Consider the following 104,894-nt stretch of genomic DNA (forward strand, 5'->3'; position numbering starts at 1 on the left):
AAACAATCGCGGCGAATTCGAATTTGCTGCGTTAGCTGAGCTCAGCACCAAAATGTTTCAGCGTTAGCGCGTACACAAACCGCATTTCACACCTAGATGGCGCTTTGTCATAGATAATGAACTGAGCTGCTAATTGAAGTAACCAAGGAAGATATACTCCTCTTTTGTTACTGTTACTAGTAAAAATATTTTCTTTTTAATATTTAAAGATTTATCAACTCAACATAGTACCATAACCTTTCAGGGTAATTGGAAATTCAGGTCAAACCTGAAGACATGAAATACAATACTAGTATTACACAGCGTAAATAAAAACAACGTCGTTTGTGTTTTATCCAACATAGATTGGCGTTTATTTAGTTTTTTGTGGTTGTTTTTCTTGTATTTAATGACACTGAAACTGACAAATTGCTTGTGTTTTGTGTGTGTTTTAAGGAATCTTTAGTTTAGGAATTGTACTCCACGATATAAATCTTGGGTACTCGGGAAATGGACTTACCAAGTGTAGGTAATAATCTTTGATTGTGTGTTTTCGGGTATGTTTGTGTGTGTGTGTGTGTGTGTGTTTGTGTGATGTAGCAAATGTAGTTTGTCAATTCAATACATTCAATATTAATATATATAGTTAATACATATATGTTTCTTGTAATTTGTAATTAGTAATACACATATTTGAAGTATTCATTTAGGTTTATAATGCCGCGCTTAAGGATTACGAATTTTACGAATCTTGTTTTGGATATTTGTATTTAATTTATCTTCTTGCCTCATATATATTTCGTATCGTATCGTGTCGTATGAGTAATATGAGTATGAGTAATATTTGTTTCGGCTAAGAAGGAGCGAGTGATTAGTATGCATTTTAAACTGTTTTTCTTATTTTCAATAATTTCATTCTTTTTTGGTATCTTTTTTTTTAATTTCTCATTCTTCATATGCTTAGTTATCGTTTCCAAAGAAGTGTTGGATCTGATGTGCGTTGAAGTTGAATGCTGTCATCGTATTTGGGCGACTTTCTATACCTTTTTAATTTGATAGTTTTCTTTGTTTTTTTTTTCTTTCTTATGTTTTTAATGCAATGGGAATTAAATTTTGATTTATGCGTTTTAAGTAAAGTTAAGTAGAAAATTATTAATATTATGTATGTATGTAGAGTATGTGTATGCATGTTGAATGCTAAATAATTACAAAATAGGTTAGTTTATGTTAGACTTAATGATTATTTGACTTCGTTTTCGTTTTCATAATATTTGTTTTCTCCCCTTTGCTTTACGTTCTTCTGAAGCAACACAAAAAGCAAGCGATCAAATATGCATGATAAGTATGAAAAATGCTTGATGTACTCGTATATTATATTTGAATATTAATACTTAGCTTAATTTAATTATTTCTCTTTTCTTTCTTTTTTTTTGCAAACCTCTTTGGATTTTGTTTGAAAATGTCAAAAGTTTCGTTTTTTTAAATCTTTATTTTCGATTAAATATTTGTTTTTTGTTTTTGATTTTGATTTTCCGAAAAATTGTTAATTTTTAATTTTGTTATACCGAAATGCAACATTTTTTGCGCTATTTTTATTACTTGAAAATTTGTGACTTTTTCTCAATTTTTTTAAGAGTTTTTTTTTCGTTTTTTTTTTTTTTGTTTTTTGTATATTGTATATTATTTAAATGCCATTTGACTAAACGCTATTAAATATTTGTATTCGTTTACCATTAAAATTTGTAGTACATTTATATAAGTTTCCCATAATATATATGTACGAGTATAAGCAATATTTTTGTCACAACACTACATTCATATATAAAATCGATATAACTAGGTAGGATTATAGTGTAGAATATGTAAAGTGTTAGGTGAAACAGAAACATAATCGGAACAATCTAGGCGTAATAACTAATAGTTTTAATAAATTAAATTATTATTTTGAGAATTAAATAAGATTTATCTATTGTTGACTTCTCTTTAAATTGCGGGCTACCTCAAATGCTTTTGCTATTTCTACTTGTTGAGCAAATGTTGTGTACTGTAAAACTCCTTTTTAATTACATATTTGTTGTTAAGCATTGTCATTCGTTTTTAAAATTTGCATAGTTCAGTCTTTGAGTTTTGAAAGTAGCCTCACAATTTATGCGATTGCTGTAAAAATCAATAAAAATACGAAAATAAAAGAGCAAACAAAAATTGTTTCAAGAAAATCGTAAATATATTTGCAGAACTAAAATAATAATAATAAAAACTTAAATAAATACGTATAATGTAGAAATTGAGGTGTGCACATTATCAATTTCAGAGTTTCTTAAAGCTTGAAATGCGTATAACTGAATACAAATGTAAATCTCTATGACAAATCATAAAGTGCGCGCTTTTCTTTTTTTATTGGGGAACATTTGTATAATACAATTTAGACAGTGTGAGTGTGAGACTAAACGTTTATTATTTGCTATTTGTGCATTGAACAAGTTCATTTTAGCGGTTTTCGTTTTTTTGGAAGCGCAGTATAAAATTAAAAAATAAGTATAAATTATAAATAATCGACACACACAATGCTAAAAATTATGATCACAAGTCAACGCAAGTCAACAAGAAGCGAAATAAGTTTCAAATACAACTTTCGCCTTCGTTCTGTCGATACAAATAAGTAGTATATAAGTTATAGGATTTGCAGACCATACAAAATAAAACAAAATACGTTTAACTATCAATTAAGATTATGACTTTGACTTAGGCTAGGCAAAGAGTTTCATGCTTTTGGCATAGATGGCAAAAAACAAATATGTGTCTGGGCAAATCGAAAGCGAATTCTTCGGATGTATTTTCTTACGAATACTAGACGAGAGATTACCTTATTTATTCGCTTGATATATTTTGGTTGTTCTGCTTGGCTTACGAACTAAAATGCAATATTAAAAATGACTTTCAATTATGCAATTATCAATTATCAAATATCAAATATTAATTAGCAATTATAATGTTCCACGTTCAAGTTTTGTTCTTTCAAATGCCACACACAAATGCGTGTGTGTGTTTGTTTGTGTGTGTAATTACTCTTGTAAATACTTGAAATAGTTTAATAATTGTGTGTATATATATTTGCGCTTAAATGCGTTGCTTACTTCTGTGATGTTTTCTTTTCGATATTTTATATACTTTCAAAATCTGATGACTGACTCTGCCCTTTTTGTGTCTGTCTGTCTGTCGGTATACGCGTGAGTGTGTGTGTGTGTTTAGTGTATGTGTGCTCATGTGTTCATTCAACTCCCACGCACTTCATTGACTCCAAAAAACACTAAGCTAAACTGCCACGCCCACTTTCGTAAGTTGCTGCTTACAAATTACACTGCCATAGTATCGTAGGCTGTGAATCCTGCGCCATTTGTTTGTTGGAGTTGGAGTTGTTTTGGGCCGGCTTCGTTTCTGTAGGGAATCAATCAATCAAACAATCAGTGGTCAATCAAAAAATATAGCAAACAATATATATGAAATGTTTAATAATATTAGATTTGGGCTCATTTCTGCAACCAAAGCATTGCCTCATGTGGTTCTTTGGTTCTGTTTGTTGTCTTGCCACATGTGGCACGAGTATTGTGTGTGGCAAGCCAAGGCCAAGCGGCAAGCTGCACAACAACTTATACGTGTGTTTTGAGGTAATCATAATACAGTGTTTGGAATCACTTAAAGCCTGTTGATTAATATACGATTACGGTTACGGTTACGATTATGCTTGGTAATTATTGTAATTCAATTGTTTATCAAATGATAAATGTTTTGGGAACTGTTTTGAAACACTCAACTGTGATTTGCTTTCTTTTGCAATGAACCAAATAAGACAAACCAAAAGTAATTATAAACACACAACAGAAATGGGGAAGGAGACAAGATAAAACATGCAATCTTAGTTTAATTATTTATGTACACAAAACATGCAAAAGCGTTTGTTAGTTTAATACGTAACTTAATTTAGGTTAGAACTTACAACTGCCTGCGACTAAGTAGTTGGTGTTTCAGTGAATTTTATTGTATTATAATAAATAAACAAATATACAATGGTAGAGGTTAGTTCAGGTACAAGAAGGTTTCGAAAATTGCACAGAATTCATATTGTTATTTTATTATTTTATTATTAAGTTAGTTCTTTATGAAATTAAGTGCCAAACTATGCTATAATTCTGCGCAATTTTGATTTGTTTTATATACTTTTTTGTTATACGCATATTGCATTTGCAATATTTTTCAATATTTCTACTCGTTTCTTACCTCTCAATCAATTTACGCATCTCTTCGGTGGTGCGTTGATCTTTCGGTTGGGGTGATCTTTTCACAGCTGTATATTATTTTATGTATTTGGTTTTGTTTTCGTTATCGACATATTTGCAATAGAAATGATTGTTTAAGAACCCCACAAAAAATGGACCAACCGAAAGTAGTAGTAGTTATTTTGATTTAAATTATCATAGAAAGTAAAAGAAAACAGAAAGAAAAAATAAAATATCAAATAAAACTTATTGCTTATAAAAAAGTTTTTTCTTTTCTTAAATCGTGCAGCATAAAAACCTAAATCTCTTACGTAGCTAACTTAATGTTTTTTCTAACAACCACAAAAATTTCGAACAACTTTCTAGAGGAACACATGCGAAATTCTAGAGACACATGAGTTTTGAATGTAATGAAAATTGAAATAAAATTAAACATAAATCCGATATTAGACACAAAACATAAACATTCAACATGTTATAAAAAATGAAACTTTTAATTGGGATTCTAAGTGCTTCGTGAAATGAAATGAAGTGTGTTTGAATGTGCAGTAAAAATTGAATTTAAAACAAATGTATAACCAAAACCAAAGATAATTTATTTTATTGACACATAAATGATTTAAAAATTAAGATTTCCAAATAATGTTTTGAAACTTGAGCAAAACACAGCATGAATATTCGTAATGTGAACAACACATTGACTGTCTTCAAAATGACTCATGAATGAACAGGAACAATGAGGGACGAATGAAGATGTGATCACATTCCAGATACATGGGTAAGGAACGTCATGAGATTTTTCATGATCACGATCAGTACGAAGAATGAGGTGAGTTGTGATAATGTTAAGCGAGTATATTTCGAAACGGGGGAACAATTCAAATTCACTATGAAGACTAGATGAACTTTGATTCGATTTCACATCACTCACCCTCATTGGAGTCTTCTGATTGTTTGAATTATAATTAAAATGTACAAAGGAAATTTCGAAAAAGGAAATTAAGAAGATTGCAAATGGAATCGAGTTAAAATTATTATCCATTAAGCACTTCCATCAGGGATAAACTAAGTTATGTTTCTTGCGCAACTGGTTGTCGAAAACTTACCGCCATAGTTGCCGCGTGGTCCGTGATCGCGATCGCATTCGGCCTCTGAGATCTCGTTGCTCTCCTTAGAGTCGTTGAATGAGGAGTTGCTCATGTCGTGGTTGCGTGGTGGTGGTGGTGGAGGCTCAGGTGAACCATTGCCTGGATTGCGTGCAGAGCCTAAATATGCATTCGTTATAAGATAGCTTCAAATTATTTTTAAAGCATTTCTCTTACCAATGCTACGACGTCCCATAGAGCCACGGGAGCCATAATGATCGTAGGGTTGTCCATAGGGTCCACCGTATTGAGAGCCATACTGATCTTCCTCAGGAGCACAGTTAGCGGGATCATCGTATTCGGGTCCAGGTCCAGAGTAAAGGCTGCCGCCCTGAGAGTTGACGCGGGTGTAGCGACGCTGCAAGAGATCAGAAGATCAGTAGAATATAGATCACTTAACAACTGTTTCTGTCTGTTTCCTACGTATTGATCCTCCTCGGCACAGTTAGCGGGATCATCGTACTCGGGTGCTGGGGTATAGATCGAAGACTGTCCGCCCTGGCTGTTCTTGCGCTGATAGCGATTGGCACGTGGCATCGACTGTGAGCCAGAGCGAGAGTGCACATGTCCAGGGTGTCCAGGGGGCAGCATGGTTCCAGCGTGTCCGGGTACGGGAGTGTGTCCGTTCTGATGGGGGAAGGTCTGGAAATTCATGGCCTTGGTGGGATCCATTTCCTCACGGAAGCCGAGCAGATGGAACGTAGCATAGGGGCAGATTTCATCTTCCATGCCTTGCGAGAGAAGATTTCGATTAGCTAGGTCTCTAAACGTTTGCGGTTGTGGAATGATTTGTTTGGTGTTTAGTGTTTTAGTATGAGTGCTGCGAGCTGTCAGACAGAATGACAGATGTCTACTTACACTTCGGGCATCTTGCGACCAGGTTAGACTACTATTTTGTTAGGGTTAGGTTATTAAAAACTAAATGTTAATCCAAATTATAAGTTGTATTGAGGAAAGGATTAGGTTTTAGTTTTGGGGAATGAAATGAAAAGTCTTAAGAAAACATAAAGATAACTGAGGGGAACCTCTCCTACCTGGATGTCTGTAGTGGCACTCGACATTGCCATGGGCATGACCACCATGACCGTAGATATTGGCATTGCCGTGCATGGGAACTGGAGGTGCCTTGAGTTCCTCGTACAGATTTGGATTGCGGCGCGGATCCCAGGTGGAGTGGTTTGAGCGCAAACCACCGCGGCCTGAACCGGTTCATGTTCGTTTATGGTTTCGAGTTTGTATGTGGGTGGGTGTGTGTGTGAGTGTGGGTGGTTTATTCAATTTCCAATATTCATACAACATCAACGAAGAGTGAACCCAAAAACAAGCAACCAAAACGTTGGAGGGATTGGAGTAGGAGTTGGAATCAGAGTTTGGGTAAGAATTAAAATCAATTAAATAATGAGTTTAAATAAATTGCAAATAAATATTGTAAATAATTATGTTAATCTAAATTCAGCGCAACATTTAATAATACTCGTAGTGATATCAGGACTTAATTGGGTTCCAAATCATAAAGAAGCCACTCGAAGAAGCAACATTAAGAATTTCGATTTGAGAAAGCATTGCTATGTATGTGTGTATTTGTTTTTTCTCGTGTCTGATTGTATGATATGATATAATGAATGATGAATGGGGGTGTGGCAACGCCTTAGACGCCTTTCCCCTGTGCCTTGTTTGTGTTATGCAAAAGCAACGCAAAATATGAAATACTCGTCTTTTTTTCATTCATGTCTTTTTACGACATTTTTTCTTTTTTTTTTTTTGTTTGCAAAGTAAATGGAAGAAGGAAAAAACTAAGCCGCAGCCAATGCGCAGTGATAGCCCAAGTTATCTCTTCTTTTCCATTAGAAAAAAAAGAAACACAAGAACTTCGCTGGCATAGTCCTGGCATTAATAAATGTTGCATTGGAAATTTAGATGCTTACTTATGACTGTACCTCGCTTAATCCGATCGCAGGTGTTGTAGTTAGATCCGGGCACGGGGGGCAGCTTCCTGTTGGGGGGTGCAATGTAGCCAAGCTCGTCACGGAGATCGGGGCGACGTTTGTCCAAGGTGGCACCAGGTCCCATTGTCTGATTGTAAACTACATCGTCTAGAATTAATATATGATATCGCGAACTCAATAGTGAAACACTGAAGATGCTTTTCCCTTTTTGTAATGCAGCTCAAAATTTCAACTCGCATACTTTACTTCTGTTTCTCTTGCTTTAGTTCGTATCAATCAGCTTTGTTCCGTCACTCACAATATTTTGGTTTCTTTACGATTTGATTTAGATTTGCTTTTGTTTTTGTTTTTTTTTTTTTTTATCAATTCTTTTGGTTTTTGTTTTTGGTGCGGCATCTCAAGACGCTATAAGTGCTAAATAATAGCTCAAAAATACAAGTTTACAATTGCGAACAAAGTTTCCAAAGGGAATTACGTGAAGAGAGTGTTTTCTGTTTTGATTTGTTTTTGGATTTGCAGCTTAAAATATACCAACTTGTTAGCGATATAACGATTCATGATTGAATGACATGAAAATGAGTGATGATATCAATTTTGAATTTATATTTCATTTTACATTACTTTACTTTACTTTACTGTACTTTACTTTAGATATCAATTTACTGTACTTTACTTAAGCATTTTCATTTGCGATTTAAAAAAGCATCTCAGTTTTGGTTTCATTTCATAAATTGGGGATTGGAAATGTGTGAACTGAACAACAATGAAATGTGTGTCGATAGATTGGTTTAAGATTGTAGTAGTCTGTTGTGAGTAGTACTGTGAATATTGCTTAGGATATAAGCAAAACGTATTTACAACATTGGAGATAGCATAGGGTACACTTTTTAAACTTTAGGATTAAACTCATAACAACAGATTAGGAAATCTCGATTACGAGTATGCCATAATAACAATGTAGATCAAATTAATAAATTTAATTCAATTTGTACAATTACTTGACATTATTATGGCAAATCTAGAGTCATCGCAAAATATTTTTTGTATAAGTTACACGAAAGACACTTGCAAATAATTTTCCAATGGTTTTCAATGGCGATGGAAAATTGATGATAGTTCTATGAGTACGATTATATTATTATAGGAGATATGATTGTACATATGAGTATATACACAAATATTGATATTTATATTTATATATTGATACACGATTAAGTTGAGTATATTATCTTTGGTATTTTGTTGGTATATTTTTGTAAAAGTGACTGGCAATTGGTATATTTTTGTTCGTGTAAGCTTGTGTTGATCGATTATTTATAATAACTACACATTTATCATGCAATCAATAAAGGCTAATAGAATAAAGCATTCCAAGAGTTTAAAAGAAGTTACCAGCATTTCGTTGTGGAGTGACGGCATTGCATTTGTCTAATATCTTAACACTTAATGGCAATTTGAGAAAACAAATTGCCGCTCAATGAAAACAGAAATAAAATTTGTAGTAAATCAAATAATTAAATAGAAAGAAGAACACTTTTGCTCCTGTGCTAAGGTCGCACAAGATAAACCTACAATAGACATCCTTCTGGCCGCCTCGCATATCGTCGGAACGTCTTCGGGAGAGAGCCACGCACACAACACAGATACCAACCGCGACCACGACAACGGTGGCAATCAATGGCACCATAAAGTTCAGATCCAGCCACTCGGGCATCCAGGCGGGCATGGGAATACGAGCATGGACATTGCCATGGCCCATGCCATCGTCGAGGGGTGCGATAGTGCCTTTTTATTTCGATCGATATACAAACCATAGTGGAGCATGCATTTTATCGTTTATCGGATGCAACAACAACAGTGCAGGCAAATTCATACACATTAAACGTGTGTGTGAGTGAGTGTTGTGTATGTGTTTCGATAGAGAATACCAAAAAAAAAATCGCGAGGCGGTTTTGTATGTTGACAAAGATAGATAGATTGGTTTATGGAGAGAGAGAGAGAGGAACCGAAAAAAAAGAAATACGTAATTAGTTGGATATACTTATAGATACCTTTGTGATGATTGCCTTTGCTACGCAGAATACAAATAACAATTATCGCTATGATTATGACGAGCAGAGCCGCCACGACGGGCACTACTAAATTTAGGTTCGATAGGATAATGCGGATCGTATCCTCGGCGCTTAATTCGGGTAAATCACGCGAGGGTGCGATTGTGCCTGCAACAACAATAACAACAACAACCAAAGTGTTTCACATGTAGACCGGAGACAGATAAAGAGAGAGAGAGAGAGATAAAGAGTAGTCACAGTTATAGATAAGTGTACATATGTATGTTTGTATGTATGCTTGTTCGTATGTTTGTAAAAAGACGACAGCGATAGCGAATGAAAAGGAAGCTTGAACAGTTGGCAAATTAGCAAAGAGAGCGAAATGTCTCTCTTTCTTCGCTCTCCTTGCGAACTTTTTGTCTTTTGCCGTCTCTTCCCGTACATTGACTTTTGTACCCAACACACACACATATACAAATACATTGAAAAATACAAAAATACATATGCATGTACATATGTACATATGTATAACATCGAGTTGAGTTCGAATTTAACTTTTTTTTGTAACATGTTCGAAAATGTGGGGAGAAGTGTCGCAAATAGTCGAGTTAAGAATTAACATTAGTTAAGAGTATTTAATTTGTATTTTACAATGCGTTAAGACCACGCATAATTATTTGCAAATATTTAGATGAAAACTATTTGTAACTATTGAATAAACTTTTTAAATTGTATAACAAAAATAACATTATTTTTAATACGTTCAAATGCAATTTGTTTTTTTTTTTTTAAATAGATATTTCTTGTTTAACTGTAAATACTTAGAACTAATTAAGTTAAGTTAAGTAAATGGTTAAAACTATTTGTAAGCAATTGGAAAAATTCATTTAACAGCATTCCAAGTGTAATTGCTCTCAAGAGAATGAGTAGGAGAACGAGAACGATAACAAAAGAGAATCTTGAATATCTCTCTTAGGAAGAAACACTTAAATAAAAGATCGAAAACACTAACTAAGGTGGAACTCAACTATAACTTGATGACATAACTGAATTGTAATCGTAAATCGTAATATTAAATCGAAATCGATAAATAAATGGTCGTGTGTAATGAGAATGTTCTTATAAGGAAGTTAATGTCAATCTCATGTATATATTATCTTGATCTCAGCTCTCTTTAGGACTCACTAAACATACTGAGTGAATATGGAACTTTGGTTGTTGTGCTTTTTGGAAGGTGTGTTCGCATTGGCTCTGCTCGTTTCTGAGTTGTTGAGATACATTTTGTCATAAAAGCAGTGTTAATGAGCATTTTTGCTAGTTGTCAAAATCAAAATAAAAGCTAAACTAAATTGAAAACTTGAAATGAAAATAACGTTTATGAATCATATGTGCGATCAGTTGTGGGAAAACACTTTTGTACAATTATCGTGAAAGTTCCTTGCTGGATCCAATGGAGAACTGAAAGTTCAACTACTCACAATTACTTCACTGTCGTCGCTGCAGAAAGAATCGATTAGTTAGGAATTTGTAAAATTCTAGGCAAATTTACAATTCGGAATTTTGTTCAAGCGACATTCACGTATCCTACGATACGTATTGCGGAAGGGAGCACCGGGGGAGTTACAACATTTATTCATTACATTATTACATCAGGCAGTACTTAGATCTGTGTACTTTTTAACGCCTCTTTCTTTCTCAAAATGTACAAAATACTTCATCTCCACAGACTGGACACATACATGTATGTAATGTATATAAATGCAGTTAACACAAGGTGATAAAACTCAAACAAATAAATCATATATTCGAAATAAATAACAACATATCTAAGGTGATCTTCTAGGGATCTACAATAGTCTAGAAATAATAATATTGGTGACTGGTGAGAATTGAGTTCAACTATTTCAAGATACTGCATTGCAGCTGCTCTTCTCGGGATTTTGTACATTGTTTGCTCAAGAAATGAAAACGTAAAAAACAAATTGCATTTACGCAATAAAAACAGTTTTTGTTTTATACACGACGTCAAACTTTTCACATTTGAAATAAAAACTAAAATAAAATAAAGTATATTTTTATATAGATTTGACTAGGTATGACAAGCTTGGTGTTTTTTGGTGACAAATAAATAAATACCAGCTAATGGAAATTAAATTAAATACTGTGCAATTTGCTCGAAATAAAATAAAAATATTTGCTCATTTTCATTTTGGGTGATTTTGATAAAAAGCATTTTCAACTCGGGCAAAAGTGTGTAGAACATTTTTACTTGATGCCTAGCATTGTTATTTGTATATGGATAATGCTGTTGGTTATTCTTTGCGGGGTTCCCCAACAGCATTATCAACGTAGTTCTCTATGTACAAAAGCAATGTGAAGGTTTGTGAATTGGAAAACAGATCATAAATACCTCCGGTCACGGTGAGTGTGGCAAAGTCATATTCAGCAACTGTGAATCCAGCGGAATTGTGGGCAGTGATGCGCAGATTGTACCAGGTGGCGGGTTCCAGATCGAGGACTACGTAGTTATTATCGGGCTTCACATTGTTCGAGATTTGATTCCATTCCAGTTGATCGCTACAAGTAAATGGAATTAGTATTTGCATTGAATTGAATTTAATTGTGCCTTTGAGTGCAGATACCGTTTCTTGCTCTCGACAACGAAGTGAGACATGGGGCAGCCGCCATCTTTCCAGGCCTTGAAGTGCAACGAGACCGAATTCGATGAGACCTCAATGAAACGTGGCTTCTCTGGCAGTTTGGGTTTCTGGCCCTTGGTGCGTGTGTTCAAAATGTCGGAGGCTTCACCAGCGCCAATGCTTGAGAGGGCAGAAGAGAAGGGTTAGTTATAAGTGACAGTGAATGGATGCTATACTCACTTGTTGAATCCTGTGGCATAAACCTGGTAACGGGAGCCGCATAGCAAATTCTCAATGTTGTGCTTCTGTGAGTCAACGGACACCTCAGCAGTTTCCCATTCTCCGAATTCTGCAAGTGTGTCATTAACCATTAATAATTTGATTATGTATGATAAGTTTTAGTCAAGTTTTGAAGGCGAGAGATCTTATTCTTTTACTGTACTTCTAAAATGTTTAATATAAAACTTAAAATTAATTTTCTAAATTTTAAAATATTAGAATACAAATTATAAATGACAAATATCATGAAAGTTTCAAACATTGAAATGCATAAAATTTAAATTTGACTTATGATATGTATTGTAATTTCAAACTTTTTTTTAGTTTAGTAGTTGATTATGCTAACGGACTCGACATTACTAAAAAGGAGACTCAAAATTATATATGCAGTCGACCTTTCATTGCGACACACCATATCGCAAATGTCTTGAGTATATGAATAATGAATTGTTCTACTTATATTTAACTAAAAATTTTAGATTAAAATGCTATCAGTATTAGAAGACTCGCTTAATACATTTTTGTAAAAAAGTAATAAAATAATATAATGGAAGTTGCTTAGGCTACACTATTCAGATTTAAATTGTATTCTATACAATTAAATTAAATAAATAATATAATATTGTTCTTCTCATACCTGGCTTGTAGTGCAGAGTATAACCGTGGAGTGGTGCAGTGTCTCCCTCATGGGGCTTCAAGCGGACAGTCAGAGCATCGGTGGTAGTGGCTGAGAGTGTGACATGAGGAGATTGAGGAGGAGCCAGCACAATGAGTTTGTGGGTAATCGAGTCCTTAGCAATAGAGTTCTCGGCATGGCAAGAATAGTCGCCAGCATCCTGACGATTGACAGACTTAATCAAAAGGGATCCATCGGGCAGCAGACGCATGCGATCATTGGCACTGAATTCGACGCCCTTGATCTTCCAGGTAATCTCTGGCTGAGGAGCTCCAACGGCTAAGCAAGGCATCTTGGCATCTTCCTTAAAGGTGGCAGTGAAAGTGTCGTCGAAGGAGGCAATCTTGGCGGGCACCTGGTCGCTAGGCATGGCTACAATGCTCTTCGATTGCTGACCCTCTCCGATGGTGGTGCTGGCAGTGACCCAGAATTCATAGGGTTTGTTCTTCTCAAGTTCGGTGGCTTCGAAGCTCATTTGATAGTGTGGCACTTTTTGGGTTTTCGTTTCAGTCTCAGCGCCTTCGGCCTTGGAGTAGACAGTGTACTGAGTGATGATGCCGTTGGGCTGTGCTGGTGGACGCCAAGAGACCAGAATGGCCGCATTACCCATAACCAGAGCCTTAACATCGGTGGGTGCTTCAGGAACTGCAAGGCGAGGAGAAGTTAAATGACATTTTTTTTGTTAGTTCAGTTGTCTTACCATCGGGTTCGGTCTGGCAGTGAATTGGCACGCTGCGAACGCCATCGCCGCCAGCAGTGGTGGCTAGAACTTGCATGGTGTAGTTAGTGTATTTCTTCAGGCCATGGAGCACAGTGTCGGAGGAGGCAGTCTTCTTGTAGTGGCGTTTGGTCTCATCTAGAAGTGTAATACAATTAGTTCGGACTCGATTCAGCAACAATTCCAATCAATACATACCATACCACTCATCGCTGGGAGCATAGACAACCTTGTAGGTCTTGATCACACCGTTGGCGGACTCAAGTGGTGGACTAACCCAGCTAACGCGAATAGTTTGTGAGGTCAGTGTGGTGCAGGCAGTGTCGCTAGGTGGCTGGCTGGGTGTGCCTTCGGCTGTGAACTGTTTCTCCTCATCGCTCAATGGACCGGCACCGATTTTGTTGAAGGCCTGAATGACCACCGAGTATTGTGTGTAGACGCGCAGATTGTTCAGTTCCAGATTGTGTTCTTTGCCCTCTTCGGTGATAAAGTTGATTGTTTCAAAGATGTACGACGAGTTGGTGTTCGATAGCTTGTAGCCCACATAGTAGCCCAGGATTTCTCCGTTCCAATCGGAGCGTGCTGGTGGCTTCCAGGTGACGCGCAGTGTGGTCTGATTCACGGGATCGACTTTGATGTTCTGTGGCTTACCAGAAGGCGCCTCTTCAGCAGTGATAATTGTGACAGCTTCTGATGATTGCGACGAACCAATTTCATTCTCGGCGACAATGCGAATGTTGTAGGTAGTAGCGGGGCTCAGTTTCTGTACTTGGGCTTCAGTGGTGTGTCCGGGTACCATAACGCGATCGATCTCATCCCAGGAGGCACGGGAGCGCTTGAACTCAATGATGTAGCGATTGAGGGGAGAGTTTCCATCGTAGGGTTGAGCCCAGCTCAGTTGCACCGAGCGTCCGGATTTGTCGAGCACCTTCAGGGCGTATGGCATCTCGGGTACTTCTTGGACAATCATGTTAATGCTGGCATCGTCGGAGCCAAAGGCATTGGTGGCCACACAGGTGAACAGAGCAGAGTCAGAGCGTTCGGTACGTTTAATAGAAAGACTGGACATGACTCCGGCTGAGAGAATTTCCTCGCGAATTGTGTAACGATTGTCGTTCTTGGGGTCCAGACGCATGTTGTTCATGTTCCACAAGATGCCAATGGGTTTCTCGCCCTTCGCCTCGCACTGCAGCACAGCGGGTTCACCACGACGAGCGGTCTGATTGCGCAGTTTCTCAGTGAATTCTGGAGGGGCTTGTACGCTGACCATGATCACAGCCGAGAGTCCAGAGCCAATGCCATTGATAGCCTCACACAGATAGTAGCCTTCGTTGGTCTTTTGAATGTTGTCAATGTGCAGAGTTCCCTCCTCGACGCGAATGTTGTCACTCTTCTTCAGATCCTTGTACTCTCCGGGAGTGTCACCTAGGAGATAATTTAATTAAATATTGATTGAAGAGATTTTTTCACATTTCCTTCACTTACCAACTGCTTTCTTCCAGGTCACTTGTGGCTTGGGGAATCCATCAGCTTTGCATTCAACCTTGGCATCGGAGCCTTGAGCGAAAGCCTTGTCGGTGGGTTCGAGGATCCATCTTGGTGGCACTGTTGTTCAGCGTCGATTGTTGATTGTTGGTAGAGAAAAAAATCTATTAGTAAATTTGTTTCGGTTTCCTTACTAAAGTTGAACATTTAGCATGCGGTTTGTAGTATTTTATGGCAGACGGATGGACGGACTTTTGAGTGAAAACTGAATTGATATTTGTCATTTAATTACGTTAAATCTTTAAATTTATTTATTTTAATTACTATTCATTTCAGTTTACACAACGTGTGGAAATGTGAAATATATTTGTGGTATTCATCATCATATTTCCACACTTAGCTTAAGTTTCTAAGTGAACCAATAAACCAAACTACAACTAAAGAGATTAGCACAATTAAATAACCAAAGTGTTAAAGGACAAATTAGAGTGGGAGTTTAACTAAATCATAATTAGTAACTAACTAAAATCATAAACTACATGCAATTTGTGCAAAACGAAGAGCTGATTTCCCAACTTTATCTTGTTGTTCTTTTCAATTGGATTTTTGTTTTTTGATCAGTCTTCGTTTTGTGCCTTAGTGAGCTAAGTAAATTATAGTTAATAATGAAAATGAAAGTAATTAAAGTTGAGGAATATTCGGGTTGTTGGGATGGGACTGATAGATGTTGTTTTGGGGACGTAGCAGAGGCTTGTGTTTTGTTTTCTGCTATTTCATAGAAGCGCTTGGTTATCCCGTAGGACTGAGATTAAATTTAGTAGACAATTAAAAGCGGTTAAAATGCGAGTTGTTGTTGTTATTGCTGTTGTTATTGTTGTTTTTGTTGTGGCTTGTGGTTTATTCGGTGTTGGAGAATGAGACTGAGTACAAAACTGAATTGAAATTAAACGGATTTAATGCACATTCAATATCTTGAACTGTTCACTCAAGCAGGTATCAAGCTGTGAGTCCTTTCTGTGCAGGATTGCGTGTGTGTGTGTGTGTATGGGTGCGTGTGTGTGCTGCTGGTTAAACATGTATGTGAATCAGAGCTATTTTTGGCTCACACAAAAGTTGCTGCGGATGCATGGATATTAGGTCAAAAAACTAACATTTGCTTCCGACAGAGACAAAGACAGAGGAGAATATATTTATATATATACAGTGGGAATCGAATAAAACTTGACCGCAGTCGAACATTCTTTGGGTCCAGAGAGAGAGTAAGAGAAAGAGAGCAAAAGTTCTCGATTAGCTGAAGAGAAAAAAGTAAATCTTTCGTTTTTTTTTGCTGCTTGCTTTAACCCAAAATTTCCCATTTACCGTTGACAATGAGCAGCGCCTGCCTTTGGGCCACGCCCACATGATTACTGGCCTTGCAGCTGTAGTTGCCGGCATGATGAGCCTGTGCCTTGTTGATCAGCAGCAGGCTCGTGTGCTCGCCGACCGTTGCCTGTGTGGCATCCGTGTTATCGTCGTCGTCATGCAATGGCCGCCCATTCAGTTGCCACTGGAAGCGAATGGGCGTGGCGCCGCGGCTGGCAATGCACGTCAGCTGCACGTAATCGTTGACATCGCAAACGGACGTCGACAGCGAGAGGGCGGCAAGCAACGGTGGCTCTGCAGTTGAGTTAAATATGAACTAAACTATTTGCTATGACTGTCAAGTTCGTTGCCTAAGTCTTTCGATTCAAGTCGCTTGTTTGAGGTACAAAAATTATAACTTTGTAGAAATGATAAAAATAGAAGAGTGGAAATATGTGAGACTATGTACCCTTCACTTTGAGTGTGGACCAGCGACTGGCCAAACCAGCCGCGTTGCTGGCCACACACGTATAGTTGCCGGAGTCACTGATGGTTGTTTGACGCAGCGACAGAATCAACGTGTACTCATCGATCTTGTGATAAATGGAACGCAACAGTGGCTGACCATTCTTCAGCCAGTAGATGTCGATGGGCAGATCGCCCGAGGTGACCATGCACATGACACGCACCGCCTGGCCGCCATTGACGCCATTGGCATTAAAATGGAATTGCTCAATCTGCGGCAACTCTAAACCGTAAAAGTACACAGAAAGCCGTGCAAGAAAGTGTGAGTGTTATAATACAATTGTTTTGTGCTAAATGCAAAGTACCAACACCAGTTCAACAAACACACACATAGAGAAAGAGATAGTTGACAGTGGAGTGTGTTCGAAATTTACAGCAGTTGTCTAGTCTAACAAGCCCAGGCTTTAAAGTGCAGCGAAAACAAACCCTTTACGCTCAGCTCCGACTCGACAGTCGAGAAGCCAGCCCCATTCGAGCCCATGCACGTGTAGGTGCCAGCGTGTCCGCCCTGCACGCTCTCAATGTTCAGCGAGCTGCTGCGTCGACTGTGCATCAGTATGTTGACGCCCTCCAGCTGCAAGGCTGGACGATCATTGTAGTACCAAGTGATGTTGAACGGCGCATCGCCATGCACCACGGCGCAGGTCAATTGATAATAGTCTCCCACATAAAGTGGCGAATTGTTGGGCAGCGGTGCCAGCTTGGGCGGTACTTAAAGTCACAAGCAAAATAATAGAAAAGAAAATAATAATAAATGTATAAAAATAATGAAGTTCAGAGCTAAACCTCAAGCTTTGAATGTGGGCAAACCGATCGAAAGTGGTTGAATAATTGGTAGTACAAAATAAACAAAAAGTGTATTTTATAAAAGATTGAAGAGACTTTCGATTTCCTAGATATCGGGCGTTTATTGCAGGCATGTTGAAAGAACAAGGTTTACAGATGAATGAATGCGACTTATCCTAACATATTAAGAAGAATTTATTTTTATGGATCAACTGTCAGACCTATAAGTATTGGCGTATGTCAAGTCTTTGTCTTTTAAAAATAAAATATTTAGACATATTTTTGTAGTATTTCCTGGATATGAATTTGCTATTAATAGTTTTTCCGTTGCAGTGCTTTGGTTAGGTATTCACATGCAAGCTTTGAAGTGCTACTAGCCTTGGCAGAGAGTGACGCAGAGAAAGAGATAGACACGAAGAAACATAGACAGAGAGACAGACATGCAGCCTGACAGATGGACGCATGGTTAGTAGCAACAAACTACAGCGGACAGGTTAGATTCGACGCGTATGTAATTACAGTAAGCACGAGTATGTGTGTGGGTGTGTGTAAGCTAACTACATATCTAACCGTAGACATTGAGGAGCGTCGTATATCGTTGTTGGCCAGCTAAATTGCTGGCATGGCACGTGAAATTGCCCGCATGTGGCGCCTCAACGGCCTCAATGGTGAGCACACTGCCGCGGCTACCGACACGTTCAGTGCTTATGCCCAGCTCGTCGCCGATCGCGATGCCATTCAGCGTCCATTCAATAAGCAGCGGCAGATCGCCACCGGGCACAGAACAGTGCAGTGTTAAGTATTGGCCCACTTGGGCGGGGCCCTCCTCAAAGGCGAAGGGAATGATGCGAGGCAAAACTGAACGCAACGTAATATGTGTGTGTGTGTGTGTGGATGGGGAGAACCGAAAGTAAATGAAGAAAAGAAACAAAACAAATAAGCATAAAAGAATTGTTGAAGCATGAACGCGGCACCTATCACTTTCAGCTGGGTGCTGTAGGTGGCTTTGCCAGCAGCGTTTTCGCCATGACAACTGTAATTTCCCGCATGCCTGGCCGCCACACTTTCGATGGTCAGGACACTGCTGCGTCTGCCCATTTTGGCAATGAGTATGTCCTGGTCTTCGTCATTGAACAGCGGTTGCTTGTTGAATGTCCAGCGTATGTTCAGGGGCAGATCGCCCTCGGTCAGGGTGCATTGGTAGGTTATGTATTGGCCCAGATGCGTGGGCTGCGCACTTGTGGCAAAGGGCGTTATTTGGGGCAATACTTTGGGAGGTGCATTACAACAGAAAAAACGAAAAGGGAAACAATGAAAAATACTCAAATGTGAACTACATCATAAACTATGTTAAATCTAGAATGTAAAGTGTTGTTTAGGAGCTGCCCAACCGTTGACTATCAGCGCCGCCGAGTACTCCACTGTTTGTGCATTGTTGCGAGCACGGCAAGTATAGTTGCCCGCATTGTTGCCGTTTACCGAGTCGATGGTTAGCACGTTCACCTTCTTGCCTATCTTTGAGGTGGTCACTCCATGGTACTCGTTGATGGCATAGTCATTGAACAGCCAGTAAATGTCCACAGGCAGATCACCCTTCGAGATGGTGCATTGCACGGTCACCGAGTCACCGAAATTCGCAGGTTCATCCCCAAACTCAAAAGGTGTAATGTGGGGCGGCACTTGAGTGGTTGAAGATGATAATTTTAAGTATGTGTTGATTGTATTCATATTAATATTCCCAAATTATAGGTTAGGTTCGTTGCCTAAGTCTTTTGATCGCAGCAAGTTTGTCGCTTAAGTCTTTTCATGTGAGCAAGTTTTCGTCCAAAGTCATTTTATGATAGCAAGTTTGTCGCCAAAGTCTTTTCATTTGAGTAAGTTTGTTTCCTAAGTCTTTCAATGTCAACATGTTTTACCAATTCATTAAGTTTATCGCTTAAGTCTTTTACTTAACCAAGTTTGTCGCCTAAGTCATTTGATTTTTTTTTTGTCTTTTTTGACTTTAAACGACTAAGTTTGTGGCCTAAATCATTCGAATTTCTTTCTTATAGTTAGAGTATGAGATTTGCAGCCGATAAGGGGAGAATGGAATCATGCGAGATTGTTTGCTACGTATACGTAATAAAAGCGAATACATAAAGCTTTCAATGTCAATTTAAGCAAAAAGCAAACATGCAATTGTTGCTGTTGTTTGTGTCTATGTTCGTGTGTCTTACAATTTGTAGTTGGTGTAAATTATAAAAATAAAATAATTTAACCGAAGAGTAATTGATATTCATGTCCTGTACAAACGAGTAAGAGTGTTTTTGCTATACCATTCACAAGCAGCTGTGCTGTGTATATCGACGCGGCCCACAGATTCTTGGCCTTGCACGTGTAGTTGCCAACGTGTCGGGCATTCACAGCATCGATCATCAGGACGCTCAAGCGCTTGCCCATTTTGGATGTGGAAATGCCCGAGTAATGATTGATGGGATAATCATTGAAAAGCCACTCGATGTCGAGCGGCAAATCGCCTGAACTAACCAGACAATTTACAGATACCGAATCCTCAAAATTGACTGGAGTTTCGCCGAAATCAAAATGCGCTATTTTTGGTGCAACTAATTGAATATTTTGAAATGGAAACGGAAATGGAAATGTGTTGTATGTGTTGTTCAAGAGATCAAAATAATACCGAAAGAACCAAACATGTAAAAGTTAAACTACAATTGAATCGTAATGCTAATGACCCAAATACCATTCACAATCAGTTCGGTGGTATAGTTAACAGCAGCTGCATGATTCCGGGCCCGACAACTATATTTTCCCGCATGCCGGGCCTGAACACTGTCGATACTCAGCATGCTATTCCGCTTGCCACCTTTGACAACATTGATGCCCGAGTACGAACTGATGCCGTAGTCATTGAACAACCATTCGATGTCGATTGGTAAATCACCCGTTGATATGAGACACATTATGGAAACAGAATCCTCAACATTTGCCGGCTCATCGCCAAAGTCAAAGGGCGTAATTTTGGGTGGAACTTGAGGGGAAAATAAGTTGGCATGCAAGATTAGAACGAAATCATAATAATCTCTAACTACATTCAAATAACAGAAAGGAGCAAAGTGTAGCAACCATTCACAATCAATTCGGCAGAGAATTCGCTGCTTGCTGCCTTGTTCTTTGCCGTGCAACTATAGTTGCCCGCGTGTCCGGCGTGTACAGAGTCTATGGTCAATACGCTGGTTCTTTTACCGCCGCGCACAACAGCGATTCCCGAGGCAAAGCTAATGGGTTGTCCGTTAAACAACCACTCGATATCGATGGGCAAATCGCCGGAGGAAACCAAGCAATTAACCGAAACGGAGTCCTCAAAGTTAGCAGGGGCATCACCAAAGTCAAAGGGGGCTAGCTTGGGAGGAGCTGTGGATACATTACAGGGGAAACTTAAAACAAATCGCAACTAAAAATAAAACTACAATACAGCCTTAAATAGTACAAAAAACTATCTCTATACCATTCACAATTAATTCGGTGGTATGATTGACAGCAGCCGCATGATTCTTGGCCAAGCAACTATATTTGCCAGCATGTCGAGCACTAACATTATCTATAGTCAACATGCTCGTTCTCTTGCCACCCTTCATAACCGTAATGCCCGAGTAAGAGCTGATGCCGTAGTCATTGAAGAGCCATTCAATATCAATGGGTAAATCGCCGCTAGAAATCAGGCAAGTGACCGACACAGAGTCCTCAACATTGGTGGGTTCGTCTCCGAACGTGAAGGGTATGATTTTGGGAGGTACTTTAAAGGAAATGCAATAACTTAATAGTTTAAATCTACAGCAAAATCAACAAAAGCTCAATTAATTAATTATAACTTCAGTTCATTCTGAAAATACCATTCACAATAAGCTCTGTTGTATAGTTGACGGCGGCAGCATGATTCTTGGCACGACAACTGTAAAGACCCGCATGACGAGCCTGCACATTATCAATGCCCAAGATGCTACTACGCTTGCCACCCTTAATAACAGAGATACCCGAATAGGAACTGATGCCGTAGTCGTTGAAGAGCCACTCTATATCGATGGGCAGATCTCCACTCGAGATGAGACAAGTTACGGATACAGAGTCCTCCACATTTGTAGGCTCCTCTCCGAAAACAAAGGGCGTAATCTTGGGAGGAACTTTAAGTAAAATATGTGTGAGTGTGAAGGAGAAAAATAACTCGGAAATTAAAAATAAATAATTTAAACAAATGCGAAGCTTATTCTGTGAATCTCTGACGAGTACCGTTGACAATTAATTCCGCAGTATAATTAACAGCTGCCGCATGATTCTTGACCCTGCAGCTATATTTTCCCGCATGTCTCGCCTGCACATTGTCGATGCCTAGAATGCTACTACGCTTGCCATTCTTGACAACTGAGATTCCCGAATAGGAACTGATGCCATAATCGTTGAAGAGCCACTCAATATCGATGGGCAGATCTCCACTGGAGATAAGACACGTGACGGACACTGAGTCCTCCACATTTGTGGGCTCCTCTCCGAAATCAAAGGGCGTTATCTTGGGTGGAACTTTAAGTGAAATGTGTATGAGTGTATGGGAGGAAGTAAATAACTCGCAAATGAAATCATAAGTAATCTAGAAAAATGTCAAGCATTTGAAACTTTGGCGAGTACCGTTGACAATTAATTCCGTCGTATAATTAACAGCCGCCGCATGATTTTTGACCTTGCAGCTGTATTTCCCCGCATGTCTCGCCTGGACATTGTCGATGCTCAACATGCTGTTCCTTTTTCCCCCCTTGACCACATTGATGCCCGAGTAGGAACTGATGCCGTAGTCATTGAACAACCATTCGATATCAATCGGTAAATCGCCAGTGGAGATGAGACAAGTCACCGAAACAGAGTCCTCGACATTAACAGGCTCCTCCCCAAAGGTAAAGGGTGTGATTTTGGGCGGGGCTTAAATCATATTCAAACAATTACTAAATTAAAATATACTACAGCAAATAAAACACGCTGAAATTGTAGAGTTTAAAGGTGCCCGAATACCGTTGACAATCAGCTCGGTTGTGTGATTGACAGCTGCTGCTTGATTCTTGGCGCGACAAGTGTAGTTGCCCACATGGCTGGCGTGGACATTGTCGATGCTCAGCACGCTGTTGCGCTTGCCGCCCTTCATGACCATGATGCCCGAGTAGGAGCTGATGCCGTAGTGATTGAACAACCATTCGATGTCGATGGGCAAATCACCAGTGGAAATCAGACAGGTCACTGAGACAGAATCCTCGACATTGGCGGGTTCATCGCCAAAGCTAAAGGGTGTTATCTTGGGTGGTACTGGGTGGGGTAAAGGGGCGAAGTCATAAGTTGAAAAATTAAACGAAAACTTAAAAGAGAACACTTAAAGATCTAAAAGTATTTAGTAAGTTGGCCAACCATTGACCACCAACGCAGCAGAGTACTCGCTGCTGGCCGCCTTGTTCCTCGCCTTGCAGCTGTAGTTGCCCGCATGTCCGGCGTGCACAGAGTCAATGGTCAAGAGACTGGTTCGCTTGCCACCCCGCAGCACCGCAATACCAGTGGCATAATTGACTGGAGCACCCTCAAACAACCATTCGATTTCAATGGGCAAATCACCCGAGGTCACCAGACAATTCACCGAAACTGAATCCTCAAAGTTTGCTGGCGCCTCGCCGAAATCAAAAGGCGCAATCTTAGGCGGTGCTGTGAAAGAATTGTTTGTGGGTGGAATTGGAGTTGGAAATCATAATCAATAAAAGAAAAGATCACAGATCACATGCAATGCCCCGTCATTAATTTGAGTACCATTCACAATCAACTCGGCTGTATACTCTGCGGAATCAGCATCGTTGCGGGCCTTGCACGTATAGTTGCCAGCGTGGCCGCCATGCACAGAGTCAATGGTCAGAATGCTGGCCTTCTTGCCGCCCTTGACAATGGAGACGCCGTTGTACGGCTGGATGTGAGCACCGTTAAATAGCCAAGTGATGTCCATGGGTAAGTCACCCAGATAGATAAGACAGTTCACCGAAACGGATTCCTCGAAATTAATGGCATGATCGCCAAAGTCAAAGTGCGCAATTTTGGGAGGAACTGGGATTTCATTGGGCGGGAATGGGAATCAAAACAATAAGCAGAAAGTAAAAGAAAATTTAGCAAAGTACTCAAATGATGCTCAGTACCATTCACAACCAATTCGGCTGTGTAGTTGACCGAGGTAGCTCGATTGACGGCCACACAAGTGTAGTTGCCAGCATGATGATCGCGCACGAAATCAATCGACAAGGCGCTAATCTTTTTGCCCAACTTTACCATGGACACGTCGTAGACATTCTCATTAATTTCACGTCCATTAAATAGCCAAGCGAAGCTCACGGGAAAATCACCCGATGTAACCAAACACTGAACACTCGCCGATTCACCAAAGTTCGAGGGATCCTCGCCAAAGTCAAATGGCGAAATTTTGGGAGCAACTTGGAAGAGGAATTACAGGGTATTGAAAAATTATAAACAAAAATATATATAAAATTCTAGTTGTTATACAAAAATGGAGAAGTGCATTAACCATTCACTTTCAGTTCGGCCGTGTGGTTAACACGACCAGCGCGATTCTCGGCAATGCAGGAATAGTTGCCAGCATGTTTGGCCGAGACAGCTTCAATGGTCAGTTCGTTGATACGTTTGCCACGCTTCGTGGTTAGTATTTCTAGATAATCCTCAAAGGGTTTGTCGTTCAGGGTCCACGTAATATTCACAGGCAAATCACCGCCCGATATTGTGCACTGAACATTCACAAATTCGCCATAGCTCATGGACTCATCGCCGAAAGAGAAGGCGCTAATGCGAGGCAAAGCTGAGGAAATTGGAAAATAAATCATGACTCTTTTGCTCGATTCAACATACATTTTAACAGCTACCAGCACACACAACACCTGAAAAGTTTTCTGTTAAGGGGACGGGAAAAACACAGCAAATAAGTAGTTGTAATCTTCGGCAAACCGAAGCCAAGTTAATGGGTATATTCAAGTCAGCAAATCTACACAAAACTACAAAATGTTAATAACAAGAATTGCTACTGCTGTCTATAGATAGGAATACTCATAAACTGCGCGGCCACGCACCATTCACAATGAGCTCAGCTGAATGCTCAGCACGACCCGCTGAATTGCTGGCAATGCACGTATAATTGCCGGCGTGCTTTGCCTCGATGGCATCGATCATTAGATTGTGTATGCGCTGGCCACGTTTCTCCGTGAATATTTCCAGTTCCGGCAACAGCGGATGGCGATTCAATGTCCAGATGACCGACACTGGCAAATCACCGCCCGATATGGTGCAATGCACCGAGACGGGTTCCCCGAAATTCATGGGCTCATCGCCGAAGGAAAAGGGTGTTATCTTGGGAGGTACTGAGGAGGCAAGGCATTAAATTAAATAAACTCAATGTAAGGTAAAAAAGCATAAAGAAAATTATATAGTATATAAGTTGTTTAACCATTGACAATCAAACGCGCCGAGTGCGCGGTTAAGCCCGCCTTGTTCTGGGCGTGGCAGGAGTAGAAGCCCGCATGATGGGCGGCCACCGACTCAATGGACAAGACATTAATGCGTTTGCCAATACGAGAGAACGAGATATCATGGTAACTATCGATTGTAGCATTATTCAGCAGCCAGGTGACATTAATAGGCAGATCTCCGCCCAGAATGGTGCACTGCACCGAGGCAGGTTCACCATAGTTAAGCGGCTCCTCGCCAAAGTCAAAGGGTGCAATTTTTGGAGAGACTTGAACAGAGATGGATAGTTAGTTGTTGTAGAATTAGAATGTTTAAGATTAGTATCCAAACTAGGTTATGCAATAGGCGCAAGTCAACTGCTTAAAGTTAGGCAACCACAACCACAATTCCTAAGCTAATCTTAATTCGACTCCAAGTACCATTCACAGTCAGGTTGACGCTGTAGCTGGTTGTGCCCGCCGCATTGCTGGCGATGCAGGTGTAGGTGCCCGTGTGAGCTGGACTGGCACTTTGGATGGACAACATGCTCGTCTTGCTGCTGATGCGATTCGTGCGCATCTGTGGCTGCAACTCATCGGAACTCGGATCCGTGTTGCTCGCCCGACGCTCAAAGCTCCAGTACACTTTAACGGGGCGATCGCCCTTTGGTATTTGACAGAACAAGTCAATGGAATCGCCGGTGTTGATGTTGTCCTCAAATGCAAATGGCACTATCTGAGGCAGTACTAGAATTGTGTGTGTTTTGGACATGGTGGATGGATTTGTGGTTTATTAAAATCATACATAGCGAACACAGAAAGTAATAAATTCAAATGTGTGGGTGTTTCGATAAAAATCTCGCAAACCATTCACTAGCAACTCGGCAGTGTAACTAAAGTTGCCAGCTTTATTGCTGGCCACACAGCTGTAGTTGCCAGAGTGCACCGCCTTCACAGTATCGACGGTCAGCAGACTGATCCGTTCGCCAATTTTGCTGGCCATGACGCCCAGGTGCGGGAAGAGCGGCAAATCGTTGTGCGTCCAGCGAATGCGCAGTGGCAAATCTCCCTTGGCCACATGGCAGGTCAACTGCACGCTGTCGCCTTCATTTGCCTCGCCCTCAAAGCTAAAGGGAAATATGCTAGGCAGCACTATCAAAATGGGGAAGTTTGGGAATGGGAAACGAGGATGAAAAATAATACTTCCAAATAAATCATAACTTAAGTAAACCCAACTATAAGCTGTCGAGCATCATCACCATTGACTTTCAGCTCGGCACTGTAGCTGCTTTCGCCCGCCGGATTGCGAGCCCTACACGTGTAGACACCCCGATGCTCGGCCGCAATGTAGTCAATATTCAGGGTGCTCGATTTGCTGGACATACGACCAATCACTACATCCCAGTCGCCGCTAACCAGTGTCTGATTGTTTAGCTCCCACGTAATATTGATGGGCAGATCACCCTTGATCACCGTACACTGTATGCCCATGGTTTCGCCGGAATTGGAAGCCTCGTCGCCAAAATCAAAAGGTCTTATTTGTGGGGGCACTTGAGTTGGGAGTTGGGAATTTCAAATCATAAGCATAACAAAATAAAAGAGTTTTAAGGTTGAATTAATAGGGTGTCTTAACCATTCACAACGAGCTCGGCAGTTTGTTCCGCGCTGCCCGCCGCATTGCTAGCAATGCACTTGAAGAGCCCCCGATGATGGCCATTGATGGAATCAATGCTCAGAGAGCTGAGCTTGGGTGACATTTTGATAATTCTGATGCCCACATTCTCGTTTGTTATGGGCTGGCCATTCAGCGTCCAGTGCAATTGCAGCGGTGTGTCGCCCTTGAACACCATGCATTGAACGGCAGTGCTGTCGCCGTAGTTTGAGGGTTCGTCGCCGAAAACAAAGGGCATGACTTGGGGCGGGACTGCGCAGCAAATTAGGATTAAAGCAAAGTTGATTAAACTTAATAAACTCATAAACAAGGAGAGAAACTTGTATATTCCACAATTGAGCGCTTTCAATATTAATTCAGCGCAGGTCAACGACAATTCAACGATATGTTTCCTTAACAATAAATAATTTGTGACAACTTATAGTAAACACAATTCAGCAAAGGTTATTGACAATTCAGCGCATGATTTCCTATCAGTAAGCAATGTGTGACAACTTAAACTGAATTTAGCATGGGTAATTGACCATTGGTGTTCTTGATTTTTTTTCCATTGCATTAGAATTTAGGAGCCTTTAATATTATTGAGGAACCAGAGCAGTGCTCTATATAATACAACAGCTTGTTACCGCCAAGAACGCATCATTGCATAGCCATTCAGCAGCTTTAAATGCTATTCAGCAGTCCAAAAACAGTGCAGTGTGCGCCAACAACAATTAAAATTAACAACAGCAATCACAACAATTCGTTTTAGTGCTACTTAAGCGAGATACACTAAAAGTATCGGTATTAGTTAGCTAACGTGCTGCACAAACCATTAACTTGCAATTCAGCAAGATGTTCGCTGCTCCCAGCTTCGTTTGTGGCTAAACACTTGTAAACACCGCGATGATATGCGCTCAGCGAATCGATATTCAGCAAGCTGGTTCTCTTATTCAAACGCACCAAACTGAAGCCATTTTCACCATTCACGATGGGCGCTGAATTGAGGGACCAGCGTATCTCCAGAGGTAAATCGCCCTTGGGCACCACACAATTGGCGCTGGCAATGTCGCCTACATCGGCCGCAGCCTCGCCAAAGCTGAAGGGCAACACTTGCGGTGGCACTTAAAGTGATTACAAGTAATGGATTTGTAAAATCATAAATCAAATGAATTCAACAACATAAAAATAATTGAAATGTATTGTGAAATAAATGTGTTTTAATGATCCTAGATGAATTCGCAGTCGGCACAAACCGTTCACATGTAATTCAGCACTATATTCAGCGCCGCCCGCTTTATTTGTGGCTATACACCTGTACAGCCCACGATGACGTGCCTCCAGAGCGTCGATGCTCAGCGAACTGGTGCGAGGATTCAATCGCGATAACGAGAAGCTATGCTCCCCTGTTATAATGGGCGCTGAGTTCAGAGTCCAACGTATCTCCATGGGCAAGTCACCTTTGGGCACCATGCAGAAGACACCCGCTATCTCCCCCGTATTTGCGGGCTCGGCACCAAAGTCGAAGGGTTGAATTTGTGGGGGCACTTAATGAAGGGGAATGGGAATTGGGTCAACAAAAAAAAAAAAAACAAAATATAATTAACCAAATAAGTGTACAACATCTACGCTAAGTAAAGATTTCTTCAGTTCACTGGACGAACCATTCACTTCCAGTGTGGCCACATATTCAGCATAACCCGCTGAATTATTCGCTATGCATTTATAGCTACCCCGATGGGCAGCCTCCAGAGAATCCACATTCAATGAGCTTGTGCGCTTGTTCAGCCGCACAATAGTAAAGCCAAGCTCACCGTTGACTATTAACGCAGAGTTGAGAGTCCAATATATGTCTAATGGTAGATCTCCTTTGGGTACCACACACGTAACACTGGCTACCTCGCCACGATTCAAAGGTTCGTCGCCAAAGGAGAAGGGACTTATCTGTGGTGCAACTGAATTTGAAAAGATAGGAGTCCATATTCAGCTAGTTCTCTTCTTATTTAGCGTTCATCTCCAAAAGCTATTTTATATATTCAGCTCTTCCTCTAAATTCAGTTATTCATCATGAACTTAATATTCAGCAATTCAGCTGAATTTAATCTGCTCAAAATCATATTCAAGAATCACACCTTTTCTCTATACTTTACTAATTACATTTATTTTCCTATTGAGCACAAGTTATACTTCTAGTAAACAATTTCATCAGCTATTCAGTTTATAGTATTCTTCTAATCAGCAGCACACACAATATGTAAAGTGGAATATTCTAACTCCAATTTTAAGATAAGTTAAGGACTCCAATCCTTATACAAAACACACTCCATATAAAAAAGAACCACCGAATAAACCAGCAGAGTGTTAATAGAAAGCTACCAACATAGAGAAGGAAAGTCGCAGTAGAAGTTAAAGCAGCTCAATAACCAACCATTCACTTGCAATTCGGCTGCAAATTTGGCTTCACCCGCCATGTTTTGGGCAATACAGCTATAAACCCCACGATGTTTGGCCTCCAAGGCATCCACACTAAGGTAGCTAGTGCGACTGTTCAGCTGTATGACAGTGAAACCATCCAATCCAGTTTCTATTTTGGCATCATTTAAAGTCCAATGTATTTCCAATGGCAAATCCCCTTTAAGCACCACACAATTGATGCTAAGCATTTCGCCCACGTTGAAGATCTCGCTGCCAAAGTTAAAAGGCAGGACATGAGGTGGCACTAGGTAAATTATGTGGATGATGAGTGTGTACAAATGAAAAAGCAATAAATAAAAATAATGAACAAAATCATAAATCAAAAGAGAGTGATGTTATAAGCGCGAACCGTTGACTTTCAACTCGGATGTGGTAAAGCTAGATCCGGCCTTGTTCTCGGCAATGCACTTGAAGGTGCCGCGATGATTCTGCTCAACGGCGGCAATATTCAACACACTCGTCTTGGGCGACAGTTTTAGTATGGTGATGCCCTCCTCGCCATTGATAATGGGACGCGAATTGAGCGTCCACTTGATGGTAATGGGCACATCGCCCTTCTGCACCATGCACTGCACTCCGGCATTTTCGCCCGTATTCACGGGATCATCGCCAAACGAAAACGGCGCAATCGAAGGTGGCACTAACAAGGTGGTATCAAGGTTAGGATGAGGATTGCAAAACAAATTACTAAACAAAAAGGTAAACTACAAAAAAGATACTGATTGTGGAGCTTAACCATTCACTGCCAACATGGCTGATTGTCGAGTCTCGCCAGCATTGTTGGTGGCAACGCAGGAATAATTTCCAGCATGACGAGCTCTCACGGACTCAATGCTGAGCACACTGATGCGCTGGCTGTTGCGGGTGACAACGACGCCATCGTTGGTGAAGACCCGACCACCATTCTTGGTCCAAGCAATGTCAAGTGGCAAATCGCCCTTGTTGACCGTACAGTAGGCGGAGACCATGTCCAGCTCATTGATGCTCTCCTCCCCGAAATCAAATGGCAACACTTGGGGCAGGACTGATAGGATGTTGGGATTTGTGATCAAGTAAAAGCAAAACAAAACACGAATTAGCTCAAAGTTTGGAGATTAACCATTCACGGCCAGCATTGCTGATTGCCTTGTGGCGCCGGCATTGTTGGTGGCCACACAGGAATAATTCCCAGCATGACGAGCTCTCACTGATTCAATGCTGAGCACACTTAATCGTTGACTATTGCGATTGACCAGCAGACCATCGTTGGTATAGAGACGTCCACCATTCTTCGTCCAATAGATATCCACGGGCAGATCGCCCTTGTTGACGGTGCACGAAACTGAGACCATGTCCAGCTCATTGATGCTTTCCTCCCCGAAATCAAAGGGTACTATCTGAGGCAAGACTGTGGGTAGTTGAAGGGAAAGTGGCGGGACAACAACAAAAGCAAAGCAAACGGTAAATAAAGAAGACTCAACAAATAGTAGAAAGAAAAACCCATTTAACCATTAACAGCCAAGATGGCCCAATGTCTGGTCTCGCCGGCATTGTTGGTGGCCACACAGGAATAGTTCCCAGCATGTCGAGCACGCACTGATTCAATGCTGAGCACGCTCATGCGTGTGCTGGTCTTGGTGACCACAATGCCATCGTTGGTATAGACACGACCGCCGTTCTTGGTCCAGGCCACATCGATGGGCAGATCACCCTTGTTGACCGTGCAGGAGGCCGAGACCATGTCCAGCTCATTGACGCTCTCCTCGCCAAAATCAAATGGCACTATCTGGGGCAGCACTGGGATATTAATGGGGATGTGGTTAAAATCAAAATGGAATAGACTGCAACTAAAACTGAGACACAAGCTGAGACTGAGGCTAAGATTTGGGAGTTGAACTCATCACCATTAACACGCAGCTCCGCTGTGTGGTAGACAATGCCCGCAGCATTGCGGGCCACGCAAGTGTAGTTGGCCATGTGGCGAGCGTGGACGGACTCAATGCTCAGCATGCTGATGCGCTGCGTGGTCTTGGTGATTAGTATGCCATCGTTGGACATGAGACGCGCCCCGCCCAATTTCGGCTCCGGCGCCGTGGTCCAGTAGACCTCGAGGGGCGTGTCGCCCTTGTTGATGGTGCAGGTGGCGGAGACCATTTCATTCATGTTGATAGTCTCCTCACCAAAGTCAAAGGGCACTATCTGTGGCGGCACTAAGCATATATCAAAAGCCACAATGAATCACAGAATTTAAACGAACGACCAACGTTGCAGGGATTTCGTTGCAGCTGAAAATTAACCCGCCCCAAGAGAATATAAAGAGGCGCCGCGTGGGCGACGCAATAAATGGAGCATTCAACTTACCCATGACTTGCACTTCCAGTGAACCGCGTGCCGAATAACCTTCCTGATTCTTGGCCACACAGGTGTAAGTAGCCTGATCCGAATTGCGTTCCACGTTCTCGATGATCAAAGTGCCATTGGGGAAGACCTTCTGTTTGCGATTGATGGGCAGAGCACGATTATCTAAACAGAAATAAAATATTATAATATAATAAATAAAACTTTGTACCAAGTTTTTAATTAATATTCATATATGTATTATGTATCAATTATAAAGTAAAGATCTCAGCTTGATCTTTTAAACTTACCACGCTCCCAGACAATAGAATCAATTGGATAACCAGCAACGGGGCAAGTGACCATCAACGTTTCTCCAGCAACAATTGCCTTCTTTTCCATCTGACGAATGTAGGGCAGACCGTAGACATTCAGTTTAGCAGAGTGCTCAGCCACGCCGACTTTGCTCTTGGCAATGCATTTGTAGAGACCACCATCATTGGCATGCACCGAAGTAATGTTCAAATACGACACAACATCACCGTTGACAGTCACATATTGTCCGACTTGGAAGCGATCATTGTTAGCGATTTTCTTGCCATCAAGTTCCCAGGAAATTTCAGGTGTAGGATTGCCGCCAGCAACGCACTTCAGGAACACACTTGGTCCAGGTTCCATGGTCTCCTCTTGGAATGCCTGACGAATGACAGGAGGATCGAAGCGTCCGCCCAGCTTCAGTTCAGCACTTGCTTCCGCCGATTCCTGATCGTTGCGTACAAAACATTGATACATGCCCTTGTCCTCCTTCTTTACCGATTCAATGCGTAGCACTGGCTCACTGTGTCCCATCGCCTTGCCGTCCTTCATCCAGCTGACGGTCTTGATGGGATTACCGGTATATTGGCAGGTGAATACAGCTGGGCGTCCAAAGTCAATGGTCTGTGTGGGGGGATCAATCTTGGCCGAGAGAGGAGCAGTCACAGTCAGCACAGTTTCCACACTTTCGCCACCTACTGAATTGTTGACCACGCACAAATATTTGCCAGAATCCTCGACGACAGCATCCTTGATGATGAGTGTGCCCGAAACCTGTTTAACGCGATCGTTCAATACCACAGCTTGTTTACGGGTGGTGCCCTCAATGAATTTGTACCATCTGCAACGAGAAGAAAGGGTTAATCGGTGTTCTATTGAGTCCAAGTTGATTGGGGAGTCGATGCGAAGATACAACAAGCAAATGGCACTCTGTAGGAGGACTTTACTCTATACTTACTCCAACCTCTTGGGGATTGACCGAGTACTCTACATACTTACCTCACTTCATTTGCTTATTGTGTACAACACTTCGATGGGCGAAGAGGAAATTTTCCTAACAGCAAGACAAACGCCCTATGCAAAAGCTACCTATAGACGGGCACAGGATAACCCTGACCGGGACAATGGGCCACAAAGGTGCCATTCAAGGGCACCTCGTTGATTTCAATACTCTTGACAGCAATTCGAGGTTTGACATGGCCAATGGGTTCTGCGAAATTGCAAAAACAGTGATTAAGAGTTTCTATTTCTAACCAACAAAAGGAAACTGCCTGAACTTTATATCTATATCAACAATCTGTCACTCTCAAGTACCTAAAAGCAGGCATGGGATATGCTTGACCCTGGCAGAGTATAGAGAAACTCTGGCTTAGCTTGCGAGTCAGCTCCTGCAAACGATCCCCAGCTATTGTGGGTGCCACGCTGCCAATGGGTTCTGCAATAAACTCATGCGTCAATTCAAGTTGTTAACGCTAATTTTATTGAAACTGCCTGAATATTGTTAGGAGCTTTACCTAAATGCTGGTGTAGGAAAGGATTGACCTTGACATAGCATGGCCAAATCGCTGCCAGCTATCTTGGTCAGTTCTTGCAAGCGACCGCCGGATATTTTGGGCGCCACGCTGCCCATAGGTTCTGTAAAACAACAATTATTCCCCATGAAGTCAAAGAATTACTCCCACTCAAAAGAAAACTGCCTGAATATCGTATTATAGATTAACTAACCGTGTGATGGGCACAGGATATGCCTGAGCCTGGCAAAGCAAAGCAAAACTGGTCGAGATTTCTTTGATAAAGGTAGAACTTTTCGACTCCCCCGAAAAAGTTGGAGACTTGGCACCAATTGGCTCTACGAAAAGTCAAAAAGAAATCGCAAATTAACAATATAAACTGCCTGAACTGCATGTAATAGATACTATTCACTTTAAGCTACCTTATCATGGGTACAGGATATGCTTGAGCCTGACAGAGCAGCGCAAAACTCTGCCCCGAATATCGCACAAATGTATAGCTTTTCATATCGGACGCAAATGTTGGCCCCTTGGCACTAACAGGTTCTATATAACAGAAAGTACAAATTAGGCAAATAATTTAAAGAATTTCAACCAGTTGGCAGTGTGTTGGCAAAGTTTACCTAATGATTGGCACAGGGAAAGCCTGAGCCTGGCAAAGCAGAACAATATCATTGGCACTATGACCAACTAGACTAGAGATTTTAGATACGCTGGCAAATGTTGGTGCTTTAGCACCAACGGGTTCTGTAAATGATTTTTAGAATAAGCGAATTTGCAGACAAAAGTTATGCTTGGAAAACTGCCTTCATGTTTTATGGAATTTAAAGGAACTACCTCATAACGGGCACTGGATATGCTTGAGCCTGGCAAAGGAGTGCAAAGCTTTGGCCTATTCCGCGTATATATGAAAATACAATAGAATCTGTGGAGAAGGTTGGCGCTCTTGCTCCAATAGGTTCTGAAAAATTACAGCATAGGTAAAAATTAAAATTTTGTTATTTTGTAATACGAAAACTGCCTGAACTTGAACTCAAGAAAAGAATCTACCTCATGACGGGCACAGGATACGCTTAAGTCTTGCAAAGTAGTGCAAAGAATTGGCCTACTCCATGTATATATGAGAAAGCAAAAGAATCTGCGGAGAAGGTTGGCGCTCTGACTGCAATACGTTCTGCACATTACGATATAGGTAAGAGTTTTAAACTTCTCTACAATAAGTGTTAAGATAACTGATAGAATTTGAGTGGAAAAAGAAAGTACCTCATGGCGGGTACTGGATATGCTTGAGCCTGGCAAAGCAGTGCAAAGCTTTGTCCAATAGCACGTGTATAGGAAAACACATTAGACTCTGTCGAGAAAGTTGGCGCTCTGGCTCCAATGGGTTCTGCAAATTACAAACGAATAAAAACCTCAATACTACAACTCTATAAAACAACAATGAAATATATAGAAAACTGCCTGAATTTGAGCTGGTTAAAAGAAACTACCTCATGGCGGGCACAGGATATGCTTGAGCCTGGCAAAGCAGTGCAAAACTTTGTCCTACTCCACGAGTGTAGGAAAATGAATTTGAATCTGTCGAAAACGTTGGGGCTCTAGCTCCAATGGGTTCTGTAAATTAGAAATGATCGAGTGCCTTAATACTTCAATACTACAAAACAGCAATTAAATTTAGAAAACTGCCTGAATTTCAGAAGGATTATAAAATCTACCTCATAGCGGGCACGGGAAATGCCTGCGCCTGACAAAGCAGTGCAAAGCTTTGACCAACAGCACGCGCATAGGAAAAGGAATTATAATCCGTGGAAAATGTTGGTGCTCTGGAGCCAATAGGTTCTAGGAAAATCATTAAGTAAGTACTCTATAAATAAAAGCAATTGAAAACTGCCAATTGGGGGAGCTACTCTTTAAACTTGCCTAATTATGGGCACAGGAAATGCTTGTGCTTGACACAAAAGCGCAAAACTCGCATTGATGGAACGCTCGAAAATGCTGCCTTTGGAATCACTGGAGAAAGTGGGAGCCTTGGCACCAACAGGCTCTAAAATTAAAGCAATTCAAGAAAATTTACATTTAATTTATTACAATATTTCTAAAAGAACCAGTTGACAAGATAAAGTCCAAGTTGCCACTCTAAAGATTAAAGTTTTCTTATTGAATACTCAATTTAATTTACCTAAAGACTGGCACAGGAAAAGCCTGAGCCTGGCAAAGCATGGCAAAGGTGCCGCCCAGGGGCACATTTTGTTGAAAAGTCTGCACTCCGGTGGGCACAGCAGGTGCCTTGGAGCCAATGGGCTCTTTGAAAAGAAAGTGAAAGTGATTTAATTTCAACTAAAAAGTTACTACCGAAAACTGTCTGAATGCATTAACCTACAACCTGCTTTTTATTCAATGAAAATCTAATAAAAAAACTTCCTCAACATAAGTGCAACTTTGTGTTGAACGTGACCTTTTGACACGAAGCCGCCAGACAAAAGACGTTGAACTTTTACGAGCACAGTCGAAAAAAAACGAGCGAAAGGGCAGGGGCGGGTAATAGACGACAATACTACTTGTCGTAACAGTGGCGCGCACAATACATATTTTATTAAGGTCAATGTTAAGCTTAAGGTTACGCTCAACAAGTGAAATTGAGACGAGACATGCGCACAAAGCCCAACTAACGGCAACAAGTTGAGGGCAAAAGCCAAGACGAAAACGACAACAAAGCGAAAGCTGACCCAAAAACGTGCGTTCATTCATAAACCGGTATGCGAGCGGAGAGCAATTCCATCCACATACCACACTCACAATCCACAGCAACAATGGCGCGCGCATGTAGGGGTAATTGTTTGGGAAATTTTCATGTGGAACACGAGCATGCGTAGTGCCCGAGAGAGCGAGAGCGTAAGCGAGAGAGCGCAATCAGCTGAGCGCCGCCGTCTTTTGTTTACAAATCGCTGGCACAGTGAATGGAGGTGGGGGAATTTGCCAGCTGCAATTGATTTCGTTTTGCTTTTGCCAGTCTGCGGCTGACAGTCTACGATATGAGTTGTATGTTGTCCGGTCCGTGTTTTACGGTTTACGGTTTGTTTACTTAGCTTACTTTTTATGAGTGTGCGCGCCTGTTTGCCTTTGTGTCTGTGCCTATGTGTGTTTATGTTTGTGTTTGCTCGCACGTTTTATGAATGAACACAGAGAAATGAAACGAAACGTATCGAAAAACATTCGCTTGGGGTTAAAGTTCGCACTTGTATCTCATGCATAATTAAAGGCACGCATTTGTTGGGAGCCTAACCTGCTAACAGGAACCGGAAATGCCTGAGCGGGACAAAGCAGCACAATGTCCATGCCGCAATGCCGTTCAATGCCCGACCACTTTGTGTCTGTGGAGAGTGTGGGCGCCTTGGCCGAAACGGGTTCTAAATGGGAGCAATTTATGGCAAAGAATTCATTAGAGGAACATCAAATATTATAGAGTATATATCGGTTATAAGAATTAAGCAAACAATTTTCATGTAATCAGAAATTGATTAGAAACATTTCATTTGCATATTCAATATAAAAACAAATAATTTCATTGATTCATTTTGATTTAATAAAATCAATATATATTCCCAATTAATTGGAAGGTGTGAAATAAGATTCTTTAAATTATTGACAGCAATTTCATGTGCACTCTTTATTGTATTTGGATTTTGTAACGGCATCAGAAATTTTGGCAAATCGAAAATTATTTGATTTCTTTTACATAAAAGCACCGTAACTTATAACCGATATTTACTACATTTATTTGCATTAGATGTTGGGATAGAGCAAGTAGAGTTTACCGAAAACTGGGTGCTGGATAGCCTTGAGCAGGACAAAGCAGCGAAATGTCGCTGCCTCTTCGCAACTCAAATGGTTTGCTCATTATCGAGGGTATGCGAGGTGCGGTGCTTGAAACGGGCTCTGAAAGTTTATGAAAAATAGACTAAAGAATAATACTGGACTATAAGAAAACTGTCAAAAAGTTAAAGACGTCAACTACGGCAGTGGTCTAACCTGAATGTTGGCACTGGATAAGCTTGAGCTGCACAAAATAGCGCCAGATTTGTGGATTGCCATCGCTCAATCCAGGAGCGTTTAATGTCGTTGGAAAGCAAAGTGGGCGCCTTGCCACCAACAGGTTCTAGAGAAGCACATTAAATTGTTTATGCAAGCTAAATCAGACTCTAAATAAGGACAATAAATTGAAGACACACAAAATTTATATTCTCTGAATGTTAGGATGAAGTACGCAATTTCGGCTTACCGAAAACTGGGTGCTGGATAACCCTGAGCTGGGCAGAGGAGCGAAATCGAATGAGCTTGCTGCAATTCAAGAGGTTTCTGAACGAGAGCAGGAGTTTTGGGAGCCGAGCTTGAAATGGGTTCTGTTAATGTGTTAGGAGATGAATTTATCAGTATTTATTAATCAATCTAAGCCTGATGTTGGTATAGTTTGTTTCTTTAAATCTCTACTATGAACAACACACCTAAAACTAGGAGCTGGATAGCCCTGAGCTGGACAGAGTATCGCAGTGTGGGATTGAAGCTCAATCACATTTGGCTTGTAGGTCAAAGCATTTATCTTAGGCGGACTGCTGCCAATGGGTTCTGAAAAGCACATAGAAAACGTTCACAAACAATAAAAGACATCTTCGCTATTTGCCTGAATGTTGGATGGAAGCTAAGGCTTACCGAAAACTAGGTGCAGGATAGCCCTGAGCTGGGCATAGAATGGAAATGCTTGAGTGTTGTGCCACAATCAAAGGACGCGACTGCAGTGGCGGCACCTTGGGAGCTGTGCTCGAAACGGGCTCTGAAAAGTGCTCACAAGACTTAACAAAGAACTACAATAAAACTAAACGTAAACCTGAATGTTGAGTGGTTGTACTTGATTTACCTAAAAACTGGCACGGGATAACCCTGAGCTGGGCACAATAAAGCTAAAGTGCTAGCGCCTGCATAAGTTTTCATATCGAATTTGGCCAGGGAAATGACTTTGGGCACAGTACTGCTAATGGGCTCTAAAGAGTGTAATAGAAGATTAGCTTATTCCCTCAACATTTATGCTAAAGAAAACTGCCAGAATGTGAGATTACCGAAAGGCGGGCACAGGATAACCTTGAGCTGGACACATAATAGCCACGGTGCCTTCAATTCGCGCATATTCTATATTTGTTTTCTGTATCAGAGCAACTCTCGGAGCTGCGCCACTAATGGGTTCTGCAAGCAAGTGAATTCCAATTAAAAATACCCACTAAATTGACTCAATAAACTGCCTGAATGGTGTTGGGAGTTCCTACCTAAAGAAAGGCACTGGATACGCTTGAGCGGGGCAGAGTAAAGTGAAGCTGCCGCCAAGTGCCACGTCCACATTGCGTGTCTTATCACCCGAAGTGAGACGAGGTGCCACACTTCCCACAGGTTCTAAAGGAATATCGAAAGAGTTATAGTAAACAAGCATAAACCTGCCTAAATCTGAGTTTAGGGTACTCGAGAAAATTACCTAAAGAATGGCACTGGATAAGCCTGGCCTGGACAGAAGAGCGTAAAGCTGCTACCCAAATTCGATTCTGCATTTTTGAGTCGATTCTCAACACTGATTTTGGGCGCCACGCTGCCCACTGGCTCTAAAAATTGAAAATCAGTTTGCCATTAGCAACTACAACTAGTTAATAAACATTGCCTGAATGTTGGGATTACCTAAATGCGGGCACAGGATACGACTGGGCGGGGCAGAAGAGCGTGAATGTAGAGTGCAGTTGAGCTGCCGCATCCTTAAGCCGCTCACCAACGCTTATCTTGGGCCCCACAGAGCCAACGGGTTCTATATCAAATAATAGATATATTAGACCAAGTTAAATAACCCACAAGCTAAATGAAAACTGCCTGAATGAGTCTCACCTATAAGCTGGCACTGGATAGGATTGAGCAGGACAAAAGATGCTCAAATCGCCAGCGAGAGGCACTTCGGCATCCTTACGACGCTCCCCAATGCTGATTTTGGGCGGTACACTGCCCACAGGTTCTTGAAACGTACAAGTTAGTTAAGCACACAATACAGGCAACAAATTGAAAACCGAAACTTTGAAAACTGCCAAAACTTTGGGAGGAGTGTGAGAGCTGTGCCTAGTTCAAGTCAATTGCGTGACAGCTTATTGTGAATGGGTTTAATTATGCAGCAGCCAGAGAATGGAAGACAAAGGCTAAGACCCAATTAATATTGGCAGTCAATGAGGCTTGAAGATTTTGCTATGCTCGATTTATGATTGCAAGCGATGCTAAAAGTCAACATATTACCTATAGAAGGGCACTGGATAGGCTTGAGCAGGACAAAAGATGGCCACAGTTTGCTCTGAGCGAATGCTGTCGCGTGTTAAGCCATCCTGCTTGTTGACACGCGGAGCCACACTGCCCACAGGCTCTAAAATATAGCATATTAACGAGATGGAATGAATAAAGGGAACTGAAACTGACTCTGCTTAAGGCATAGGATACTCGACTAGGGAAGAACTAACATTTACGTTACTTGAATATAAAGAAAACCACATTGACTTTGATAAAGAAAAATAACAATAAGTTTATGTACATTGATGACTTTTTGACTCTGAAGGTATCAAAACAAACTGAATTGCAAAAATGTTACTCAACTGAGCAGCAATTAACACTACGATAGAAACAAGTAACCTTCGGTGTTAAAGAGAAAAATTATCACATTGTAAGAAACATATTTGCCACTGGGGAATAATTAACTCTATGCGAGCAAAAGATAATCAGCGGACAATCACTATCAGAGTAAAAGATAATCGACAATCTCCAAAACAAGACTCAAAATATTGTGCACTATTATTTTACCTATAGGCTGGCACAGGATAGGATTGTGCAGGACATTGTATGGCAATTGACTTGCTGCTGCTAATGCGATCATGATTAAACTCATCCTTGCGATTCACACGCGGTGCAACGCTGCCAATTGGCTCTGCAAAAGTGTTCGCGAAATATATGTAAACTGCCTGCCTGGGAGCTTACCTAAATGCTGGCATAGGGTACGACTGAGCTGGACACAACAGAGCCATAGAACTGTTCGCTTTGGCCACAAATATACCCAGTTTATCCTTAATCTCTACCTTGGGCGCCACACTGCCCACAGGCTCTGCAAGCGAATTGAGTTCAATAAAAGCTCTAACAATTTTTACTGCCTGAATATTGTGCTAATAGGGAAACTTTGGACGATTACCTAAAGGCTGGCATGGGATACGATTGCGCAGGACAAAGCAGAGCGAAGGAATGTGACGACTTTGCCAAGAAAATACCCGCTTTATCCTTGATTTCAACTTTAGGTGGCACAGAGCCAACGGGCTCTGAAATAACAATAATCCATATTGAGTTAAATACTAAAAGCTCACCAAAAAGAAGAGAAAGAGTACTCGACTAAGTATTACCTAAAGGCTGGCATGGGATAACCCTGAGCTGGACACACCAAACTCAATGAGTGATTCGACTTGATGATAGATATTCTAATTTTGTCATTCAAGTCAACCTTTGGCGCCACAGAGCCAACGGGTTCTATAAAGAGGAACAAATATTAAAACTCACTGCTTTCTTTCTAAGTAAAAACTGCCTGAATATTGACCGTTGATCTCACCTAAAAGCCGGCATTGGGTAAGCCTGAGCGGGACACAGCAGGCTCAACGATACATTGAAATGCTTCGAAGAGAACTTCAGCTTGTCATTCATGTCCACTTTGGGAGCAACAGAGCCCACAGGTTCTATGAAGCAACCGAATAATAGTAAGCGAAAGTTGATTATTTAATTCTATAATCAATAACTGCATTCAGCTGGTATAGTGTTTGTTCTCACCTAAATGCTGGCATAGGATAACCCTGAGCTGGGCATATTAAACTCAATTCCCAACCCAATTTAGCCATAGATATGGCCACCTTGTCTTTTAAGTCAACTTTGGGCGCCACAGTGCCAATGGGTTCTACAAAACAATAAAGAAATGTCTTTAGCAAACACATTTTCAGCTAGCAAATTCAAACTGTCTGAACAAGTTGGTGGGACTCGCAATCATACCTAAATGCTGGCATCGGATAACCCTGAGCTTTACAGAATAAGTTCAGCGAAGTGTTTGATCGCCTAATGGAAAAATCCATTTTATCATGCATATCAACCTTTGGCGCCACACTGCCAACGGGTTCTGCAAGTATATATACTCTATATTACAGTGTCTAAAGACTAAACTAAAACTGCCTGAATGAAACTGGTTTTAATACCTGTAAGCTGGCATAGGATACGACTGAGCTGGACAAAGCAAATTCAAGGATTCCCCAGCGGGTTTGTCAAGCCACGTTATGCGATCTTTGACATCCACTTTAGGTGCCACGCTGCCAACGGGCTCTGTAAGGAGCAACAATAAATAAGATGCAACTAGCCTGAAGAAAACTGCCTTAGAATGCGGAGTAGGAAAACGCAGCTTACCGTTGCGCTGGTGTTGGATAAGATTGAGCGGGACAAAGTAAGCTTAATGAAACACCTTTGGGCTTGTCGACCCATTTAATGCGATCATTGGCATCCACTTTGGGTGCCACGCTGCCCACAGGCTCTGCAAAGTGAGAGAAGTAAATGAAGCTAATCCCAAAAGCAACTAAAATAAAACAACTGAATGTTGGGATAGAATTACCTAAAGGCGGGGACTGGATACGACTGAGCTGGACAGACTATAGCCAGACTATGATTTAATGCAGCGCGTGCGTAATTAATCTCATCTTTAATATCAACCTTAGGTGCCACGCTGCCCACGGGCTCTAAGAGAAAGAACAGAACAGTGCGTAAAGAATGTAATCTAACTAAGAACTGCCTGAATGTTGAGAGGCTTTACCTAAACGTTGGCATAGGATACGATTGAGCTGGACAAATGAGCGCCTTCGATGATCCCAGTTGTGTCCTCGCAAAGGTAAATTCATCGCGGGTATCAACTTTAGGAGCAACAGAGCCCACAGGTTCTGCGACGAAAAGTGGCAAGAATTAGAAAACATTTTTGGGAACTGCCTTGCTGAATGTTGCGAATAGGGAACTAACCTAACAACAGGTACTGGATAGGCCTGGCCAGGGCATTGCATGGAATAATCTTCATGGAGTTTCACTTGCAGCACTTGAAATTTGTCATGCAAACTTGTGATCTTTGGTGGCACAGAGCCAATGGGTTCTACAAAGAAAGTAATCTAATAATAATACTATTCTTTAAGGCTGCCATGAATGAGGGAGATGGATGTCAAACTAACCTAACAACGGGTACTGGATAAGCTTGGCCAGGACATTGCATGGCATAATCCTCATGCGATTTCACTTGCAACACTTGAAATTTGTCGCTCAAACTTGTGATCTTTGGCGGTACTGAGCCAATAGGTTCTAAAAAAAAGAGTGTTCTCTAATATTTGTAATATTCTACGTAATTATCATCTGTCATTAATGTGGGAGTTGGAATTTCTTGATGCCAAGCTAACCTAACAATGGGCACAGGATATGCTTGGCCAGGACATTGCATGGCGTAATCCTCCCTCAATTTTGCCTGCACAAACTGAAACTTATCGTGCAGATTCGTAATCTTGGGAGGCACAGACCCAATTGGTTCTAAATAAAAATATCAAAAAGTTACTTCGATTGGAATAAACTAAACCTTATAATGTTGGTTGGGCACTTGATAATGAAACTAACCGCACAACGGGCACAGGATACGCCTGACCTGGACACTGCATGGCAAAGTTCTGAGATAATTTCACTTGCATCAATTGAAACTTGTCATTGATATTGTTAATCTTGGGTGGCACAGAGCCAATGGGTTCTGTAAATGAAATTACATTTTGAAAAGGAATGAAATAAGAAATAAGCTGCCTGAAGCTGAGAGTTGGGAGCTGGCGACTTTTACCTGTTGATGGGCACCGGAAAAGCTTGGCCAGGACACTGCATTGCATACTCTGAACCCAACTGCACTTCCATGGTGCGTACTCTTTCGAGCAGATTTAGTTTGGGTGGCACAGCAGCAACGGGTTCTAGGGAAGTTAATAGAAAACCACTCGTAAATGTGAGTTCTAACCTAAGACTACCTGAATGTTGAGTTATGTAATGGAACCCACCTATATGCTGGTATAGGATACGATTGTGCTGGACACTTGAGACTCAAGCTCTTGCCCACATAAGCACGTGCATTGGCCACCTCGTCATCTATGCTAACCTTGGGCGGCACACTGCCAATAGGCTCTACGAAGAAGGCATAAATTCTATATAAGGTTCTTTAGATATTTTCTTGAAAACTGCCATACCTATAGGCTGGTATAGGATACGATTGAGCTGGACACTTGAGACTGAAGCTAGCTCCCAGCACAGTTCGTGTATTGGACAATTCGTCAGCTATGCCCACCTTGGGCGGCACACTGCCAATGGGTTCTGTAAAGCAAAAGTCAACACAATGTAACACAATTGCCGAAAATTATTTGATAACTGCCTGACGGGAAATTAGACTAACAAAATAATCGCTGAATGGAAATAAGACTAACGAAATAATAGTCGAATCGGAATTAGACTTAAGTAAGGTTGTGCTGCGGTCAAGTCGCAGCAATTTAAGGATTTTATAGCGCCAGGACATGCAGTAGTTTTACAACTATAAGGAGCAGCTAACCTGTAGGCAGGCATAGGATACGATTGAGCGGGGCAGAGGAGAGCAAAGCTCACGTGCTGCACCATCTCGCGTGTCTGCAATTTGTCCTGAATGTTTATTTTGGGCTTGACTGAGCCAACGGGTTCTATAATAAGAAAAATACATTGCGAGTGCTTTTATCTGCTGGCATGACATGCACGACTTTATTATGCTAGAAAACTGTCTGTTTTTTGCTGGGCGGGGCCAATTTACTACCCACCTGAAAGCTGGCGTTGGATAAGATTGTGCCAAACAGAGCAGCGCAATACTGTTGGCCATTTGCACATCAATAAACTGGTGCTTGTCTTGGGCATTGACTTTTGGACGCACACTGCCAACGGGTTCTACATATAAACATCACAAAATCAATCGAAGTTGTCTAAACTAAACTGAATGTTGGATGTGGACTTAGCTTTGGCTCTTACTTGAACACGGGCATTGGATAAGATTGAACCGGACACTGAATGTTGAAACTGCTGCCGCCCTCGACTTGCATCATTTTAAAGCGCTCGAGAAAATTGAGCTTGGGTGCCACGCTGCCAACGGGCTCTGCAAACATTGGAAATTTCTTTAAAAAACGAAAGCAACTCCTTAAGCAATCCTGCAATGTTGGGACTGGATTTACCTAGAAACGGGTTGTGGATAAGCCTGGGCTGGACACAGCAAACTGACGCCATGACTGAGCTTGACTTTCACATGCTTCAGATCATCTGCATTTGTTATTTTGGGACTAACACTGCCAATGGGCTCTAGAAGGAAGGAGAGTAAAGATATTGAAACTGCTAAAACACCATTTTCTGAAAACTGCCCTAGTTGCTGGATGGGTTATTACCTATAAAAAGGCTGAGGATATGCCTGGGCAGGACAGAGTAGACTCAAGTCTTGGGCACTTTTGCCTTTTATATGATTGTAGTCATCTCCTGTATTTATCTTGGGGCTAACACTGCCCACAGGCTCTGTAAATGAGGCAGACAAATTTGACAACTTTGCTTAAAAACTGCCCGAGTTGGTTGGGTATTATTACCTATAGAATGGCTGGGGATATGCCTGGGCAGGACAGAGTAAGCTCAGATGCTGGGCACTTTTGCCTTTTACATGTTTAAAGTCCTCGCCCGTATTAATTTTGGGGCTAACACTGCCCACGGGCTCTGTGAATAATATAAGCAAAGCTCAATAAAAAAATTGCTAACAGACTGCCTGAATCTGGGAAGAGCTTACCTATAGAAGGGCACTGGAAAAGCTTGAGCTGGACAGAGCAGAGTAACACTATGGGAAAGTTGCACTTTAGTGGTGCGAGAATCATCGCCAGAGGTCAATCTGGGACCCACACTGCCAACAGGTTCTTTAAAGCAATAAAGACAATTATGATAACAAGTTAAATGAAGTCAGCCTGATGTTGGGATATGAAGTATTACCTAAAGAATGGCACTGGATAGGCTTGAGCTGGACACATTAAAGTTACGCTTTGATTGAGCGGAACACGGGTGAGTGTGATGTGCTCCTGGTTGCCATTGCCACTGAACTGTGGACTGACGCTACCAACGGGTTCTAATACAGAATAAGAGTGTGTAAAGTCAGTATGGAAAAGCAGCTTGAATTGTGCCTAAATGTTGGGTGTGTTTTTACCTAAAGAAGGGCACTGGATATGCCTGAGCTGGACACATAAGTGTAGCACTGTGACCCATGGACACTTTGGGTATTTTGATGGCATCATCGCCAGCTGTCACCTTGGGACTAACACTAGCGACGGGCTCTTGAAAAATAATTAATGACAGCTTAGTGGGGGGAAGAGTTGCAGTAAAACCTGATGTTGGGTTTGGGTTACCTAAAAAAGGGCACTGGATAGGCTTGAGCTGGACATAGCAATGTGGCACTCTGCTCCATGTGCACCCTGAGGATGCGAGATTCATCGCCACTCGTTAGACGTGGTCCAACACTACCAACGGGCTCTAACAGAGAAATGCAATCGAGTTAACAATTGTTGGGATTAGGCCTTACCTAAACATGGGCATAGGATACGACTGAGCTGGACAGAGCAGAGTTATGGCATGTTGGGCAGCATATTGAACAACTTTGATGTCGTTGCCAGAAAGCAGACGTGGACCAACACTTGCAATGGGTTCTTAAAGAAACAAATGCAGCGAATATATAGAAAGGAAAAATACGGAAAACTGGCCAAAGTTGGGTCTAATTCAAATTGAGTTGCCCACCTAAATAATGGCGCCGGATAAGCCTGAGCAGGACACAGCAATGTGAGGCTATCATTGGCCGAGCTCGTAAAGCTGCTACTTGTCAATGTGGTTGGAAACTTAGGCGAAACCCTGCCAACTGGTTCTGTGAATGAATCCAAAATGGAAAATGTAGTTAACAATTTTTTTTAAACAGTTTATCTCTTAATTATTAGAACTAATTGTTGTTTTGGCACTTACCTCTTGGGCGCATTGGCAAAAGGATTTCGAAAAATGAATTCAAATTAAATAAGGCTCTGCTTTGCTTTCTTTCTCTGACTTTTTCAACGGACCACAGACATTTCTTAATTATTCTTTCTCTATTTATTTAGGCTTTGTTTCAAGCTCTTAGCATTGTCGAGTACCCTATCCCAACATTCAGGCAGTTTTCAATTTAGTCTTAAGCGAACAACAATTTTCTGACCAATGCAATAGCAAGTAATTAAAATTGTTATTTTTATGATATTTAAATTCGCTATTCCTTCACAAAGAAACAGATTTTAAGCGAAAAATCTATTTGATTGAATGTGGGAATATAAACAAATAAATCAGAATATTGTTGCTCCTCAAATATGTTTTTATATACCGAGTAATTAATATCTCGGTATTGTATAAACAGAACACTGAGTAAATTAAGTTTTATCTTTAAACTTACTCAATATTCTGCTGAGTATATTTGGAATACTTTGTCAATATTTAATTATCATTTACATTACACTTCTTATATGTAGATTGTATTTATTGCTTGTTTGTTTTTTTTAAATTAAGTTGAATATTCCAAATACACATTAAATTTGTTAAAATAAAGAAAATACACTTCAATGATTTGTAGTTCAATGTAATTTATTTATTTTAACAAATTGTATAAGCTAATTAAGATTCACACAAATATATGTTATTTATTACATTTGTTTTCAAATTATTGTCTAGATTTTCCATATACAATATCCAAAAAGGTAAGATAACTTTATGTCAAAATATAAGTCTTTACTTGCACTTTAGAATTAAGTTTCAGCTATAAAATATGTACATCAATAAATTTTCATGATGAAAAAGATTGAAGTGAAAACAAATATGCAAAATTTATGCATATATTTTTAAAAGTAATAGACGAATTGAAAATAAAAATTTAACATATATTTGTATAAAGTTTATTTAGCAATATTAAACTTCAGTTATCATTCTTAAGATAGGAATATGAAACGGAAAATTAAAAATACTAATGGAATATATTTTCAATTTTTTTACCAGCTACGCAAAACGTAAAAGTGTGATTTAATTTCATTTTTTTATTTATTGTAATATAATTTTTTTTTTTTCAATATACAAGATAACTTCTCAAGATATTTGATAACTGAAGTTTATATCATAAAAAAAGTTAGAAAGTCAATTGGCAAACAAGGCCGACTTACCTGTGATAACCAATCGTCCCTTGGTCGCGCTTAGACGTGTCTCTCCGGTCAAACGATGCTTGGTGCGGCACTGATAGCTCTTGTATCCATCCTCGGGTCCAACTTCACGAATATGCAATTCTCCGGAGGGCAGAACCAGATATTTGCCGTCTAATTTTGTGTTTGTGTTTAATTAAAAATAATTAACGAAAAGATAAAATTTATTAGTCATGGTGATCCTTAGGGGAACTTAAGCTAACGTAAAGATAAAGCTACCATTCAATTGATCAAATTCAATTAAAACTGTTGCTTTAATTGAATTTGTTCAGTTCACATTCGAAAGCCACATAACAGCAAAGATTGCAAAGCAAGAAAGCACTTCATATATATTTTTCATAAAAGATTATGTCATAGATCATGCAATGTGACTTTCAAAATGCGATTTGTGTATACTATAAATATTAATTATTAGATTAGAATCGATGCTATGTACAATTAAGAGTGTAAGACTGAAGATTGTGCGTTATTTTTATGTTGAGAATATACATGAAATTAATTTCATTATTTAACAAATTCAGTCTTACAACTACAAACGAGAATCTGTTCAGATTATTTATTTACTTTTTGCCAAATCAAATTCAATTAATCTGAGCAAAATCTCTTGCTTATAACTAACTATACACCATTCCAAGCAATTGTTTTGATCGACAATAAATTGTGGGAAATTATTTAAGTTGAATATATTTACAATTGATTCAAGTGGTTTATAAACAAATTCTTGAGAATTTCCCACAATTTCTTAACGATGCGTAATGATTCTCATGCTTTAACAAAAATGCCAATACTTTTAGCTGATGTTGTGGATTATCGTGGTTGATGAATGTTTGTTAAACAGTTTCTGAATCGAATGAGTATTTGCTTAAGCTCTCATATTTACAAAATGTTTACATTTTCAGTATTACGTTTAGTTAAAATTCATTAATTTATTAGCATTTTTGTTTATACATTTATTTACATACATATTTACACTAGGCTACAAAACAACGCTACTTTCGACTACATGAAGGGGTAGGTTTTATATTGGGCAAGTCAGGAGCGACTCTTGGAATTGGGATATAGCGAGGGAAAGGATATAGAAATCATAATATCGGAGTTGGGATAAAGTAAGAAGAGTATGCAGAAAGGAAAGTGAAAATAAAAGAAAGAAAACAGAAAGTAATTGAATGCCTAACAGCGCAGCAATGAGAGTGGTTTCCTGTTAGAAGAGGAGCTCTTGGAGATTTGGACCAATGCACTGAACACTTGAGTGATTATCGAGCAACAAGCTGGCGAATGGAATGCGTTTTTGGACGGGAATTATTTAGAATTGAGTGTGTATAGAAACAAGGCTAACATTTAGAGGAGAACTTAATAGCTAGTAGATGAATTACCGCTAGCTGTGACATCGGCCTGCGGATATATCTGCCGCTCTTCGTCCTCAACCCACGAGTCGACCACAATAAAGTCGGCAACAAAACTGGGAATGTGGCACTTGAGAATTGCGCTATTGCCACGCAAAATGGACTCATCCATGACATTGACGCTGTAGGATTGTGGCACAACTGAAGGTAGATGAGAGATCGAGAGTTGGGAAATTGACAAGATGGATATCGTATGTTCGGGAATGTAATTCGAAATCATAATATGTAAAAATTGTGGACAGACAACAGATGCTTCCCCCCTTCATGTTTCTACAATGTTACCGATATTCGCAAAAGTCTTGTACCCGTTATATTTTTGGTATAGATACCGCCCTCGGTATCGATCCAGTCCGTTATTTCTAAATGATCAGCAACAAATGATGGAGTCTGACACTTGAATATGGCCGCATTTCCCTTGATCACGTACTCATCGTACACTTGGGACTCAAAGAATTGCTTCACCACTGAAATAGCATTCATGAGGATAATGAGTGAATGGATAATGAGTGGAATAAAGATAAAAGGAATTAAAAGAGTTCTAGTCCTATGGCTAAGCTAAGCTGCAACATCCTTTACCAATGGATTCATCTGGCAGAGGACGCATTATTTCCACGCCCTCCTCATCTAACCAAGCCTCAACGTCTATAAAATCGGCCACAAACGAGGGCACCAGGCACTTCAGGGTTGCAGAGTTGCCGCGCAGCACAAACTCATCGATGACGCGTGTCTGATAGAACTGATGCACAACTGGTAGAGATAAACACGAAGGGACCACAAAAAAATAATTTAAAGAAACTACATAATATGAAATAAGGTAATATTTGGAACTGGATCTGGAAAGCATGTCAATAACCCACACAAAAAAATACGAAATGGAAAAAGTACCCGTCTCCTCGGCATTATTGGGATAATAATTGCGACCCTCTGAGTCCAGCCAGAGATCGACGAAAACAAAGTCCGCCACATATGATGGAATCTCGCACTTCATAACCACAGAGTTGCCACGAATGACATATTCATTATCCGCTTCCGATTCATACGATTGAATGACAACTGACAAAACAAAAGTGATGGATGGAAAGTGTTTTTGTTGGGAAGAGTCGTCTAAGAACTAGCTTAAAAGTTTTAACATCTATGTGGAGAAAAGGTTAAATGATTTTAAAGACTGTACCATAAGCGCTGGTTGCATTATCGCGCCACAATTCAACCCCATTCTCGTCCACCCAGGCCTCGACCTGCACAAAGTCGGCCACAAACGAGGGAATCTTACACTTGACCACCGCCGCATTGCCCTTAATCACATACTCATTCTCTGCCTCGGTAATGTAGAACTGTGAAACGACTGCGCAAAAACAAAACAAATAAGCAAATCAATAGATAATTTTGTGGTTCAGTTACGGATTTGGGGATTTGGGTTCGTCGCTAACTTAAGTCTAAACCGAGCTGCACTATAGCATATTGCCCACCATAATTGTCGGAGAAGGTCAGCACGTTGCCTTCCTCATCAATCCACGACTCGACACGCACAAAATCAGCCACAAATGAGGGAATCGAACACTTTAACACTGCTGCATTGCCCTTAATCACATACTCTGTCATTATCTCGGCCTCATAGAACTGATTAACCACTGCAAAATGAAGCGGGGAAAATAAAAGTTGAAATCAAAAGAGAACATGGAAAGTGTTTGGATAGTCGTGGTAACCGAGGTAACTTAAAGTTAGAGTCTAACAAACTGTGTGTGTTGAGTGTACCATAGTTTTCAGAGTGACGCAGTTCAGTGCCCTCCTCATCGATCCAGGACTCAACTCGCACAAAATCAGCCACAAACGATGGTATCGAGCATTTCAATACCGCAGCATTCCCTTTGATCACATACTCCATTAAAATATCCGCGCCATAAAACTGATTCACAACTGTACAGAAACAACAAGCAAACAAATGAAGCTATAGCATTTTGGGAAAGGAATTGGGATGATTATGAGGGAAACCACTATTTATCAATAACAAATACAATCTAGTTAGGAGAACTACCAAAATCATCTTGTGGCATATATTCCGTGCCATCACTGGCTACCCAGGCTTCGACTCGCAGAAAGTCGGCGACAAAACTTGGTATTGTGCACTTAAGTACCGCCGTATTGCCCTTGATCACATACTCGGAAACAACCTCAGCCTCATAGTACTGGTTGACGACTGCAAGATGTTTGAGGGAAAAGCAAATAATCAACGAAATGAACTAGCGAAAAACCTATCGTAAAATACACGCGCTGTAAAAGTAAATAAATGAAAATGTAAAATGTACAGTGGGATAATGTGGGGGAAAGACAGTTTGTCGAAGAGTTAAGGCTTAGCAACTTAGTTTCGAGAATCGCACCCGTGCCCTGCTGGTCTTCGAGTGTGCCATAGAGTTGTCCCTCCTCATCCTGCCAGGACACAACCTGCACAAAGTCCGCCACAAACGATGGTATCGAGCACTTCAGCACCGCCGAATTGCCCCTGATGACATACTCATTATTAACCTCCGACTCGTAGAACTGTTGCACAACTACATGGAATGGAATGAGATTTAGAGTACTTAATGAGAGTGAAGTGCGGGGGGAAAGGATTGCCACACCTCGCGTGTGTTTACGTTGGGCGTGTGAAAAGCCAGCAGCGACTAATTGAAATAAGTCGAGCTGGAGCGAATGCAATTAATGCAGCTTAATGCGCAATTTGATGAGATGTGCATAAATATTTAGCCATGCCATGCTATGCCATGGCAAACTTCCCTGAGAAAGTCTCCACTGTATCTGTCTGAGGCTGAAGGTTAATAATAGTTTAGGTACATGGCTCATAAACACGCACTGAGAACAACAAGTCAACTTTGTATCATGTGTGTATATAAAATGCATAAAAACGAAATGGAAAAATAAATAATTTATAGAAGGGGAAAATGAGGGAACTTTTCACGAGTCTACAACAACTTATAGTATAACTAACTCTCTATAGAAGAAACCTGAAAACTTGGAACAAACCGTATTCGCTGCCTGGCAAAAAGTCCTCATTCTGATCCGTGTGCCAGGAGACAACGCTAACAAAATCGGCGACAAACGAGGGAATTTCGCACTTGAGCACAGCCGCATTGCCCCGGATCACATAGGCCTTATTTACATCGGTGTCATAGTATTGGGTAACGACTAAAGCAAAAATGGCACAAGACACATTGATAAGCACAAATCAAAATAAAAATACTAATATAAATATATGTTTAATAAGAAAAGAAACCAAACTGAATGAAGAGCGGACAGGGGACGACTTTGACCTAACCAGTGTTGGTTAATGGAGTTAGCTCATTGCAGAGTTACACTTGGTGTGTGTGTGAGAGGCGCGTATTTTACAGATATTAGTGTACCAGTGTTGGGTGTCGTTTGTTGATAATTGGTGTTGGTAAGTACTTAGTACTTAGTGTTGGTTAACTGCTCTTGCACTGTACACGTGTGGTGTCGCTGTTTTTGTTGTTGTGGTGTGTGTTTTGGGGGATTATATTGCTGGTAGACGTAGTAGTTAAAAGTAGTGTTGTTTTGCAACACACACACGCACACACACAGACACACAGATATACTAAGGCAGTGAGCAAGCGCGCGAGCGAGACAGACGAAGACAGAGAGTGAGGAAAACACACCATATTCAGTGTCTGGATAGAAATTCTCTTCCTGATCGGTATGCCAGGAGATGACATTAACGAAATCGGCTACAAACGATGGTATATCACACTTCAAAATGGCCGAATTGCCGCGAATGACAAACGCCTTGTGTATATCCTCTTCATAGTGTTGCGAAACGACTAAACATACAGGAGAAGAAACAAAAATAGTCATATAATATAAGATGGGAATAATAGTTTGATGAATGATTTTGCATGAAGGAATGTTGTAACACGATGACCATGCGTTTTTAGTAGAAACCTAATCCTACATAATGCTGAGATCTACTAAGTAAGTATATTTTGTTCTTGTTGTTGGGCATCGCACCATATTCTGTGCCCGGAAAGTAGTTCTCCTCCTGATCGGTATGCCAGGAGACAACCTCTACGAAATCGGCCACAAATGAGGGTATCAAGCACTTGATAACCGCCGAATTGCCGCGAATCACATGCTCCTTGTTCACATCCGCCTCGTAGTACTGGGCAACAACTGTAAAGTGGTGTACGATATGAATGAAAGAGTGCTGAGTGTGTATGCTGAGTGCTGTTGTTGTTTGTGCGAATCTGAAACTATTCTCACGCTGAAAAAAAACACCTGTTCAAGCTTGACAACTCTGTTGAATAGAATTCCTGGAAATACACACGCTGCGTAAGCTTCCTGTTTGTCGGAAAACAATTAGGCGGCCAATTAAGTGAAAAGTGCGAGACAAAAAAACATAGTTTTAATCACAGTCGCAGTCGCAGTCGCAGCATAAAATTAATTAAAAACGTATTTTAGTTGTCAGCCAGCCAGTCAACATTTGAGGTGTAGCCCGTGTTAAAGCCATATTTCATTCATGTTGGCCACATTATCATCAGTCTCTGCTTTACTTATATTTTTGGCACTAAACGAACATGATAAATTCTTGGAGTCAAATAGGAACTGAGTTCTTATGCGAAGGAAAGGGAAGCAGAGATTGGGTTAGGTCTCTTAGGTCTCTCTCTTGGCATGGGGCTAATTGCTAGCGAACACGTCAACTGTCGCGACCCGATGACTAAGCTACGCTGAACTGTTTGTCATCCACGACCGCCAGGTGGCGTTCAAGTGACATGGGGTTGCTTGCATGATTGTAGCATAATTAGATAAGAAGTCATTAAGTCTGGCCTATTTAACGTTGCTTTATGCAAGCGGAAGTAATGGATATTTCCACAGCGCATAAGTTTACAAATTTTCACATGAGTGTCCATAAATAACATACATATATGCATGTCTTTGGGGAGCCAACTAATAACTAGAGAGTCTGAACTTCGCCTGCTATGAACTCTGGCCTCCCACCGGACAAGGTGACGACGCGTCGGGGCAAACGATGTGTGGCAATTGCATCATCATCAACAGCAATAGCAACAGCTTGCACAATAATTAATTACGGTGAAATTGCCAAGACGGCGACTGCAACAAAGGGTGGCACATGTGCTCCAAACCCTATAAACTATGTATCTTGGCAAGTGCAAGAAGTGCTGCAAAAGTTTCAACACTTTAGACAGCGTGAAAGTGCAAATAACAAATCGATTTAAGGCAAATGCCAACTGACATCGAATTGCAAAGCAATGGAGCAACAACAAAATCGCAACTATAATGATTTTCCTTTTTGCAACAGAGAGCGTTGAAACATTTCCCTACATAGCACATTATAAAGCGACATATGCTGGTAATTAAATTGACAGCCCTTAACAACGTAGCGACGAATTTACAACCAACGTGGAGCGCGAGTTCTGCTGAAAGTTTGCTGAAATCCTGAAATAAATATTTGATTGAGTGCAGTGCAAGCTTTGGATGTGGCTGTAGTTTTAAATACTTTAGTAACATGTCAAACAAACTGCCAAATAAATCTAACATGACTATTTTAAGTCTTAAAAAACTTTCTACAATTGAAGTGAAAAAAAATAATGAGAGACTGTTTTTAAATTAGCAAAGAATGCTTACTATTGATGACATGAAATAAAATTCAATTTCAATCACATTTAATTAGCTTTTCTTAATTTCATCATGAAACTTGTATAAAGAAACCCTATATTAATTGATATTAAATCGATAACTGTTAACTCACAATTTATTGGCTACACTATGAAAGTAACAATTATAGTGTTTTGTTTGCATTTGAATTTATTTAAAATTATTTCTTTTTTTCACTTACTAAAATTTTATTTTGGAAACTGTATTTTTCAGATAATCTTTATGTATTATTTATTTGAATAATATTTATAGTATTTCCTATGCTATTCAATAATATGTAATAATCAAACATACAAGTTCATCATTGTTTCAAGTAACTCTTGACTGGTTTTATATATTTAATACATAAATTGTATCATTTATTAAAATTTTAAAAATCGAGGAATTTTAATTTTCCTTCTCTAATTTTGTTTCTTTCCTAATTAGTTTTAACCAACATCCATTTAGCTTGCTCTGCACTCTGTAACTCCATTTTGCTCTCTCTAGAACACCGACAACTTACCCGCTCGCACATGAACATCGCGTGAGATAATGGATCCAAATTGATTGCGGGCCAGACAAGCGTAGACCTGGGCATGCACCTCCTGACGATAGTCCTCGGCACGGAATGGTGGGAAGACCAATTTGCCATCCGACGAGATCTGACGAAGTCCGGGAACATCTCCCACGGCGGTGCCATCGCTGCGGATCCAGATAATTTCAGGCATGGGGTTTCCACTCGATTTGCATTCAATTTCGGCGCCAGTTGAGTTCGAGAAGTCAATGCGATTGGTGGGTTCCTTTAGGAAGACGGGTCCCTTTTGATCAGAATCTGCCGGATTGGCTGCCAAAGTGTTGCCGACAGAAGCTGCAAAGAGGAAGAGAGAAAATTAATTAACACATATAATTAAAAACACATAGAGCACTTGAAATATTGAGGGCAAGCGGAACGGAAGTTTATTCACATGCGCATATTAAGTATACGCATATATGTATCTGTGTGTGTGTATACGAGTATGCATGTAAATTTGTCATCATATTTGTCAGAGTCCAAGTCAATTGTCAACAGTTTGGCTTTTGTTCCACAGTTGTTGTCGTGGTTGTTGCTGCTCGACAATTGAATGCCATGGATCAGTAACTCGCTTCGCTATGCGGATGCCCTGCAGCCAGTGCTGAACTCTTTTGCTGTTGTTCGCGTTGTTGTTGCGAGAACACCAGCAACAACGACAACAACTACAAACTGGTCTCTCTTTCATTTCCTCTGCACACACTTGCACACACACACCCACACAAAGCAAAGCTCAAACAAAAGGCGAACGGTCTAAAATCGTTCATTGACACTTTCAAAGAGGCTGCTGTTGCTGCTGCGGCGCACAACAAAAGTTTCCATAGACACAGGCAGAACCATCCAACCAACTAACCCATCTGTTCCCATCCCAAAACTCACTTCTGCATTCGCCAGCAATTTCGTATCGCATTTTATGCATCGGCATGCAGCAATTTCAATGCCTGACTCACCTTAAGCCAGCGCTCAGTTGTGTCTCATATGAAAAGGCTTCGCAATTCTATATACAGCAGTGAATAAAACATTTCAAGCTGTGTGTTATGCCTTTCATTTTCTAGTATGTTATTATTTTTAATTTATACTTTGTATAAAACAATTTAGCTAAGTGATTTCCAGTCTAAACTCCAATCAACCTTTGGGCAATAGAACTTTCACCCAACACAATCAGTTCGAACCACATCACCTAATGAATTACAAATATTGCCATCACCTAACACAACACATTTATTTATTTTGGTATAATTATTATATATTATATTATTTAATTATTTACAATAATAGATAGTTTATATAAGCTAGTTTTAATACTTTAATTCATCTTTTTAAATCTTTAACCCAGCAAAATAAGTTGGAAAACGTTTCAACATAATTTAACCATTTTTTGTTGCATATTTACTTATTTTGTTATGTATTTCATAAGCATTTTATATGTCTATTTTAAATCAGTTTTTATAATCTTGCTTCCAACAAAATAAATGTCACTTTAAATCATTTAACTAATCAAATTACAAATATTGACAACATTTTAATTTAACTTTACTTGTCATCTAATCATTTATTAAACTAGTTAATTGCTAGTCTCAAACACTTAAATCATCATATTAAAATGGCATAAACTTTTCTACATTTTCCTATAGCCGTGCTTTACTACATACGAGTATAACGACTATTTCGCATGTCCTTCAGAGTTCACACAGTTGCATTTTGGGGTCATGTGGCCACTTGTCTAATTTATCATTTCCACTCTCGCATTAATTAATGTCGAGCTCGTCTTTCCAAACAAACAACGACACGAAAAGCAACAAAATTTGTTAGAGAATAATTAAAAACAATAAGCAGTGTGGCAAAAGGGGGCATATACACAATGGGCGTGGCATGTAAGTGTTTTTTGATAGCAGTGTAAAATTCTTTAAAGGCCGGCAAAGAACTTGCCGCTTGCGGCACGCCACTGTGGCATTTGGAGAATGACAACGAATTAATTAAACTGACATAGCCAGCTATTTAGAGTGTGTGACAGTTTTCGACGGTGCGTGTGTTGATACCCTTTTCCAAAACCCACTTATTAGAGTGAGTGTCAGTGAGTTGGGTTTGCGGTCAACCAAATTGATTTCTCCATTTCCCAATTGTTGTTCAATGATGACTCCTTAATTATGTACGCACAGGAAGTGCGCAATAACGCGTTGCGAATTCATAAATTAAATTCCTTTAAAGAATATTAAAAATTCACAGTGGCAAACATATGATGGCCATGTGGAGGGATAAGAACCACTCCACTTGCTTACTTATTATATATGAGTATAAACACATGTGGAGTGTGCTCGACTACGAGATACTCAATTTAAATAAAAGTAAAACAGTGTAATACTCCACTGTTCTTAAAAGATACCAAATTAAAATACCCAAAAAATACTACAATATACTTAAGGCTTTATCGTGTACATATATCGACATACTTTTATATACTCGTATTACTATAGTAAGCTTCTTAGCTGAAGCCCCTTTTTGCATTCCAAATTATTTCTTAAATAACTTTTGCACTACTTAATTATATTTAAATGTACCAAGAAATAAAGCTTCAATACGTTTGATTTTCGAATTTTTTTTAAGTCGTCTAGTCTCAGCTGTTAACGCTGATAAACATATATATGTACTTTATAGGATACCCTTCTACCCTATGAGTAGCGGGTATCAATACCCTTCTACAGCAATAAGAGAAAGAGCGAAATTTTAAAGTGAGATGAATAAGAATAAATATGGCAGATGGAACACCGCAAATCCAATTATATTCATACTCATACTCATATCTTGCAGCTGTTACACATCTGCTTTTCAGTTTGAACATTGAGAAAACGATTAGAAACAAAGTTTTTTTTCGCTTATAAAATAGAAATAGTGAACTGAAGAGAGCAAAGAGACTGAAGCTCCTCCTCTTCTGGTTTACTTTATGGGATCGTAAATGTGATTTTATGACAAAAACATGACACCCGCAGCAAGAGAATAAAAAGCAAATGATTTCCATTTATTATCCTTGGTTAATTTCATTGCACTTCAGAAAGAGAGAGAGAGGAAGAATGAATGAATTCTCTTTTTGCCGAATTCACTTTTGCCTTTGTCTGTTGCTTCTCCTTGACACCGAGACCAGCTGCCTTTTGCTTTTGATCTTCTTTGTTTTGCTTTTGTGAACTTTTCTGCACGTTGTTTCAGCTTTTCGGCAGCTTCAGTTTTGTTTGCAAAGATTTTTGCAGCAGGTGTTTCTTCTTCTCTTCAATGGTCAACAGATAAAGTGGCCCGGTCACTTTTTACCCCAGCTTAAAGTTTTTTTTTTTTGTTTTTTTGGCAAATCAAAAGCTGAATAAACAAACATACAGAAACCGGTTCCAGGTCGCCGGTGACGTTACCAGCTGCCCAACAAAACCACGAGGAGAGCAACGACAACGACAGCGACAGCAAGACACAAGTCAGTCAATTGTGCCGCTTTAGTTGTTTTTGAAGCGCAATTTTCCAATTACATATATGTACTATATACTACACAGTGCAATACATACAAACATGCAGTCTGATTAAACATGAAGCATATCAAAACATTTCTATATACTCGTACTGCGTCTGTCAATTGTCTCTGTGTAAACGCAATTATGCGGCAAAATGATTAATCAGAGGGAATTGCAATTGACGCTGATGGGAAGCTAAGGTCATCTGAGTTGCAGTTGTCGATTCGTGCCACAAGCAAGCGGCAAGTTCCCAGCGTACTTACGATCACTACGTGGGAGCTGGGAGCTTCCAGACTTCTTTGACTCTTCCGAGACGCCGTTTCAAATAAATGGCGCCACAGTAAACAAACATTAACACAGACCGCACTCGCAAATGAATTGAATGTTAAATAAACAAATAAACGAGCTAAGCAATAGATTTATGCATGTGTCTGTGTGTGTACGTATACGTAATGTGTGTGACGGCTCGGATGAGTAATAGGAAATATATTTCTAGCTAAAGCAAAATGCTGTCGCGAAGTTGTCGCGTTACTTTGTCAAAATTATTTATTACATAATACTCCCAAAGCGTGTATAGTATAGAGATCTATAAATATAAAAGTCAGCCACTACTTTTAAGTAGGTGCGAACTACTGTTAGAATAGTATTGTGGGTATAAGTATGATAAGATCCCAACTAGTTGTTAAAATCATTTGGCAGTGAAGAAAAGAATTCCACATACTATACATATGTAGAACATTTCATATTTAGCAAAGCTTAAATCAAACCTTTAAATGATTCAGCTTTTATTTAAAATATCATACATCATTTAATATTATCATCACAGCAGCTATTATATTTAGTAAATTGATTGTAAAATGAAGACTGGAGTCTGCTGTCCTCTAAATATAAAGTTTAGATAAGTTACAACTAAATTCTAATTATACACAAATGATAAATTTTATGTTTTCACTTATTGAAAACTGAATTTTTGTAAACCTAATTAATAATAATTTATACAGCCTAATTTTGTACCTAGAAAATATCACTGTTAAAACAACATATCTGCGACTATAACTATTTCCAAAAATTAGCTAATTTCTATTAAAAAGAATCAATGCGTTGACCTGCCCAGCCCTTTTACTCAGTCGCCAGTGCTACGCCTATTTGACATGAGTCTTGGCTAATAAACCGATTCCCAGGCTTAGACAAAGGCCGAAAAAGACGTAATTACAGACATCAATGATTCCTGTCGTTTTCATGCGCAGCGGGAAAGTAAAAGGAAATTCGAAATTAATAACTTCCTGACAAAGAAAAACAAAACAAAGCGCACAAGTTCAATAGGCACACGTATGACACAAAGCCCGAGAACCCAAAACACCAAACACAATACGCCCCAAACATCGAAAATTGAACACGCACATGAGGTGAGAGGTCAGCTTGGGGAGGTGTGTGAGTGTGTGTGTGTTGTGTGCAACATCAAACACCGCGAGTGTCACGCGATCTAAATGATATTTTCATCAAACATTACGGTTGAAGTTCTAAATGAGTGTTGAGCTAATGATGCGTGTAGTTCAATCGGATCGGGAGCATTCTTCTGCTATTCAAGCGCTGTTTTTGGCAAAGCAAACATCTGTCTGACGAGATGAAAAACCAGTTCGACAGCTGTGAAACAGAGAATTAAAAGGTCTGCTGCGAGTATTTTTCAGTTTTACCCACTCGTATCGTGTGTTTCAGAGACCCACACAAAGTCACGTTAAAGCCAGGGGCAACTGTTATAACTAAGTTATAAGTTGTTGGCCCGAAATGCAATTAGCTAATGCGTAACAAAAAATGCCATTCAATGCCTACGCAGAGTAACCACTAGACACCGATAGAGTAGGCAGTTCTAACAACAATTCTCCAATCCCGACAGCCAACTCAATGAATGACATGCGAAACCACAAGCTGTCCACCTTGCGGTCGAGTCGACGACGCGTCGCTGATGGAAAGGTGACATTTATCTGGAGCGACACACGTGAGACACCCGTTAAGCAAACAGGAGCCAATATGGGACATCGTTTGGGTGTGGGATGTTGTACAAGCACAAAGAGAGTGAGGGAGAGTGACAGAGAGAGAATCCAAGTGATAGCACGTGGAATCTTGTTATGAAGTTGCTGAGAGACTGAGTGCGGTTTATGACGAGCATGATGATGCAGTTGATGTGTCTCGACAGCTGATACAGTGTCCTGAAATCTATGAAAAGTGTTATACTTTATATAATATATTTTTTTCATATATTCCACTATATATAATTACACGTTGGTGATGTTTATAAAAATATGTAGAACGATGAACCGTTGTACTTGAAATAAACGTGTAATTATGACAGCTTCAGAGTGCAGAGTCAGTGAAGTGGAACTGTATTGTTATAAGATAAAAATCATAAACAACACAAATCGCAATGAAAAATAATGTTGAAAAATACATATGTATATATATGTACATCCATTTATTGGGTAGAAATTATTATTTGTGTGTGTATATATTTAATATGCATTACATTATATTCTTTAACACTCTTAGCTGAACTTAGTTTCCAAAAATAATTTATTACAAAATTCTTTAATATTCATTTTATTTTACTTTTTCTCACTTTACTTTTATTGTGATACAAAATTATTCAGCAACTAGTTACTAATCTTCGAATATTATTAAACTCTTAAATATTTATTTTACTTTTCTTTACTTTAAAGCTAGTTTGTTTACTTTTAAACTATGCAGAATTTAGTAACCAAAAATGCATTCTTTAATATAAATGGTATACTTTTTGAAAACTACCCCAGTTTGTTTACTTTTATTATGTTAATAAATTCAGCTTAAAAAAGCGATTGCGATGCATATCATAATCACACCACTGTGCCTCGATGACGACGACGGCTACAAATGCCAGCGGGAACGGCAAAGTATGAAGTAGAAGTTGGCGCTGCTAACGCTTTGAGATATATTTGGGGGAAGCAAGAGCCGGCTGGTTGACTGCCTGCCATACGTAGATAGACAGAAAGAGAAAGAGAGAAACAGAGACGAATAGAGACGAATAGAGACAGAGTGAGGGTGGTTTGTTTGTCGCTGAAAGCGTTGCACAACATTCACGAGCATCGACCACGCACGTGCGAGTGTTTGTGCATGGGAATGTGTCAAGAGCTTCGGGGGAAGTGCGTCCCAAGTGGGACTGCCAACTTGCTGCTGGCCATCCCAGACAGCCCCACCAAAAAAGCAAATACAAAAGACCGACGCGCTTTGCATATTAAAAAACAAGCCAAACGCTGTCGACGCATTAATTAAGACCGAGAACGAGGCGCAAAAGAGATATTTCCACGAGACGTCGCAATGGAGGAGACTCATAAACACGCGAGCAATGGAACTTTAAATAACTTTAAGTCGAAATAAAAGAATTGTTGTCATTGTTGTCTGCCTCGATTGCATTGCTGCGATAAGCAGCGCCAAAAACACAACAAGTTGGCAGCCCCCAAAAAACGTGACTCAGTTTACGAACACACATCACAAAAATGTACAAGCATTTCATGAAGTGCCTGACGAATGAGAGGGAGAGAGGTGGAGGTGGGGGCTGTTACCTCTTGTCATGCCTCGTCGTACGCGCCGTAGATGATGTTTGCCTGATAAATGTCACCTCAACTCTCTGGGCGAGGCAATCAAATATTTTACAAATTATGGCTTGATTCTTTTATGAGGGCGCCAAAATTATGTTAATCTTCCACTCTTTCTGTTTTGTTTCGTTTCGTATTGTTAATAAAGATGACAATTCAGATTTTCTTAGCCCCCATTTCGTGTAGATAAACCTTTTTAATTTAACGCCACATAATTCAGCGTTGAAATTCGACTTTTTAATCTCATCAATTCCAGCGAGTTGTTTATAATTTTAAATTTACTGTGTGTTACAGCCAGCGCATTGATTTCTATCGCATTTCTCAACTAATTGTTATTTACGTTATGCTGTGTATAACAAATTTATGTTCTGAGTAGAAAAGAATATGGTTTGGACAGGCGTAAAAAAGTGTAGCTACTTACTTAATATCCACTTTACCTACGCATACATAACTCAAAGAGCAAAACAAACTCACGCACACACACACACACACACACAGTAAGTCACCCACCCAGAAGAGACAGCGCCTGACAGTGAGTGTATGGAAAAAGGAGCGGAAGCCCAGTTCTCAGTTCCCCATCCTCATCCCCATTACCATCCACATTCCCATTCAGGGGCTTGTTGAGTGAAATGCGGCAACAACGCACGGCTCTAAACGATTTTGAAGGCATCGCCAAGCAGAGACATTAAATAAGTATAATAATATGTTGGCAAGTTCGTTTTTTTTTCTCCTTCTTTCTCTCTCTCTCTCTCTCTCTCTGAGTGTTGATGTTGATGTTGATGCGAATGACAGGAGGGGGGAAATAATTATTACAACGTGGAGATGGAGATGGTGGTACGAAGCGAGTGCGTACACAACTACAACCAGCACTTAGTTATTGCCACTTTCAAAGTATTTTTATCTTAGAGCAACATGTGAGAAAAAACAAGACCCTAAATTTAAATATAGTATAACATAGACTACAAGCATTCGAATTCACTTTAGCTGTCATGTAAATCACATGTGCTTAAGTCCAACATACAAAACTAAGAAAGCAGAGAAAATAATGAACACAATTGGAAATTGTAAAACATCTTTTGTGTTTACTAAGAGATGATAGAGGAACTAGAATAGCATAGTTGAAACTAATAGGTAACTTCGATAATTGAATAAGCATATTTTACTTATATTCATTTTTGTTTTCATTAAAATAAATACAAATTTTCCATAATTTTACTGCTCAATTTACTGATGCAATAAAAATATTTGTTTTAATGATATCATTTATATCGAAACTGGTTTCAAAATATAACAAGTTGATCTTTTTGATTCATAGCAAAGTAGGTCGCAAGTTTTAAGTATAGGAATTAATAAAAAATAGTGTATAAGGTCTATATTTCCATTAAAATAAAACCAGTCTTCGAGGCACGAAATAACTGTGACAATAAACATAATAATTAATTAAGTTTGCTCAGTTAAAAATGTGCTAAATAGATTGTAAAGCAAGGTATTTTCTTTGAGCATAATTAATGAATTAATAATTAATTTTCCCACACTAGACTAAATTATGTTATTGCCCCAGTCAAAAGAATTAACAAATTGGATTACGCGCTGGCTGGCCTCTAACTTATATCTATACAAGCAGCACATAAAATGTTATGCACCTCTTAACACGATTCGTAAATTGAATCCCCCAAAAATCATTTTTAAGTTGCAGACAGCATAAATTGTCAGCGATGCAGCTCGTAAAATTCTTAAGGTTTACACACTTAACCATATACCATCTATATATATAGAAACATTAGACATATCTGGGTTGTCTATAGAAATACTTAAAAGTCTGCTCGAGTCTGTTAATGAGCTCAAAATGTATGACAAATGCTCTTAATGGCCCAAAGAATGCAGAAAGAGGCAACGACTCGCTTTGATGCTTAAGCTGTCAAATGTCGAGAGGATTTCTAAAGGAATTTATGATGAACAAATAAATAGATTTTACAGTATTACAAAACTTTCCAAATGCATTCATAAACTATTTGCTTTATGCCTGCCTCGAGACTCTGAAATTGACTTGAGATTCCAAATAATGACGCTAAAATTGCTGCAACAATGAAATGCACAAAACTTTGCCCATAGAACTAGACGAATGTTGATAATGATGTATGTATGCGCCAGATCCTAAGTTCCACATGAAAAGCGCTGGCAAAACAAAGAGTCGACATTCCTGCGGCTGTGTCGACAATTCCTTGGCACTTGGCACAAGCATAATAACTAATAATAAACCGTATCGAACATGCGAGATGTCGAGAGACACGTTTCGGAAAAAACCATTAAAAATAAATCATGTGCAGGAAAAATCTATAGCTGCAGCTACAGCAGCTGCTCCTCCTCCATGCTGGAGTGGTTTCCCATCCGATCCGAACCGATCCGATCCGATTCCGTTGCCTTGGCTGTCAGTTTGCCTTTTGTTGTTTAGACAAGCGCCGCGTGTGATGTGCCTCCATCGTCGAGGCCCCTCATAAGTGGGGGCAAAATGTGGCGACTCCATCTTCGGCGTCTTCGACTCTCCACTCTCGATGCTCGACTCTCATCTCTCGACTGTTGTCTCTCGGTACCTCGGTTTCTCCTCGCGTCTAGTGTACATCAATCATTTGTAATTATACGCTTTTCTCTCTCTTCGCTTTTCCTCTCCCCAAAACACATTTCTTTTCTTCGTCTCATCTCTGTGATGCCATAAAGGAAATGGCTTTTATTTTGGCAGCCCAGTTCAGTGATCTGATATGATCCGATCTGGTTGCGTGTGGAGCACACATCTCACTTTAATCTCTCACTTGAGGACCATTCTCCCATTCTCCCATTCAATACAATTTACGAGTGCTCTCAGTTACATAAAGACAGCGCAGAAGCAATTCCTATTGTATTTGATAGCAAACCAAACCTGATGCAGTCTAAGAAAATTCTATAATTATATTTTTCTATCTGTGAGCACTTTTTAAACAGTTAAGTTAATAAGAGTCACTTCTTGTTATCCATCTGAAAGTACATTCTTATTTAGTTAACGAGCTTATAACTGTCCAAGAGTGTTTACAAAATTCTTTCTCACTCAAAGTGAAAAGTACAAGCCTTGGAAAATTAAATATTTTCCATTGTAATTAAGTCAACTACCTAAGAACATTTCTCTCAAAAATATGATTTCATTTACGGCTCTAAACTATCTTCTCAATACATTCTTATTATGATTACGAATTAATGTTTATTTAATGATGCAAGACTAAGAAGCTTGCTAGATAATTAATTATTATATTTACGTAGTATGTGTCAGCAATAACAAAGACAACGACTCATAATGTCATAATAAGTCTGAGTTCTATTTAAAATTATCAAACAACCAAAAGCAAAAAACTATATGAGCATTATGTTCGTTCTACTTATTTAATTATTTTATTCGCGCCATGTTAAATTACGTGCTTCCTGTAAATATCACGATTAGCAGACACAGCGACTGTGAGCTGAATTTCAATCCAATTGAATTAAATGCGAATTAAATGTGCTGTTGCAGCAGCAGCAACGAAAACAAAAGATGCACTTTAGATGGCATGCAACAAGCGAGCAAACACATATTTTTGATAAACAACATAAGCATACAAAGTTTCAGTTATGTACATGGAACGAAAGTTTATTTACACTTCCATACCCTGTATCCATAAAATATGAAAAAGAAGATAATATAGAAGGTCTTTTGTGAGTCAATTAAATAAATACAAAATGCAAATTACAGGGTATTCAGTAGTACATTTACCTCATTACTTCATTCTGTACACAGATGTAAAGGAAAATTGGCGCAAAATGTTTTTAATCAATTTCAATTGAATGATGACCCGCACAATCAGCGCAAGAAACGCGGCAGCCGCTCGAAAGAATTAATTTTAGCATTGTATCTTTTAGTTGGTATCTTTGCGTCTTGGCTGGCATTATGTACATATGCATATCTCATTGAATCAAACTTGAATAAAGCTTGCTTGTAATAAATTACGGCATTTTATGCGCTGTTTATAAATTGTTTTGTTATGTTTTTTATTGTTATTGCGCTTTTACGATTATGTTTTGTTTGACTTTACTTTCCTCACACACACACTTCTATCGTCGAATTTTATTTGATTTCAGGTATTCTTATAGTTCTCTTTTTCCCCCCTTTTTTTACTACAATTTCAACAGAATTTCATTGCGACTTGTCGATAGTTTTCAGTTTCATTTGTCTGCTTAAAATTCCACACATAACTATAATTATTTTTTCAAGCAATTCGACAGAAATTTCAAATTAAGCACGCGACGAACATTATTTTTTACTTTTTTCTGCACATTTTGTTGAAAACTTATTACACTTATTTTTTGTTTTGCTTTCTTGTTGGCTCATTTTTTTGTGTCAATTTATTTATAACTTGGCCGCAAATTGTAGCGACTTGCTCTGCATCATATTTATTCTGTTTCTCTTTGCCGCTGAGCAGCGGCGAGCACATTTAATTGATAATGCAAATTACGCATGCGACACGTGGGCCGCAATCTAATGGGGTTTTTGGCTTTCAATTTATGAGCATCATATAAGGCATGACCGTAAGATATTCGAATCCCTCCGAATTCGGAGCAGACAGTCCCAAAAAACTTCATAAATTGAATAGAAATCTCCGACTCGCAGACGGCAATGAAACAATCGAAGCCTTTGTGTACGGGTCAAGCGATTGCCCCACCCAATTGCTGCTCAAAAGGTGGAAATTACTAGCACATTAGTATGCATATTCATTCAATTGAGTTCAATAAATAAGATTTGCCATATTGGCTGATTTCAGTTACAGATATTGCTGACTTATGAGCTGTCATTTTTATTTAGAATTGAATATCTGTTATTAAAGTTTTCCCTCCTATTAAAAATACAAGTTTAAAAGCATGTAGTGCACTTCCATCTCAATAAACAAAAGCTTACTAAAGTAGAAGTGATTAGAACGTTGCAGAGTGACCCACAAAATGACGTAGATTGCTTTGCTGGGGCATTAATCATAAAGAGAGAATGCTTTGAACTTCCACAGCGCATATCTTTCATTCAGCAGCAGGCAATGAACCGCAGTTTATCTGCTGCTTAATACACACACTCATGCGTACAGATATGTGTATCTGGATACATTTAGCATTCATAGGCAACCGGCAAGCAAATAAGAATAATAAAAAGCAAACAGTGAAACAAAAGCAATCTAAATGTAAAGTCAACGCAATTAAAAATTCATAGAAATGGTTACGTTATGATAAAGAAACATATCGTATTTAAGGCCTGTCCCAGTGTGATATGGAATGTGTCAACAATACGAAAACCGGAGCACAACCCGGGACAAAGAAAAAGTAAAAGTTTAATTTAAAAAAAGAGAGCAAAGAACAACATTGCACACAATGTGTTTACTACCAAAATGTATCTGTTCAGCCATTTGTTAGTGCAACAAGCTATTTTTAAACGCCATGTATACAAGAATTGGTTGCTTCAATTGATAATTTAGCATTTCATTTTATATTAATCATTTAAGTTTTCTAGCGAAAAGTGTTGTGAATTGCAGGAAAAATTAAATTACTCACCAAGCACAACAACAGCTGCGCACAATGTTAGCCATTTGAGGCGTTCGTTTGGCATCATATAGGCCATTTTACACTCCGCTTTGAGGGTGGCCGCTGACTGTATCGATTTTATGCAAAATGGGCTCAAAGACACCCTTTATACGGTGTAGTTAACACGGCAAACGCGACGACGGCGATGGAGACGACGAAAACGAGTAGACCCGGTGACTCAGCTGCTGGAATGAGAAGCAAACATTGAGAGCAAAATGGATTAGCTTTAAACAGAGAAAATATAATATTCTTCCAAATGAGCAAGTTTAAAATTATTGTAGCATGTCCGAGCAGACTTAAAACTTATATATCTAGATGCTGTTTGGGGGTAAAACTCCCTTTTGCTTATTTTCTGAGTTGCTTTGCGGTTAAGAAAAATGTACTCAATTTAATTTTTAGCATAATTCATAAGCATGTGCAGCAGTCGCTTTATATAACTATGTATAAACCTTTGGTAACAGCTTTATAACTCCCTTTGTTACACTTCCATATATTAGCATGTAAGAAAGCTACAATTGAGTTTATTCGACTGTGAGATACTCGCTACCTATTTTCAATTAACGCAAAATAGTGCGGTATTACTCTTAAACTATAAAAAACTAATATACTACAAAAATACTAAAAGGCGCCTAGTCTGTAAATAGTATATCGATATACTAATACATTCATAATATACCATAGATAGCAAAATATACCAGATTATCCACAAATAAAACGGATATGACTCTTGCGTATTGGCTGTTAAAGTTGATTAAGAATATATATGTACATATATCGTATGGAGTCCGAGATGTCTCCGTCTGTCTGTTACATAGTTTAACTATAGAAACAAAATTATAAGACCCGATTATGCTATGGGTAGCTAATATAAGAACTGTTTAAGGTTACATCAAATTAGGAATACTTTTTCGATCTTTTGAAAATTTAAAATCTATTAAATTTATAAGAATGTAAATATGTACTTAATTTGCATATAACATTTCAAATTTAGTAACCTAACAACACAAAAAATATTTTCTTCTTTGAATAAAACACATAGTACTTAACAAGTAAATAATTACATAATTAATTTAAAAAATTAATTAAAGTAATTGAATTCTATTGACATTCACACAAAATATCCCTCTATAAAATTACAAATTTAAATTTTCCCAGTCTGCATCGATGTTAATCAATAGCAAATAAGTATCTTTACCTTGCTAGTGAAATGCAAGTAATTCGATTAGGCAACAACCCCTCGGACAACCCTTCAAGCAAAACGAGACTCAGCAGTAAACACTCGTAACAAACAAAAACAACAAAACCCTTTAGCCCTGCTGAATGTGCAAAATTGTTTTACAATAAATTGGTAATTCGATATTTGCATTTGGGCATTGGGGCGTGGCAAGCTATCAACCTGTGTGGCGACATTCAACTTGATGAGCAGCAACGTTGCGATAAGAACTCAAGCGATTTAACTTAATCACATTTACTTTATAAATCATGGCATAATATAACCTACGACCTAATCGCACACGCTTCTCTTTCCATCCGAGACATTTATGTAAATCCATCAACTCGACAATTTGTCCACAAATTCCACATATGGTGGTCACATTAGACCCGCAGACAACGCCAACTATTTATAAAGCCATTCGAACGATTAGCGAATATAGCTAGAAGCGGAGAAGCAGAGAAACTGAAATGGGAAACTAAAGGAAATGGGAGGAAAAGCGGAAAATGAGAGACAAGCAACTACTGCGACTACTGTCGATGTGGATGTCATTAATTAAACCTCAAATGGGCGAATGTTCAAAACGGGCAGCTGCAGTGGGGCGATAGAACAGGCACTTTGATATCGTCTTGTGCCTTTTGTCATCCATAAAATATCACCTCCCTACTTCCCTCCTTCTCTCTCTTCCATCTCCTGCCCAAAACATTCGCGTGCTTTTTAAAACTTTATGATGGGCAGGAAGTCACGATTCCACACACACACACACACACACATGACTCCATCCATATCTATCAATTGCCATGTCTCTTTGCCTCCCTCTCTCTCTCTCTCTACTTCTCTCTGTCTCTGTCTCGTATTGACATATGCCTCAGAAACTATTCGTCGCGACACTGTGAACTTGCCATAGACGCAAACATGGAAACCAAACTGAACTGACAGAGCTCCACTCTGTCTGACTGTCTGTAAAGACGAGCAGACCTCGCATTTGTCTATGTAACATACAGAGACTATTCTATACATTGTATCTAATCCGACTAAGCGCGTTCCAGTGGCAATTTGTTGGCTTTTTAACGCTTAATTAAAATTTAAGTGAATTCTATCATACTACAGCAACAAATGACCAAGGCTCTATTTATACTCTAGAGCCATAAAAAAACACACTAAACTTTAGTCTACTCATAATCAAGTTACGCGAATGTGTTTTATACTCAATAAAAAGCAAATATTGATTGGAATAATAGATAAATCATAAGATGAATGTTTATACGTAAATGTAAGTTTAGATATTCAGAAATGTAATAAGATAAATAGCGAAAAAGCACTCATGATTTTGTAGAGTATCTTAAAAAGAAAAATAAAATATATTGAGTATAATATAATATTATATTACACTATCTAACAACGTATTGTATATGCTGGAATTATATATGGAACAAATAATAAATGAAGTGATCTTTTTCTTTTATAGACTGACAAATAGAGTTTTGTAACATATTAATATATTATTCTTCTCCATAATTTGATCATTTTTTAATAGAGAGTATCTCCAATCTGATCATTTTTCATTTGTAAACTGTTATATTACAATTTGTTTTTAAATTTCAAAACTTTATTATGGAAAAATAAATAGATAACAAAGTAAAGTAAATAAATAGAAAAATGGTTAATCATTTTAAGAGCAGTCTTGGGCTGAGCATTTGGAATATATTTGGTTGAAAATAAAAATAGCTGAGAACTTTTTCAACTTTCTGAGTTGATAGATGAAAAATATACTAATGAAGGGATTAATTTTAAATAAATATTGTTAGTAAGTTTTTCAAACTTATTGATTTACTATTTATCTCAAAAATTCATGGCATGAATCATCTTATAGAGTATATTCGAACTGAGAATACTTAATTCTATAATATTTCAATATCTGATAACGGTTTTATGGCCAGCTAATGAATTGTATTTGACAAACCACCGTCCAACTGCTGGCAACTATTTCATTCGCGTTGCGTATCTACGAATTAGAGTTAGGGATTAATATTATAGACTTGAGGGTTGTGCGGCGCAAGCGCGACTGTGGAAACTGCCACAGGCTGGGCACGTGGCGATCCACGAAGGGAGGATTGAACAATTGTTAGCTTTCAAATTGGTGTAATGAACTTTGCCAGCGGATAGACACGAGTACAACGCAAATGACAAGTTTTTGTTTTTTGACTACGACGCAGTTGCACAGCTGCGCATTCGTCTTTGGGGTGGAAAAGTTGAAAGAGAATTTTCACATCTACATAGATCAAGATCTACTTGAGAGCAGGGTAGGTCGCTTGACTGATTAATTCCGCAAGCAACAAAAAACATTTAATACAATATACTATAAACAATTCTTTACGATATATTCCATTTGTTGTGATGCCTCATGTGCTGCTTGCTGTCTTTGACATGATTCAACCGGCTGTTGAGAGACGCGCCCATTCAGCCGATTCCCAATATACGATTCATATGCCAAAAAAAAACGAAAAAAAAACTGCGTGTTTCAATTTGAAAAACATCTGGTAATCAGTCAACAGCACGGAAGTTTCATATGCGATTCATATACAATAATTATAAAACAGTCGCACATTCAGCAAACTCGTATATTCGATCAGTTCTGCAATTCATCCATCTGTCATTATGGTATTATATTGCGTCCTAGAGTACAATTTTATATGAAATGGATTTTATCACTTGACACCAGCATAATTGTGTAAAGGGTTTAAAGGGTTGCGTAAGTTGGTACCACATTAAAAATTAAGAATATGAAAAAATTATATAATATATGAAATTATTTTCTAGTATAAAATAGATAAACACTATTCCAAAATAGAAATCAACAAATTACATTTCGAAAAATCTTCCAAGTGATCTTAAAATACTTTTTCAATTTAAAAAAATAAATATTTAACCCAACAGATATATCATAGAATAGTTTAAAAAATAATCATGTAAGATCAAGTATTTTCTAGATTTTTAATAAATATATCGCATTTTCAAAATATAAACTCTAGAAGCTTCAAATATTTAAATTAAAGGATGAATCACAAAATTTAGTCTTCTAAAATTGTAACAAATTTCAAGTGCTTTTCGAGGAAATAAAAGGTTTTCAGACTCCTAATCGAATCAGATCATATCCGGAAATGCCTCAATCGCGTGGTAAAATCAACGAAATACAAATTTTATTACTCATTCTTATTTTTGGGTTCTTTTTCGCCGTCGATGGCAACTAAAATGCTAAAATGTCTGTGCATTAGGGTGGCAATGCCAATAAATTTTGCCATTTACTGCAGCGAAATGTATTTTTTAAGTAGAGGAACAGGAGGGGAAACAAGAAAGGAGCGCAGGGTGTCTGGTCCACAAAGTGCATTGGCCCATTGCAGGGTCAATCCACAAGCTGTGCATCGTTCGTCATCAGCAAACAGAAAAAAAACATTTAAAACAAAACGAGAAAAAAAGAGTGGAAATAAAATGCGCAGGAATGGAAAAGTGTCCATTGTCCGGTTTTTTTTTTTTTTGGTGCAGTCATTCCGCTTCCATGTTCACTGACCCATTGGACGCTGCGCCTAATTGAGATTCAAGTGCACTTTGTGGTCTCAGCAACAACACGAGCAACGACAATGAAAAGTTTTGTTTGCTCGGCTTTTATTATTTGATTTGTCTGTTTGTTCCCGTTGCTCAGTTTACCCTTTTATGTTCTTTGGTGCAGAAGTCAAAATCAATATTTGCTATATACTTGGAGCCCTGCGATTTCAGATTGCACCCGAAGATGGACATCTTCTCCTGCTTGACCTTCGTTTCAGCCATGGGCAGCTGTAAAATTTTGCAGCAAATCAATATCCACAGACGAAGCAACAAATTTTCAACAGGATTGCAAAGTTCGCAGCCAAAAACTCCGCCTAGCAACAGCGCAAGAGATTTTGATGCTGCTGCTTCTGTTGCTGCTGTTGTTGCTACAGATGATGACAATGTCGTGAGTTGAGAGTCGCAAAGGGCGAAAGACCTGCAGACGACGACGCGTCATCGAGAAGGGCAAAAGACCCAAAGAAGGAAGAGGAAGAGGAAGACGAAGACGAAGACGAGGCGCAACACTTGCGAAATCAAATAAAGAAAACTAAAGGAAAAAACGTTAAACGACAGCTGCACGGGACGAGATGAGAGATGAGTACCAAACTTGGCAGGGGTTGTTCTCCTATATACATATACAGCAAAACACGCACATACACGAACACAATCTGCGCTACGTATGTGTGCCACATGGAAACTGCAGAGGATTTTAAAGGATGCTTGAGCTATAAAGTGCCCTGAGCCTGCCTTGAGTAGGGAAAACTACCTGACAGAGACAAAGGCTCAGGCAGGTTGCCTGCATACACACACTCACACACTCGCATACGAATTCACAGGAACAACGCAGAGTTGCTTTGATTGTAGCACAGTGCGCAAAGCGCATGCGCAAAAAAAAATTCACTGAACAAATGCAGGCAGAACGTTTTGGCAAAACGCAAATTTCTAAATGAAAATCCAAGAAATAAATGCACATTTTTAGCCAACATAAAAGCAAAGAAACCAATGTTTATGTTTACATCAATTCTCGCTTATTTTAGGCAAAGGAAATCCATTTTTTAGGCATCGAAAAACCGCCATTGCGAATTGAGTTTGATTCGCCAGCCTCTATACAGCACACACCCTTTTGTTTGAGTGTATGTGTGTGTTTGTGTGAGTGTGGAAAGTAACAAAGTGGATTCGCCAAAGGGAAAACTTTAGTTTTTGGCGAAAAATCAATAGGAAGCTGGGGCCTAAGTTGATAAAATTCCTCGGTAAAAACACTGCAGGCTGCAATAATGTTGCACAAAATAGCTCCGAGTCGTTTTGCCGTCACCCTTTTAACAGGGGGTGTTGGTGGAGACATGGGCGTGTATAACTATGAAAACAACAACAACAAAAGTAGACACACACACACACACACACATGCCCACAAACAAAGAAGTTGCCAGACAGCGACAGATATAGCAAAATTCTTAGTTTTGTTTCTTACCGTTTATTCGATTTTGATTTGAGACGCGAGTTTATCGGTTGATTTAGTTAATGTTAATGCACAAACACACAGACACAATCACAATGAGTGTGAGCAAATTGTATCAGGGTGCCACTAATCCACTGGGGTGGCGACTCTGCACAAAAAACTGCTACACTTCGCACACAAACAACAAACAGCCTAAACGCTGATGCTTTTGCTCTGCTTTTGAACAATTTTGTTGTATTATTATTTATTGCTTTTGCATTTTATTATTAAATTTCAAATGGATGCGAACGCACAGACAAAGCGCGCTTATGATTGAACCACCACCAGCGAACCGGTTTGCGGGGGTGTGCTAGTAGCGTACCGTAACCGTAACCGTAGCCAAAACAATTCACATACACACTTATACAATGGCAATCTATGAGAACGCTGACGTACACTCCGGCTTCCCTACGTTTGACAATCACCGCTCGACGGTCCAAACAAGACTGACTTGCCGCTCTGCTCAGCAGTTGATTCGCAGCTGCCGGCCATTTTGCTGTTCGCTCTCTTTTCAGGTGGTGTGAGTGTGTGCGTGGAGGGGCAATTGTTTGGGAAATTCATTGGGATATTTTCAGTGCGCACCTGTTGCTAAACTCGCATGCGATAAAATGATGTGGAACACAAATTGATACCGTTGTTTTTAAAATACTTTTTTATTCGGAATATGATTTCTACGCAAAAATATCAGTTTTACGCATATAATATATATATATTTGTTTTATCTGTATATATTCTTTTGACTTTGAGCAATTTTTTGTTGTAATATAAAGCATATGCATTGTATGATCCTCGATATGGGGAAAACATTTAAATAGCATCAAACACAACCGAAATGTTTTTTGTTTTGTATCTTAAAGGGATAACATAATAATTATTTAGTAAATGCAATAAGTACTTAACGTAAATAGCTAGGATGATTTGAGCTCTTTTATCAGTTTTTAGTGGGAAGACATAATTGTAATAAATGCTTAAAAACGTAAAAAATAAGTGGTAAACAAATAAATAGCACAATCTGGGATAGAGACTTAAGGCTTAAGAAAACTTAAATGCCAAAAACTTACAACTAAAATATTAATATACATATACAATCTTTAAACATATAAATGCGTATTAAACATACATCAAACAAGTGTTTCCAATCATTTAACTTAACAATTTGAGCATATTAATTGCGCAGTATACTTTCTTCTTTTGTTTTTGGATTACTAAATTGCGAGTATTTTAAGTAACAGTTGTCAAGTCTTTACAAATTGCCAGTCAAGGGATTTTAAATGCTTTAGTTCAGAGGGGTCAAAAGGAAGTTGGCTTATTGATGAAAACCTTGTTAAGTCGTATTGGACGTCTTTGTTCATTGAGTATTTTTCTTTTTGTTGAGAGATTCGAGACTGATGCAAAGATGATAGCACCTTAAAGTGCCTTTTACTTGGTAAATTCGTGAATTAGTTTCTAGTTATTGCGCGAGGCGTCCTGTATGATGATTTTATTCTTTTGTCGTGTGACTTTTGTGGATGTTGGCGCCGGCATCAGACGCTTCAGTTGATCCTGATTGATTTTGACCAACGCATGATCCTTGCCTCTGCTTAGTGCCGCTGCCGCTGTGCTCGTGGTTGCCGTCGTCGTGGTTGTGGTCGCCGTTGTGGTTGTGGTCTCTATCAGTGCCGTCGACTCATCGGCGGTGGACGATGAACCAGCAGCCGCTGCCGCTGCCGAAGCATAGCGTGTGAGCACCTGGAACTTGGCAAAGATGTTGCGACCACCGCTTCGCTCTTTGTCCTTGTACTTCTCGAGCACTGTGGGTGTGGGTTTGGCTTGCGGCGTCTTTAGCATAACTTTGTCGCCTGTTGTCTTGTAAAAGTCCAGCTCGTAATCGAAATCGCTGCTGGCTTGAGGATGAGCCGGCGCCAGAGCACGCTCGCCATAGCTGGCCGAACTGGTGGACGTCTCCTCGGCCAGATGACGTAGCATTAACGTTAACTTTGTCTCGTGTTGACGCTGCAACAGCACTGCATTTCTTTCTCCCTCAAGTCGTGCTTGCCGTACCGCATTTGAGAGCACACGTTCCTTCCACTCCCAGGCATCGCGTTCACGCTCCAATTGCACCAGCTGCTGCTCCAGTTTACGCGACGAATCCCGCAAATCGATGACCTTAACAAAGTACTTGTAGAGCAGAGTGCGCATCTCCTCCGACGACAACTTGTTGAGGCGTGCCATCAGCATCTGTTCGCCCTTTTCGCGCTGCAGTCGCTCGGTGGACAAGTCAATTGATTTGCGACCGCAGATCAGTTCGTTCTTGAACTCGATGGCCTCATCGATAGCCATGATGGCCTCGTCGCATTCGAGGAGTTTGCGCTCCTCGCGTTGCGTCAGCATCTTGTCACGCTTTAGCTTGCGATCCAGCGTGCAACGCTGCTCCAGCAAGTGGTCTCGTGTGCGTCGCAAATTGCGTATCTCATGGCGCAAACCCTCCTGCTCCCTGGGCGACTGATCGCTGGCATCGCCCAGTTCCAGATTCTCTGACTTTTCACGCAATATATGATCCAGGTGGGTAATGCGTGCCTGCACCGCCTTCAGCTGATCGGGATGCGGTTCCAACTTGACTAGTGACGCCTCCTTGAGTGACTTCAATTCGGCCTCCAGCTGATCCCGCAATTTGCATTCCTTCTTCAGCTTCTTTTGCAACTCCTCGATTTGTTTGCGTGACTCGGCCACCGATTGCTGCAGCTTCTTCAGCTTTTGGCCACTTTCTCCAGCAATGTGCTTCATGGAGTTGAGATCCTCGAGGCGATGCTCAATGTGCGCCACAATCGCACTCCAGCGTTCCACCTCTGCCTTCTCCTTTCCTTGCACAAGCGCCTTGGCCAAATGCTTCTTTGCCTTCTCGCACTCGGCGTCCAATTTGGCCTTCTTTTTGTGAAAACGCTGCTTAACATGACTTCGTGTCTCGCGATTCTTAACCAGCTCACTGATGATATTCTGCTTCAGTTGCATGGTCTGTTCGATTTCTTTCAGTTGCCGCTGACGTGCCTCAATCTCTGCATGCAGCTTGCGCATCTTCTTTTGCACCTGCTCAATGGGTTCGCTTACAGCAGCGACAACAACTGCCGTGGAGACGCCTGCTGCACTCTCTAATGGATCGAGTTCCGCCACAACTTCGGCGCCTGTTGTCTGTTGTGAAGCAACACGATTAAGCATGGCCAGCTCTGCACTACTCAAGCTAGCACCTGGCTGTATGCTGCGTCGACGACCTGCAAGAGATTACGCATTTATTTTTGTCACACTGCAAATACTTTCGCCTACTCACCACCTGTGCTTGCTTTGCGTTCATCACATCTTTCAACTTCAGTGGGAGCAGCGGGCTCCAGCTTCAATTGTTCCGCTTCCTTGTCTTGGCTCTGCATCACAGCTTTGGGCTGTTTAAGCATAAACTCCTCGTGTTTGGCCTTGATGAGAGTATCTGTTTTAGAACGAAACTCATCCATAAAACTGTCAAGTTTCTCATCTAGATCTGGACCTTGCGATTCATTGTCGCTCTCATTATCGGAATTCTGCTGGCATGATGTTTCCGGCTCGCTAACCGATTCGGGCTCTTCGGCCTCCTCAATGGGCACCAATGGCTTCGGCTGGCGCAGCACATCGCTGGAGCTCAGGCACTCCTCGCATTCCTGCTTCAAAAAGAGCCACTCCTCCATCTGTTCTTTCTCCATCTCCGTTATAGCATTGGAACCAATTAATCTAACAAAAAATATATCAGATTAGTGAACAAAACATCTCTTTTAATTGCTGGCACTTACTTGGCAAAGAGTCCCTCAGCATTAGACACTAGTTTGAACCATTGACTGGCCGCAAACTGCAGTCCAAAGTTTTCCGCATTGGTCGCACCAACAGCTGCCATTAGCGCCGCTCTGTCTACCACAGCTTGCTCGTTGGGCATCGTCTCAGGTGCTATGGGAGTGTTGTCATCGGAGAACGTATTCATGATGACATAATTGCGCACACATTGCACCTTATAGCCAAACTGCAAATTTCCAAGCGTCTCTGTGAGATGCTGCTCCAGCGGAGAAACGCACAAAATGAGCAAAGTCTGCGCTCGACCGCCAAATGAATCTTTTAGCAACGTTGTCAACGTTGTCTGGCCGTAGGGAATATTGCCATTGACACTATACATTATGCCCGGATCTGTCAGCGTGTTAATCACCTGCTCCAGCATATGCAAGCCTGGATCACGCGGATAACCAGGTGGCGGTTCGCCACAGCGATCGGTGCCGCTCAGATCCGAGAAACTGGCCGTTGACAGGCGATGCTGGATGAGGCCATCCTTTGAGATCCACTGCTGTTCGAGTGTCATGGTAAAGAGCGTGTGCGCAGGTAGCTCCAGCTTCTTGCTCAAGCCTAACTTGAGCCAATGAAATACCTCCTCGACACTGCGACAATGGACGTTGCCCATGCCCAACAGATCACGCACTTCGCCATTGCAGATCTCCACAAAACCCACGTTGACAGCATAAGTACGCTCTATTGGAAATATATAGCGATTTTAGACTGATCCTTACGCACTTTAAATGCTCATTTAACTCACCTGTATGGGCTGCAATATGCGTGAAGATTTCACGTACGCAGCGTTGGACGACACCCTGATCCGCCTCGCCATAAACACACTCAAAGCCATGGCCGTAAAGTGTGTATGTTTTGCCTGTCTTACGCTGTCCATAAGTTACCACAGAGGCATCGAAGCCTTCCAGAAACAGACTAATCAGAGGAAATACCGTCTGATGGTACACCTGGCACTGAGTGGTGCTGCTGGGCAGCGCATGCGTCACGGGCACCGTGTGTGCGCCCACCTGGATAAGGCCAGCGGCAATGCTGTCCAAGGGCGCTCCGCCGGGCAAGGCGCTGGGCAAACCGAGAGCCGATGCAGTAATTGGTATTGCTTGCACGCAGCTGCCATTCTCCGGCGTATCATTTGTATTCAGCGTAGCAGTTTCTTTTTCGCTATTATTGCCATTGGCATCTAACGCTGCCAACGGCGACGTTGACGGGGTCGGAGGCGAGGAGGGAAGCTCCGATTGCGGTTTGTCAGCTTCTGCGTCGCCATCCTCTGTGGTGGCCTTGAGTTGTGGCTTTGCCTGAAGTTCAGCATGGGGATAAATGCGCACAGCCACTTGTATGGGTATCTCCATTGTTGTTCCTCACTTTTGCAGCGTATTTTCACATTGATTTCTGTGCTTTTGTATACATTTTGTGTTTAGCACAAAGATTTTTGGTGCAAAAAATAAAACTGCTGAATCGATAATGATGCGCACACACAACAGCAATCGGTATTAAACACAAATCTAGTCATCGATATATTGATATCCATTCTAATTTCGTATCGATACGTTCTGCATGAATTATAAAATTGTTGCCGCTAACAGTGTGACCAGCTATACAAGTTGAAGCGGTTGAAATTCAGCTTATTAGCAAAATAAGTAATGTTCCCACTCATTTTTCTTGCTTTTTAAATGTTGTTAATATGGTAGCAAATAATACATAAAATTCCTCAACTTAAGTGTCTAGTTTTTAATTGATAAATAAGTAAACAACCAAATTGCTTCAAAGCTGGCGCCTACTGCTCCCAGGCGGTGAACAAAGATTGTTGTATGTTTTAGTATATTAAAAGTCTATTGTAATATTAAGACCGCGGTCACACGGACAACATCGCATTTCACGTTGCTTTCAGCGCGTGTTTTTTTATTTGTGCAAAAACTTTTTGCTATAATTTGTGCGTTTTAATATAAGCCAACAAGATGTCGAAGCGCCGCATTGAAGTAGGAGAGACATACACAACCAAAAAGAAGTAAATATCCGTTTGAATTGTCATAAAAGCACTCACGTATTCATGTCATTTTTTTTGTCATCTCCTTCAGCAGAGAAACGGAAGCTTCAACATCAGCCGCAGCGGCTTCCGCGGCCGGCACCGTTGCTCAAATACTGGGCGGATTTGTGCCCAGCAAACAGGTAAGTTAACTATTTCACAATCCAATTCACCTGACCTATTGCTACGTACTTAAACGTTTAAACGTTTTACATTCTTACGTTTAGCCGCCAACCATGAATCCCTTCACAAATAAGCCTTATTCGACTCGCTATCAGAATTTGTATAAAAAGCGCATCTCGTTGCCGGTATTTGAGTACCAAGCAGACTTTATGCGTCTACTCAGTCAACATCAGTGCATTGTACTGGTTGGTGAAACGGGTTCGGGCAAAACAACACAGATACCACAATGGTGTGTGGACTTTGCGGTCTCCAAAGGACGCAAAGGCGTTTCATGCACACAGCCACGTCGTGTGGCCGCCATGTCAGTGGCGCAACGTGTCTCCGAGGAAATGGACGTGATACTCGGCGAAGAGGTTGGCTACTCCATTCGTTTCGAGGACTGTTCCTCACCCAAGACACTGCTAAAGTACATGACCGATGGTATGTTGTTGCGCGAGGCAATGTCTGATCCCATGCTGGAACAGTATCAGGTTATATTGCTGGATGAGGCCCACGAACGTACGCTAGCCACCGACATATTGATGGGTGTGCTCAAAGAGGTGATCCGGCAACGCAACGATCTTAAACTGGTGGTCATGTCGGCCACGCTCGATGCCGGCAAATTCCAACAGTACTTTGATAATGCGCCTCTCATGAATGTGCCGGGTCGCACGCATCCCGTCGAGATCTTCTATACACCTGAACCGGAGCGTGATTATCTGGAGGCGGCCATACGCACAGTTATCCAGATTCACATGTGTGAGGAAATCGAGGGTATGTGGCAATTTAATTTCTGTTTATATAACGACTTTTCAAGCAATATTTTGCTGCCTTTCAGGTGACATACTTATGTTCCTCACAGGTCAAGAGGAAATCGAGGAGGCTTGCAAGCGCATCAAGCGTGAAATTGATAATCTGGGCTCGGAGATTGGCGAACTCAAGTGCATTCCCTTGTACTCCACGCTGCCACCAAATCTACAGCAGCGCATTTTTGAAGCGGCACCTCCTCCAAATGCCAATGGCGCCATTGGCCGCAAGGTTGTCGTGTCCACCAACATTGCTGAGACCTCTCTGACCATTGACGGTGTGGTGTTCGTGATTGATCCCGGCTTTGCCAAGCAGAAAGTGTACAATCCACGTATTCGTGTTGAGAGTTTGCTTGTTTCACCCATATCTAAGGCATCGGCTCAACAGCGTGCCGGTCGTGCCGGACGTACTCGGCCCGGTAAATGTTTCCGCCTATATACCGAGAAGGCATTTAAGAATGAAATGCAAGACAACACATACCCCGAAATTCTGCGCTCCAATTTGGGTAAGTAACGCTTGCTAATATGTCTTATTGGACATACTAATTCCAATTGATTGTGCATTTTTATAGGCACCGTGGTGTTGCAACTGAAGAAACTGGGCATTGATGATCTGGTGCATTTTGATTTCATGGATCCACCAGCACCCGAGACACTTATGCGTGCTCTGGAGCTGCTTAACTATTTGGCTGCTCTCGATGACGACGGTAATCTTACGGATCTTGGTGCTGTAATGTCTGAATTCCCATTGGATCCACAATTGGCCAAGATGTTGATAGCCAGTTGCCAGCACAACTGCTCCAACGAGATACTTTCGATTACGGCTATGCTGTCGGGTGAGGCACAAATTTCGTGTGTTAAATCTATAAGTCAAGGTTCAATAGTAACAGAGCCTGAGCAAGCAATTAATTCCGTATGTTAAGCAATACATAGGGAATGAATTGCATAGCTCGACACTGTTTAGCCAGTTGAGGATTGGGTTCTTTCTTGTAAATTGAATATCAGCGAGTTTAGATTATTGAGGGTTTCCTTAGTCGTAACAAAATTTACATTAGTTTAAAGTAAAGGAATGTTTTTCCTTCTGCCACTTTAAGCTAATGTCATTATCCTCTTAAGACTCCTCGACGTACGCTGACTGTCACTTTAAATGTAATTTCCAGTGCAAAGAAAAAAGTTTGTTCAATTTATTTGTTCTTTGCATTCAACACTAAAAAGCAAAGTTGCATGTGCGTTGCCCTCGTAGCAAGCATTTCAATTGAAATGTGCCGCGGCGAAAATTCTTGTTCTAATTTGTTGTAACGTTGCTATTGCCGCTGTGGAAGAACGCACCTGCAACTCACAAATGCAATCAATCTTTGAATCAAGCCTCTAGATTGCCTAGCTGACAAAACTGTAAGCACAATCTATTTGTTTAATGTAAAAACATAAAAAAACATACACGTTTTGAACTTGCGCTTAATCAAACAAAAACAAACCAATTCAAACACCAAAAACATCAATCAACAAAGTGCCACAATGTTTCGTGCGTCCCAATGAGGCAAAGAAGGTTGCGGATGAGGCCAAGATGCGCTTTGCCCACATCGACGGGGATCATCTCACATTGCTGAATGTCTATCACGCCTTCAAGCAGAGTAAGTAAAAAGCTCTTTTTGAAAATGTTTACTTTTAACTCATGATTTGTTTGTTTTGTGTCGAAAACAGGCAGCGAGGATCCTAACTGGTGCTACGATAATTTCATTAACTTTCGCTCGTTGAAGAGCGCTGATAATGTGCGACAACAGTTGGCCCGAATTATGGATCGCTTCCAATTGAAGCGTTCCAGCACAGAGTTCACATCCAAGGATTATTATGTGAACATACGCAAGGCTCTAGTGCAGGGCTTCTTCATGCAGGTGGCGCATCTGGAGCGCACTGGTCATTATTTGACCATCAAGGATAATCAGGTTGTGCAGCTGCATCCATCCACATGTCTGGACCACAAGCCCGACTGGGTCATCTACAATGAATTCGTGCTGACCACCAAGAACTACATACGCACCGTCACCGATGTTAAGCGTGAGTAACACTCTTAGGTTTCCTCGTCTTTCTCCCTCAAATACATAGATTATTATTCTATATTTACAGCGGAGTGGCTGCTTAGCTTGGCTCCTCAATACTACGATCTGAACAACTTTCCACAATGCGAGGCCAAGCGACAGTTGGAGTTACTGCAACAGCGCATGGAGACAAAGCAGTACCAGAAGGGTTTCTGAGTACCCAAATGCGAGTTTTTAATACAAATACACGTAGTTTAAACATAATTCAAATGAGAAAAACTAATTATAATGATAAAGTCCGTTAAAGAAGTCTTGGAAATTAGTTGGCTTAAATGTTACATTTTGAATTTTGTTTTCCAAAAATCACAAACTAAAAAAAAAAAAACAAATGTTCTCTCTTTATTATTTTATGCTTTCGCAATTACAGACTTAAACACACAACTAAGAATTCCGATTAGTGTTAATAAAAGCAACCTTTTTGTATACCTTAAAACTATATAAACGACAAGTCGTTCAACCGTTTGTCTTCTGAAATTGAATTAGTATAACCAGATAGGTGGCAATGGCCGAGGCAAACTGTAAGAAACAGTTGTAAATCTTATGTATTATGTTACTATGTGATAACTTACCGATGTTAAAATAGTGCGATTAACACGGCACAAGCCGCTGGCTGAGAAATCGGCATCAACAACAAGCAATTGCTGCCAAAACTTCTTGGCTTCCTCCGCCAAAATAGGCTCATAGACCTTTCGCTCAATTTCGCAGACAATCTGAATGGTTTTGCGAGATTCACGAGCGGCCAGATGACACGGCTCGACGACCATTAGCAGGCGTAGAAAATGAAAGATGATCCACAGCATTTGCACCCAGACATAGCCGTTGTCTCGCTTGTTGAGCATCTCCAGGAACAGAAAGTAAGCGGTGGCCACCAAGTGCAGCAGACACGAGACCAGAATGAACAGCACAGCAATTCCATAGGAGCTGCAATGATTAAATCATCACCACTCTAGTCTACTTATCTAAAGGCTTTCTGACCTGGAGAGCAGTCGCACGCACTTGCCCAACGATTCATGATTGTCGGCCATGGCTCTGATGACTAGACTCTTGTTCTTGGCTGCCGATTCATTGGCCAGCATCTCGCCATTCAACTTAGTCAGACTGGCGTGCAGAGCCGTGGGCATCATTGGATTGAAGTTGATCGTTCTCACCGTATTCACCTTCACCAAATTCGAGGCACTTGTATAGGACTTGTCTATGGAGTATAAGTTAGTGTTAGTTAGTTAGTTAATACAGCAACTTACCACCCAAATAACTGGTGCGTAGCATTAGATTAAGACGCCCATAACGCCTGCCCAGACCGTAGGCCGTGTTGGCAAAATGAATATGGAGTCCAGTGAGTATAAAGTAGAGGCTATAGAATGGTATGTACCATTGTACGTTGAGCTCTGTCAATTGGAATTTAAATAAATACAAGATATGTTAAGTTGAGACATTTTTGCTAACCCGTGTCCGATTTATTGATGTTCATTTGTTGTGCCATGCGCACCCACGTCCACACATCCAGGCCAAGGAGTATGCCAATAACTATCAGCGATATGCTTGCCATGCCAAAGGCACGCCAGCGATCCCGCCTGTAATTGTTGTAGGCGCTCAACGTGCTGTCGATCTGTAAAAAGGTGTAAATTCTATTGTGTATATATCACAATCATATTGTAAGCTTACCCTATGCAATCGCATGTTTAGCTCCTGTGTGGCACGCAGTCCAAAGAGGCCACAGTAGACACCTGCTACAATGGCCAGCACAACAACAGATACATCCGATGCGGTTACCACTTTGGATGTCGCCGATTTCATTCTGAAAGATGCGCTTTTGATTTGTTGAAGTTTATTCGAATTTATAGTTATTTCAAGTGTTGTAATCCACATAGAAACTCACACACACACACTTGCAATCAACGGATACAAGAAGCAAAGAAGGACGTACAACAACTTCCTCTGCTTAACAAACTTCACAAAAATCGTACATTTGGGAGTACCCTAAAAGTATGCTTTAAGTATTTGAAAAAAATGCATCACGCATACTAATTTCTTTCTTTAAGATTTGCGAAAGTTTACTGAAATTAATAATTATTTTAAATGATGCTAACTAAATAAAGATTACCACACACATGTACCATCGACGAGTACAAAAAGCTTAAACAGCTTCCACTACGTATAAATAGCACACAAGTTTTACAGTTTTTGGTTATTCCTAAAAGTATGCTTCAAATATTTGAAATTAGTGCAGCTGATATTTATTTGCATTAAACCTTGAGGTGGTCATTACTCTCTTCGTGTTTTTGAGTTAGCAATTTTACTTTTGATTTTAAATATTGATGTTCTTTATTTCCTTTTAAATTTAAATATTCCTAAATATTCGTAATATTTATAATTGCCCAGATCCAACATTAAATATTTATGTAGTAAATCGATGTTGAGTTAGGTTCTGGTAACACCTTACGAAACAGGCCGGAAAGTGGGGCGAGGAAGATATGGTGGCTTATCGTGTCCAGGATCCGCTTCACGAACTACTCGAACTGGCCTGAAGGTAGGACGAGGAAGATATGGGGGTTTATCGTGTCCAGGATCAGCTTCGCGAACTACTCTGCCAATGGGTCTAAAGGTAGGACGAGGAAGATATGGTGGCTTGTCGTGTCCAGGATCAGCTTCGCGAACTACTCGGGCAACAGGGCGGAACGTCGGGCGTGGAAGATATGGGGGCTTATCGTGTCCGGGATCCGCTTCACGAACTACTCGAGCAACAGGGCGGAACGTCGGGCGTGGTAGATATGGTGGCTTGTCGTGTCCAGGATCAGCTTCTCTCACAGCTCGGGAGTACGGACGGAACGTTGGACGTGGTAGATATGGAGGCTTGTCATGGCCGGAGACAACGGCCAGAGCGCAGATCGAGAGCAGTAGCAAAGTGATTGCGAACTTCATTCTTCTTAGCTTGCCAAAACGAGATTGTTGTAGATTGCTTGGAGTCTAGCTGGTTTTATAGATCGCAGCCTGAGCTATGTTCATGGGGGGTTTACATATGCGGTGATTTTTGTAAACTCAAGGAAACATGTATGCGACCTGAATAAACTTTATGCATGCATTTCTTATCGGCTACTTAAGATTACAAATTAAAGCTATAATCGGTAAAAAAAAAAGAACCAAAATACTTTGCTAATTCAAATTTTTCAAATAAAGAAGTTACATTAAAAATCAGAATATCTTATTTACAATTGAAAAAGTTGACTGTGTAAAAATCTTAGAGCTTATATAAAAAATTTGAATAATACAAAAAATACATTTTTCTGTTTGATTTATACATATATAATATATAATATAATATAGTTCAGTTTAAATAATAGCTCATTAGATTTATTAATTACACTAAGTACGAGCGAAATCTAAGAAGCTGTTTTTATTGCAAGTTTTATCTTCATCTTCTTTAGTATTTGGATTATTTTTATTAACAGAATATTGGACAAGTATACCCATTAGACATATTTATGTGAAAGACATCGCTAATTTAGTACTAATGTGCATGTTGAAAAGCACAACTTTGTATTTCTAATAATAGAGGCAGGACATTTTTTTGTACATTTTTATAATTTTCTTCGTATTTTATTTACGTTGAAAACTAACATTATTACGGAAATAATTTTTAATATTTTGCTAGATAATTTACCAAAAAAATAAAACTAATTCCATAGTACTTCTAGCAAATAACAGAATGTTGCAATAGAATACAATGAATATGTACAATTTTTGTAAGTTTATTTTTCAAAAACTTCCCCTTTTAACGGCTGTCCTGCAATCGGTACTGATAAGGTTCGTAAACTTATCATGCCCAGCTCGCGAATGGAAATACATTATTTGTTTAACAGATCACATATTGCCTTGTCTCAGTTCAGCAGAAGAGAACGTGTAAATCCCCCCAGCGCACCTCAAAAATCATCGCACTTTGCATTAAAACGTAGTTGACAAAAAAGCGAGGCTTGCCTATAAAAGCGACGACTTGGCGTTCAATCAGCATCAAACCCACAAACTCAACACAACGACAATGAAGTTCGCAATCACTTTGCTACTGCTCTCGATCTGCGCTCTGGCCGTCGTTTCTGGCCATGAGAGACCTCCATATCTACCACGTCCAACGTTCCGTCCGTACTCCAGAGCAGTGAGAGAAGCTGATCCAGGACACGACAAACCACCATATCTTCCTCGTCCCACTTTCCGGCCTGTATCCCGAGTAGTTCGTGAAGCGGATCCTGGACACGATAAACCCCCATATCTTCCACGCCCGACGTTCCGCCCTGTTGCCCGAGTTGTTCGTGAAGCTGATCCAGGACACGACAAACCACCATATCTTCCTCGTCCTACTTTCCGGCCTGTTGCCCGAGTTGTTCGTGAAGCTGATCCTGGTCACGATAAGCCACCATATCTTCCTCGTCCCACTTTCCGGCCTATATCCCGAGTAGTTCGTGAAGCTGATCCTGGACACGATAAGCCACCATATCTTCCTCGTCCTACTTTCCGGCCTGTTGCCCGAGTAGTTCGTGAAGCGGATCCTGGACACGATAAACCCCCATATCTTCCACGCCCGACGTTCCGCCCTGTTGCCCGAGTTGTTCGTGAAGCTGATCCAGGACACGACAAACCACCATATCTTCCTCGTCCTACTTTCCGGCCTGTTGCCCGAGTTGTTCGTGAAGCTGATCCTGGTCACGATAAGCCACCATATCTTCCTCGTCCCACTTTCCGGCCTGTATCCCGAGTAGTTCGTGAAGCGGATCCTGGACACGATAAACCCCCATATCTACCACGCCCGACATTTCGCCCTGTTGCCCGAGTTGTTCGTGAAGCTGATCCTGGACACGACAAGCCACTACATCTTCGGGTTGTTCATGAGGAGAATCCTGGACAAGTTGCTCGAGTAGTTCGCGAAGCTGATCCTGGACACGAGAGGCCTCCTTATCTGCCACGCCCCACATTCCGTCCCTACTCGTAAATCGAACGTGAGGCTCAAGGATTTCTTCCCGACCCTACGCTGCCCGAAGCAGAAACACCTGATGGCAATTTTCGGCAATAGAAACCATTGAGGGCAATTTAATTTAAAGCCCAATTCGAAAAACTGAACATTTTACAAATATCGGAAATCTTTTGTACACTCGCATTTCATTCTTATAGAAATAAATCGAATATTTAGTTTATAAAGACAAACTTACCGAACTGGAATTTTCGAGTTAGCATCAAAAAGTAGTCCACGATATGTGAGGAAAACTAATTGCGAAAGATTCGCGACATCAGCCACATTTTCATAACACTCTTCTCTTCGGGATTGAATTACTCACCCAAAATGACACATAGGCTAGCAGAATAGATGGTAAAGATCCAACTACGACGAATCTCGAGTTGTCCCTTGGAGTTCTTTTGCGCCGAATAGGGCGCCAAGGCGAGCAGTTTGCTCACATAGAATATGCCAATGCTGGGCTCAGAAATTTCCATGTTTGTTGCAAACTGTCGCCACTCGGCTCTCGACACCTACTGAGTGCCTTTTTCCGCATCAACAAATAACATGGCATCGAATTGTGTTTTTTGCGCACATTTGACACTGAACAAATAATGCGCTCCCGTGTTTGACTATTATTAGTTCAGACCGCCAGACAGGAGACGGCAGGACAACAGGACAGAGCCTAAGTGAAAATAAAAAAATAATAATAATAAAAAACAACCACCCTATGAACAAATTGTTGACAATAGTCTTTTTCGACTGACTGTCCTGGCGAAGAACTTTACAAACACACACACGCACATATGTTCGTGGCTATCTATCGGCTGTAAATAATAATTAGCGTGTGAGCAACGTCAATCAGTTAAGCACATAGTGGCCAATTAGTTGGCCAAATGCCTGCTCTGACAGCTGCTTCAATTTTATGAATGGAAACCGAAAGCTGACAAGCAACATTTGTGTGTGTATGTGCGAGTGTCCATTAATATCAGCAATTGTCACGCCATTTGCGAATACGGATTCAATACTGCGTACTCCGATTTTTATTACAAACATTCAATTGACATACAAAAAAAAGGGGGGGGGCGCAACTTTAATCTCATGCTTCGGATTACACGCTGAAGGCATTGAAAATCTCAATCCAGTAACCATCGGGATCCTTGATGAAAGCCAAACCCTTCATGCGGCCATCATCGGGCTTCTTCACAAACTGCACGCCATGTTCCTCAAAGCTAAAAAGTTAATACAGAGATGTTATAATAAATATTTGCAATAGAAGTGAAAAATTCTCTATTAACCGTTTGCAAGCTGCATAGACATCGGGCACCATAAGGCCAATGTGTCCATAGCCACGTGGATCACTGTTGCCAGTGTGATAGCTTTGATCCGGATCCGACTCGGTACCCCAATTGCTAAATAACCAAGTAATTAGTTAATGGTATAATTATAGAAATTGTAATTATATACTCACTGGGTCAATTCGATGGTGGCCTTGCGGCTCAGAGCCCATTGGCGTCTTTCCTTGGGATCTTTCGGCACATCGGCGGGGTTCTCATAACTGCAAGTCACATTTAAGCAATATAAATATAAACGTATTGAACACTTCAAAGATAAGACGACCTTGACTCACCCCATAAAATACAACGAGAACTTTGCCTCTGGGAAATCCAATTTAACCAGCAAAGTCATTCCCAAAACACCGGTGTAAAATGGCAGCGACTTACGCGGATCCTTGATGCGGTACATGGTTTGTTGGAACAGAAAGTCCTACCATATGGCAAAAAAAAAACACAATTGCATTTTTATTGTTATCATTTCCAATTGGAGTTAATGGAAACTTACCTTGGTAGCCGCATCTTGTGTTTGGCACAGCTCATCGGCCTCCGCGTTGCTCAGTCCTGTAACATCACCCATTGTATGGAGCACAGTCTTTAACCTGACAGATTGTAGAATGTTCTGCGTGCAGAATACAATTTTAACCTACACGTTTTAAGATATCACCGGTCAGCTGTTTTGATTCGAACAGGTGTTTTCATATTTTTGCTTTTGCAATAAACAGCTGATGGGTTGCTTGAAAATCATCGATTGAAAATTTGTACGCTTGTTTATTAAGTATTATTAATTAGGTAGGCACGTATCGGCAATATTAAAAAATGGATATAAATATTTGCGGTGTTTTACAATGGAAACGATTGTCTAAACATTGTTATCGATAGCGCATCGATAAGCAAATCGAGCTTTCTTCGCCCAACTAGTGCTGTGTAACGTTTGACTGAAAGCATTGAAAATCTACCGTTTCACATTCAAAACTAACAAATTGAAAAAGTCGAAATTATGGCTCGTCGCATAATTGGCAACTGGAAAAATCCGCCTGAAAAATTACTGGGCGGCTCGAATTTGTCGGACATCATACACAGACTGGAAACGAACAAATCACCAAGAAATGGCGTAACACTTTCTGAATCCACTCTACAGTCCATTTGCCGCGAAGCTCGCAACATTTTCCTAACTCAACCCATGTTGCTGGAGTTGCACGCGCCCATCAATATTTGCGGTGATATACACGGTCAGTATGGAGATCTATTGCGAATTTTCAACAACTGTGGCTTCCCCTCGCAAGCCAATTATCTGTTCCTCGGCGATTATGTGGATCGTGGCCATCAGTCCATCGAGACAATCACATTGCTGCTCGCTTACAAACTGCAATATCCCTTCACGTTCTTTTTGCTGCGCGGCAATCATGAATCCGCCGATGTTAATCGCATGTATGGCTTTTATGACGAGTGCAAGCGACGCTACAACATCAAGTTGTGGCGCACCTTTGTTGATTGCTATAATTGCATGCCAGTGGCCGCTATCATAGAGAATCGCATCTTCTGCTGCCATGGCGGACTAAGTCCCGATCTCAAGGAACTGGATTCCATACGCCGACTGCCACGACCCACCGAAGTGCCCATGACTGGACTGCTTTGTGATCTGCTTTGGTCAGATCCCGAGACGAACTGCGTCGGTTGGGGCACTAATGATAGAGGCGTGGGTGTCACCTTCAATTCGGACATTGTCGCCACATTTCTGGAATCGCATGGCTTTAGCTTGATAGTGCGTGCCCATCAGGTGGTTGAGGATGGTTACGAGTTCTTTGCGGAACGAAGACTGGTCACCATCTTCTCAGCACCCAACTACTGCAATCTATTTGACAATAGTGGCGCCGTGTTGACTGTAAATGCTTCGCTAGTGTGCCATTTTGTTATCATTAAACCACAAGTGCTGCAAAATCAATCAACCGATGGAGAAACATTGTAATGCATTATCTTATATAGTATATACATATATGTTAAATGGTGTATACATAATTCGTTCACTTTATTTTAATTGTAATCGGCATCCAAGCTGCGCGTAACTCTCACTTCGCTGCTCTTTTAAGTAAAGAGATCGCAATCTCTCGTTCTATCTCTCTCTTTCTTCGATACATAGTCTATTTACATGGTCAAGGCATTTTCAAGGGCAATTATCTCTTCTTTTTTTGTGTGTGTGGTCTCGGCTCTTACATATTTACATAACGTTGCAATTTGTCATTGTATTGGTGTTTTTTGTTGACTATTTTTACTGGTCATTATTATTATTAGAACTAATTTAACTGATACTCTGAGATACTGGAGTCGTCGCCATCTTTATCATTTATGTGTGTGTGTATATGTATATCGTATTTGTATCCGTAACCATATCGTATGTGGTATGTGGTGTATATCGTAAGTAATATTTTCATCTTGTATGTATATGGATATATGTTGTATGTATGTATGCATGGTGTATATAAGTATAATAATATATGTATAATATATAATATATCATTTAGTATATAGCGTACATTTGCTTATCAATTAAACTACTTTGCTTTCATTTCATATCATTGTTATAATATGTTAGTATGTTAGTTTTGTCCTCATTCTTATATATGTAAATCGTTTTAGAATTATTATAATTAGTCCTACATAAATTGTGCTTATGATTATCAGAATTGTTTTGATCTTGTTCATCTCCTTCTATTTAATTATGTTTTTACTTTCTCTTCTTTTTTTATTTTGTATTTACTTTTGGTGTTTCAAATGTAAATTTCTAAAACAAATATGTATGTAGTCTATGGCCTGGAAATCAATCGACATTATATTCGTTAGTGTAAGTACTAAGTATAAGCTTAATAAAAATAATCATATTACTCTCTAATAAATCTTCTGCCTTTCATTCCTCAACTTTCTATTGATGTAGACGTTTCAACTGTTGGTCGTTTTCCTTCTGGATGGTTCTTTACAAATGCGATTTTAGTTTTTGTTCTTTTTTTGCTTTGGCAAAATTAAATGCTATTACCATATAAATGTTAACAGAAATTTTAATTGTGTGGACATATTTGTTAATTTTCTTTTCTTTTCTTTCTTTAAAGTGCATTGCTCTATTGGAAGGAGTTGTATTATGAGTATTATTGCACCGCAACATTCCAAAAATTATGTATGTACATTGTTTATTTGAAAATATGAAACAAATTGTCAAGTTCTTTCAATGCATATTTATTTTTGTTGGTTTTTTTCACATCATTTCTTTGCTTTAAATTATTGCAAGCACATAACAAAATTATAATTATAATAATAGTTATTACAAATTAATTAAAAAATTACAAATAAATTCAAATAAAACATGAGCTAAAAAAACATTAATGTCTTCATTCCGCACTGTTGTAGTTAACGGGGGCACTAATCAAAGGGCGCTGTAGCAATTAATTACAAAATACTCTTGCTTGTAATATACTAAATATGTATAATGGTAGGCTAACAAATATAATTGAAAATTATACTTAAACATAAACTATTTATTGCATAACAATGACAAAAAGAAATCATATGTAGTTAAATCCAATTTGGCTTGACTATAAATGAAGTCAAAGGTAAAATGTATTAAACAAATAGAAAAGCATAAACTAATTGATAATTACAAATAATAAGCATGTGTTGCTGTTGTTGTTGTGATTTAATTGATTGATTTAATTATTGCTATTGTTGTTGGTTGCTCTGTCCGTCCTGTCTCTTTTGGTGTTTGTTGGTTTGTTTGTTTGATTATTTGTCAAATTGTAAATTATCTCTAATTGTTAGCTGAAAATTGCTTAGAATAAAATGCGTAATTAATGGCAAAAATCCGCTCTGGTCATTTTTTCTTTTTCTCCCTTTCACTTTTGTCACTTAACAATTAAATGTGTGTGTGTGTATGAGTGTGTGTATATTCCATTAGAAACTAAATAATTTGTTTGTTGTCGTAGTAGTAGTATCGTAGTATCTGTTGTGTAACTTTATAAATATTGCGCGCGCTCTTCAGGATTCCCAACAAGTTTCACATAACCTTGGATTTCGTACTAAAATTAATGTACATTGAAATATTGGCAAACGTACGTATCATTCTTTGTTTTTGTTTTTTTTGTTGTCTTGTTTTTACAATTACAATTACATTCGTTAACGTTTTTTTCTTTGTAGTTTTTGATGCAGCACGTTGTTTTTTTTGTATCTTGTGTAATTGAAATTTTATAGATAATGTTAAAAATTATTATTTAATAGATTATATGTTATGATTGTATGTTTTTTGTTTTGAATGCATAGAACTAATAATTTATTTATAAAAATTTCACTAGCAATTAAATTCACCATTTAATAATTTCAACTTAATTAAACGCAGAGAGAATCAATATCGATAAAAGGTGTATTTTCAGTTTTGCTGTTTCTTGTTATTAGGTTTTGTTTTTACATTTATTGGTTGTTCTCTGTCTAGTTTTCCAGTTTTTGTTGTTGTTTGTGTGTTATATAATTACAGCTAAACACGTTAAGAGAATTAAAAACGGCTAATCGTCATCATCGGACGAATTTGAGGACAATTGCAGATCGTTTTGTAGCAAATCATTGGGGAATCCATTGTTGGATGCATAAATGCCAGACTGCTGCATCTGTTGTTGGTGTTGTTGTTGTTGTTGTTGCTGCTGGTGATGATGATGCGATTGCTGTTGCTGATGATGGTTGTTATAAGCAGGCGATATCGAACCCAGTCCCAAATTGGGCAGCTGATTCAAATGTTGCTGCTGATGATGTTGATTGTGGTGCTGCTGATGTTGCATTTGATGTTGATGATGCTGTGACTGAGGTTGATCCTGAACACTGCTGTCATCCGAATCGCTGCCACTGTCGCTGTCACTCGAATCCGAATCAGAACTCGAACTGGAGGCCATTTCCTGCAATTAAAAAGATTTTGTATAAGCAATATTATACTATATGACAAACTGTGAATTCTCAATTGCGTCGAAGGGCGACAACAAACCTGTTCCAACGCGGCAGCCGCTTGCGCAACGGACTGTGAGGACAGATCATGATGGCTAGGCGAGTCCAAATCCAGGGGCATGCTATTGCTGTTATGGTTGCTAAACGATGGTCGCTGTTGCTGCAGCTGCTGTTGTTGTGCGTAGTTGTTGCTGTTGCTGTTGCCACGACCATAATTCTGCTGCTGCTGATGTTGTTGCTGCTGCTGGTGGTGTTGTTGTTGCTGTTGCTCGTGCCGTTGCTGCTGTTGCAAATGCTGCATGGGTGGACTGGAGCGTTGAGTCAGCTGCTGACGCTTGGCATGATTTTGCAACGGCGCCTGTCGCTGTTTGCCCATGTGCCCGTGTGATGACGCATAATCCGGCTGGCCAACCGAGGAACCCGTCGAGGAGCCCGAGATATTCGCCTGACCGCCATTATGCATGGCTGCTCCAAGACCAAAGTCATCATCGTCCAACAGCATGGGGATGCTTGGCAATGTTTGTTGCGCATTGTTGGCATGCCAGCTGAAAGTAAATCGTTTCAACAAACAGTTCGTCGAGTTGGCACATTATGATTCAACTTACGCTGGTGCTGATTGTGGACTGCGATGCGAGGCAACTGGACGCGATGGTGAGCTCTGCTGCATGGGCGAATTGCGGGGCTTGTAATCAACTGAAAGATATGGCATTAACATTAGCATGATGCATACAAAGATTCCCCCATAACTCTTCACTCACTTATGTTGTTCCGTCGACTGCCTGTGGACACTTTCGTCTTGGATGTTATGCGCATGGTGCTGTTCTCCGGCGTGGGTCGAGGACCCGAGGAGGGCACGGGCAAAGAGCCAGAGCCGGATCCGGGTCCGGGTCCACTACCATTGGGGAAAGCGGAGGGCGCATTTGTAGCTGGCATCAAGCTTGGCTTGTTTGACATTTCGCTTCTGCAAATTTAATTAAATTTAATATTCATTTAAAAATTGATTAAAATTCAATTACGTTACCTTGTCTTCTTGACTTGTATATTGTGATTTAGCTTCTCTATTGTGATAGCACCCGTTTCCTTGTCGAAAATTATTAAGCATTCTTTTGTATATTTTTTGTGATTACCCTTATAAACTGTATGAGGCACACCGGAACTTTCTGCAAAGACACACGAAAAATATATTGTATTAATACATTTTCTTTTCTGTCTCAACACAGAATACTCGTAAAATGTCTATAAATGTTTAACTACTTCATCGGTTGAGTCAGCCGACAAAGCCTACTATCAAATTTTAGGGTAGAAACCTGAACTTTTGTTCAACTCTGTCATTTAATTCTGGTTGTTGTATTTGTTTTTCTGATCAAACGAGTTGACAGCGGGAATTACGAGTGCGGAACGTCACATTTTACTTCGAAAGTGAATGTTAATTAACGGCGGAAATTAACACGATGCCTTAAATACAATATTAAATGTAATACAATTGCTACATAAACATTATTAAGCGATGAATCGACAGATATCCCAAAAATACAGAAATGCGAGTGAATGAAACGATAATCATGCGAACAAAACGAAATAAATATTTGAAAGGCGGGTCGGTCAAGTGCTGAAGCCACGCACTTGCTAACCCCCTAAGAATTTAATTGTTTATCTTGTTTTCCCAACGAACTATTCAACAGATGTGAGTTGGGTGCTGTCAAGTGTTTTGACTGTCACTCAAGATAGAAAATCAACAACTTCAGCTCGAATGCGTTAATTTCACAAGTGTTTTATTATTTGTATTTTTTTTTTGGAAATTTCAAGTAAAAGAATTAATTGCCGCAAGCAAACGATAAGAAATTCAATTATCTGATAAGAAATCTGGCCAACACTTTTTTGCAATTATAGTGAAAGCTGAGCTTTTAACGCTTCTACCAATTCAATTTGTTACCCAGGTTGATTTTGATATTTTTATACAAAAGTTTCTCTCAAGCAAGAAGAAGCACTTTCTTATGAATGCGAATAAAATTCGCACATGAATTATGAGCGATTCGCATTATTTTTTACTATGCCCCATTTATATAAACACAAAAATAAATATAGTTTTCAAAACAACTATGGATTAAATACGAACGTAACTTGGTAAATTTTATAGAATAATTTTAGCCTATAATATGAAAAGTTAGAGATACTTAACTTATAATATGAAAAGTTAGAGATACTTAACTTTCTATCAGCTATTAATTAGAAATTTATTCATCTTTTGAACTTGATTGTAAGATGTTGTCTTATTGTCTTTATTTATTTATCACCTCTTGACTTTTTAATTTAACATTTTTCTCCCACACAAAACCATAAGAACAGCAAAAAATGCATGATTCTTTAGCAATACAAATAATTAATTATTCAAAAATTATCATAAACTGAATACAAATTGTTTACACAAACAAAAGTATTTATTTGTGTGCAAAAAGTCATTCACAAGCACCGAGAGAGAGAGAGAGAGAGAGAGAGAGAGAGAGAGAGAAAAGACAAGCAAGGCTGTTTGCGTGTGTGCAATTGTTGCTTTATTTTTTTCGGTTTATTTATTCATTTGACTTGAACTCTGCTTGTCATTGTAATTGTGCTTGTTGTTGTTGTTTATTGTTTTGGCCTGTGTTTTTTGCCTTTCGCCTGTTGAATAATCTTCGCTTCGTTCGCTTACAGTTTGAGATGCACGTTGCAATGACTGCAAAAGCTCAGCCAAGCGACAAAGCGACAACAACTACAACAGTGCACAAGTCAAAAAGCAATAAAATGAAAGCGTGCGCGCTGAGCAACAACAACAACAACTACAACACGGAGAGCAGCAACAGCGGCTCAGCAAACGCAAACAAAAGCAGAGCAAAAACAACAAGCACTATTCAACGAAATCGTATAACGAAATCCGGTTGCGTTTTTGGAATTTTTGTTGTTGCAAGTAAACAGAGTATTAATACTATACGAATGTACTCGTTACTCACATTGACAATCGCACGCACACACACGTGCACAACAAGTGATTGTGTGTAACTTGGTAAGCAATCATTTAAAGTGCAGTTAACATGGCTAGGTGCCCAACCCTATATCACAAAACTCAACGTGAATGTGTGTGACACTTTATTAGCGATGCTGTGTGTGTTAGTGAATTTGTTTGCATAGCATTGATAAGTAACAGTTCCTTCTATGCAATTGATAATGAACTTGCACTATCCCAACATTATCTGCCTCGCTCTCACCTGCACTTAATAAGTCTTGCTGGAGTGTATGTGTGTGTGTGTGCGTGCGCATGCCGTCGGCGTGGCAAAAGAGCAGCGAGAACAAAAGAGAGCGATTGCTCTCACTCACTCGCATGCATTCAGATATATACAGACACACTCACATACGTTTACACGCACGTGTGGGAGTGCAATGAAAGAACAGCTGGTCGAAAACAAAAACTCACGTTAGTTTTTATGCCCTCTTCTCCACCCCTGCGCTCCACATTTCTCTCGCACACTCTTTAAATAAAGCAGACGAAACGAAAAGAGCTGTGGAAAAATTCCACAATAAAATGCAGACTATTCACGTCGTGCCAAAAGCACCACATAGAGAGAAATGAAAGATGCAAAAGTACCGTTTACTTTTGACGTCAACGCACACACACACACACACACACACACACACACACACATATATATATATAACTCATAATTAGGCACGCACACAAACACAGACATATTCTTAATGATAGTTGAACCGAAGCGAGTGTGTGCATCTGTAATGAAAACAGAGACAGGTTCACTTGGAGTTCAAGCGTAAGCTTCTTATATCCAAGTAGCCACCTGGTCGTATTCTGTTGCCACAGCTGATAACGTGTGTTTAGTCGTGTGCCCTTATCATATTCAGCCGAAGAAGAAGCTCATTTGCACACACATACACATATGATAGAGTATCTATGTAATTGAAAATAAATAATGCTGTAGTAGCGCAATGCGATAAGCATAAATCGGATTGTTTCTGTTGTGAAATTGCAGAACCAAAAACACGAAAGATTTAATTCGACAGCTCACGGTACGTGCTTGAAAGTCGTTGCCTTGAAATAGTTTAAGTCTCAAGTGCATGTAAACAGACATAATATTTTTATAAATATAACTTATTTATTTTGATTTAGAGTAGCAATAATAATATATATTAAAATTCCAATTGCTTTAAAATCAGTTATTCGAACTTAACAATTTGTATGTTTAATTAAACTATTTTAATGATCTTTTTATCGTAAAACTCAATACAATACGTGAATTTCAAAATTGTTTATATTTAACATGTTTTTCTAAATAGAAATCTAAGTTAAAATATAATTTTTTTCTTCAGTATTATTCTTTGAGTAGTATAGATTTTGTAATATATATATTTCGATTCACAGCCTGGATTAAGATAATATAAAAAATAGCGGTGACCACAAATATACATCGTATATATCTATAGAAACAGATCCAAAAGCGTTTTGTGGTTACAACTTGCTTTGTGCTAATAATACATTAATATACTATAAGAAATAACACATACGACACAAAAGAAAATGGAAATCATCTTCTCAAGAATTAGCAAATACCAAATGGTTTATTGTTTACAGAAGTTTTCACATGAAAAGAATACAATATTGGTACTAAGAAAGTAATATAAACATTTGTGAAGTTCAATCTAAGCTGAAGTTTCACTAATACATACTAAAGAAAATATTATTTCCAGTGATTAACTTTTTCCTTAGAATAGTTGTAAAAATGAATTACAGCATTCACATTAACAATATCTTAATGTTGTTTACAAAAGTCATAAATGTGTTTATTGAAATCAAACGTCATAAATGGCTAATGTATTTATCTAACTTGCACATCTTATAGATGTACTTTTTAAAGGGAAATAGAATCTGGAAATGGGAATCCCATTTAGTCGACAAAAATAAAATTCAAGTAAAAAATTGTCTAGTTAAGCGTGTCGATTTATAGAGAAGAGAAATATAGAATAGATATTCAATCATATAGTCCCGAGAGTTAAAGCTGATAAAGAATATAAATGAATACCTAATGAGATTGAAGATACCACTCATTCATTATAACCTTCTACCGGGTATCAAAACTAATCTGATTGGCGCTAGTTGTCATACGATACACAAAAATCTATATCGTATGTATGTGTGTGTATATCAATGTGTGCAACAGACGCCCACACAATAAAACTTTTGTGTTTTGCATTAGTTTTACGTAGAATTTAATACTACATCACATTGCAAACGTATGGCTATAGATACAGATACAAAAGTATCTTGTGGTTATCGCTGCTTTGTGCTAAAAATACAATAAATTAATTGAAAATTTCAAATGAATACAACTCGTCGATGAAGTTGCCACGTCAAGTGAACATTTCACAAGTTGAGTTATCAAAGTATACATATAAAAATTGTCTTTTATTGTAGTAAAAGTAAAAAAGTTAGATTCGTTTACATTTCAACTTTTTACTGTAATATTAAGAAACTGGAGTGAGATTCTTTTTTCTACAAGATTTTTTTTATTACACATTATTTTTATTTACTGAATCTTTTCAGTTGAAATCTTCTCTATAAAAGTGAAAGTGCAAAGTTCAGTTGGCAACTGCATTAAAATCAAACTGCCCTGTTTTATTTCCATGAAGTGAACGTTCCAGAGAAGTCTAAACAGTTATCAAGGTCTTGTTGTTTTTTCCCCAAGTTGCTGTCTGGTTTTCTTGGACCATGGCAGAACACAAATTGAACGTCGCTTTGACTAAATACACTTGACCGATTGGCGTCTCTGTCTATGGACGCCGCCCAAATCTTTGACGCTGGCAGCAATCAACGAAGCGTTACCTAAACCAAGTCAACTCGCCTGTAATGGAGCACAGCAACAACTGTTACAACAACCGAACACAACAACAACAACAACAACTGCGCCTGTCTGGCCACAAAGAGCATGGCAAAATACGAAAAAAAAAAAAAAGAAACAGAAACCTGAACGCTTGGCTGCATTTTGCCTGACTTGATGTAATTTGGTTTCTTTGGCTCTCTCAGTCGTTGTCGGCTACCTTTAGCTTGTGGTTGTAGTTATACTATTTTTTTTTGTCGTTTCTTTGTTTTTCCCCATTTTGCATTATTTTTTTCTGCTTCTTTCGTTTAAACAAAATAATACATAAGGCAAAGGCATTAATTTGTGCGAGTATCTATGAATGTCTGTTTGTGCAGCGTTTCATATAATGCCACAAAATTATGTCATCACCCAGACAGACAAACTGAGGAGCAATAGACGAAGAGAGGGAGAGAGAGAGTTGGAATCTCAATCTAGCAAACCGAAGTCTTGAAAGCTCTTTTGTTGCAATTGCCATGCATTAAAGCCGCGTTTTTATTGTGTCAATTACAAGTTGCTTTTCAGCTGCTGCAACGCGATTCATTTTGGGTCGCAAAGGGTCGTTGTTTTCTTGGCCAGCAAACAAGTTCTGTTTATTAGTATTGCATTAAATTCAGCTGCTGATTTGTGTTCTGTTAATTGATTTGCTTAGCTTGAGAGAGCATGAGCAACAATATCAAAATGCAAGCATTTCCGGTTTCAATTTGATTTGTATACTTATGACACCCTTTACTTTTGAAGTAAGCGAAAAAGGGTCTATTAAGTTTGTCGGAAATATGTCTACATTTTCAATCAACCTCAATCGGTGAAGCGATTTAGCCATGTATCTCAGCAATTATAATGACATCAAAATATTTCACATTTATTTCTGTAACCAACTTTCTCAAGCACAATTTCAGAATTTTTTAAATTGCTCAAATTTATACATGAACAATTCTTCAAGATATTAAATTATAACTCAGCAGATCCCAAAAATTTAGAATTTTGTAAATATTCTCAAATTTAATAACAATCAGACTATTAGATATCAAGGAATGAAAATCAATTCAAGAAAAAACTTATAAATTTTGGAAATTTAAAAAAGTTTGTTAAAAACAACACAATTAAAGGGTCTATTACAGTCAAAGCTTGACTGCCGCTTTCCTGCTTGTTGACACTGATCTCTCAATACGAAACAAGTGGCATGCTAATTAGATACTAGTTGTCTTCCAATCGAAGCGAGTGTGATAAAAAGAGATAGAGCATCTAATGATGGGATAAACTCACCTAAATTTGGCACGGTAACAGTAACTTGATTATTGGAGCCAACATCGACAGTTGCCATTCGACTGGTATCCACACTCGCTGGCTTAAAGTCATCTATAGACGGAGATGGAGGAGGAGGTATTGCATAAGTCATCAGAACGGAACGATATATAAGAGATGTATGAAAGCAACTCACATTTGATTGTGTGAAATGCGGTCGATGTGTTTTTCGGATTGAATGTGGCGCCCAGTTTCAGCTCGCGCACCTCATCCCCGATGTTGAGGCGCTCGTTGAGCGTTGACTTTTGTTTGGTCATCATCATCGTAGCCCCGTTGCTGCTCCCGCTCCCGCTCCCGCTAATGTTGCTACTGCTGTTCCCGTTCCCGTTGCTGTTGTATGCTGTATGCTGGTGATAAGGCAGGTGGTTTGTTTGGGTCTGATTATTGTAATTGGCACTGGTGTAGTTTGACTTTTGTTGATAATTGTTGTTGTTGTTGTTGCTGCTGCTACTGATGTTGTTGTTGTTATTGTTGTTGTAATGATATGACTTTTCACCAACTGTTTCGGAGGCTGCGGCTGACGCCAACGCCAACGCCGACGTCGCCGCTGTTGCAGCAAAGCTACGCTCCTCCGCAGCGCCACCGCGTTGATAATTGTAGCCGCTTGTTGTTGTAAATGTTGTTGACGCTATGTCGCCACCGCCCCCGCTGCTGCCACCGCCGCCGCCGCCGCCACCTCCGTTGCTGCTGCCTGTGTTGCCGGACTTGCGATAATTGCCGCCGTAGCGTTGACTTGCAGCTGCTTTGGCTTTGAGGCGCTGCAGTTTGCTAGTTGCCCCGGATTTGGGAATTTTTGCGGCCGTTACTTATCGACGTGTTGTTTCGAACGTTGCAATGCTTTTTTCGCACGTTGGAAAAAAGTGTTGCACGCAAAACAAACACGTTTTTATCGATGCAAAACGAAATGAAATAAACCAAAAAACAAAAAAAAAAATAAATAATTTCGTTTAAATTTCGCTCTTTTTCTCTTCCTTTTTGTTGTAAGGTACGCAACGTATTTTTTGATTTCCTTAGATATATTTTAATTAATTTGTTGTTTTTGATTTTGTATCAGGTTCTCCAAGGCGGCGGCGTTTTTGCAATTTTCTTCGTTGTTACATTTGGCATTGATGATATTGGGGTTTTCTCTTATTTATCGCACAGTTCTTCATTTATAAGCATTTAATTACTTTTGTGTGTGTGGTTTTTAATCGCTGGCTTTAGGCAACATTGGTGCTGCAATTGAAATGCAACAATTATTATTATTATCATCACAATTTTTCTCAATATTTGTCTGCAATATTTTGCCATATGTTAGCACTGTTCGCACTCACACACACATTCTTTCACATTCACAATCACACACACACACACACACATCATAACATATGTATTTATTTCGCTTTACAACACTAGACAGCTGCACCTGCTGGTTTTGACGCGTCGCCGTCGTCTCACATATTGACACACATTTCGCAACAACTACGCATCATTAATGCAAATCGTTCACTATTTTCGATTATTATTTTAAACATTTTTCTTTATTTTTTGGAGACAGACCACACTATTTTGTAGTGACAATTAGTCTTTCATTTTGTTTTAATATATAACATACACAGTTCAATGCAAATAAACATTACATACGAATGTATTACATACACATTCACTCACTCATACACAGACAGCAAAGCAATTTCGCGATAACAACCACACGCAACACAGACACGGGCACACACTGGTAAGCATTTGCCTACAAAAACATACATATGTGAAATGTACACTTACACGTGCCGTGTAAGAGTTGCCAATTTCTTTATGTAAATTACAGCTGTTCACATAGCAAGTGATCCATATACACACATACCTCATGCACGCATAAGTACATCAGTGTAAATGTGTGTGTGTGCGTACGTATGCATGATACGTATTCAAATACGCATCAAATTATGCCACTTTACATCCCATTTTGGTGCAAATTAGCGATAATTTTGTGAAACGCACGCACACCATCACACGTAATACGTAAGCAAACGAAAAAAGTGAGCGGCTGGCAAAGGTAAATGAACAAAAAAAAATAAGAAAAAATGAGACTATGAAACAGACACAGCTGAAAAACAAGTTTGAAATAGCCGAAAACAGCAAAGCGAAGGTGAAATTTCCGAAAATCAAATTGAAACGTAGACGGAAAATATACATATGCATATGTATGCCTATAGATGTATATGTACGCGTATGCGAGTGTCAGTGTATTGGTGTGCATTCTGCTGTTGCTGCCGTTGTTGCCTTTGTCCACATTTACACTGTGTGCTGCCTATGCACAATGCACTCATATTATAAAATTAGTTCACTGCCACGGTTTTTTTTTTTGGTTTTTTATTCGCTTGGCCTTACTATATATTTTGAAAAAGTTCTTACAATATTTACACGACCCACGACCCACGAAACGACTTGTTAAAAACTGACTTACTACCGGTGTGACCGCCGACTCACCTCCAAAATATATTAATTTAGACTGTAAAATATACAAAATACTCAAGTGTTATATTTTCCAGCTGGTTACACTCACAACAAAATATTTTTATTTTTTAAAACCGCTATTTATAAGGAACATTTGGTTCCCTAGGTAACAATTTCAAAGTAAAAGATGAGTTTATATCAGAAATTAGGAGCAAACTTCAAAAAAAACGTTTCTAAAGTTTTGGAAGATTTTAGTATTTTAATATCAAAATATTTATACTGTTCTGGTGCAATGGCAAGCGTCTTTCATATAATTAACTGAAAATACTGTAAAACTTGTTGCAGTAACCGAATTTTAAATAAGCGCGTTTTGCAACACTCTTT

At 39.7% G+C, this 104,894-nt stretch overlaps 8 protein-coding genes and 1 long non-coding RNA gene across 62 annotated transcripts; 3 read left to right on the forward strand and 6 right to left on the reverse strand.

Moving 5' to 3' along the window:
• Positions 1 to 329: 329 nt before the first annotated feature.
• Positions 330 to 75,099, reverse strand: LOC117571866 (cell adhesion molecule Dscam2). Of its 50 annotated transcripts, none has more exons than XM_052005423.1 (25): positions 74,645 to 75,099; positions 68,349 to 68,560; positions 55,598 to 55,942; positions 51,795 to 51,965; positions 47,981 to 48,130; positions 45,756 to 45,888; positions 32,118 to 32,962; positions 31,831 to 31,992; positions 17,485 to 17,769; positions 15,193 to 15,312; positions 13,906 to 15,132; positions 13,690 to 13,845; positions 12,951 to 13,634; positions 12,275 to 12,383; positions 12,038 to 12,214; positions 11,806 to 11,972; positions 8,917 to 9,129; positions 7,336 to 7,491; positions 6,433 to 6,597; positions 5,822 to 6,129; positions 5,576 to 5,756; positions 5,360 to 5,518; positions 5,185 to 5,199; positions 4,255 to 4,321; positions 330 to 3,414 (listed from the first exon to the last, which is right to left on the reverse strand). In XM_052005423.1, exons 2-25 carry the CDS (start codon positions 68,413 to 68,415, stop codon positions 3,333 to 3,335), a joined length of 6,144 nt encoding a protein of 2,047 aa, XP_051861383.1. In that variant the 5' UTR covers positions 68,416 to 68,560; positions 74,645 to 75,099; the 3' UTR covers positions 330 to 3,332. The 50 variants fall into 50 exon arrangements, with proteins under 50 accessions (XP_051861383.1, XP_051861381.1, XP_051861382.1 ...); XM_052005421.1 differs by lacking the exon at positions 17,485 to 17,769 and adding an exon at positions 18,415 to 18,702; XM_052005422.1 differs by lacking the exon at positions 17,485 to 17,769 and adding an exon at positions 19,236 to 19,523.
• LOC127565690 (uncharacterized) lies at positions 51,030 to 51,721 on the forward strand. Its single transcript, XR_007955015.1, has 2 exons — positions 51,030 to 51,126; positions 51,177 to 51,721. It is a non-coding gene; the product is annotated as an uncharacterized LOC127565690 (long non-coding RNA).
• A 225-nt stretch (positions 75,100 to 75,324) lies between the features above and the next one.
• Positions 75,325 to 80,168, reverse strand: LOC117570262 (kinesin-like protein costa). The gene is made up of 4 exons (XM_034251774.2): positions 79,248 to 80,168; positions 78,463 to 79,183; positions 77,973 to 78,403; positions 75,325 to 77,916 (listed from the first exon to the last, which is right to left on the reverse strand). The coding sequence occupies exons 1-4, from the start codon at positions 79,846 to 79,848 to the stop codon at positions 76,118 to 76,120; spliced, it is 3,552 nt and encodes a 1,183-aa protein (XP_034107665.1). The 5' UTR covers positions 79,849 to 80,168; the 3' UTR covers positions 75,325 to 76,117.
• A 168-nt stretch (positions 80,169 to 80,336) lies between these two features.
• Positions 80,337 to 83,991, forward strand: LOC117570263 (ATP-dependent RNA helicase DHX15 homolog). Of its 2 annotated transcripts, XM_034251776.2 has the most exons (8): positions 80,338 to 80,504; positions 80,575 to 80,665; positions 80,750 to 81,458; positions 81,523 to 81,996; positions 82,063 to 82,326; positions 82,999 to 83,121; positions 83,192 to 83,545; positions 83,615 to 83,991. In XM_034251776.2, the coding sequence occupies exons 1-8, from the start codon at positions 80,455 to 80,457 to the stop codon at positions 83,740 to 83,742; spliced, it is 2,193 nt and encodes a 730-aa protein (XP_034107667.1). In that variant the 5' UTR covers positions 80,338 to 80,454; the 3' UTR covers positions 83,743 to 83,991. The 2 variants fall into 2 exon arrangements, with proteins under 2 accessions (XP_034107668.1, XP_034107667.1); XM_034251777.2 differs by lacking the exons at positions 83,192 to 83,545; positions 83,615 to 83,991 and having other exon boundaries at positions 80,337 to 80,504; positions 82,856 to 83,043.
• On the reverse strand, positions 83,907 to 89,228 carry LOC117570265 (gustatory receptor for sugar taste 43a). Of its 2 annotated transcripts, none has more exons than XM_052004786.1 (8): positions 88,908 to 89,228; positions 88,782 to 88,836; positions 85,249 to 85,393; positions 85,030 to 85,192; positions 84,828 to 84,971; positions 84,562 to 84,778; positions 84,156 to 84,507; positions 83,907 to 84,102 (listed from the first exon to the last, which is right to left on the reverse strand). In XM_052004786.1, the coding sequence occupies exons 1-8, from the start codon at positions 89,059 to 89,061 to the stop codon at positions 84,040 to 84,042; spliced, it is 1,293 nt and encodes a 430-aa protein (XP_051860746.1). In that variant the 5' UTR covers positions 89,062 to 89,228; the 3' UTR covers positions 83,907 to 84,039. The 2 variants fall into 2 exon arrangements, with proteins under 2 accessions (XP_051860746.1, XP_034107671.1); XM_034251780.2 differs by having other exon boundaries at positions 85,249 to 85,381; positions 88,908 to 89,227.
• On the reverse strand, positions 85,798 to 86,538 carry LOC117570270 (apidaecins type 73-like). Of its 2 annotated transcripts, XM_052004790.1 has the most exons (3): positions 86,375 to 86,538; positions 86,189 to 86,299; positions 85,798 to 86,113 (listed from the first exon to the last, which is right to left on the reverse strand). In XM_052004790.1, the coding sequence occupies exons 1-3, from the start codon at positions 86,503 to 86,505 to the stop codon at positions 86,023 to 86,025; spliced, it is 333 nt and encodes a 110-aa protein (XP_051860750.1). In that variant the 5' UTR covers positions 86,506 to 86,538; the 3' UTR covers positions 85,798 to 86,022. The 2 variants fall into 2 exon arrangements, with proteins under 2 accessions (XP_051860750.1, XP_051860749.1); XM_052004789.1 differs by having other exon boundaries at positions 86,189 to 86,537.
• Positions 89,229 to 89,588: 360 nt separating the features above from the next.
• LOC117570269 (lactoylglutathione lyase) lies at positions 89,589 to 90,575 on the reverse strand. The gene is made up of 5 exons (XM_034251783.2): positions 90,407 to 90,575; positions 90,195 to 90,331; positions 90,036 to 90,122; positions 89,863 to 89,976; positions 89,589 to 89,796 (listed from the first exon to the last, which is right to left on the reverse strand). Exons 1-5 carry the CDS (start codon positions 90,476 to 90,478, stop codon positions 89,676 to 89,678), a joined length of 531 nt encoding a protein of 176 aa, XP_034107674.1. The 5' UTR covers positions 90,479 to 90,575; the 3' UTR covers positions 89,589 to 89,675.
• A 73-nt stretch (positions 90,576 to 90,648) lies between these two features.
• On the forward strand, positions 90,649 to 92,012 carry LOC117570266 (serine/threonine-protein phosphatase alpha-2 isoform-like). Its single transcript, XM_034251781.2, has one exon. The coding sequence runs from the start codon at positions 90,899 to 90,901 to the stop codon at positions 91,865 to 91,867; it is 969 nt and encodes a 322-aa protein (XP_034107672.1). The 5' UTR covers positions 90,649 to 90,898; the 3' UTR covers positions 91,868 to 92,012.
• A 644-nt stretch (positions 92,013 to 92,656) lies between these two features.
• On the reverse strand, positions 92,657 to 104,544 carry LOC117570264 (ell-associated factor Eaf). Of its 2 annotated transcripts, none has more exons than XM_034251778.2 (8): positions 104,469 to 104,544; positions 102,211 to 103,289; positions 102,036 to 102,128; positions 95,894 to 96,032; positions 95,631 to 95,833; positions 95,478 to 95,565; positions 94,913 to 95,417; positions 92,657 to 94,826 (listed from the first exon to the last, which is right to left on the reverse strand). In XM_034251778.2, the coding sequence occupies exons 2-8, from the start codon at positions 102,335 to 102,337 to the stop codon at positions 94,443 to 94,445; spliced, it is 1,539 nt and encodes a 512-aa protein (XP_034107669.1). In that variant the 5' UTR covers positions 102,338 to 103,289; positions 104,469 to 104,544; the 3' UTR covers positions 92,657 to 94,442. The 2 variants fall into 2 exon arrangements, with proteins under 2 accessions (XP_034107669.1, XP_034107670.1); XM_034251779.2 differs by having other exon boundaries at positions 104,445 to 104,528.
• Positions 104,545 to 104,894: the final 350 nt, after the last annotated feature.

This window comes from Drosophila albomicans, chromosome 3, assembly GCF_009650485.2.
Source record: "Drosophila albomicans strain 15112-1751.03 chromosome 3, ASM965048v2, whole genome shotgun sequence".
NCBI lineage: Eukaryota > Metazoa > Arthropoda > Insecta > Diptera > Drosophilidae > Drosophila > Drosophila albomicans.

What these genes read in the sequence shown, in the direction of transcription:
- LOC117571866 (XM_052005417.1), bottom strand. Translation starts at nt 68,415, where the DNA reads ATGGCCTATATGATGCCAAACGAACGCCTCAAATGGCTAACATTGTGC. An exon ending in TTCTATTGTCTGGGAGCGTG is followed by an intron (nt 31,993 to 32,117) that starts GTAAGTTTAAAA and finishes ATTTCTGTTTAG; the next exon opens with ATAATCGTGCTCTGCCCATC. An exon ending in AGCGGAGCTGCGTGTTAATG is followed by an intron (nt 15,313 to 31,373) that starts GTGATGAGTTCA and finishes GCTGAACAACAG; the next exon opens with TGCCACCAAGATGGATCCTC.
- LOC117570262 (XM_034251774.2), bottom strand. Translation starts at nt 79,848, where the DNA reads ATGGAGATACCCATACAAGTGGCTGTGCGCATTTATCCCCATGCTGAA. An exon ending in GCTGAGGGACTCTTTGCCAA is followed by an intron (nt 78,404 to 78,462) that starts GTAAGTGCCAGC and finishes ATTTTTTGTTAG; the next exon opens with ATTAATTGGTTCCAATGCTA. An exon ending in ACGCAAAGCAAGCACAGGTG is followed by an intron (nt 77,917 to 77,972) that starts GTGAGTAGGCGA and finishes AATCTCTTGCAG; the next exon opens with GTCGTCGACGCAGCATACAG.
- LOC117570263 (XM_034251776.2), top strand. Translation starts at nt 80,455, where the DNA reads ATGTCGAAGCGCCGCATTGAAGTAGGAGAGACATACACAACCAAAAAG. An exon ending in CATGTGTGAGGAAATCGAGG is followed by an intron (nt 81,459 to 81,522) that starts GTATGTGGCAAT and finishes GCTGCCTTTCAG; the next exon opens with GTGACATACTTATGTTCCTC. An exon ending in AATTCTGCGCTCCAATTTGG is followed by an intron (nt 81,997 to 82,062) that starts GTAAGTAACGCT and finishes GCATTTTTATAG; the next exon opens with GCACCGTGGTGTTGCAACTG.
- LOC117570270 (XM_052004789.1), bottom strand. Translation starts at nt 86,505, where the DNA reads ATGAAGTTCGCAATCACTTTGCTACTGCTCTCGATCTGCGCTCTGGCC. An exon ending in CCATATCTTCCTCGTCCTAC is followed by an intron (nt 86,114 to 86,188) that starts CTTTAGACCCAT and finishes TCCTCGTCCTAC; the next exon opens with CTTCAGGCCAGTTCGAGTAG.
- LOC117570265 (XM_052004786.1), bottom strand. Translation starts at nt 89,061, where the DNA reads ATGGAAATTTCTGAGCCCAGCATTGGCATATTCTATGTGAGCAAACTG. An exon ending in AACTCGAAAATTCCAGTTCG is followed by an intron (nt 85,394 to 88,781) that starts GTAAGTTTGTCT and finishes ACAAATCAAAAG; the next exon opens with CGCATCTTTCAGAATGAAAT. An exon ending in ATCGCACTATTTTAACATCG is followed by an intron (nt 84,103 to 84,155) that starts GTAAGTTATCAC and finishes TGTTTCTTACAG; the next exon opens with TTTGCCTCGGCCATTGCCAC.
- LOC117570269 (XM_034251783.2), bottom strand. Translation starts at nt 90,478, where the DNA reads ATGGGTGATGTTACAGGACTGAGCAACGCGGAGGCCGATGAGCTGTGC. An exon ending in TTCTCGTTGTATTTTATGGG is followed by an intron (nt 90,123 to 90,194) that starts GTGAGTCAAGGT and finishes TGTGACTTGCAG; the next exon opens with TTATGAGAACCCCGCCGATG. An exon ending in GTCTATGCAGCTTGCAAACG is followed by an intron (nt 89,797 to 89,862) that starts GTTAATAGAGAA and finishes TTAACTTTTTAG; the next exon opens with CTTTGAGGAACATGGCGTGC.
- LOC117570266 (XM_034251781.2), top strand. Translation starts at nt 90,899, where the DNA reads ATGGCTCGTCGCATAATTGGCAACTGGAAAAATCCGCCTGAAAAATTA.
- LOC117570264 (XM_034251778.2), bottom strand. Translation starts at nt 102,337, where the DNA reads ATGATGATGACCAAACAAAAGTCAACGCTCAACGAGCGCCTCAACATC. An exon ending in CGCATTTCACACAATCAAAT is followed by an intron (nt 102,129 to 102,210) that starts GTGAGTTGCTTT and finishes CTCCGTCTATAG; the next exon opens with ATGACTTTAAGCCAGCGAGT. An exon ending in TGTTACCGTGCCAAATTTAG is followed by an intron (nt 96,033 to 102,035) that starts GTGAGTTTATCC and finishes GTGTCTTTGCAG; the next exon opens with AAAGTTCCGGTGTGCCTCAT.